This window comes from Trichosurus vulpecula, chromosome 9 (assembly GCF_011100635.1).
Source record: "Trichosurus vulpecula isolate mTriVul1 chromosome 9, mTriVul1.pri, whole genome shotgun sequence".
NCBI lineage: Eukaryota > Metazoa > Chordata > Mammalia > Diprotodontia > Phalangeridae > Trichosurus > Trichosurus vulpecula.
In genome coordinates, this window is record NC_050581.1 from 56,699,211 (window position 1) to 56,811,035 (window position 111,825).

Consider the following 111,825-nt stretch of genomic DNA (forward strand, 5'->3'; position numbering starts at 1 on the left):
AGCTCAGGTTTCTTCTTTTAGTGGACTTTTTTTTTCCTGCTGAAATAACTTAGGCTACCATCATTCATTATTTCTAGCCTGTGGTGAAAACCTGATGTATCACTGTCTTGAAGGTAGTATCAAAATTCTACATTAATTTGTTGGGGTTAAGCCCAATTTTATCCAAACTTTATTGCCTATCTAGTCAAATTTTAGTTTTCAATATAAACATTAAAAAACCTCTGGATTATAAGCAAATGCCATGTTTATATTAGATTGTAACCCACTGATTTCCCAAACGTCAGTAAGAGAAAAAATCAGTCCAGTCAATCAGATAAGTTGTCAAGAGCATTTCTCTAGATTCTACACCCTTAAAAGGGATATGAAGAGGGTTAAGAGATGTATAAAGATGAATAAAAGGATAGAGTACAACACTTTAAGTATAAGGATAAAACATCCTTTGATTTATCCAACCTCAAAAGAAGAAGAGAATGTTTTAGTTCTGATTCTCATTAACAGAAGATGGTGACCAACTATTTTTCATCTTGCAGTGTATCTGGAAGGTGGCAGGATTTAAATAGAAATGAGTAATAACTAAGGAAGGTGTTGAAATCTTCTAAGGAGGTCACTCACTAAAAAATAACTTTATATCATTTGGTGATGGCTTCAGCATAATCCATCTTGGAAGAAAATGAAATAGACTTCAAAGGTATGTTTTAGCCATGAGACTGTGTAGTCTAATTCTCAAACACCTAATAGCTGCTGGCTGTGAGTGATCAGTCCCAGGGACAGCACATGGACACATCCTATGGCTCCTACATGGTCCATAGGAGAAATACCAGGTTTGAGAACTTCAGCCACAGGAATTCAGATGTATTTTCATTATGTATGGATTTGAATTTGGTCCTAGATGATACATTCTTGAGTAAAAGTGCTATTCCTGGAGTATTATTATTAGAGAAGCTTAAATTTCCCACACTGGAGATAACAGAACAATTAACACCTAAACACACTTTCACATATTACTATGGAATCTGTATTGTGTAGATTCTGAAAGTACAGGCGTTTTACAAATTTCTGCCTACATTCAAAATAACGGGGGAAAAAACCACACTATTAATTGAATGCAAATTTAATTTATTAGTCTTAGACATATGCCTCTACAAAATGGATTACTCCTAAATATAGCTACACAGATTGTGGAAGCAGAGGAGCTGAGCTGTGGAAGACTATTAAATAATATTTAGGATCCCTCCCCAAAAGGGATCGTCAGCAGAGTATGAAGAAGTGTTTAATAATCCATGCTTGGTAAGTCCATTGAGATAAGAGTCCTTATTTGTGGACATTGTGAATAATCATTTATTATTTAAAATCAGATACCATTATTTATGAGACCAAAATGACTGTGATAAGGAAATGTTCTGGGGGGCTCCCTCAGTAAGCAAGTGCTGTGAAGTATAAGCTCTGTGAGAAAAGCAATACTTATTCATCCTTGTATCTCCCCTAGCACCTACCACAGTTCTCTGCACATAAAAGGTGCTTAAAATGGGTTGAATCCAACTGACTTTAATTATTCCTGGGGATCATTCATGAAATCATTTTGCTGGAAACAATTAATATTGTTACTCTGTTCTTTCTATCTTTACTAGCTTTGATTTAGAATAACACAAGGTTTTCCTAATCTGTTACCTGTACTTTGCTGATCTCTTTCCTTAGAAATATATGCAAACTCAGGACCCAAAGGAACATATTACAAAAAGGATTATCAGGTACAGAGTCATTCATTTTAGTTGCTGGTTGGTTGTTGTAAGGCATTAATGTAACTTCTTGATGGTTTGCGAATTTTCTGTAAAGTAATAAAGAAATCCACCCAAGGAAGCAACTGCTGCTGCTGTATTCAGGGAAGAACAGCCACCTGAGGAGAAAGAACCTTGTTAGGCAGCACATGACATATGCTTTTCATTGCTACTGAGCGTTAACATAGTTACACATTGATGTCATCACTCATTTATTCAGCTTCAGGTATGGATATTTAACTTCATGTGGGAATAATGCCTTATTTTATTTAGAAGCGTTTTTCATCTTTAACTATGTCACATGTCTTTATTCATTTGAACATTTTCCCTAGGATATAAAGGAGCCAAGGCTGCTCTCCCATTTCACATAAACTAAGAAGGGGTAGGAATCCAGACTTATGCAGAAATGGACAAAATAAAGATTGCCTTACTCCTCCTTCCCACTCTTACATCTTTTCTTCTGTTTCCATAATATTTAATGAACTTACGTGTTTAAAAGAAACAAGAAATTACGGGTCCTAATGCAAACAAGTAAATGTGACTTTATAGATATTCCTGAGACTTGGTGGGATAAAATCTTTTACAGGACCATGGCTATGAATGTGTACACCCTTTAAAAAAAACAAACAGAAGCAAAGGAGGGGTCGCATTGTATATAAAGGATATATATTCATGTGAAGAAACGCAGGACCCAAAGGGAGAAAGTATGATGGAGAGTATTTGGATGGAAGTCAAAGGATGGAAAAACAGAAGGAATTTTTGTTATTTGAATATACTATGGTTTATCTGGACATAAAGAGGAAATGGGTTAAGGAGTTTGGGGAGGAGATCACAAACCTGGCACAGAGTTATAATAGAGTGATGAGAGACTTCAATCATCCAGACATATGCTGGAGCTATCATGCTATTAAAAGAAAGTTGGCTAATAACCTCTTGACTTGCCTGATTTTGAAGGATTTCATCCTTCAAAAGCCAACAAGGAGAAATTCTATTCTGGATCTTATTTTCACTAATGGAGAGGATGTGGTTGCTGGGGTGGAAACAATGGGAATACTAGGGGAAATTTCACCACTGTATCCTAGAGTTTTAATAGATGAGAGGAAATCTAGGCATAGTCTGACACCCTAGATTTTAGAAAAGCAGATTTCAGAGGGCTCAGAGAAGACATAGGTAGGATCCCCAAGAAGCCAAATACTGCTGGAGAAATTAAACCAGGAGAAATGAGAGATGCTGAAGAATGAAATTCTGAAATCACAGAGGAACACCATCATGTCAAAAACATTTGAAAGATCATGGAAAATGGGAGATGTACCATATGATTGGAAAAAGAAAAGTATTTTCCCTACTTTAAAAAAAAAGGAAAAAATAGAACTTGTAAACTCTAGCCCAGTGAATTTGACTTTGATTCCTGGGAATATTCTAGAATGGATCATTAAAGAGATGGTCACAAACCTCTAGAAAGATGATTGCAAAAAAGTAGTTTGTCTTCATCAAGAACAAGTCACACCATCCTGTCTTCATTTACTATTTTGAAAGGATTGTTAAATATGTAGATGAGGAAAATGCTCTGGGCACAGTTTACCTGGAGTTCAGCAAAACCCTTGATTAAATATTTCATACTATTTTTGTGGAGAATGGAGTGATATGGATTAGACTATAATATAATCAGATGGATTCAGAACTTGTTGGATGGCAGACTCAAAGAGCATTTGGAAATAGTTTCATGCAAGGATGTACTGTAGCCAATTCTATCCAGCTTGCAAGAGCTGGTTGTTAAATTTTCATTGTGAGAATTTACAGCTCATAAATATGTGATCAGTTTAAGTCAAGACTTTATTGTTTTGTAGATTATCTAGATTTAAGAAAGTGTTAATGATGCAGATTAAACTTAAAAGTATGTGGATCCATTTTTTTTCTCTGGAAAGCCTGATTGTTAAACATTTACCAGCATACCCTTGGTTCAATGTCACCATAGCAGAAGGTTTCTAGTGCAGTACTCCAGGTATCTGTGCTTGAGCCTATGTCATTTAATATTTTTATTAATGACTTCAATAAAGAAATAGAGACTATATTCACCATATTTAGAGATGTCACCAAAATAAGATGGATGGTAAAGTTGGGATTCAAAAGGTTCTTGACAGGCTAGAGCATTGAGCTAAATCTAATAAGATGAAATTCAAAAAGGATAAATGTAAAGCCTTACATTTGGGTACCAAAAAATCAACCTTAACAAATATAATTTGGGGACAGTATGGTTAGAGAGTAGTTGTTCTGAAAAGGATCCAGATGTTTTAGTTGACTGCAAGCTCAGTATGAGTCAGAAGCAGGATGTGGCAGCCCAAAAATCTAATGCAGTCTTGGGCAGCATTAAGAGGAGCAGAGCTTCCTGGAATGTGGAGTTGAGAATCCCACTGGAATCTGCCCTTTTCAGACCTCATTTGGAGTAATGTATTCAGCTCTGAGTTAACAGAGTTTAGGAAGGACATTGACTGGTTGGAGAGTATCCAGAGAAGCCCAACCAGAATGGTGAAGGGTCTAACTCCATGACCCATGAGGATAGGCTTAAGGAACTGAGCATGTCTAGCCTAGAGAAAAGAATTGCAACGAAGGATATGATATCTGTCATATCTGTTTGAAGGACTATAATATGCAGAAAGGAAAAAATTTGTTCCACTTGGCCCCAGAGGGCAGAACCAGAAGCAGTGGATGGAAGTTCTAAGAAGGCAAATGTAGGCTTGATGTCAAGAAAAACTTCCTCATAATTTGAGTTGCTGAAGAGTAGAAAGGGTTTCCTCACAAGCTGGTGAATCACCCCTCCTTAGAAATCTTTAAGCACAGGCTAGATGTCCACTTGTCAGATATATTAAAACAGAGATTCTTTGATATCAGAATGGACTAGATGGCCAACAAGGATTGAGGTCTTAAAAAGGTCTAAATTTGGTTCATTTTTTTTAGCTGCCCTGACCACTAAAAGCCATAGAATTTCTTAGACAGATGCTGACTAAGACAACCAAACAGGGCTCTATCTCTCTTGCTCTCTGCTTGAATCTAAAATCTGAAAAAGAATTGCTAAGAAAAGAAAAAAAACCCACTGCATCAGATTGTTAGAGAAATAGGAAATTGCAGCAAGTATTTAGATTAGGCCTATGATACCACAACTGTTCTTATGTTTGCCATGTTTTCATCCCCAAGTCTTTCATTCTTAAGTCTTCTGGACTGCCTGACACTGATGATGATCTTCCCTCCATTTTCCCCTAAAGAACATACTCTAAATGTATATTGTCAGAAGAGCAAACACAATATATATTTGACAAGTTATATTGTGTTTTTCTTAGTGAAACATGATGTATATATTTATGAGGAGAGGGCATGTACAATATTTGATTGGCTGTCTTCGTGCACTTGAAATACATATTTTTTGTTTTCATGAATTTTACCTTCAGGGCGATTGCCTCTCATTAATGGTTGGTTTCCAACGACAACTAGTGAGAGAAGAAATAGAGGAGAATATCACGAATGTGTACAAATTCTTTCCTTTTCCTCTATTCTCATCCCCATCTTTCCTGACTTGTTGCAGGAAACTTCCTGCATTTTTTCACTTCTAAAATGTGCTTGTTTTTATGTTCTTTCTCTCCTGACTATGACCTTATAGTGTTACATAAATGTGGAGGATTATTATGTCTTCTTCCTTTTGTTCTAGAATTTTTTTATTCTGCTACAGTTTTCCCTCTTCCTTAAAATTCTTCCTTATTATCAATGCCTTTCACAACCTCCATTTGAATGGTTTCAACTTAGAAACTCCATTACTGCACTATTGGCAGTAAGTAAGAGTTTATGATGAGTAATCGTTGTTATCATCATCATTCTCCAAGTAAATCTTCGTCTCAAAAGTTGCTCACCCACAGCGATCAGTTGCTCTTCTTAAATTTGTTGCTCTTTTGTCCTAAGAGTTCTAGAGACTAGAGCCCTAATTCTGAACCTACTATTTCTTGCTTTCAGTAGTGAGTATAGGCCTGAATTCACTTAATGCCTTTAATTCTTTCTCCATAAAGATGGTGTCAAGAGAAATGGCATTAAAGAGGAGTATTCTATAGGAACAACCTTATAAATGGGTGATTTGCTCAGCACTATTAGAGCAGGCCTTTGTGACTTAGCAGTGGGGTTTGGTTGTAATTTATCATTGATGTTATTGTGAAAAATTAGCTGGGACTGTCTTACATAGGGTGTAATGGCTATCTGTGCTGCCTCCCAGGCCTCTTCTCTGTGTATCCAGGAATTGTATATTTCATTTCCCACTCTGGAACTAAGACTACCTTTGATGTCAAGAAGTGAGTGTGATAGAAACAGCTTTACTGTTTTCTTCAGAATTCAGAGGCGGACCTGACTCCTTCTTCATCCCTTCCTTATTGTACTTACTGAAAGCCATTCTCTCTGTGTGGTTTTCAAAAATGTAACAAAGAGGAGAACAATATGGTAGAAGGCAGTGTAACTGACAACTGACTGTCTAATTTATATCTTGGGGACATAGTCAATGATTCACATATCTGATTTCCAAAAAGGTCATCATGTATTCTGTATAATGTTGGCCTTTGAGGTAGTTAGCTAGATCCCATTTGGTGAGCTTTGCGTATTTCAGCCCTTATCTCCATACTTTCTGTTTATTGTGTGTGTTTAAATGCAAATATCTGTAGATCTACTAATATCTCTACCTCTCCAACACAACACAACACACATACACACACACACACACATCCTCAATCTCACCCTATCAAATGTTTGAGGAAATGACATTTGATATTCCTAAGGAATCCAAGAGCCTGATGCTACAACCTCATCTGATGGAATGTGCCAGATTGTATTTTATCTTCTCTAACTCCTCAACTTGCCTACCACCAAGGCAGTCAACTTTACTTACAAATCTTCCAGTAGCATCCTTCCTCAGAATTCTGCCAGTTGAGAATAGTCTTAATCCATTGGATCTTGTAGAAATCTGAGTACCCAGAAAATCCACAGAGCATGACTGAGGAAAAGAAGATGGGATTAGTCATCTTTCCAACATGCTGGGTGCCTTTGACTGTCCTTCCCATAAACCTGTCTCTATTCCCATTTGCATACCCTCTTTGTCCCCATGACTCAGTACCAACCTGAGCAATACTGAATCTGTTGAGCCACTGGGACTCTTGGCTGGCAGGGAAGACTACATCTTTGCTACAGCAACAGGAGGCACAGCCTATTTCAACTTCGTTTTAGCATCACCTCCCCCATTAAGAGCTTTCAGTCAATGTTGGATATAATTCATAGGTTCTTTGTGTAAAGAAAAGTACTGATGAGATTTGGATTTCCAAGCTAAAGAATCTCTAACACTTGGGTTTACTTTATCCCTGACACCAAAGGCTTTTGATGCTTGTCAGCTAAAAGTTCTCTTATTATTTCAGTAGTTTAGGGGAGCAGGGTTGTGACAAAGGCGGAATGTGTATTGTATACATGTTTATGTCTTTAAGGGAAAGGAAGATAATTTGCACTTATCTGTAGAACGTAAGGCAATTCGTACTATATGTCATGAAGAAACTTCTATTTCTGAATGAGAGTCCATTTTTTTCTCTTCTCAAGTTCAATTCCATCATGTTAGCGCAAAAGACGTCCATGTAGTATTTTGATCGGAGGAACAGATCATTTGAGCATTCTTTCTAAGTAACAGACAACCAGAGAGCATTGAAATCAGCATTGCTAGTAGCAACTGAGTGGTGGTTCTTATATGCAAAAGTTACAGTTTTGAAATAGATTTTTAAACTGTCAGTGTATTTAAGGTGAAGCTTATTGTCTGGATTCCTTCTGCAAGAAGTCTCCCGGATTGTAGTGTTATCTAAAAATAACCCTTTTAATCTTTTGGAAAAACAGCTACAGCATGGTCTGAGACACCATTAGTTCAAAAACCCAGATGCCACCCATTCTTCTCAAAAGCAAAAAGCTAGTTCTTCCTATGCCAAGGGAGTTCTTAAATTTTTAAAAGTATTTTTAAAACATTTCGCTGAGCTCTTAGTAATTGACAACTCTCCCCACCTCAAATTTTGGATCAGAAACATCTGGCAGAGATTTGGAAGAACTGGAAAGCAAGGAGGCTTTTTTTCTTACTGCTAGTTCAGAGAGTAATAGAGAGATCCTTGCTCAAATGGGAAGATACAAATAATAAATAAGTTAATGCTTTAAGTTGGAAACTTCTGGTGCCTAGAAAGAGAGCAAGATGCCTTATAGACTAGGAAAAATATGGACAATGAATTACATACTAAAGGGAAAATTTTGTCATTCTCTGATTTTTTTCCGTTCCCATTAAAACACTTGTCCAGTGTGTGGTGCTGCTGGCCCATTTTCTGGTCTTCTGAAGTGACCTACTGACACTTACCATTTTGGCTATTAGGAAGTAGAAGAGCTGTTTAACCAGTTCTTCGCCACTTCTTCCAGGGGCAGTCATAATTCCCATGCAATAGTCAGTGATTCTGCAGGGCTGTCCATTCTTCTCCCTGAGGAGCAAGCAGTTCCAGGATGTTATATGGGAAAAGCAATGAATGAAGTTCAGGAGAGGTCTAGGCCTGGCCGTGCTGGCCCTTGTTTCCATTATAGAAACTGGATATAAGCTTGAATAGCACATAGAAATGAAAGCAGGTACTATGAGAAGAGTTTGTATGAGAAGGGCGACTATTAATACTTTAATAGCCAAGGAAGAAAGAAAAAGGACAACAAAACTCACTTGGTTCCTAGTAATAGTGTCATGCATGAATCACTGAATTTTGCTGGAAAAGGATTTGAGTTGTCAAACTTGGAGTAGATCATGGAAGTATTTGTGTGACTCCATGAATGAGGAAGCTTCCAAAACTTTGGCCGTAGAGTCTCTTGGAATTCTGTCAGAGTTGAAAGAACAAGATTTGACCAGTGACACAGTAAGAGGAGGTGATTTTGTGTTAACCTTTGACAAATCAAGGCCTTTCCTGGTCTATATCCTTCCTTTCCCTGCCTTTCCCCCATTCTTTTCCCTCTTAGATTACCTTCCACTTACACATCTTTTATGTACATAATTATTTTGGGTAGCTAGATAAAACAGTGGATTGAGTGCTGGGCCTGAAATCAGGAAGATCTGAGTTCAAATCCCTTTTCAGACACTAGTTCTGTGACCCTGGGCGAGTCATATAACCTCTCTGTTTGCCTCTGTAAATGGGGAGGGATGTAGTCATAGCTCTTCCTTGCCAGTGTTGTTGTATGGATCAAAGGAAATAATATTTTAAAGTGCTAGCACGATACCTGGCACATAGTAGGCACTGTATAAATGTTAGCTTATATAATTATTATTATTTAATGTTGCCTCCTCCATTAGAAAGCTAGCTCCTTGAATTATTTTGCCTCTTTTTGTATCCCCAATACAAAGGCCCTGTGCCCAGTGCCTGGCACACAGCAAGCACTTAATAAATGCCTCTTGCCTTACTGACAATGGCTTCTCACAGAATCAGAGAATTTGAGAGTTGGAAGGGACTTCAGTAACCACATAGTCCAACACATATTGGTCTGGGAATTGTATTTCTACCCACTGATGCTCTTGACATACCTATCCCATACCCAGATTTCTTGTAAGAGCACAGATCCTACAAGAATCAAAGATCATAACCCTGGAACTAGCAGTGACCTCAGAGACCAGCTAGTACAACCTCCACAATTTTAGAGAGGTGGAAACTGAGGCCTAGAGAGATTAGCTGACTTCTCCAAGATCACACAAGCGATGAGTGTTAGAGCCAGGATGTGAACTTAAGGCCTCTACCCCTGGAGCCTATGCTTTTTCCATGGTACCCTCATGTATCACCCTGAAGGCAAACAGCTTGAGACTTAGGGACAACACTAGCCCTTCAAAATATGAGGCTGAAATCAATAAGGAAATATAATTCTTGTTAACAGGAAGAAGTTCTTAATGGGCATATTAAGTCCCAGAGAATATCATTACTGAGAGATGTTTAATTAAAAAAAAACACAAAGGAGGCACTCCTGGTTCAGTTAAAAAGTAAGGGTTCACATCTCTCCTGTCAGATTGGCTAACATGACAAAACAGGAAAATGATAAATGCTGGAGAGGATGTGGGAAAATTGGAACACTGTTGCATTGTTGGTGGAGTTGTGAACTGATCCTGCCATTTTGGAGAGCAATTTGGAACTATGCCCAAAGGGCTATAAAAATGTGCATACCTTTTGACTCAGCAATACCACTTCTAGAGCTGTCTCCCAAAGAGATCACACAAGGGGGAAAGGGACTCATATGTACAAAAATATTTATAGAAGCTCTTTTTGTGGTAGCAAAGAATTGGAAATCAAGGGGATGCCCATCAATTGGGGAATGGCTAAACAAGTTGTGGTATATGAATGTAATGGAATACTATTGTGCTATAAGAAATGAGGAAGATACAGACTTCTGATAACCTGGTAAGACCTGCATGATATGATGCTGAGTGAGGGGAACAGATCCAGGAGAACATTGTACACAACCACAGTCATATTGCTTCTGTGATGACTAACTTTGATAGATTTGGCTCTTCTCAGCAATACAAGGTTCAAAGACAGCTGCAAAGGACTCATGATGGAGAGAGCTATTTACATCCAGAGAAAGAATTATGGAGTCTGAATGCAGATTGAGGCAAACTATTTGCTCTCTCTTTTTTTTTTATTTTTCCTCCTCTTTTTTGGTTTTGTTTCTTCTTTCTCATGATTCATTCCATTGGTCATAATTCTTCTTTACAACTTGACTATTGTGTGAATAAATTTAATGAGAAGGTGTATGTAGAACATGTATCAGATTCCATGCCATCTTGGTGGGGGGCGGTAAGGAGAGAGGGAAGGTGAGGGAGAAAATTTGGAACTCAAAAGCTCGTGGAACTGAGTGTTGTAAACTAAAGATAAAAAATCTAATAAAAAAAGAAATCTAAAAAAAAGTAAGGGTTCCTTACACTGACCACAGTGTACTGACCACAGGCTACTCAGGGTGACATTAACTATAGTGATATTAAATGCTGGGCTTCCAACATGGGCCCATTTCTCTAGGTGGAGGCTGGGAGCTGCCAGAGGGATATTTTAGTATCTAAAGCAATTTTGAAGGGAGAAGATTTCTACTGCTGCCTCTCAGGCAAGTATTATGCTTCTGGTGATGTGTCAAGAGGCTGAATGCCTATTTGTCCACTCAGTTCCATAGTTTTGTCATGATCATTCAAGCATGGAAGCTAGACCAGTTTGTCTAGGAAATAACCTTTAGAATGACAAAATATTTTCAAATCCTATATTACCAAAAAAATTCTGTCTTCGCCCATCTTACCTTTTAAATATTTGAAGTCAACAATTTTGAGGAAAACTTTGGCTCTGGGGATGATTATTGACAGCCTTTTTAGTAGCTCCTCCACACTCAAGGTCACGGATTTCACTTGAGGGTCATGGGCCCATTTTTCCAGGACTCCAGTTAGCTGTTCTGTTAAGGAACAAGGCAGGCCTGTGAGTCAGATCTTGCTCTGTGGGTGTGCTTTAGTTCTCCCTGTTTAGAGAAATGTCTCTGAGTCTCATCCCTACTTATTAATAGGCAAAAGCTGCTTTCCCTGAAATTTCACCACTATTGTTTTATGTCTCTTCACCAGGCAGCAGGTACCAATCCCCACTCTACTTTACAATTCAGTCTCTCAGTTGGTCTAAAGGACGAGGGGGCTGGAAGCAAGGGAAGCTCAGCCCTTAATTTTTTCCACTGTGACCTATAGCAAGCCCCTTTCTCCATTCCAAAAATTTTCCAAAAGATAAGTGCCCATATTTCCTCAGAACACTGCTGGGAAAATTAATGAAGTCACAGGTTGGAAACTTATCACTGACTTTTGTAAATTTGAGGAATAGGATCTCTAGATAGCTGAAGGATAAAGTGACCATAGTAGAACTCAACTCCATTTTTTTTTCAGAGGCTGAAAAAAAAAGATCATTGGTATGTATCCCCAGACAAGCAAAGAAAATTGAATTAGATAGTTTTCAAGGTTGCTCATTCTCCATAGAGAAAGTTATTGATCATAGTCAAGAAACTCCTACCATGTTCTCACCTTTCTTGGTAAAGACTTTGACCAACCAAGTAGCCTACAGAGTCTGTTAACTGAGAGAACCTTCCCTTTCTTCTTGGAGGCCCTATTCTGGGTTCTTCCTATGAATTTTTTTTAAATCCCATCTTGTTAGGCCTGTTAGTACAATTCTGAAAAAAAATGAGCCATTGAGACTGCTTATCCCTCTCTGCTCAGTTGGTCTGCAGCATTTTTTAAGCAGCTATGTTTTCAATTTTTATTTCTTTGTTTTTTCTTAAAATTCCTTGTATTTTGAAAAGCTAAAAGATGCAAAGCCAAGGTGGCCAAATGATCAAAAGGCATGTACCCTTCTTAAGTTTCAAAATTTAAAAGGTCCAATTCTAGGTCATCTCTCGTCCCCAAGGTTTACCATCAATAGAAAGGTGTGAAAATTTCAGTTGGCTAGTAAAAAACAGTCGCCCTACCTTTTAGCATCAAAAATCCCACCAATGAATCCAGATTAAATTCTCTATATCTCTTCTCAAAATAGGAGGTGGCTTTCTCCAGGGCAGAAAGGATCACTTTCCCCGTGGCAACCTTGGTGTCTGAGGGGTTTGAATTTTGGAGAGACAGGGGTGGTAACAGCAGCATTAGCAGCAGCAGCACCACTAAGTTCATGGCTCAGTCCCCTCCACTCAGCCAAGTGGTTTGCAGCAGTTCCTGTGCTGGGTGTCTCACACACTACCCTCCCTTAACTACACCCCCTCTTACTCCTTACTGGTCAAAAGGAGGAGCAAAGATTTCTACTACCCCAGGTAAGCTGATGAATGCCAACTCTGTACTCTAGGGCAGCTGGTTTGGAACTGGTCTTAAGTAGTGAGTAAAGGACTATGCAAAAGGAATGTTGGATATAACTGATTATGGGTTAGGACCCGAGGGTAGGGTCACGGGTGGGAGAAGGTCAGTGTGACTGGATTAAGTAGTAGCCCCTCAGGAACACATTACTGTCACAAGATTTAGAAATCCTTAGACATGGCCTCATGAGGGGAGAGTAAGGCATAGAAAGCTTGTTCCCTCCCAACATTCATGTTCTGTAGTCTCTTATGACCAGATGATTTCTAGGGTCATTTCAGAAGTATATCCTAGGACTCCATTCCCAAAGCCCCAGACAGGCCTGCCCTTGACTTCCCTGGGTTCAATTATCAACCTTGTGGAGATGGCTCCCAAATCTATACATCTACCTCTGTCTCCTGAACTCCAGTCCTACATTCCTAGCTGCCTACTGTACATCTCCAGTGGCATTTTAAACCCAATGTATCCAAAATGATATCTATCTTCCTCACTTAGATTTATTTCTCCTACAAGTTTCCCTATTTCAAGGTAACAATGATTCTCCAGTCAATCAGGTTTGTAATTTTGGAGTTATCCTTGGCTCTTCCCTGTCCTTGACCAGCTATTTTGAACCAAGCTTTGTTAATTCTATTTCAACAGTATTTCTCATATCACATCCCCACTCTCAGTCCACGTGGACACCAGCTACCCTAGTTCAGGTTCTCTCCACTTCTCACTTCTCTTGTAACACTGAGGCTTTTAATTGGATTTTCTGTTCCCAACCTCCCCTCCCCCATCCCGTTCTCTATACATCTGTCAAAATAATCTTCCTATGGGACCAGTCTGACCATGTGCAGTAGGCCATTGCTAGACCTGTACATGACAAGTGAGAGAATAAGCCCTGTGATACAGACAGAATTCCTAAATTGCTAAAGAGGAAGTCCTTAGGCTGTTACATAGCAAAAAATTTGCTCCCCTATAGGCAGCTAAAACACAGAAGTTTCTTTGATGTAATCATAGCAAAAAGTGATGTACTGGTGAAGTAGAGGAAAACCTCCCATTAGTTTTGAAACCTTTGCTCAATCAATCTTCTGCCACAGAAAGAGCCCAAGGAGCTACCCTGCCTCCCTCTCCAAACAAGGACAGTTTTCAGAGTTAATTTACTCTTTCATTTGGCTATTTTCTTTATGAAATAGAACTGATGGATGCTGTCAAAAGGGTCTGTTTTTATTCTATGTTTGTTTTGCTGGGCAGAATTCTTTTCCCTCTTAATCTGATGATCCTCCAGAGAAAGGTTCTTTCTCCTTTCTAGCAACACAGGTAAAGGAGTGATAGTTGGAAAGAGGTAGTTGGAAACTTTTAAGCTTTCAATGAATATAGTTTTCTCTTTGCATTCTAAGCTGGCTACTCACAGGGAAGAGATGGAAAAGAGCTCTTCCTCCCTCCTTATCTGTAGATTTATTGCATTGAAAAGTTAGAAGGGACTAAATATGTGTCTCAAATTCATTAGTCACTATCTTTTTGAGTGTGGATTTCCAGCTGAATTTGCTATAAGAGTTTTCCTGAATGTACTCCCTTGGCATTGTTCAAGTTGATCAATCAATAAGCATTTATTAAACACCTACTATGTGCCAGACACTTGTCTAGATGCTGGGGATATAAAGACAAAAAGAAAACAATCTGTTTTCTCAGGGAACTTCCATTCTATCAGGGAACCTAAGAGGTACATACAGAAATATATACAAAGAATAACGGATATAATATGAATACATACAAAACAAATAGTGCGTAATTCAGTAAATTCAGTTCTCCTTAATGAAGGAGAACACTATGCAGAGGGGCATCAGGAAAGGCCTCTTGTAGGAGGTGGTGCTTGAGCTCTAATGGTCTGGAAGGAAGGTATTGAGGTAGAGGTAAGGAGGGAGGATATTCCAGGTATGAGACGATGTGAAGATGAGAAATGAAATGTAATGGGTGAGGAACAGAAAGAATTCCATTTTGGTTGGACCACAGAGCGTAGGAAGAAGAGTCATATATAATAAGGTTGGAAAAGTTGGGGCCTACTTATGGAGACCATCAAAAGCCAGAGTATTCTATATTTGATTCTAAAGGCAATAGGGAGCCACTTTAGTTTATTGAATAAAAAAGTGATTTGGTCAGAGCTGCACTTAAGGGAAATCACTTTCGCAGTTTTGTGGAGGATTTATTGGGCGAAGCAAGGGAGACAAGACAGGAAGCCATTGCAATGGTCCAAGTGAGAGGTGATGAGTGTATTGGCTCTGCAGCATTCCACCAAGCCTAAAGGAAAGAGCACAGCATCCATCTGGGCCCACATCTGACTACCCCAAAATCAGCTGAGACAGAGGTCCAGGCCCATGAATCATGAATTGCCCAATGTGGAAGGAGGCTGAGATACTTGGATATCTAGCCCCCAAGGAAACCATTCAGAGGCACGAGCCTCTCCAAAGGAAAAAAAAGAAAAACAATAGATTTGGGATGCAAATACACAGAAGTGAAAGACAATTCAGAAGAACAAGTACAAAACAAAAACATTAAAAGAAAATATGTTCGCTATGCAAGCAAAATTAACTGATTTAGAAGATAAGAAGCATAAAGACAACCTAAGAATCAAAGGTCTCCCTGAAGAACACAAGACAAAAATCCTAACACTAAAATGAAGGAAATAATAAAAAAGAACTGTTTAGAAGATCTGAACATAGAAAATGAAATTCTAATTGAAAGAATTACAGGTTGGATACAGGGGGGAAAAACAAAACTAAAAACTCCAAGACACATAGTAGTTAAATTTAACAATTTAATTCAGAAACAAGAAGTTCTACAAGAATCAGAAAAAAGATCTTCAAATACAAAGGAAAGGACAGTCAAAGAACCCAAGACTATTCTTCACCCACTAGAAAGAGTAGGAAATGGAAAAATGTGTTCTAAAGAGCAACAGAGTTAAGGATGTAGCCCAGGGTGACCTATCCTGCAAATTTGAACTTAACTATACAGGAGAAAAAACATGATTATTCAATAGTAAAGAAAATTTTGAAAAGATTTTAGAAAGTAAACCAGAACTAAAGAGATTATTTGCTTCTTGAATACTCTAAACAACAAGAATGGAAGAGGAGTGAATAAATGCAGCAGGCAAGGACAGCAACAGCAACAGCGTGACAGCAAAAAAAAAACAACCAAACAAAAACAAACCAATAAGAGACTTCTTTTTAATGCCAGGAGATAGAGTAAAGGCAGAGATCTCAAAGCAGTAACAGTGAAAATGTAGATGGGGCATTATGGATTGAATCTGATAACACCCTCCCTACAGGTGAATCAATGCTACATTACATCATGGGTAGGCACCTGAAAGAGAAAGAAGAGAACAGGGAGAGAGAGAAAAATGTGTGACGTGCTGGAATCAAGTCCAGGGATCCATTGTTTGTCCTTCCTTTTTCAAAGATGACAAATAACATCACAGGGTGATGGCTTGACTTGCTTGTGAACTGCATTTAAGTGAGGCAGAGTTGTACAAAGTCATCAGCTTCACTCTCTTTTCCGGAGTCATTGAAGTCTAGTGGCAAGACAAAAGTCAGAATGACTGGTAATGGCCTATGATGCAGCGGGTGACCTTGGAGTCTTCAATATCTGATTAAGCTCTAAGTGCTCCATAGTGTCTGCTTGAGCTGCTTTTGTGGCCATTGGAACAAATTGTTTTCATCTGCCCATTCTGCTGGGAGAAGCTTTCACATAATTGGGGTAGACATCCTCCTAAATCACTGATGGTTTGAGGCCTGTCAGTTACTTTCAACCTGGTTCAGCAGCCTACCAATATGGTTTTACCGGAGTTCAGCCACTGCACATGCTATAGCTTCTTGAAGTCACAAGAATTATCCTTTTGCAAAAGCTTATTGACGTTAACTAGCTATCAATGGCATTGAAACGATCACTGCTCAGAAGGATATTGAGGCAGTAACCTGTGGTTAGATGATATTGGGGAGATCATAACTGTCAATGATATGGCAGAAAGGAAAATGCTGTGGATGGGAGCTCAGTGGCAACAGCGTTAGACACAACTCCTTAAGGTTACCCCTAGAATCCTAAAGAGGAGGAGTAGCTGAGTTCTAGGGACACAACTTGCCGGTAGAGTTGGGGCTAAGAGAGTAAGCCTTAAGCATATGACTGCTATAATAGCAACTAGGTCCCGGTAACAGGGGAGCAACTGCTTTTCAGAAGTGGTGTATTGAGTGGCCACATCAAGGACCCTGAAGCACAACTGTCAGAAACCTAATAGTAATTTAGTTTATCCACCTTTAGGTGCCTGCCAAAGGCTCCCCTTAACCTGGTCTTCATGGAAAGCTAACTCCAGAAATCTGGGTCCCATGGAGTTATAAGGGCCCTGCAGGAAGAGACTGCTAGACAGTCTGTTTTAGGTCTTCCAGAGCTGTGGGCTATTCTGGCCCATACTTGAAGTCATTTCCACTTACAGATGATTTGATAAATGAGGGACATCAGGATATGCAATTCAATTCAGTAAAGATTCGTTAAGTGCCTACTATGTGCCAGGCACTGTATTAAGCACTGGGAATACACATAAGAAAATGAGACAGTCCCTACCCTCAAGGAGCTTATAATCTGATAGGAGAAGACAACACATAAAAGGAAGCTGAAAAGTAGGGAGGGGGAGGTCACCAGAAGGTGCCCAGCACCCAGGCATGTTGGTCCATGGAGTCAAAGCCAAGGAGATGGAAAATGAAGAAAGATAGGGAATTTGAATTTTTTGTCAAAGAAAATGGTTAGGCCTTACTGGCCTATGCCTGGAATGCTTTCTCTTCTCACCTCTGCCTCTTAGCTTTTGTGGTTTTCTTCAAGATTCAGCTCAAATTGAACCTCCTGCCAGAGGCTTTTCTTGAATCTCCCATCTGCTAGGGCCTTCCTATCCGAGATTGCCTTCTATCTACTCATTTTGTATTAAGTATGTGGTACCCTGCTTATGCCCAAGCCTGGCATAGATTTCTGTGAGGGACAGGCCTGTGACTTGTATACCTTGTTAGATAGATATGTACACCATTAAAATGTGAGCTCCATGAGACAAGGGACTGTTTTTATCCTTTGTATCCCTAGCACAGCACAATGCTTGACACATAGTTAGTGCTTATAAATGCTTATTGACTGACTGGCTGACTGACTGTCAACCATAGGAATAGAGACAAAGGCATCAGTAAGGTCAATAACTCTATACCACACACCAAGGCCTGAACGATCTGGTCCACCACATTGATGAGAGGCCAGGAATGGCTTCAAAGATTGGTGTAACAATATCGCAGCTTCTCATCCACTGAAACCTCTGGGGGCTATGTGCCTTCCTTATCAACTACACAGAGATATTTAGCATAAGGAATTATCCTAACCTCCTTCACTTCCATCACTAGGGAGGAAATAGCTTCCTTCATCTTCATCATTAGGGAGATCCTTTCCTATAATCCTGTATTGTTTGGTATTAACTAATAGTAACTAACAATAATAGCTAACATTTATTTAAGTTGAGTCAACTACAAGGGTTTCCATTTGGCTTTGCCCACAATAACCATGACAGAGACTGCTCTAAGTACTTATAGAGGTACAGACTCAAGATGCCATCTCCCTCAGTGGTCTGCCTCTCTGTGGTAGGAAAAATATTTACCAGTGTCCCCCATCATGTAGTGTAGGCTCATTTTTTCTCCAAAAAAAGCAAGGAAGGTATTCCAAGTCTTGGTTGGCCCAGGGGACTAGGTCTTGAACTGTTAATATGCCTGCTTGGTCACCTGAAAGCATAAAAGAGCTAGTCCATAAGGGATAAATGTCTTTTAGACTTGATGAATTGATTACTGCATATAAGTTATCACATCTTGCCCTGCTCATGAGAGGCATTTCTGTTTGGAGACAAGAGGATCCACATCAAGCTGAACCAGTGCTGTATCTTTGCTTCATATCTTTTCCCTGCTATGGCTCAGTAAACCTCCTTTCGTTAAGTGCTAGATCTACAAGTGTTCCATTTTGTCCCCATCTTGAGCCTGAATCAATAAGAGGAGGCTGAGTCAATCCTGATCTACATTGTGTGGCAGAAGCCAGGTTTAGGTGGCTCATATGTTGGTTGAAGTGGGGTAAGTATGAGGCAAATATGGAGGATAATGGGGCAGTAACCTCTGGTTAGATGATATTGGGGAGATCATAACTGTGTATGGTATAGGGGAAGGGAAAATGCTGTGGATGAGATCAGTAGCAATATTATTAGATACAACTCCTCAAGGTTACCGCTAGAATCCTAAAGAGGAGGAGTAGCTGAGCTCTAGGGACAAAACTTGCCAGTAGAGTTGGGGCTAAGAGAGTAAGCCTTAATCATATGATTATGCTGTAATAGCAACTAGGTCCCAGTAACAGAGGAGCAATTGCTTTTCAAAAGTGGTATATTGAGTGGCCTCATTGAGGACCCTGAAGTCCAACTGTTAGAAACCTAACAGTAACTTAGTCTATCCACTGATGACATGATTGAGTGGCCATATATCATATGTCATGTCACACTGTAGGAAGGGCCTTTCTGTAGCAAGGGCATATAAAGAGTCCTCTCAGTGGAACAAAAAGAAAGCCCCTAAGTCAAATTTATAAGACTATAAGTCATTCCCCAATTGATAAATGGTCAAAGGATATGAACAGGCAGTTTTCAGAGGAAGAAATTAAAGCTATCTATAATCATATGAAAAATGCTCTCACTATTTATTAGAGAAATGCAAATGGAAATAACTCTGAGGTACCACATCATACCTATCAGCTTGGCTAACATGACAAAACAGGAAAGTGATAAATGTTGGAGAAGATGTGGAAAAATTGGAACACTAATACATTGTTGGTGGAGTTGTGAATTGTTCCAACCATTCTGGAGAGCAATTTGGAACTATGCCTAAAGGGCTATAAAACTGTACATCCCTTTGACCCAGCAATACCATTTTTAGGTCTGTATCCCAAAGAGATCATAAAAATGGGAAAAGGACCCACATGTGTAAAAACATTTATGACAACTCTTTTTGTGGTGGCCAAGAATTGGAAATTGAGGAGATGCCAATCAATTGGGGAATATCTGAACAAGTTGTAGTATATGAATGTAATGGAATACTATTATGCTATAAGAAATGAGAAGCAGGCAGACTTCAGAAAAACCTGGGAAGACTTATGTGAACTGATGCTGAGAAAAGTGAGCAAAACCAGGAGAACATTATACACAGTAATAGCCACACTGTACGCTGACTAACTTTGATAGACTTAGCTCTTCTCAACAATGCAAGGATCTAAGACAACTCCAAAATACTCATGATGGAAAATGCTGTCCATATCCAGAGAAAGAACTATGGAGTCTGAATGCAGATCGAAGCATACTATTTTCTCTCTTTTTTTTATTTTTGTTGTTTTGTTTTGTTTCTTCTTTCTCGTGGTCCCTCCCATTCATTCTAATTCTTCTTTACATCATGACTAATGTGAAAGTATGTTTAATATGAATGTATATGTAGAGCCTATATTAGATTGCACACCATCTTGGGGAGGTGGGGAGGGGGAAAGGAGAAAATATAAAACTCAAAATCTTATAGAAGTGAATGTTGAAAACTAAAAATAAATTAATTAATTTTTAAAAAGCCCCCAGTGACTCAAAGTGATTAGCTCACTGAGTGCTAAAAGAGGCTGACAGCATAGATATCATGGCAGATTAAGCATTCCCTGGTTGTAGTTAGTAGTCCTAGAAAAAAAGCAGCATGACAGGATGAGAAAAATGAAAATCAACTGACTCTGCAATCAGAAACTAGATATAAAGCTCTTGTTTTTTTAAGAACCATGCCACAAGAGCAGACAAGCAGATTAGGGATTTGTGTAACATGTATGCTCTGGCCCCACTCTCAGGGCCATTACATCTCCCTTCAGAGTTCTTCGGCACACTGGTGAATTTGTGGGTGATCTTCGCTTGAGCTCCCACCATCTGTGTCCCCTCACTTGTTAGGGGATTAGTTACTAGCACTCCAGTTTTATTTGACGACCTAACAAAGGGTAGCATTTACAAAGGGAAATTTACTTCCAAGATATACCAGGAACAAATACATTTTCCCAAATACCCCAGTGGGATAATCCTCCTTATACCACCTCAGTGTGTGTGGTGGGGGGAGATATAGTCATAACCTAATTCAGTTCATACATAGCATTGGTCCCACCAAGTTCACATCCAAAGGTGGCATCACTTCCAGATGAGTCCTCTCAAGGTTGGAGATTCCATCCCCAGCACCTCAGTCCCCCAGATGTGAATAGAGCAAAGAGAGGGCCAAAGATGACTCAGGGTTTTCTGAAGATGCCAACAGTTCTGGCTAATCTGTAAAGTGCTGGGCCTGGAGTAAAGAAGACATGAGTTTAAAACCTGTGTTAAAAGTGAATTTTTAAGAGCTAAGAGCTCTTAAAGAGCGCTCACAACTAGCTCCATTTTGTTCTGTATTCACCATTTTGCTATGAATTGCTTCAGCATTTACTGCAAGATATGCTTACAATAGCGCTTGCTTTCTTCAGGATCTCCTTTCAGCCTACAAAAGGTTTTTATTATTGCAAAGGAAGATTTCAATGCTAACAAAGACACATTCCTTCTTTTCAAATAATTGATAAGCATCCTCTTTTGTAACAAGTCTACTTTCCCCTCATCTGACCAAGCTGCTTTGTAACAAGCACCCTCTTTGCTTCACACTATGTGAACAGTAGAATGGTACAATGATATAAATGTTAGCCAAATTATTAGAGACACACATGACTATCAACTGCTGCCAGAGAGTATCTTACTCTGAGTAAATAAACTGAAGTTTTCCTGTCTCTGTCTGCTGTGCTGGCTTATTGGCAATGGCTAGTCAGTGAACCCAAAGAAAATTCATGAAACACTAGCCTCAGACACTTACTGGCTATGTCACCCTAGACAAATCACTTAATGGCTCTGTGCCTCAATTTCCTCATCTTTCAAATAAGAGGATGACTTCCCAGACTCTAAGGGTCGATTCAGTTCTATATCTATGACCCTGTGACTTGCAGTATGCCCTCATAGTTTCTCCCTCCAGTTCTCCCTCTCAAAATGAGAAAAAGTCAAAATGAAAACATAACCCTTCTAACAAGGAAGCATAGTCAGGAAAAACCAATATCTGTATTGGCCATGTTAAAAAACAAACAAACAGGTGTCTTATTCTGCTTATTAGTCCATCGCCTCTCTGCCAGAAAGTGGGTAGAATTCTTCATCATCAGTCCTAGGGAATAATGATTGAGTTTTTCAGTGATCAGAATTCTTAGTTTTTCAAAATCGTTCATTTGTGCAATATTGATGTTGATAAATGATGATGATAAATTGTTGTCCTGGTTCTACTCTTTTTATTCTAGATCAGTCTATACAAGTCTTCCCAGGTTTCTCTGATCATTTCTTATAGCACAATAGTATGCCATTGCTTTCATAGACTATGATTTGTTCAGCCATTTTCTAATTTATGGGCACTCTATTAGTTTCCAATAAGGCATGCCACAAGTCATAAGATCATAGTTTTAGAACTGAATAGAACCTAGAGGCAGCTATCAAGCTAGACCTATGAAAATGAAAATTACTTCTTCCTGCTGGGGGAGAGGACACTAGTCTTTATTTGCCTTCCTCCTTATGCATATCTCTGCATCATGGTCAGGACCCCCAACATAGATGGTCATTGCCTGCCACTCCCCACTTCAATCTAAGGCACATCAAATACCACTTTATCTGCTTCCCAGATCCTGGAAATGGTTCCGACAGAGCAGTGTCTGCGCGCCTAACACAACTAAGACATCACAACTGTGTAGTTCCCAATACTGGAGCTTGGGGGATCTGGCACTGCACTTCAAGCAGGCATGTGATAGTAGAGAAGACAGCCCTGGCTGCTAACTGCTTAGTGTCTCCATGAGTTAAAATTGTATCTTATTCTGGTCTTCCTGACCACCACCCCCTTCTAGTCATTATAGTAAGTTTATAAGTAACCAGTATAAAAGAGCAATAGCAGGAAATAAGATTGCAAAGGGGAGCCTGAAGTCATGTACAAACTGTCCCAAAGATCAAAGGAGTAGAATTTACAAATTGTATTACAAAATTCACATCCTGGTAATATGTGATGAATCAACAGAAGCCATCTAGGTACTGCTGTCAGGACCTTTTGGTTCTATGGATATGAATTGTATGTAAAATACGTAAATATGATATGTAAATTTCAGACAAAATTCAGATCTCCATAGCTCCAGACCAGCAGAACATCCAAAAGGTCCTGATAATTTTGAGATGTAATTTTGAAGTTTTACCAATAACTCTGAGATTTGACTATGTTAATGAACTGACCCCAAGGTGGCACAGATAGAATTTGTTCTGTTCCCCCGCAAAAAAGCTATAAAAATGAAACCTCAAACTCCTCCCCACTCCCACCTTGTCTGCACCCCCATCCCACACAGTGTTCCATCTCCATCAGGTCCATGCTGGCTAGTGCTCCCAACTGTAATCCATGGCTGTGTGAGTGATGTTCTCTGCCTCCCCTGCCTCCCCATCCTCTTCCTCACTCTGCCTTTCTTTGACATCCTGTTGCCCCATCTGGAGCCACACAGTCTGCCTAAGTATGTCTTTCACTGCTTGTCTCTGCCTTTGTGGGCTTTTTGCCCTTATACCTTCTGTGTTTAATTAAAGTGTGATTGCTACCCTGTTTCCCACTGACAATCATGGTCTTTCCCAGTGAGTAACCAAAGAACAAAGCATGCCTACCCCCATTTCATAACTTCATAAATTAACTATCAATTCATGCCAAATAGTGCCTTTTTTCACGTGAATATGAGATATTGCCTAGGGAATGTAATGAGCAGTGAGCATCAGGTGATAAGTTCCAGGAGACTGCAGAATGCCCCGTTCAGAATTTTCGACGATGGATCCTAGAGACACATGGAACTGGGTAATATGCTTCACTTGTATGGAGAAGGGCTCCACTATGGTTAGGTAGATAATTTAACTTGAGTGGATAAATCACTCCTGAAAAAGAGGACAGAAACTGATAAGGGCATCCTTAGGATCAGATCCTGTTCGCCTCCTACCCCAAGATGTCTTTGTCCTCACCCAGAGTGGGAAAAAATAGGGCTGCAGAGAGCTTTAAGCCATGGCTCATCATTACCTTGGCCAATGAAGATGTCTTCCTAAAATGGAAGGATAACACTAGCAGCCTGAACTGGGGTCAAAACCCCATCCAACAATCGCTCTAATACCTGTTCCCTCTGGAGAAGTAATTGCCACGGCTGATGGAAAGAATCTTTACTCTTCCACTGTGTGGGGGTGAAGGCTAGTCCAACTACCTATTAGAGGAGGAGATACCAAACACAAAGAATCCAGCTGGTGAGAGCTGGACATGTTGACAGTGGAGAGTTGGAGTTAAGACTCGCAATAACATTTTTTTAACAGTTAAATTTTATTTTTTTAAAAGATCTACCTCTAGATCTCCCCACCCCCACCACTCACCATGGGACAAAGTCAAAATAGAAATACAACTCTTGTAACAAGTAAACATAGTCAGGCAAAACCAATACCTATATTGGCCATGTCCAAAAAAATAGGTGGCTCATTCTGCTTATTAGTCCATCACCTCTCTGCCAGAAGGTGAGTAGAACTCTTCATCATCAGTCCTCTGGAACAATTATTGAGATTTGCATTGATCAGAGTGCTTAAGTCTTTCAATATACAATATGCAATATACAATATTGATGTTGCAACATAAATTGTTCTCCTGGTTCTGCTCTCTGCATTCTGCATCGGTCTACACAAATCTTCTCGGGTTTCTCTGAAATAATCCTCTTCATCTTTCCTTACAGCAAAATAGTATTCCGTTGCACTCACATACCATGATTTGTTTAGCCATTTCCTAATTGATGGGCATGCCCTTAGTTTCTATTTCTTTGCCACCACAAAAAGAGCTGTTATGCATTTTATTGTGTGTATAGAGACCCTTTTCTTCTTTATTTGATCTCCTTGGGCATAGGCCTAGTAATGATATCACTGTGTCAATGGATACACACAGTTTAGCAAATTTGGGGGTATAATTATAAATTGTTTTCCAGAATGGCTGGACCAATCCATAACTCCACTATGTGTTTCTTTGCCTGCACCTCAACAACTTACAAATTGGGATCTAGGATTAAGCTTACCCTACCTTTGGAAAAAAATTATATGGGCACTTTCCCTAGACTTCTTTAGGAAGTCTGTAAGTGTGATATCAGTTTTGACAGCTATGGAACATGATGAAGAGGGCTGGCTGGTGCTGTTCCATGTGGATGCGCAGACTTGGCAACAGTAGTAAACAGGACTTTGGTTATTGTGAGTTTGGTTACCTAGGGAATTTTGCTGACCCCTACTTTGGAAAGTGTGCCCTTTCTTACCTTTAATCACATCCATAACCCCTATCTGCTCCTATGTTTTTGACTCTGAGGCTGCCTGAAATTCATCCAGAAAAGTCCAGTTTTTCCCCAAGGTCCCAGATGACTGGAAAGATGAACGCTAGAAGCTTGTCCTCTGAACTCTACCTCCCATATTTGTAAGGAGTTATTCCCTCAAGTATGGACAGCTAGGAAAGCTAGGTGGTGCAGTGCCAGCCCTGGAGTCAGGAAGACCTGAGTTCAAATCCGGCCTCACTTACTAGCTGTGTGACCCTAGGAAAGTTATTTAATCCTGTTTGCCTCACTTGCCTCATCTGTAAAATGAGCTAGAGAAAGAAATGGCAAACCACTCCAGTACCTTTGCCAAAAAAATCCCCACATGGGGTCATAAAGAGTTGGACACAACTAAAATCAACTAAACAACCAAATTCCCGTATGTTCCTTTCACATTCACACTCTTCCCACCTGAAAGAAGCTAATAATTCTTATACCTAAAGTACAGTGGCTTCAGTTCTGGATGCTGAAGCTTTGGGTCACTGTAGCCCATAGGTAAAGGGGGAGACTTATAGCCACTGTGCCTGCCTAGGGGAAAGGGGAAGCAGCAAAGAGAGTGAGTGCTCACAGCTCAAAGCAGAAGGCAGATAAGTCTCAGAAGAGGCTATTTCCCTTATTCACAAACACAGGCATGTCCCTGATGTCACAGGTGTAGATGTAAACAAAGTCCCTGTTTAGAAAGTCAGGCTGTTGTTCAATCTTTCAGTCATGTCTGACTCTTTGTCACCATACAGATCACAAAACACCAGGCCCTTGTATCCTCCACTATCTCTCAAAGTCTGTCCAAGTTCATGTTTGTTGTTTCCATGATACCATCTCTCCATCTCATCCTCAGGTACAAAAGCCTATTATCCCATGAGCCCCTTAAAATCTATACCTAACCCATCTCTTGATGCAATAAGGTGAACTGGGGGTCTTACTGGAAGTGAGAAGGAAGACCAAGAAGACAAAAGTCATAATGACTTTTCAAAAACAGATTGTACTAGTACAGTGCCCTTTGAATGAAGTCTGTGTGGTCTAGGAAGTATTTCACAGCACCATATGTTATTGGTAATGCCCCTGTTGAAAGCTGGCCTCAGAGTCAGGAAGATCTGCATTCAAGAGCTGTCTCTAATATACACTGGCTTTGTGAATCCAGACAAAACATGTCACCCCCTAGGGCTCCGTAAGGTGATATGTATAGATAGAGGGAATTTCTGGTGAGGAAGCTCCCTCTATCAATGAAATCACAGATACAGCCAAAAATAAAATACACTTGTTAAGGAAGAAAAGGAGCCAAAACAGTGTTTAAAATTTTAATCAATTCTGATGGAAATGTAAACATTAATCTTGTCAACGTAGTATCTCCAGATATCAGGTGCTCACATCATAATGAACATTTTTATATAAGACATTTTGTTTTACATTAATCAATCCATCTGATCCACTGGGCTACCCCAAAACATTCTGCATGAGTATTAGGGAAAGTGGGATTGGTTAGACGTGCAATAATGATGCCAGGTCTTTATACTCAGAAAATATTCTTTTATTCTCTAAACTTGGGTATAGGTACAATATTAGGATCAACATTCCAAGAGCTTAGAAGAAACCACATGCAGAGCAGCCAGGGTAATATCCCAAGCAAAACTGGATGGGACTTTTACATTTCCATTCACAACTAACAGCCTTCTTTGGTGATCATTAAGCTAGCACTTATAACATTCTAGTAGGCTGAGGGATACTCTCCCAACACTGAAAATTCAGTCCTGGGCATATCAGACCTACATACTCTGATAGATCAAGGATACACCCTCAATCCCTGAGGACTTATGTGTGGTACACAATCTGACAGTTACCTGCCCACCAGAGACCTACCTGATTTGTTTTTTAAAGCAATGACATCATAATTCCTCTCTGCCCCCAGTAGAATATCCCAGTACATTGGTACATTTTAGATTCGTTCATTTGCAGAGCTCAGATTCAGAGTGATGGGATAAGGGTGGAGAAAATGAGAGGAAAATAGTCCCAGAGAACTCTAATACCTTTCCAGGAAAAAAATCAACTATGATTATTAAGTAGAGTCTACATATGGGAAAGAACTCATCAGTGAGGGTTTTGTTCCTGTGGAATCTCATTTCTGAAGGTGTGAGGGTTGCCCTCTATCCTGCTAACCAGATGTAAAACAAGCCCCAAAACACATCTGTGGAGTTTTATCATACCCAGATTTGTGACTAGAGCATAAAGTAATGACAATTCTGTTTGCAGTGCAGATATTACTAGTCACATAAACATTTACAGCTTATCTCATGCACATTGTTCATAAAACTGTGGAATCTTGGAAAGGAGCCCTCTTGTTTCTATGGATTTGCAAAGGTCGTTTTTCTCATTCTTGGAATACAGTCCCTCTTCTTCTCTGCTTTGCAGAATCCCTCACTTCTTTCAAGGCTAAGTTAAAGTGCTACCTCCCAAACAAGACAGGTCCTAATCCACTCAATTGCTCATGTCCATCCTGCCAAAAAAAGTTACTCATTTTTATTTTGAATTTACTTTTTTGTATAATGTTGTCTTCCTATTCTTTCCCTCCTCCGTTTGAATGTAAGTTTTTGACAGTAGGGACTGTTGTCTCCGATGCCTAGGGATAGTACCCAGCACATGGTAGGCACTTAATAAGCACTCGTTGAGTGAGTTTCCTTAAAAGTTATCCACTCTGACCCCTACCCAGTACGTTGTGACGTCTACCTTGTACACTCTAACCTTGACCAATAATAGCTAAAACTTCCGCAAAATCAGGGCGACAACACTGAGACATGGCCCCACTTGGCATACATATAAGCTGATGAAGAATGAAGGCCCCAAAAGGTGTGTGCTCAAACCAGCCACAGAAGGAAGAGCCAGCTAGCCCTAGAGGGTTCTTTCCCAGTTTCAAGAAAACACGAGGGAGCTAGCTCTGCCTTCACACACAAGGAGCTCATGGAATTTATCCAGTAATATGAAGCTTCCAGGAAGTAGGTAGGTCTCTTCCAGCAAAGATCAACATATCTAAGAGCCTAAGAAATTACAGCTTGTTAGCCAGCCAGCATCAAATGCCCCTGAGTCACTGAGCTTTGTTCTTGGCCCTCACCACCCCCCAAAAACTCAGTCCTATAACTTTCCTGAGACAGGTCCATTTTTCAAGAGGAAAAATCTTTTAATCACAAAATCTTTTTATCTCATAGGATTTAGAGCCAAAAAAAAAATCCCGAGATCATCTAATCTAAGTCCCTCATTTTCAGAAGAGTAATCTGAGGAGAACAAGTGACGTCCTTGTGGTCACACTGTTCTTTCCATTACAACAAGCTAGTCACCCACCCAAAGATAAAAAGAAATCTAGAAAATGGTTTCAATCAATTTAGGCACATTTTGTATTTTAGCAAAGTAATTAGAGCTAGCAGAACGTGGTTGCTGCTATCAGGCTGGTAACAGAACTTTTCTACCCTAGCTCCATAGTAAATTGGAAGTGAACCTCTGATTCCTATAAAGCAATAGGATAGGTAGGCTATAATACCTGGGATTTACCTGTGCTATCACAGCCCAGTGGAAATGAATCCTTTTGTAGGCAGCCAATGAGTAACCCTCTAACCCCTAACTATAATTTTATTGTTCTGGGACAATAAAGCTTTTTCAGAAAAATGTAGTCAGATACCTGTCTATCTGCCAACCAGAGTTCCCAGATCCATCTCCTTTGGACTCTCTCTAAAACAAGTAGGTTTGGGTCTGAGACTAGGGATCTCCAACATAGGTTAGATTTATGCACATGGGAATTTGCCCCTTCACAGCTATACCTCTAGGCTGATAAGACTCCAGAAGCTATGATACCTGGCTCTCGAAAAGAGCAGAATCTCAAGAAAGTGAGGGGGGTAATCTAGACGACACACTAATAAAGGTAACTCTTGTCCCACTTTACTTGCCCAACTTCCACTCTGTGAGTGGTTTACAGGAGGAAATGTTCTCTTAACTGGAGGAAGAAAAAATGTCTCAGTTGGTTTTCCTACTGGATAGGAAAAGGGAGAGGGGATTAAAGACAAAGATTATCTAAAGGGGGAAGGGGAGAATGAGACACCTGGCCAAGATATTACAGTATTTCTCATAATTAAAAATCCCAAGAAAAACATTATCCTAGTTCCTAGCTCAGTTCCTGGTTTTCTCAGGACCCAATACTCTATGTTCTGCATTTCAGCACACCTCTGCCCCAGGAACAAAATGGTGAGTACACTGGAGGAATGCCATCTAATCTTTGGATGAAAAGCATTAGAAGTGCAAAGTGTTAGAAATACAAAGTGCTCTTATGAACAGGCTCTTTTAGTGTCTTTAGCCCTGACTCCACTGGGCCAATGAACAAGATGGCCAAAAAAAAAAGTTCGATCCAAGGACTGTTCCCAGCCCCACTCAGGGCCTCAGAGCAAGGGCAATCTTGGAAAGCAGAAGCCTAGGATTTTTTTTTAAGCAGCCCCTGAGTTTTGATATTGTAGTTTCCCAAAAGTAAAAGGATGTGCCCACCAGTTGTGATTAAATAATGGGTATTGGCCTTGGAGAGCCCCTGGTATAGATGGGAAGCACCAGCTGTGCCATCCAGGCCCTCCCACCCTTATAGCTCCCACTGGCTACCGTCAAGAAGAGGAACAAGGTAGAGGTGGCCTGAATTCTCTGTGGCAAACATACTTCTGTGGAGTACAGAGCCAAAACCACACAAGGAAGTGGACCTGAAGAGAGTCTTTGGGCCCTATTTCCAAAAACACATTCTCCTTCCCTCCTTTACCCCCTCCCCCTCTTGCTACAAAGTATTTACAATCCCATTTAAAGAAGGATTTTACTCATCCGTTCACACTCAAGGAATCTTTGTCTGATTGGATCATTCAGCTTTCACATGTTAAGACTGTCTCTGGTATTGCAGGAGAATAAGATGCTCTCCTTTTCTGCTCTGCCATGACACAATACCTCAAGCAGGGCTGGATCACAATCTCTGGTCTCGCAAATCATGAAGAAGCAAGGGTGTGTGTCTTAGCAGAAGGAGCAAGCACTAAATCGTCCTTTTGCTCCTTGAGGAGAATGGAGCTGGAAGCACAGACCTAATCCTCCTGAGTGTTACATTAGATTTTCAGAGTTGTGTGAATTTTTTAAAAAGTCAGCTTATTCCAAAAGATAGGTATGTTTATAACTTAATAGTTTTTAGTCAAAATAGAAATAAATATGTTCAAATATATTTTACAACATGCAGTCCATTCTTAATAATAAATAAATTTTGGGATTAAAAAGTTTTAAGAACCTTTTCCCTCCAGTCACACATACATACAAGTACACACACACACACACACACACACACACACACACACACAGAGCGACTCTCCAAGAGAGGTAGGCTCTGAAGTACAAAAATGTACCTTAAGTATTTCAGGAAAAGGTATCTGCTTTTCTTTAGCCCTTTGACACGACTTATTGCTCATATACCTGAGAAGGAAAGAGAAGAGCCAACAGGTACTCATCGTTGCCCAGGGATCACTGGGCAGCCCGGCTCTGTGCAGGACAGGTGGGAGAAAGGATGCTCTAGGAAGGACAGACAGTTCCCCCTCTTCTCCAGGTTTTGAATTAGTGTGGAAGTCCTCGTGCTCCATGCCCCGAAATGCAGTTCCTACATTGAGGTGGATATATTTGCAGTCTGTTCAGTTCCGATGGTTACATATCCCACCACTTGGAAAGGGCTCAGTTAAGGCTACGGCTATAGAGGAAACACTTATCTTCCTGTGAATAAGTCCTAATGGCTAAGTAAATACTATATTCTCTCCAACCTTATCCTCATCCCTACTCACCCTGTGAAGCCAAGGCAGAATATGGATTGATAAAGGAGTGAATTTGGTGAGATCATTCTTCTGGCACCTCATAGAAGAAGGAGATGATTTCTCTCTGGTTCAGAAATTATCTCTTAGGGACCCTCAGAAGACCAGATCAGCTCTAGAGCCTGCTCTGGGATCAGATCAGAGCTGGCACCATATTTTGGTTTGGGAGTCCAAGACCATTTGGTTTTATTTTAGAAAAGATAAGAACTCCTACTTTCCAAACAAAACCTGGCCTCCCAAGTGTCATCCTTAATACAAAGGATAATACCCCATCAGATCTAGCATTGTTTAGACTCATCTTCACAGAGCTGATCCCAAACTTGCTACTGGAAGGCTAGGCCTAGGGAAATGGCCATTAACTTTGGGATATAATAGTACACACATGGGAATGAGAAGTAGCATGGGGTAGTGGAGAGAGAATGCCAGCCTTATAGTCAGGAAAACCTGTGTTGAAGTCCTGTCTCTGACACATACTAGGTGTGTGTTCATGGCAAGTTACCTAACTTCTCAATGCCTCCAATGCATCAGTGGAGCAAGTCTCCATACCAGGAGCTCCCAACTTTGATGAAATCACAGGTCCAGATTTGGGGGGTATGTGGGTGGGGAGTAGTGGAGACTAGAAGGGGCTCATTGAAAATGACTAAGTTAGAATTATAGCTTGTTAATGAGGCATCTGCCACAAACTCAGATGCACCTACTATAAAACCAAAATAGAAGCTGATTATCATGGTAGACTCCAGAGAGCCACCAACCCTGGCAGCCTCTGAACTCAGGCCACCAGTCCTTATGGTCTCGGCCCTCAGCTTAGGCAGGATTTCTGGCTCTGGACACTTCCAGGTGCCGGAGTACAGCAGGATCCCCAACATGGCTCAGACCCGGCTATCTGGAGATGAGGGAGCCACTCTGGGACTGGTTGGAAGAAGTTGTAGTGGCACTGAGCTGTGAGAAACCACTGGTACAGGACTCCAGACTGGACATGGATCCCCTGGGAAGGAAGAGCCCAGAGCTACTCATTACATCTTCATGGTCATGTGGCCCCAGTGCCCAAGACATCTCCTATCTCTGTGCCTTTGAATGAGTTATACCCCCATGCCTGGGACGCACTTCCTTTTCACCTCCACCTGGAAGAATTCCCAGCTTCCATAAAAGCTCAGCTTACATGTCACCTCCCACAGGAAGTCCTTCCTGTTCCCTTCAGTTGCCAGTGATTACTTGGCACATTATGGCATACATTTTTTACTTTTCTGTGTTCATACTCTTCCTCACTGTGTCAACTCCTTCAAGACAGGCATTCTTTCGTTTTTTCCTAGTGCCCCAGCACCTAGCACAGTGTCTGGCACCTAGTAGGTGTGCAAGTAAATGCTTGCTGAATGAACAAAGGCATGCCAGTAGAGGGAAAAACGTTATTGTTAGAAAAGAGGCTCCAGAACATCTTTAACATGGCTGAGAACCATAATAGTCCCCATACCAAGTATCAAGGGGAAAAGCAAATGAAAATAATGAGAACAGATACTGGGAGACTCATATTGCTAAGAAAGCAATAAAGAATCAGAGAGATGATTTTAGATTCTAGACTACTAGACCAGAAAATACAAGCAAGGAGTACAATCTATACACAAGCTGCAGAACACTGACTGCCCCATTAAAACAACTCATAACTACCCTGTGACCCTGCAAATCATTCATGCAGAAGGAATTCTCCACAGAGGTCTCCTGAAACCTCCCATCCTTTCTAATCCCAGGGCGTTCCATACTAAAGTTAATGGGTACAGGTAACATCCCTAGAGGGGGAGTGCCTGTCTCAGAAGCTCCCTCTGGGGGTTTTCTTTATAGAGCATCAGCAAAGCTAGAAGAATGGTATTAGGACCAGCCTTTAAACAGTGCTATGGATGTTCCTCAATGGATCATTTTCCCCAAAGTCTTCGTGGAAGACATTTTTAAAACATTAATTTTTTTCTTTAGGAGAGATCTTTGTGTTTATTAAGGATTGAAAGACTGATTGTTCAGGGGGAAATGTTTTTGCTGGGGTTTGTTTTAAGGTAGTCTCTACCAATTTAGAAGGCAAAGAAGTAGTGAATACACAGAGTGAGACATGGTTTTAGACATGGCCAATGTGGGAATTTTTGTTTGTTTGACAAGTACATCTTTTGTAGGAGTTTTGATTTTCTTTTTTCTTTTTCAGTTAGGGATGGAAGTGGGAGGGAGAGATAATAAATGCTCGTTAATTTAAAAAGTTAAAAAAATAAACAAAAAAGAAGGCAGTGAAGTTTGTATCCTTTCATGCATAGCACTAAAACATTACCTATACCTATGGGGGGAGAAGGGGAAGAGGATAAAGAAGAATCAAGCCCAGAACCTATCAAGAAGGGGGCAAGGAAGTCCCCATTTCTCCCCTGAGCTCTAGTCTCGAATCTCCTGACTCATATCTCCTCCTCACATTTCACCTAACTGATGGATCTTTCCACTGATATGTTCTACCTAGTACTTCCAACTCAGTGAAAAGAACACATAACTTGAATTCAGAGGACCTGGGTTCAAATCTTGACTCTTCTATTTATCTTAGTGACCACGGACAAGTCACTTGACTTCTCTGGAACTCTATCTCCTCATCTGTAAAGTGAAGGGAACAGACTCCAAGCACAATGCCTGGCACACAATAAAGGCTTAATTAATGCTTCTTGACTTGACTTGACTTTTCTTCTGAGATCCCTTCCAGTTCTAAATTTATGCTCCTATATCCTAAACTGAGCTTCCACCTTACTTCTAAACCTGCATCAACTCCCAATTTACCAGTTCTGTTTATGGCATTACCATTCCTCAAGCTGAATGTAAACTATTTGAGGACAGGGACAGTTTTGTTTTGTGTCTCTTTAGTTTCCACACATAGCACTGCACCTGGCAATATTAGGTATTTAATAAATACTCCTTGAAGTAAATTTAATTCTGACTCATAATCTGAGGATCCTATTTGCCTTCTCTCCCTCATCCCCCAAATCGAATCAGGTGCCAAATGCAGTCAATTCTACTTTCACCACCTCTCTCATATCCATCCCCCTGTCTCTGCTCAGCCACTCTGGCCTAGTGCCTCATCACCCTTTGCCTGGGTTATAACAATAGCATTTCAATTGGTTTCCTGTCTTTAGTCTGTTCCCCCAAACATACACCCTTCACATAGCTGCAAAAATAATCGTCCTAATGAAGGTCTAGCTATGCCACTCCCCTATTCAACAACCTTCAGCTGGCTCCCCAGTGCCAACAGGAAAGAACACAAAATCCTTAGCTTAGTTATGAAGGTCTTTTACAATCTGACTCCAACCTACCTCCCCATCTTTATTCCATATCACTTTCCTTTATGTACTCTAACAGCCCAGACAAAATGAGGACTAGATAGTTCTCAGCCTTGTCAGGCTATCTCCTGCCTTTGCGTATACACGAAAGTTACATTCTCCATTGCCGCCAGGGGATGTACTCCTTCCTTATCTCTGCCTACTGAGATTCTTCTCTTCCTTCTAGCCTCAGCCCAATTGTCACCTGCTCCATGAAGCTTTCCTTGCTTCCCTCCAATTCAAAGTGTTTTCTCCATACTGAAAGTTTTCTAGAATTCTGTCTGGATCTCTCTTTTGTTCCCATCACACTCCATCTTTTAAAAAATTATGCTTATCTGTTTACATATCCTTTCTCTCCCTAATAAATTATAATGCTACTCAAGGGCAGGGAGTATGTTGCTTTTCTTTCTTTGTAGCTTCAATGTTCCCAAAGCACAGTGCCTTGCACATAGTAGGCACTGAAGAAATGTTTTGAAGAAATAATTGTTGAATTTTGCCAAAATTGCCCTGCTGAGTGGTCCCCTCTCTCTCTTCTCTCTCTCTCTCTCTCTCTCTCTCTCTCTCTCTCTCTCTCTCTCTCTCCCTCCCTTCCCCCCCTCCTCTCCCTCCCTCTCAATGGCTCCAGATACGTTCCTCCACACATAAAAAGGTTCACAATGCTTGCAGGGTAAGCGGGAAGCCTCTCTTCGATTTCCTGATACACCTTCTTTTCCCTAGAGCCATCATCTCTGGTCATAAAACTCAGAACATGACCACCATGTCTATCTGCCAGTCATTGGTAAGCATTTTTCTAACCTCTTCATCAAAACCTTTTTTTAAAAAAAAATGTCCTGACTTCAGGTAGGGGCTTATCAATTTATATAAGGCAGCAACTTGTGAGACCTTAGGGCATAGTGGATAGAGTGATAGACTTGGAGGCAGAGAGACCTCAGTTTGGGCCTCAAACACTTACTAGCTATATGACACTTACTAACAGTATAACCTTGTGAAAGTCATTAAATATCTCCAAGCCTCAATTTGTCCCTCTATGAAATGGGAATGATAATGGTACCTATCACATAGGGCTCTTGTGGGGATCAAATAAGATAATGAGTGTAAAGCACTTAATAAACCTGAAGCAGTTTTTGAATGTGATTTATTATGGTGATGATCCTAATCAACTTTGTCTTCCTCAGCTAAATGCCTTCCCTTCCCAGATAACCCCATCCCATGGTTCCTACCTGAAGTCTACAGATGCAAGGACCTCATAGTAGTACAGGAGTTTACACTTGTGACCAGGGCTCTGCACAGATGTGGGGGCATCATCCACTCGAGGGAGGCTGCTGGCTGCACAGGCTAAAGGAGTGGCCATCTTCCACTGAAGCAGGTAGAAGCCTGGCCAACGAGTCACGTGGGAGCCCTGAAATAGAGAGAGAGGTGTCTCAGCTAGGTTCCTCTCCACTCAGCCCCTCCATAGAGTTACCAAACTGCTACCCCCAAAGCACAGGTCTGACCATGCTATTCCCCTGATCGTGAATTTCTAGGAGCTCTCCCCCACCACTAGGGCAAGGTATAAGTGGAAAAGGACAGAAGACTGTGCTTGATGTCCCTACCTATGCAACCTTAGACAAGCCATTTAAGGTCCTCTGTAAAACAGAGACATTGCTCACTCTAGATGGCCTCTGGGCCACCTAGATCTATGATCCTAAAATGCACTCTCTATTGTTTGGCATTTAGAGCCCCTCAGGGTCTGTCCAACTCACCTTTCCAGGCATGTTGCTCTCCTTACATGCTCCACACTGCAGTCAAACTTGCTGTTTTTACTTGGGATTCCCCACGCACAACATCCCATCTCCAGGCCTTCACACAGCCTGTCTGCACCATGTGGGTAGAATCCTCTTTGCCTCTTCATCACCTCCACCTCTCGGAACACATAACTTCCATTCAAGGCTCAGCCCAAGTCCTTCAAGAGGTCTATTCTAATTCTCTCCGTTTTTAGTGCCTCACTATCACCAAAGTAGCTTTGTACTTATTTTGTATCAATCTTATGTGAATTTATTGTTTCCTACCAGCTAATATAAGTTCCCTGAGGAAAGGGTCTATCAGGGATGGGAAACCTGCAGCCTTAAGGCCACATGTGGCCTTCTGCATCCTCGGGTGTGGCCTTTTGACTGAGTCCAAGTTTTACAAAACAAATCCTTTTATTAAGGAGATTTGTTCTGTGAAGTTTGCACTCAGTCAAAGGGTCACGCCTGAGGACCTAGAGGGCCACATGTGGCCTCAAGGCTGCAGGTTCCCCACCCCGGTAGATGCCTCATTTTTGTCATTGTACCATCTCCACAACCTAGCGTAATACCTGGCACATATAAGGTGCTTAATAAATGCTTGTGAATGGACTGATGCTTAGGGGTAGTTGAGATTTCCCGAAAGCCAAAACAAGCAGTTTCTAAAAGATTGAAGCCCTCCACTTGAATCCTAGCTCTGACACTTTCTAGCTGTTTGACCATGGGAGAAGTCTGAGCCTCAATTTCCCCATCTATAAAATGGCGATAATACAGGCACTACCCACCTCACAGGGTTGTTATTAAGAAAATGCTTTGTAAATCATAAGGTGCTATATAACCATGAGCTAAACTGAAAAGCCTTGGGGTTAACTTACATGTTCTGGATTCTGAAGACTACCTTTAAAAATTAGCCTGAAGTTTAAAAGAAATAAGGTACCAGGTACCTAAGGGTTTTAAACATTTGGCAAATATATGCTCCAATTTAGCCCTGAGACATCACCACTAGAATACTACAAACCAAAGAAAATAGCAAAGTTATTTCTGGGGCTGAAGAGTACCACAGAACTATCAACCGTACTACTAGAGAAGATTCTGGGGCATTCTGAACATAGCATCTCCAGCCAACTCAGCACAGCTTTTTCCTCCTGCTGTGTCCTTTCAGCCCACCTCCAGTGGCATATTGATCAGTCTTCACTATCATCCATTGATCTGCATTTGATATAACTCACTGCCCACTCCTGAAAAATCTTTCCTTTCTTGGCTTCTGTGATTCTGCCCTTTCCTGCTCTTCTGATGGTTCCTTTGTTCATGTGTGCTGGATCCTCCTTCTAGACCGCTAGGTGCTGCAGGGTGCTGGCCCTGGAGTCAGGAGGATCTGAGTTCAAATCCAACCTCAGATACTTACTAGTTGTGTGACCTTGGGCAGGTCACTTTACCCCATTTGCCTCAGTTTCCTCATCTGTAAAATGAACTAGAGAAGGAAATGGTGAACCCCTCCAGTATCTTTGCTAAGAAAATCCCAAATGGGGTCATGATGAGTAGGATGTGACTAGTCGGCTAACAACAGCTGGATCCTCCTTCAACCCAAAGCTCTGTCCTTGACCCTTCTTTCTTTTTTGTCTTCCTACCCCGAGGAGAGCTCACTCACCTATTTTTACACTGATAACTTCCAAAGACACATCTTCCTGCTCTGTCCCCTCATCTATTTACCACCTTTCTCTGAGGCATCTCCATTTAGATGTTCTACCTTCATCTCAGACCCAACAAGCCCTAAAGCCAGCTTCTCCTGTTCCCTCCAATTCCCAACAACCAAATGGCTGCTCTTCCCACCTAATCCATTTCTATCAGCTTCTTAGACTGAAGAGCTGGGAGTCATATTTGATGCATTCTTCCTTCCTTTATCCAGTCACGTCATTGTGTCATTTCATCTTTTAGAATGAATGCCTTCCAGCGTCATCCTTTGCTCGTCATACCCCTTTGGTTACTACAATTGCTTCCTACCTTGGTCTCCTTGCCTCTAGACTCCCTATTCTGACCCACCCTACACAAACCATCCCAAATTAATCATCTTAATTAATCCAGTATTCAGACTATTTACTGGGAGGTCAAATACTGAAGCTTAATGAGCAAATGGGACTCATTGGAAAAGACCCTGTTTTTGGGAAAGCTTGAAGGCAAAAGGAAAAGGGGACAGCGTAGGATGACATGGAGAGATAGTGCAATGGAAGCCATGAACACAAGCTTGGACAGAGTTTGAGAGACAGTGGAGGATAGAAGAGCCTGGCATGCTATCGTCCATGGGATCACTAACAGTAAGACACAACTGAGCAATAACAATTAATTAATTAATTCCAAATTAATCATCTTAAAATATCACTTCTAGTGTCTCACTCCCTTGCTCAAGACTCTACAACGCTTCCCTCTAGTATCTCACCTCAAGTACAAATTCCTGTGATCATGTTTCCAGGCTTTCCTGGAAACTCTGGTTCCACCCTGCCCGCAGTAACCTACACCACTGCAGTCTCCCCAAGGCCTTCTAAATAGGCTCTGCTCATTTCTGACTCCATGCCCGGGATCCTCCTCTTCTCTCACCCAGGAATGCTCTTTCTTTATCTCATTCTGTCCAAATCCTATGTGTGGTTTAAGTCCCAGTTCAAGTTTTACCACCTTTTGTCAACTACTCTAGCTCTCAATTCTCTAAGCTCCTGTGGTCACTACCACACACTTCTGCACTTAATTGTTCTCTTAATTGGGATAACAGATGTAAAGCTGGAAGAGACCTAGAAGAAGATCTAGCCTAGCCCCGTCTTACAGATGAGAAAACCAAGGCCTGGAAGGGTGAAGACACCTGTCCAAGGTCGCACAGTTACTAAGTGGCAGAACCAGGAATTTGAACCCAAGTCTTCTAGCTTCAAATCCAGTGCCCCCTAGTTGCTTGTATGTGTAATGGTTTTACCTTCGTAACTGGACTGTGAACAGGACTTTGCAGAGCTCTGCCTCACTTAAATCCAATTCCCTCAAAAGTCGCAACACCACCCTCATGATGTCATTGGTCCCCTTTGAGAACAAAGGACCAGCAACAACAACAAAAACAGACTGCGAACATATTGTATCATCCCAGTAAAACATAAGCTCTTTGAAGACAAGGCCTATCTCCTTTTTGTCTCTGCATCCCCTCCAGTGCCTAGCACAGTACCTGGCACATAACAGATGCTTCATTAATGCCTATTGATAGATTTATGGATCCCAAGGGTATGTTGACAGTTCCTAAAAACCTCTGTGATTTCCCATCATACTTAATTCTTCTTTTATACACCATATACAACATGTAGACACATAAGCACTCAAGGCTGTTTGTTATTTACCAAATGAAATGGAGCCCTGAGAAGCACAGGAAGGTATCACACTGTCTGGGGCAAAGCCAGAGAGGAAGGACCAAAGTGAGGTTCTGGCAGCAAGTCTAGGCAGCCAATAATTTTCTCCACTTAACACTGGGAGGATGAGATCTCAACAAATTGAAAAATGGAACTAGACACCTTTCATCTACTTGAAATCAGTGAAAAGAAGTATGATCCCAGCTGCTGCCCCTAGCTCCCAGGGGTAGGTTGACATCCACACATAAGCCACTTTAATCAAGGGAGCCGTAGCTTAGAAAGTATTTCAGGACCTGGAAGGATTTGGATCGCAGTGAGCCAATTTCCAGAGTTCCCAAGAGCTATAGCTGCTCCCGAGTTATTTGGCTGTTACAGTAGAAGGCTATCTTACCTGAATGCTCTCGCCTTCCCGGCAGACCAGGGGAGACTCCACACGGCTGTAATCCACTCCCAGGACCCAGCTTTGGTCAATGAGCTGCACACTGCTCCCAGCCCTGGGCTCCCTGGCTCTTGGTTCAGGTGCTTGCTTGGAGTGAAAGAGGTTGAATACCACATCTCCCCTCAGAATGTCAAAGTCCCAGGTGATCACTGACTCACCCTCCCGAATCTCCACTGCTATCTAGACATAAAATAGGTCAGGAATAAGGAGCTGGACAAGAAAAGCTTCATCTTCTCCTCCCCCACCCAGAAGAGGAGCAGTTTGAGATGGAATGGCCCAACCTTTCTGACTCCCCAAGGAAGTAGGTACATCCAGTGATGTACTGGGGCGTGGGGGGGGGAGATGCACACAGAACATACTTTTAAATTTAACCTGCATTATTAACATTTTTCCACTTTCATAAGTATAGACAATCAACAAAACGATAAATCAAGCCCTGATTTGCAGAGTTTGTAGATTGCCAAGATGTAAATGCTCACATCAAAAATTTAACAACTGGCTCTCTTAAGCCAGTTAGAGCTGGTTCCAGCACCCCCTGAGTATATCTTACTGAGTCTTTTGATCAGGTCCACCAGACCAAAGAAAAGAAGCAAGTACCTCATGGGGGGCTCCTTGGAACACACTTGCAGACTGGTAGACAGTTTCAGTCCACAGTTGGACCCTATCCGCATTTTCTTGATCCTCTTCAATATGATAGAGGGCCTTTGGGATGATGCCCCCTTCAGGGACACTGCACTGAAAGCCAAAGACCAAGTTCAGCAGTGTCAGCACTCAGTGCCCCCTTCTTACCCATAAAGCACTTCTCAGAGCATGCCCTGTGTCCTGGGCTATATGCCCTTCTCCCCTATGACCCTCCTGCCCTCACTACTACCCAACAAACAGGGTCCTTTGTACTGCTTCCAGATCACTCTCAAATTCCATTAGGACCTGTTTCTATACCCTTAGGATGCTCATTGAAAGCAACCCTAAAGGTAGTTCAGTTTTCAGGTTCAGAGTGACCACAAGTATCTTGGGTCCCTACAACCCTTTCTTCAAGGACTAGAATTCAGCCATCTTATTCTACCTGGGGAGGTGGAAACACCCTGGAAGAGAGAGGACAGGCATGCCACACCACTCTGTTTCTAACAGGCTTGAGGGAACCCCGCCCCACTTCCTCATCCCTCCTAGCAGCCCTCCAAACCCCAGTCCTACAACTCTAGGATTAAATCTTGCAACCAGGAAACAATCCTCAAAAGGCTATATTCCCAAATGCTACCCCCCCTCATAAGGACCACAGTCCAGCAATGCTAAGACCACTCTCACCAAACATTCTCCTCCTAGAAAGTCAGGAATCACATCTTTATTCAGATAATCTACAAGTCCTCCAGGGCCCTGGTAGTTGCTGCCACTGTAGATGAGGAATTTCTGCCTGGTGTTCTCATTGATAAAGGGGCTCACCTGAAAAGTAATGGAGGAGAAGAGAGTGGAGGCTTTCCACACTTCCAGGGTTTTGCATCACTTCCAAAGAGGAGAGAATTACAGATTTAGAGCCACCATCTTGTCCAACCCTGCCTCATATAACTGAGGACCAAAGTGACGTGCCCATGGCCACACAGGTAAGAAGTAGAAGAGCCAGGATTTGAATTCAAGATCTCAGCCTCCAAGTCCACCACCCTTCTGGTACCATTGTTTCACATTGCCTTCCCTAAGGCATTATCCCTGCTAGATCCGGAGCTGATGCTAGCTCTAACAGCTGGCTGTGCCCTACTTTTATACTAAGTATGAACAGAGTTGAGGATTAAAAAGGAGAACCGGTCACTGCCTCCCAACATCTACCCCCCAGCACACCATTGCTAAAAAATGGTAGACTGCAATGTGGTTTTGTTTTCCAACCCTCTGATCTTTGTCAGGATACTTGAAATTGTCACATCTCTACCCCAGAGAGTGTCCTCACTGGTAGGTACATTCAGTGGTGTACTGGTAAATGTTTAACAACCAGCTCTCTGGAGGCCGGGGAGGGGGGCAGGGATGCCCACAGAACATACTTCTAAATTTAACCTGCATTATTAACATCTTTCCACTTTCACAAGCGTAGATAATTAACAAAACAACAAATCACCAGCATTCGTACTAGAGCCTGGTGTCCAGAAGCACTTCGGACCCATCTCAGAGTTTCTTCCTCATTTGCTCTATTGAGGCGGCAAATGGCAGAGTAGATAGAGGGCTACATTTGGAGTCAGGAAGATCTGAGTTTGAATCATCTTCTGCAAGAAGTCTCTCCCAATTTCCCTTCATGCTAGTGTCTTCCTTCAGGTGATTATCTCCAATTTATAATGTTGATATCTTGTTTGTACATAGTTGTTTGCATGGTGTCTCCCCATTAGACTGAGCTACTTGAGAGCAAGGGCCCGTTTTTTGCCCCTTTGTATCCCCAATGCTTAGCACAGTGCCTGGCACATAGTAAGTACTTAATAAATGCTAGTTGACTGACTGACTGATTACCTCAGACATTTAGTAACTATGTGACCTTGGGCAAGTCACTTGAGTTCACTCAGACTAATTTCCTATGTGTAAATCAGGAATAAAATAGCGCCTACCTCACAGGGTTGCTATGGGACTCCAATAAAAAGATCTATGAAAAGCATTTTGCAAACCATAAAGTACTCTATAAATACTGTTGTGATTATCATCATCATCATCATCATCACATATACCTCTTACATCAGAGGAAAGAAGGCAAACTAGCAGAAAGCTCATGGGAAAAAATCCCCAAAGGTATCCCTTTCCTTCATAAAGATAAAATCTGGAGAGACTCGCCCGAGACCACATGGGACCTATTTCTTGTGTTCCACTCACCAATGTCCACAGCACAGGGAAAACACGGGGAGCACGCACGATGAGCAGACGCCCCAATGTCTCTGGATAATTGTCCTCAACCACTTCAATCATCCGCAACAGGGCCTTCACTCCAGGTCGCCAGAGGTGCCGCATATTCAGCCCTTCCAGATCCACGAGGCACGTCCAGGAACTGAACCAAGGACACCAAAGAATCACCCATTACACTAAGGCTCCCCTCCATCTCAGCCCTAAGTAGGCAGGGTAGAGCTGGCTAAAGTCCTAAACAACCATACCTCAACAATACACGGTGATTCCCCTATAGTCTCCCCTTAGATCTACCAAAGTGACCTACAGACAGAGGAAACAGTCTAAAAAAGCTCTGTGTTTGATTATGGAAAGGAAGAGAATGGGATAGAAGAGAAAAGATAGAGAAAAATAGGCCTCATGATGCCTTCTGGAGATATGGTTGGTTCTTATTGTCAAGGGAAAATAGCAATCCACCCAAACACTTGCCTAATGGGGCGGCCAAGCTGATTTGTGTGCTCTTCACATCTCTTCTGTCCCTCTTCATTAACTGAAAGTATCTGAAAAGCAGAGACAGTTTTCACAGGAACAAAGCCATTAGGACACCATGCCCTATGCCCTCTTTTAGTTGACTCATGAGTGCACCTTTTACAACCCATAAAGTTGGCCTTAGGAACTTAGCCCATCTGAAGTCCTAAGGAAATGGTAGGGCCTTAAGAAATGAGAAATCTAGGAAGGTTTGTATGAACTAATGCAAAGTCAAATAAGCAGAACCTGGAAAACAATTCATAAAAACAACAGCAATATAAAGGAAAATAACTGAAAGACTTAAGAACTCTGATTAGCTCAATGACCAACCACAATTCCAGAGGACCAGTAAAGAAGTAGGTTACCCATCTCTAGATGGGAAAGTGACAGACACAAGGTACAGAATGAAACATACATTTTTAGACACGGCCAATTTGGGAATTTGTTTGCCTTGATGCATATTTGTTACAAGAGTTTGGTTTTTCTTTTTTTTTCCCAGTGGTGGGAGAAGAGGGGAGATGGAAGAAAAAAATAAATGCTTATTAATTGAAAAAAACGGGAGACCCACTACTCACATGCCGAAGGAGTGCCTCCTCTCCCACTGCCTTCATCAAGCCTTTTGTATCCATCTGGCCAAGACGCAGGATGTAGAGAGGGCGGCCATCTTTGTAAGAGAGATCATGTAAAAAGAAGAGAAAATAAGTCAGTAACACTTCTCATTTCTCTCTTACTCCTCCACCCTCAAAATCTGGGAGAATAGCAAAGACACTAGTGAGAAGCAAAGGATTCTGCTGCTAATATAATCTCCAGACTCTACCCAGAGAGACTGCTCGAAGCTTGGAACAAGTCACATAGAATGGCCAGGCCAATCTTGGGCTCATAGGAAATAACCCATCCTAGTAGAGAAAGTTTTGACCCTGGAGCCAAAGAAGAGGGATTCTAGTGCCAATTGCACTCCTTTCTTTCTAAGCTTTGTTTTCTTTTTTCAGAGGATGGAAGGATCATCTTTGCCATTTCACAACTCCCTAGCAGGGAAAGTAGGGGGAGGGAAGAGGTTTGGAAAGAAAACAAAAGATAAATTGATAATATGAAGAGTGTTCTCAAAACCAATGAAATCAAGAAGTCAGGAACCAATCCATTTCCCCTTAGCAACTCTTCTGAGACTAACAGAATGGCTTTGGGACTACCACTAGGAAAACTGGGGTCAAGTCACCCACACCAGAGTCCCATGTTTTCTCTCTCTTTGCTGTACTGTTGGGAGAAACTGAAGGCTTCAAAGATCCATAAAAAGGCAAACCTCTATCCTGGTAATGCCAGCCGCCTGCATAGAACTCCTCCAGGAGGGGTGGGGGCCGCCATGTCTGAAGGATGTAGTCCACTTGGTGCTGCTTTCTCCAGTTCAAGGACTGGCACAGCATCTCCCAGGCCTTTTCAAAGTGAAAGTCTCGAGCCCTCAAGAATCGAAGAATGTGCTCATCTTTGGGAATCTGTGGGAGAGAGGGAAGAGAAAAGAGTCCATGGAGCTTTCTTTCCTGACACAGCAAAGAAAGCTGCCCAAACTAACACAACCTTTCACACCTTGGTCTCCTTCAAGAGACTGAAGGAGCACCATGGTGTAGTGGTGGGGAAAGTGTTGGACAAGAAGAAGAAAAAGGCCAGAAGACCTGTTTTCAAATCCTGCTTCTGATATTTATAAGCTGTATGGTCCTGGGCAGATAATCTAGCCTCTTTAAGCATCAAGTTGCCTCATCTGTAAAATCAATGATCTCTTCCCAACTTTAAATCTATGACCCTAAGCCACCAACTTGTGAAGAGGACTGTCTTCCCACTCAGTTCTAAGATGTGGATGAGAGACTTACAATCAGCAGCCTTTCTACCATTCTAGATTATAAAAACTCTAGAAAACTTAGGGCCGTGTGTGGTACAATTGTTCATTTCGCTGCCTCAGCTGCAGATGAGGAAGGGGCAGCTTGGACTGCTAAGCAGCTGTTGCTGAATAGGAAAGGTGGGTTGTTTTAGGGTTTTTTGTAAACTTTTTATTTATTTTAAACAAGTACAAAATGGACTAAGAAAAAAACAACACTGCCATGTATGCAACAGAACATTCAGTATAAAACAATAAATTTCCATTTCAAGAAAATACATATAATAAATACTACACATTATTTTCAAAGCTGTCCGGCTTTTCTTTGCATCCCTCTAGGTTTTCTTTTGTTCTCTGCTATGCACTTTTTGCTTTATTTTTTCTCCTCCCTCTCCCTCAAGAAGGCTACAATTAAACACTGATATACATACATACACATGAGTACATATATACACACATATACATACATATACACATAGATATCTATAAACATACACATATATACTCATACACATATTATGTACTGTGCTTATTTCCATTTGTCATCTATTTCTCTGAAGGTGGACAGCATCTTCCTTCATAAGTCCAAGTCTTTCCATATTTTTCTAAATTAACCAGCACATCATTTCCAACACCACAGCAATATTCTAACCCAATCACATCCTATCTAAGAGATTGTCTATGAAAGTTTTTTTCCCACCATTTTTCACATTCCTTCTATTCTTGGCTTCATAGGTTTCACTTATACAAGAAAATTTTAATTTAAAATAATTGAAATTATCCATTTTACACTTCAACAATGCTCTCACCTTATAATACAGCTTAAGGTTTGATACTACTAAATCTACTTCCTTTACATCTTTTGGTTTACTTGAGGGTCCTGACCTTTTGTTCTTCCAAATAAACTTTGTTATCATTTTTTTCTAATTCACTAAGATAATATTTTAGTAACTTAATTGGGATGGCATTGAATAAATAGATTAGTTAGGTAAAATTGTCATTTAAAAATTATATTGACTTATTCTATTACTTCAATTATTTAAATCTGACTTTATTTGTATAAAAAGTGTTTTATTTTATGTTCATATAGTTCCTCTCAGATATTTTATACTGTCTAGCTATTTAAATGGTCTAACACAATACTAAGTAATATTGCTGACACAGTGTAGTTTCCCTATTTTTCCCTTGTGATTAAATCTATTTTAGCCTTAACTTTATCTGAGATCATGATTACTATACCTGCTTTTGTATGTAATAAATACTTTAGCCCTTTATTTTATCTTTATGTGTCTCTCATTTTTATAGCACTTCCTAAAAGCAACATATTGTTGAATTCAAAATTTTAATCTGCTATCAGTTTCCATTTTATGGGTAAATTCATCCCATTCACATTCTAAGCTATAATTGCTTGTTGTGTACTTTCTCTTTTCTATTTTTCCTCACTATCTTTCTCACACTATTCTATCCCTCTTCACTCCTCTGCTTTACTTCTACCTTCTACCTTGCCTTCTTATTCCTTAACCTACCCACACCTCCAAGAGTCCCCCACTTATCCTCTCCCCTGCCCTATCCCCTTGTCCTCTTATTTCTTTCTGAATTTAGAAGACTTTTATAAACCTTTCTAGATATATATGTTGATCCCTCTTTAACCCATTCCTGATAAGAACAAGTTTCTAGTACTACCCACCCTCCCCCCACTAGCTTCTTCTGTATCAAATTTTCCTTTTACATCTCATTTATATGAGATAATTACTTCTTTTTATCTCTCCCTATAGTTTTTTTTAGAACCACCCCATCATACACAGCTCAGTCCAAGTCTTTCTTTCAAATTACCCAAATAATTACAACAGTCATAAGAGTGCTGATAATATCTTCATATATAAGAAGCAAACAATTTGACCTTATTGAGTCCCTTATAATTGGTCTTTAATGTTTACCTTATATTTCTCCTGGATATCATATGTCGAATTTTCCCTTTGGTTCTGCTGTTGTTGTCACAAATCCCTTAAAGTCTTTCAGTTTGTTAAATATCCTTTTTTTCATTCAGGATTATACTTAACTTTGCTGGGTAAGTTACCTTGGTCATAACCCAGCTCTTTTGCTCTAGGAAATATAGTATTCCAAGACCTGCAGTACTTCAACATAGTAGCTGCTGGGTCTTGTGTAATCTTTAGTGTAGCTCCATGATATTTAAATTGTTTTTTGCTTGTTGTTTCCCATATTTTCTCCTTAACCTGGGAGCTTTGAAATTTGGCTATGATATTGCTGTAAGTTTCCTCCTGGGATCTCTTTCAATGATTGGTGGATTTTTTCTATTTCTGCTTCGCCTTCTTGTTCTAGAACTTCAGGGCAATTTTCCTTAATAATTTCTTATAATACTGTTATCAAGATTATTTTTTCATCATAATTTTCTGGTAGTCCGACCATTCTTACATTATTTCTCCTTGATCTATTCTCCAGGTCAGTTGTTTTTCTGATCAGATGTTTCACATTCCCTTCTATTTTTTCATTCTTTTGATTTTGGTTTGTTATGTCTTGGTGTCTTAGAACATCATTAGTTTCCATTTGCCCACTTCTAGTTTTCAAGGAATTATTGTCTTCCTTGAGTTTTTTATTCTCTATTTCGAGTTGGCTGACTTTCTTTTAATAATTTTCTTGGATTGTTCTTATTTTTTTACTTTTTTCTCAATCTTATTTGATTTTTAAAGTCCTTTTTAAGTTCTTCCAAGAACTCTTTTTGTGCTTGGGTCCATTCGACATTTCTCAATGAAAAAGGGGCGGTTTTTTTTAGCTCCATTATCTTCCTCTGAATATGAATCCAGATTTTTCTCTATCCCCATAGTAGCTATCTGTGGTTTGGTTCTTTCTTCTTTGCTTACTCATTTTTATTTTTACTTTTGTTTTATTCTGTTTTTAGCAGCTATTATGGTAATCAAGTTCTAGTCCCAAGGTATGGGGAATAGTGCCCCAAGCTTCAGGTCCTTCTTATTTTCTGAGGTCTGTCCTAGGGCTCAATCTTGGGCTTTTCTCTCCATTCCTAAACCATAGCTAGGGTCCCCAGCCACACTGTCCCACAAATGATCTTACTCCCTGTGGTTCCTCTGGTGGCTGCAAACTACAGCTGTCTTCTCTGCCCTGGAAATGAAACCAGGAACTCTGCTCTCCTGTAAGTGCCCATAGCCAACAGGTCCCTACCCCTCCCTATTGCATTCCCCAGGTGTATGCTAACTTCCTTTTCCCCAACACCATAGCCTGAGAGGGGCCTGGTCAGCTCAGTTGTGCTTGGCATCCCTTAATAGTGGAAGGTCCTTTAATCTTCTCCAACTGAACGGTCAGACCCGGTGAGATGAAAGTTTCTAGGGCAGAAGCTGGCTCTCAACCCTAGCAGCCCCCCACCCCCCAGGGCTTTTTGTTTGTTGATTTTGCAGAGTTGGCCTGGAGGTGTTTGCATTTCACTCAGTTCAAAACTCTACCCCTGGAAATCCAGTCTTTCCTGGAGTCTCCTCAAGTTGTCTAGGAGAACAATTGCTTTACCAGACTTTTATTTATTTCAGCTGCTCTATGTTGCCTCTGAGGCAATGTTCTCTCTTTTTTTGTGGAGGAAATTTGGAGAGCTGATAGTTTTGACTTGTCTAGGAGAGGTGTTGCAGAACTAGAGAAGATCAAATGTTACAGTTTTCAAGAAAAGGAAAACGGTCGTTAGTCTATAAATGGTAAGTCAATGAGCTTGACTTCTATACCTGGAAAAATTTTAGAACACATTGAGCAGATGGGTTTGTGAGAACTGAGAAATGGAAGCTGTGATCACTAAAAGTCAGCATAGTTTCATCAAAAAACTATGCCAAACTACTCGCTTTTTTTGACAAGTAAAAACACTTTCTGTTCATATCCCTTGACCATTTATCAATTGGAGAATGACTGATATTCTTATATTTTCTATATATTTAAGATATAAGGCCTTTATCCAAGAAACTGTCTATAAAATTTTTCTCAATTTTCTATTTTCCTTCTGTAATATCAATCAAGTTGGGACTTTTTTACTGTTTTAGAATGATAAATTAATTAAGTGTCTTTGATTGAGCCTTACTAGGTGCAAAGCCCCAGGCCCAAACCCCTATCTACTAGGAGTTAAACCTATGTGGGCCTGAAGCCCTCAGGGTCCTAAGGGGAGTTGCTAAAACCAGAGTCTAAGTAGGAGCCTAAGTTCTGGTGGCACAGATGACTTTGATGACTGCTAAAGAGTGTATAAAAAGAAAGAACAGAGCTATTTGCTTGGGGCTCTGAGCCACAGGAGGAGTGGCACATGACTCTGGGCCAGCCATTGTTATGAGCTCCCCGGCTCCTGAACTCAGATGTTGATGGTTCCTTGGTTCCTATGAATTGTATTTGGTCTGTTTATAATGTATCTTTGTAATTTGTTTTTATTTGCTGTGAAGTTCAGGTGCTGGCTTTTTCCCCTGAACTAAGTGAATGATATTTGTATGTTGGACTGCAACAAGATTGTTAACCCCTTAATGTTGCTGTCCTTAGTAAAGCGGATCCAAAGAACTTGTGCTGGCAGCATTCTTGTTGTTGTGCTTGTGTTGGCCTTTCACCCCCACAGCAGCTGCTAGCCAGATTGTTGCAACACTTTCTAATCTCAGTTTTATTTGTTTTATTCATACAAAACTTTTTTAATTTAATGTAATCAAAATTATCTGTTTTACATATCATAGTGCTCTCTATCTCTTGTTTATTCATAAATTCTTCTCCTACCTATCAATCTGATAGGTAATATGGCCCATGTTCTTATAATTTACTTATGATATCTCTCTTTATGTCTAGTTCATGTATCCATTTTGACCTTCTCATGGCAAATGGTATAAGATATTAGTCTATACATAGTTTCTGCCAGACTGCTTTCCAGTTTTCCCAGCAATTTTTTACTAAATAGTGAGTTCTTATCCCAAAAGCTTAGATCTTTATGTTTGTCAAACACAAGGTTTACTACTGTGTATTGTATATCTCCTCTATTCCACTGATTCACCATTCTATTTCTTAGCCAGTACCAAATAGTTTTGGTAATTACTGCCTTATAATACAGTTTAAGATCTGGTACTGCTAAACCTCTTTCCTTTACATTTTTTCATTAATTCCTTTTATATTCTCGACCTTTTGTTTTTCCAAATAAATTTGTTATTATTTTTTCTAGTTCAATACAATTTTTAAAGTTTAATTGGGATGGCACTGAATACATAGATTAGTTTAGGTAGAATTGTCATTTTTATTATATTGGCTTGACCCACTCATGAACAATTAATATTCCCACCATTACTTAAATATGACTTTATTCGTACAAAAAGTGTTTTATAATTATGTTCATATAGTCCCTTTGTCTTAGCAGACATACATCCAGATATTTATATTGTCGATGGTTATTTTAAATGATATATCTCTTACTATCTCTTCTTGCAGGGCTTTGTTGGTGACATATAGAAATGCTGATGACTTACATGGATTAATTTTACATCCTGCTACTTTGTCAAAATTATTAATTGCTTCAATTAATTTTTAGTTGTATCTCTAGGATTTTCCAAGTATACCATCACATCATTTTAAAAAAGAGATAGTTTTATTTTTTGATGATCCATTCTGACTCCTTCAATTTTGTTTCTTTCTCTTATCACTGTAGCTAGAATTTCTAGTACAATATTGAATAATATTGGTGATAATGGGCATCCTTGTTTTACCTCTGATCTTATTGGGAAGGTTTTTGGCTTATCCCCATTACAGATAATGCTTGCTGTTGGTTTTAGGTAGCAGATTATCTTTCTTAAAAGATCTCAAACAATGGGTAAAAATAATATGAAATTTATCTGAGTGCCTATATTATGCATCTAGATTCAAAAAGCAACTTGAGGGAGAGAGGAAAAGAGGAAGGAGGAGGAAATATGGTTAGATTCCTATGGAGAAAAAAAAAATCTAGAAATCTTAGTACCTGCCAACTCAGCATGAATCAAGTGTAGCATGGCAGCCAAAAAAGCTATGCTATCCTAGTTTACATGAAGAAAGGCACAATGTCCAGAATAAGGAGGCAACAACTCCACTATCTTGACCCTGGTCAGGCCATATTTGGAGCACTATGATCAGTTCTGGGCAGATTTTTAAAAAGATATTGGGCTGAGTATGGTGGCAAACACCTGTAATCCCTATAACTGGAGGAAGTTGGTGGAGTACTGAGCTGACATGGGCTAAGCCAATCAGGTGTCCACACTAAGCCTAGGACAAATATGGTGAGCCTCACCAGGTTGCCTAAGGAGGATAGAAAGGTCAGAAACAGAGCAAGTCAAAGTGTCTATGCTGATCAGTAGTAAGACTGGGTCTGTGAGTGGCTATTCAACTTCCACATGGCCCATTAGGGAGACCCAGTCTTAAAAAAATATATATCTCAAGGAAGAAGACCCAAAGAAAGCAAAACCAGGAAAATAAGATGCAAAATGACAACTCTACAATAATGTAAATGAAAACAGCACCTAAAGAGCAGCTGAATTATATTAATAAGTACTTGCTTTTAATAGAATTGAATTAATGCCATTTTAGTCCTAAAGAATAGATGATGAAACATACTCCCCTCCTCTCAGTAAAGAGGTGGGGGAGTTATGGGAATAGAATGTTGCATCTATCCATTCATTTTGTGGGTAAGTTTTGGTTAATTCTTTTCTTTCTTACAAGTTAGGGCTGAAAGTTGGCTTGTAATAGGAAATGTCTATCAATAAGATTTTCTTTAAAGAGGTACCTCAAGGTGGTGAGAAGACCAGAAAAGAAACCATTTGCTATTTACAAAGGTGCTTAGTCTCAAAAAAAAGAGCAGGTTTAGCCTGAGAGAGGACATAACAGCTATTTGGCTATTCAAAGGATTGTGCTATGGAAAAGGGATCAGACTTAGAGAGTTTACCTCTCCCCACAACTTCTGCTCCAACCCCTAAGGAAAAACTAGGAACAATGAGTGGAAATTGCAGAGACAAATTTAGGATCAACTTAAGGAAAACTTCCTATTAATGAGAGCTAGCCAAAAGTAAGACGAGGTATCTCAGGAAGTAATAGGTTCCCCTCATTGGAGGTCTTCAAGAATTGGCTGGTTGACAAGTATTGGGGGATGAAGAAAGTGTTCTGTATAATATATTTGTTGGGCTAAATAGCTCTGAAGTAATTTCCAGCATGTAGACTCTGACTCTTTGAAACTTTGCAAAAGAATATCTCTTGTCATTCATTTCCTGACAAAGACAGAAAAAAATATGTATGTCCCTGAGAAGAGCAGTTTAAGTCTATGCCTTAGATGGAGGAGGAGAAGGGAAAGGAAAAAATGAATGAATGAAGAGTAGGTGAATGAATGGGAGGGGGGAGCATTTATTACACACTTTTTTTGTACCAAGTACCAGGAATACAGATAGAAAAAGAAGACAACTGTCTGTAAAAGATTTGGTTTTTTTCTTGTTTTCTTACTGTTTGGGTATTGGGGATGGATGGTCCAGGAGAGAGAGAATATGAACCTGAAAATAAAATAAAATTGAATTTAAAAAAAAAAAATGAAAGAAAAGAAAAAGGCCCTACTCTCATGGAGCTAACACTCTCATTGAGGGAGACAATGCATATAGGAGGGTTCAGCAAGAGGGCAGATGGAAAAGCCAGAGGTCCTAAGGGTTCATCTTCAAGGAGGAGATCAAGCAAGGCTCAGGAGTCCTTAAAAGCCCTTAAGGGAGGGGAAGAGAGGAAGGAGAAAAGTGCTTGTGTTCCTGAACACATTTTGTTGATTTGCTTAATCTGAGGTTCCTGTCTGAATTCCTTTAGCCATAATCACACGATTATGGTAGTCAAAAATGACCGAAAGGTCATGGTATTAAGTATGCCATAGAACATAGAACACATGATTGCTTGTGCCTTCTGAGTTCTATTTACCTCTCTGTCACCCTCATGGACCCAGATGCTGTCAAGGAAGGGTACTCAGCTATTGTAGAATGGTGGTCCCAGCTGCTGCCCCTAGTTTTGACCCAGCACTCAAAGGCATACAGGAATAAATACACCACACCAAGAGAGGTTTTTGAACATAAATCATTACCTTTTCCTGACTTCTGATCCTCTGCTTCTGACTACAGACCAAGAGGATCAAATGAGATAATATTTGTAGCATAGCGCCTGGCCCATAGTAGGTATTATATAAATTCAGCTATCATCATCATTATTGTTAGCGTTGCTTAAGAAATACCCAAGGTGCAATGAAATTTGAGTTTCTATGTTCCAGACTGTCTACAGTCCAGTTCTTTCCATATCGCTGAAGATGTACCTTTCTGAAACGTGTGTACTGCTAACCCAAGCAATGTTCCTCATATGACGCTTTGATCATGTCACTTGTCTAACAACAACAACATTAACAATAATGGAATTTTATATAGTGCTGTAGAGTGTAATATATTAGGTCACTTAAGCATCACAACCACTCTGGAGGAAGGTACTAAAACAAAATCAAGTCTTACCAAACCAAGTCCATATTCCCAGGCCTGACATTCATGGCCTAGACACAGCCTCCCTTCCTCTCCAGGCTTATCAAATTCTATTCCTCTTTGTGAACTGTATTTGCAGTCAAACTAAACTATTTACCCTCTCCCTGCTCACTCTTACCTCTATGTCTTTGTTCTCGCCTGTCCTCTAGGTCCGAAAGGGACTCCTCCCTGGTATCCATCTGTTGAAACCCCTCTCTTCCTTCAAGTCTCAGCTCAGATCACCCCTTAGACAAAAATGATCACTTCCTCCTCAAATTTTTCACACAATTTGTCTAGTCATGTAATTTGCACTTACACTCAGCCCCATTTTTATGATCGTGCCCATTTCTCATCTCCCAACTTGACTGTGAGAGCCTCAAGGATAGGGACTGTATCTTACTTCATTTTTGTATCTCTAGCACCTAGAGTATGTGCCGTACACACAGTAGGTGCTTTGTTCATGTTTGAATGTCAAGACCACTAAACAAAGTAAGGCCCTGTAGGCACTCACCTTTCCTTTATGCGTTTCCTGTAACCACTGGCGAAGTCTGATCAAGCAGCTCTCCTGCATGGGGGTGAGCTGCCCCAAATACCGCTCAATGTAATCTGTGTCCAGTTTGTCAGCTGAAAGGAAAGGAGTAGGATCATAGGACAATCAGTAACAGACAAGAAAGGGGGCAGCATAACATTGCAGAAAATATGCTGGACTAAGAATCAGGGGACTTGGCCTTTATTTCCAACTCTGCCACAAATTAGCTGCATCACCTTGTTAAAGTCACTGCCCTCCTTACTACCCAGTTTCCCCATCTATAAGAACAGGGGGTGGTAGAACCAAGATGGCAGAGTAAGGGAGCATTCTGGCTCAGCCCTTACAACATTCACCTCTAAACAACTTTAACTCATCAAATCAAAATGTAAAGCAGCATAGCCAGCAAAAGATTGAGGTGATACATTTTTCCAGTCCAAGACAACTTAGGGAGTCAAAACAAGAGGTCTATGGCACTAGGGTAGGGACTGACTGGGAGCACAGAAGTCAGTGACATCAGCTGTGGGCCTTGGAGGCTGTGGCAGTAGCAGCAGCATCTACACCAGGGGCACTCATTGCCCAAAGATGGTAACATCTAGTCAGAAAGGGATCCCTGTGCTAGCATTGGGTGCAGGACTGGGCACCATTTGGCAATGCCATTGCCCATGAACCAATTCTGGGTGGCAGTTCCAGGGTAGAGAGGAGCACTTGCAGTCCATCATAAGGGAGCAGGGGCCTTTCTTAGGTAAAAACCAGAGCAGGACATACAGCAGGAGAGCAGTGACCTCTCCCCAGATCACACCATCTTAGAAGCACTGAAAACTTATAGATCCCCCCCCAGAACTATTTGTGAAAGCAGCAGGGTAAAAAAGCCTGAAGGTTGGGACAATAATCCCTCACCCCCAGAGGAGCAGAGCTCAATGCTAACATAAATTCCAAAGTCAAGAAATAGACTGAAAAAATGAGCAAACAACAACAAAAAAGAAAAACATGACTATAAAAAGCTACTATGGTGAACAGGAAGCTCAAGCACAAACTCAGAGGAGGACAATGACGTGAAAACATTTACAAGCAAAGCCTCAAAGAAAAAAAAATGTAGATTAGAAACAAGCCCAACAAGAATTCCTAAAAGAACTAAAGAAAGTTTTTTTTAAAGCAAAAGAAAATTTTAAAAATCAAATAAGAGATGTAGAGAAAAAATTGGGAAAAGAAATGAGAATGAAATAAATTATGAAAAAATAATTAACAACTATAAAGGAGTAGAGAACATGGAATATGATATTCTGGAAGGCAAAAGAGCTAGGATTACAACCAAGAATAACTAACCCATCAAAACTGAGTATAATCTTTCAGGGAGAAAATGGATATTTAATGAAATAAAAGACTTCCAGGCATTCCTGATAAGAAGATCAGAGCTGAATAGAAAATTTTATATTCCAACATAAGACTCAAGAAAGACATAGAAAGGTAAATATGAATGAGGAAAGCATGAGGAAATCAATAAGGTTAAAATTATTACATTCCCAAATAGGAAGATATATATATATATATGTATGTATATGTGTATATATACAATACATACAAACACATATACAAATACATGTGTGTGTATGTATAAAATCCCCAAGAACTTTATCATCATTAGAGGAGTTAGGAGTCTACTTAGAGGGCAGGGGTTTGAGTCTATTATGTTGGGATGATCCCAAAAGAAAAATGGAAGGCTAATAAAGAAGGATGTATCGAGAAAAGAGGGAAAGAGGAAGAATAGGGAAAACTAGCTCACCTAAAAGAGGTGCACAAGGAAGAGTTTTTACAATCAAAGGGAAAATATGGGGAGTAAGCAATGCTTAAACCTCACTTTCATCTTCACTAGTTTAAAGAGGGGAGAACATATATACATACTCAACTGGGAATAGAAATCCATATTACCCAAGAGGGAAGTAGGAGGGGAAGGAACTAAAATAGAGTAGAGGAGTGATAAGGAGGGCAGATTATGAGAGGTAGTAGTCAGAAGCAAAGCAGACTTTTGAGAAGGGATAGTATAAAAAAGAGAGAGAGAATGATAAACAAAAGAGAATAAGATGGAGGGAAATACATAGTTAGCAATCATAATTGAATGTGAATGGAAGTGGATAGCAGGATAGATTAGAAATCAGAATCCAACAATATGTTGTTTACAAGAAACACACTTTAAATAAAGAGAGCCGCACAGAGTAAAACTCAGGGGCTGGAGGAAAATCTATTATGCTTCAGCTGATGTAAAAAAACAGGCAGGAATTGCAATCATCATCTCAGAAAAAAAGCAAAAGCAAAAACAGACCTAATTAAAAGAGATGATCAAGGAAACTTCATTTTGCTAAAAGGTAGCATAGATGATGGGCAGCTAGGTGGCACAGTAGATACAGCACCAGGACTGGAAGCAAGAACACCTGTTCAAATCCAGCCTCAGACACTCACTAGCGATGTGACTCACCCTGGGCAAGTCACTTGGCCCTCTTTGCCTCGGTTCCTCAACTGCAAAATGACAACGGTACCTAAATTACTTTACTTATTCAGTCACATATCAATCAAACTACAAAAGAATTATTTTAGAAAGCTAGAAAAATAATAACAAAATTCATCTGGAAATACAAAATATTAAGAGTACCAAGGGAATCAGTTTTTTAAAAAAAGTAAAGGAAGACAACCTAACAGTACCAGATCCCAGACTATATACTATCAACTGGTACTCATCAAAACAATAAAAAATCTAGATAAAAAGGAGAGTGGGTGATCAGTGGAATAGATTAGGTGTACAATATACAGAAGTAAATGACCACAGTAGTCTAGTGTTGATAAACCAAAGGATCCAAGCTTTGGAGAAAAGAACTCACTATTCAACAGACTGCTGGGAAAACTAGAAAGAAGTATGGCAGAAACTAAGTATAGACCAACATCTCACGCCATATACCAAGACGAAGTTAAAGTGGGTACACAATTTAGACACGAATAGTGATATCTTAAGCAAATTAGAGGATTATGGGAATAAGGGAAGAGTTCATGACCAAATAAGAGATAGAGAGGAAAACAGAGATAAAATGGAACAGTGGCTGCCCTCAGTCCTACATGAGGGATACAGATTTATGAAGATAAGTAAGTATAATATATTTTAAAAGGAAGAGAGCAGTAATACCTGGGGTGGGGATAAAGCAAAAAATCAGAAAAGTCTTTAGGAGGTGACATCTGAGCTAAGACTTGAAGGAAGCTAAGAATTCTGAGAGGTCCTAGTAAGGGAGGTATTGTAATCTAGACATGGGGAGAATTTTTACAAAGTCACAAAGAGGATAGACTATTGAGTTCAGGGAACAGTTAGTGGTCCATTTTGGCTGGTGTTAAGGAGAGTAATATGAAGTAAGCCTGGGAAGGCAGATGGGAGGTAGATTGTAGGCATGGATGCAGGGGTGTTGTGGAGCCAGCTCAAACAAGCTCAAAAGAGCTGATTTTTTAATTTTCAGTGTAAGCATTTACACCTTGGAAATCAGCAAATGCTATAAAATCAGGACTGTACATATTCTTGTGCTTATTTTTAGACTTAAGAAAGTGAAAATGTTATCAAGGCAGAGTAAACTTAAAAGTATGTCATATGGACATTTTTTTTTCAGGCAGTCAGTTGTCAAGCATTTACCAGCAGAACCTGCATAGATGCCACATTAGGGCAAAAGGAAGAGCTTGAGATTCTATGCCTTAGGAAGATTTATTTGATTATTCAGGGGTGGGGAACCTGCAACCTCCAGGCCACATGTGGCCCTCTAGGTCCTCAAGAGCAGCCCTTTGACTGAATCCACACCTCACAGAACAAATCCCCTTAATAAAATGATTTGTTCTGTAAAACTTGGACTCAGTCAAAAGGCCACACCTAAAGATATATCATATCTGGAAGTGGGAATGGAAAGAGGAAAGACTTGAGGCAAGAATACCAATTAGGAGGCTCCAGCAATAGTGTAAGCAGTAGAAGACATGTGAATGGAGAGAAGGAAACAGGTATGAAAGACATCAGCTACAACACTCAGTAACCAGTGAGACATGACCAGAGAGGCAGAATGAAGAGTCAAGGATAACTGAGGATGTAGATGGAAGAAGACTGGTACCCTCAAAAGAAACAAGTAAGTTTTAAGGTAGAGTAGGGTATGGTATTTTGGGAGAGAGGGAGGAAAGAATAAAGAGCTCCACTTTGGACATCCCAGGTTCTACACGCCATATGAAATCCAAGCAGAGATATCCAACAAGCAGCTGGTGATATGGAATTGCAATTCACAGGAGACTAGGGATGGTTAAAAGATATGGGAATCATTTGTGTATTGGTGATAATTGAACCCCATGGGAGCTGATGAAATCACCAGGTATAGAAAAGAGGACTAAGGGGACACAGCCACACTTAGTGGGAAATGTATTCTGATCCATAGAGACTAAGAAAGAGCCATACAAAAGGGAGCAAGAAAATCAGCAGACAGCAAGGTCACAAAAGCCAACAAAGATCTCTTAAGGCCATCTGGCTCAAAAAATTCTATAAAATTTCAGCAGAATTCTTGCCATTTTTTTGGTTGATCGGAAACATTTGATTTTAAAAGACTATCTGTGAATTGTTTGCATATTTCCATTTTGGTATAGTGTACCTGCCCTCAAAATGCCTAAGGTTAAAGGACAACCCTGACACGTTGCCAGCTGTACATGATCTTGGTCAAGTTATCTGACTTCTCTCAGCCTCTTCTCCTCTGATGCCTAATAAACCTGTGCAATCTTGGCCAAGTCATTACATCTCTCTGGGCCTCAGTTTACTCACTTGTTAAATGAGAGGGATGAAGGAGAAGACCTCTCAGATCTTTTTCAACTCTAAATCCATGACCTCTTGAGCTCTAAAATGAAGATACCACCTACCTGTGATGCCAATCAGTGATTAAAGATCTTAACTCCCCCTTATTCAATAAGCCACAGGTGGGGCTAGTTAAGGAAGGCTTGATTAGAAGCAGGCCTACACCTAAGCCCCAGGCCTATACCTTTTCGATGACTGGACATGAAGGGGGGTGGTGTGTGGCCCTAAGAAGAGTATATATACCCAGAAGGTAGCCATTAAGGTCAGAATTCAGCCCAAGGAGAAGAAGTAAGAACTGTGATGACAAAGACAACAGAACTGCAGAGAGAGGGCAGAGCGAAGAGTGGAGACCAGAGAGCTTTGGAGACCAGAATACTGAGGGGGGAGAGAATGAAGGCAAGCAGACAGTTGGGATTAGTGAGTATTTATGGGAAGGTTACAGGATGACTTGGTTCTTTGCTGTAATGCTGTGTTATAATTTCCTCATCGAGGTGAACTTACTGGCTTTGGAATACAACTGTTGCTATGTCGGGTTAGAGTTGTTGGTCTTGGAGTTTGATCCTTTGATGTCTAAATAAATGTTATACTTGCTCTGTCTTCTACCTAGAGAATCTCTTATACTTTGTGATTCCAAACTGTATGGGCATATTCATGGTCATTGTCGAGGTCATGAATCTTGCCTTACTGATACACCACCCTATCTACCTAACTCACCTGGTGTCAGTATATATTAATAAGTGACACGTGAATTACAAAGTGCCATAAAAATTTAAGGAGCGATATGCAGTATAAACACTTCAACTTTGAAATGAAGCAGTACCTCCTTCTGCCGTGGCAGTCCCCACTCTCCCACTGCTGAGTTCCTTCTGGGGGCCTCTACTATTTTTATTCCCCTTCTAGTTGGGCTTCTCTGGGCATTGCCACCATGTCCTCCACGTGGATTCTTTATCTCCCTCCCCTTGCTTTTCAGCTCTTACCCCATTAGAACAGAAGCTCCTGGGACATTATGATCCAAAGCCCCCCAAATGTACAATAAGACTAAGAGCCACAGCCACTCTGCCAAAACTGGGCATCAAAGAGGCATCTGTGTGAGTGGAAGCAGAGAGGCTGAGCTTGGGAGCATTGTACTGTCTCAGCAGAATCACAGCCCAACCATAGCAGATGTATTGGAGACAGGCAGAGACAGGAGAAGGAAAAGCAAAGGGGGGAAGGGATAAGGCAAAAACACAAAACAAAAAATCCCAGAATCCTTCTGGTCTCTCATGCAAGTGTGAAGGCCTCCTTTCTGTTCCCAAACACAAAGGCACCCAGTGACCCACAATGGGATGGAAGGGGTACAGCTCCTCTTCCTAGCAGACCATAGTGAAAGCCAGCTGCTTGGGTGATGGAAGGAGACAGACTGAGCAGACAAAGAAACTCAGAGAATAGAATGAGAAAGGCAGAAGAAATCATGCCATAGGATATGCATAGAGGTGTAAGGCTAATACTGTTCCTGAGGGGTAAAGTGAGTACGGAACAATCATAACCTCTTTCCCTGACCCCACCCCCCGCGCGAGATTAGTTATCCTGTCACCCAAGCATCACAAGGTTAGACAACTACCCCACTAAGCTTCAGTAGTTCCTAAAGGAGAAATGGGCAGTTATTTGGCACAGTGGATAGAGTACTGGGCCTGGAGTCAGGAAGACTCATCTTCCTGACTTCAAATCCAGCCTCAGACGCTTACTAGTTTGTGTGACCCTGGACAAGTCACTTAACCCTGTTTGCCTCAGTTTCCTCATCTGTAAAATGAGCTGGAGAAGGAAATGGCAAACCACTCCAGTATGATCCAGTGGGGGTCACAAAGAGTTGGACATGACTGAAACTCAACAATGACAAAGGAGAAACGATTATCCTGTTACTCAAAAGGAGATATCAGTCATATAAGATCCTCTATGGAATAGAAGCTCCTTGGGGGCAGGAAGGACCTTTCCACACCCAGTGCCCTGCACAGTGTCTAGCACATAGTTAAGTGCTTCATAAATTCTTGTTGATTGATTAATTGGAGCAATTACATGGCACCATGGATAGAACGCTGGCTTTAGAAGTAGGAATCCTGTTGTAGTTGTTCAGTCGTGTCCGACTCTTCATGTCCCCATTTGGGGATTTTGTGGCAAAGGTACTGGAGCATTTTGCCATTTCCCTCTCCAGCTCATTTTACAAATGGGAAAACTGAGGCAAACAGGGTTAAGTGAATTGCCCAGGATCACACAGATAGTAAGTATCTGAGACCAGATTTGAACTCACAAACATGAGTCTTTCTGACTTCAGGCCTGACATTCTATCCACTGTGCCACCTAGCTTCCCTAGAGTTAGGAATAAGATCAAATCAGATAATGTATAAAATGTTTTACAAATCCTAAAGAGTTGTAGAAATATTAGCTATATTACTATTACCGGTGGCCTATGAGTTCAGGACAGAACTATGGGAAATTCAGAAGCCTTCCCCACCCCAGTCTGGAGATGGGCCAAAACAATCCCCTTTCCTGGGGAGGAAGGGGGAAGAGGCTGGAATGGTTTCAGAACAAAGAGTACTTCCTCTCCATCCAACAGGAACTCTTCTTTGTGTTGATACCATAAAAACTTCACCTACTATAAGATTAGCATCTAAAGAGGAAGTTCATAAGGAGTCCCAAAGAGTCTCAGGAAAGAACTCCACTCTTCTGCACACCTCTCCCCTCCACATGAAATGGCCTCGTGTCTATGCTGTGCACTCTGGGGGGAAGGGGAAGGGGAGGGGAGGACTACGCAGGCAACAAGTCATCTGTTGCCAGGTGTGAGAAATGATTCATTTGGATCCCTACTCTATTCCAATAAGTATCAATCAGTTTGATATTTTACATCAATCATAGAGGGATAATTAGATTATAATAAGTTATAGTAGGTCTCAAATTTTAATGTAATGTTCACTACTTGTTTACCAGTTATGAAGCTCACTTGAGCAACCACAATAAAGCTAACAAAGATGTCTCCATCCTGTTTTCTCAAATTTTATGTCCAAACCCAACATGGGCGAGATGCCTTGATTCCTTGGAAAGTCTCCCAACTTATTTTTGTACTTCCAGACCACCTTCTCTTGCCCAACAAGAGCAGGTGACCATTCTATGATCACTTGGTCACCAAAGATGACTCTTACCTTGCCCGTCTTAACTTTTGGCCTTCAAGAGCAAGATTTCAGTCTCAACCATGAGATTCTGTGTTTTACCATGCCTCTTTTGCATATTTGGGTATCAAACCCTATAAAGGAAGGTCCTGGGGACCAGGGGCATCTTAGATCACAAAGGAGATCTGAGGTCCACTTAATTAGAGGGGACTATGGACTCTTTAATAAAGTGCCATTGAATCAGAGCTCTACCTCAGTGGTTTTTCTTGCAGATTGGAAAATTTTAAAACCTCACACAGGGTGCTTGGATCTCGCCTACCTGCCAGACTTCTCTGGTCTTCTTCTCTGACAGGGGAAGGTGTCCATCGAGGGATGTGAGAGATGCCTTGAGAGATCAGCTCGTTCAGATAATACTCAATCACTTCCTTCCCCTGGAATACAAGGCAAGCAAAGATAACAGAAAGATGTCCTCCATGAGCTGAGTGGGTCCCAGAGCCACCCTTAGCAGAGCAACTGGGAGAATCCAGCCACCACATCATGAAAGTAGCAGTAAAGCCATCCAGTCAGATGTTGGTAGTCAACTGCATGGGGGGAAAAGCCAGATGTGGACAAACCAGGATCCTCTACGATAAAGATCCCTCATTTCACAAGATCCTGGTGCTCCACAGGCCAGGGAAGGACATTTCCAATGAGGATGAGGAGCCCAAGAATGGCCCTCCATATTCAGGAAACTATAACCATAATGAGAAGACTTTGTAAGTGACTATCTCTTCTGAACATCCAGTCTGTTACACATGAAACTAACTGGCCCCATTTCTTACTTTCTTGATGTTGGCCGTGTACTGCTTCATTGCAATTTTCTCCACGGCATTTTCAAAGCCGAAGAATGATTTGATGTCGAGAGAGGCTGACTGCTCAAAGCAGGTCCACTCATCATTCTCAGGATGAACCTGAAATCCAGAGATGTCAAGTCATTTACAAAGTCACAAGACCAAAGAACACTCAGGGCTAGATCCAAATGTACCCTTTTCACACTTTAGGAAGCAGGCCCAAGTGAATTAGACACAACCATATTGGACATTAAATTCCCATTAAAGTTTAACCATTGTGCATTGGGCTGACTTTGAGCTTCTGGGTTTGCTGTGAGGGTGCCATGACTAAGCATGGGACTAAGGGACTAAGCAATGCTCCATGAGCACTCTGGGAAAATTCCTTCTGAAGAGTCAAAGTGGCCAGGTCACACAGTCCTACATTCAGGAATGATCTGGTTGCTTCTCAGATGTGAGGGTCTTTCTACAGGCCTCTGAGAATGGCCTAATTCTCATCATTAAGTATTCACTAACTGTCCATGCACATGGATGTAGGCAAAACACACACGCACACACACACTGGAATGAACTGAGAAATTCATCCATGAGGCTGTGCAATGGTATTTGATTATTAAGAAAGGCCTCTGATTTATCAGGTCTTCTCTAGCCCAGGGGGAAGGAAAAAATATATGTTGTGGATAAGATCAGGACAGGGATGATCTATCTCACTTTTCTTTGATGACATCCCCAAAGTCTAGAACAGTGACCAGTACATACTAGGCACTTAATGCTTGTTAGTCGGTGGTTGTGCAAAGTCAGGCACAGTCCAGATCAGCAATATTACAACCTGCTGCCATTAACAAATGACTAACAAGTAACACAATGAGGGAGGAAGCAACTTATTTGCAGGAGCTCAAAGAAATGTTGTGTTCCTCACTGACACCTGCCTCAATAGAAACTAGAACTGAGTCTCCAGCCCATCTAATAGCCATGGTAACCCTATTTTGCAGTAATAGGGTCATGGAAAGGATATCATTTTGGAACTTATGAAGATGAGCTAATGACATAGAGATGCCAGAAAGGGAATAGGTTGTCAACAGAAACTTCTTGGCAGAAACTGCTTCGCATTACTCTGCTTCATCCCGCACTATGGTGTCATAATTGGCTGAAAGTGATAGGGTTCTGAGGAATTGTTGACTGTAACTCGGAGGTCTTTTAGAACTTTGCAGCAAGCCAACACAACAGACAGTTAGTCACCTTTCTGGAAACAGGAAAAAGCCCTGAATTTCAAGTTTTTCTGCATTTAAATCCTGCACTTTACAACCTAAATCTTATGTGATTCTTGGGTAAGACCCTCAACCTCTAGGCCTCCGTTTCATCATCTATAAAACTGGAGTAGATGATCTCTGAGGTCTCCTCAAGGATCAATGAGACACTATTTGCAAATTAGAACAGTGCCTGGAAGGCACTTAATAAATGATTGTTCCCTCCTTCCCTCCCTTCATGCTTTAGAATTCAGGGGTGGGGAGCCTGCAGCCTCAAGGCCACATGTGGCCCTCTAGGTCCTCAAGTACAGCCCTCTGAATCCAAACTTCACAGAACAAATCCCCTTAATAAAAAGATTTGTTCTGTAAAACTTGGACTCAGTCAAAAGGCTGCACCTGAGGACCTAGAGGGCCACATGTGGCTTCGAGACTGCAGGTTCCCCACCCATGCTTCAGATCCATGATCCTACTCTTAAGTCCAGTCTATATGAACAGCTTTCCAGGGAAAGTTTCACATAGCAATGGCCACTGGTGGTGGGAAAGAGACCCACACAACATGACACCTTTCTCAGGGAAGAGAGACAAAGGCTGCGCCATGGCCCACTTACGGTGTAGCTGCAGTTCTCATGAACGATGACTCGATTGGCAAATGTCTCATTGTGGGCCTCAATGAGAAGAGTTCGATCCTTCCGATTTAAGACATTTTTCTGCACAAAGACAACATACTCGACGCCAGCAATCTATGAGAAAAATGGAATAATGAAGAGGAAAACAATCACAGCTTCACAGCTTCCTGTCCCAGTGGCCCTGGGAACACAGGAAAAAAGTCTAAAGGCCTACCTTCTTCAATAACCGTGGTGCGTCTACAGTCAATTTACAGCTGCGCTCCACAATGTGAATGGATCCATCCTGGCTCTTAGATTCATGAATGATTTCACTGCCCAAGAAGACAGGTATCTGGGGGCATGTCGGAAAACGTTTTTCATAGGCCTACGAGAGGCAAAAATGGGAGTGAACACCAGTCTCTGGATGTCAGTTTGACACTGAGAGACACATGCTGTATTGGGGGAAAAAAACCATTGAGACATGGGTTCTTATCCTACCTTCACCCCCCCCCCCCCCCCCCCGGCTTCCCTGACTTCCTTCAAGTCTTGGCTAAAATCCCACCTTCTACAGGAAGCCTTTCCTAATCCCGGTTAATCTTAGTGTTTTCCTCTGTTGTTTATTTCCTATTTATCCTGTATATGGCTTGGTTTTTTTTTTTAATGTAGTTGTTTGCATGTCATCTCCTCCATTAGATAGTGAGCTCCCTAAGAGTCTTTTGTCTTTCTTTTCATCCCTAGAGCTTAGCATAGTACCTAGCACATAGCAGGCACTTAATAAATGTCCATTGATGGACTGACGGTGCCATGCACCAGCTGGGTAACTTTGGGTAAGTCACAGCCTCTCTGGGCCCAAGTCTTTTCAACCATAAAACAAAGAGATTGACCAAGATGATCCCTAGATCTTCCCAGCTCTAGAATTCTAGGATTTTATGACATTGCCAGTTCACTAAGCAAACAAGGAAGGGAGATCTGATCTCTGGCAAAAGAGAACAATCTCTTGACTGTACCAGGAAACTTAGGGGCACTGATGCCAGTCTGTATATTGCCTCCATTTTCCTTAAAATCACCTATTTCTAGTCATATGCTATGAAAGTGGCCCCACTGAGACATCACATTGTATTCTGAGTTAGCTCTCCCTCTAGGATGGAATTTTAAGTTAGGCTGTTGAAAAAGAATATTAAATCATGTAATTCCTCCCCCTCCCATACCTGATAAGGATGCAACACACACATACACATACACGCATACACACACACACACACACACACACACACACACACACACCAATTTTCACTTGCAAACGCTTTACATTTACTTTTCATTAAGTTTGTAGCCCCACTTGAAAATCCAGCAATTAACTTAGCTTTGTCTCTATCATCCTCAGCATATTCAATATTATCTTTTCTTTTTCTTTTTTGAGGAGGGGAAGGCAGGGAAATTGGGGTTAAGTGACTTGCCCAAGGTCAGACAGCTAGTAACTGTGTCAGGTGTCTAAGGCCACATTTGAACTCAGGTCCTCCTGATTCCAGGGCTGGCATTCTACTCACTGCACCACCTAGCTGCCTCAGCATGTTCTATTTTATGAACAATTTGACTACAAGCTCATTAAAGGCAGAGCCCATGGTATCTATTTCAACCAACAGTATTTTAAGATTGGTTCCTGCATACAGGGCAGGAAACCAACAACTAAATGCTTAGGTTCCATAACAATAAACTGTTTAGAAATACTGCTGCAATAGACAAGTCACAAAAACCGATAGCGCCTTTTGACCCAACAATTCCATTGCTAGGATTCTAACAAAAAAAAATCATAAAAAGAAAAAAACAGGACTTATCTCTGTAAAAAAATAATCATAGCTGATTTATGTGTAATAGCAAAAAAAAAAAGCAAACAACTTATATGTCCAGTAACTAGAGAATGGATGAATAAATTATGATATGCTAATGGAACATCACGGCTCCATAAAAAATTTAATACGAAATGTACACGAAAATGTGGAAAAACATAGATGAAGTGATGCAAAGCAAGTTCAGTAGAATCAGAATTGTATTCACATGGATTGACACTAGAAGGAGGGAAGGGGGGGAAAGCAGCAAGGGAAAGGGGGTGCGAGGAAAAAAAAAGGAAGACAAGGAGGGAGGAAAGGAAGAAACGAGGGAAGAAGGGTGGAGTAAAAGAACGAAAGACACCAGGGATGGGCAGGATGGGTAGAAAGGAAGGAAGAAGTCAGGCAAGAAAGAGAAAGGAGGAAAGGGAAAAGCAAGAGAAGGAAGGTGGGAAGGAAGAAGACAGGGAAGGAAGAAAAGAAAGAAGGAAAAAGCAAGAGAATGGGAAGGAAGGAGTGGGGAAAGAAAGGAAAAATAAAGGGAGAAAGAAAAATCCAAGGTAGTAGAACTTCAGGCTGTTTCAGAAAGGGACACGGAGGAAAGCATCCTTTGTCTATCGGTCATCTACTAATTTATCTGGTTTTACTTTGTTAAACACAAAGTTTTGTGTAAGATCCTATTCTTTATTTTGTACATTAATTTATTTGTCTTGGTCAGTGTAACTGTTTCATCTGTAACATGAGATAATCTCTAAGATCTCTCCCAGCTTCTTATTCTGTATATTTATTTAAGTGGTTATTAAGTTCATAATAAAAAATTTTTTTAAAGAATATCAAACAAATAGAACCTCAGAAGAAAGGGTAAACTTCCCTGGGCGTCAACTCTCAAGTCCCTGGAGCTGGCTCCAGGGCACACAGGACAGAGAGGGCTCCCCAAGGCTTTACTGTTTACGCAGGACTTCCTTAGAACAAATGTGTTTTACGTGGTAACTCATTGCTGTTGGGATCCTGCATTTGGTACAAGGTCACATGAGAAGCTAAGGACACACTCAGCTGAGGAATGTGAAACTGAAATACGGTTTCTATCCCCTAAAGGCTGTTGATGAAAGGGGTGATTTATTTTAGACCCTAAAAGGGGAAAGTTCCTGCCTCATTCAGGGCCCATTCAGTACAAGAGTTGGATGGCTGTAATTTAACAGCATCTGTGTACATCTTTATTAGAACAGAATTTACTAGACAGATTCCACTCCCAATGTCTATCATGCCTACTTAGATGTCCTAGGATTGAGATTTAACACCCACTCTGAAAATAACCAAGGCATCTGAGGACACATCCTGCCTTTGCAGCCAGACCTGCTACCGGGAGGAAGGGCAGCTCTCACGCTCACAGAGCTCAAGCTGCCTGGGCTGGGAAACGTGGAAGGTTTGTTTCTAGTCACTAGTACAACTATCTTGGCCATCTCTGCCCTTTTTCTGTCTGTGGCTTTAGATGGACTCAGATTCCTCCTTGAATATTTACTGAGTTTGGTGTTGAACCGAACAAACAACATCACTGTGAGTTTCCACCTCCCAGCTGTGCCTTCCCTAGAGGTCCATCCGTTGCCTGGTCTCTCAAAGGCTGGCAGAGAGAATTTTGATGAGGACTTCCATTCACATCATACATTTCAGAGCTCCAACCTCTCCATCTTATTGAGACTTTTCTCCCTTGAGTAGGGACACACAGCCATTACCTTAGGCCGGGACCTCCTCACTTCTCACCTAGATTATTATAACCGCCTCCAATTGCCTTCTCTGTGTCAAGTCTCTCCTCTCTACAATCAAGTGAAAATGATTATCCTTAAGCACAGATCTGACCATGACATTACCATATTCTACCAACTCCATTGGCTCTAGTACAAATGTAAACTCCTTTGCCTAGCTTTTAAGTAGAGCTTCATGACCTGGCCCTGACTTGCCTTTCCAGACTCATCGCACCTTACTCCCACTCTTCAATTCTGTGATCCAGCCGAGCTGGCCTTCTCTTGGTCACTCCCAACAAGAATCTCCATCCCCCATCACCATGATTTTTTCTGGTCATCTTCCATGCCTGGAATTCACTCCTTCCTTAAAGTAAGACCTGGGTTGGAATCTTGGCTCCACTCCTTCCTTAACTGCTATATGACCTTGAAAAAAATCATTTTAATTCCTGAAGCCCCAGTTTCCCTTCCATAAAAATAAGGATAATTCCAACTGCCCGTTTACAGATTTACTTTAAGGATCAAACAAGATAGGAGCAGCTAGGTGGTATTGAGAGTGCTGGCCATGGAGTCAAGAGGACCTAAGTTCAAATCCAGACTTGAACACTTTACTAGCTGTGTGACCCTGGGCAAGTCACTTAACCCTAATTGCAGTGAGAGAGTGAGAAGAGAAGAGAATATATAGCACACCCCAAAAGTCTTAGTACAGTTTTAAGCTTTAATAAGTTCAGAAGCATAAAGGCTACCATAAGAAATCATTTGAAAGTTGAATTATTTAAATTTCCTTTGTACTTAATTGTATGAATTTTGAATAATGCATTCTAATTTTAATTTTTTTTGTTTCATTCCCTCCTAAGGCTAAAGATCTTAAGGCTAGATGACAAATGCACATCCTTTCAGTCCCTGATCAGTACCAAGTTCAAAAATCAACCAGAGGGATTTATAGCATAAGATGAATTTTATTAAGAAATACATCAATGTTTTCAAAATTTTAAATACTTATCCTTTCAAAAAAAAATTTTTTGGTGGGGGGAGTTTGTAGTGTTTATAGGTCTGAAATCATTAAAGCCTAAAACTGCACTAAGACTTTTGGGACACAGTATATAAAAGGGTTTTGTTAAAAATAATAGGGCTAGTCTTGGGGAGGGAGGCGGGGAGGGAGGGAAGAAAATCATGAACTCAAAATTATGTAAAACTGAGTGTTGTAAACTAAAATAATAATAATAAAATTTAAAAAAATAATAGGGCTACCCAGATGCAAGAGAGGCATCGTTAGTATAGTCGAAAGAATGCTGGAGCAGGAGTCAGAGGACCAGGATTTGAATTACAATTCTTCTACTTACTGGATGACTTTTCTGAGCATCAGTTGACTAATCTATAAAATCTACCAAAAAAGGTCTGAAGGTCCCTTTGATTTCTTATTCCGTAACACAATGATCCTACTATTAAGATATTATTCATCCATCGCTCCTAGTTCTGCCCTTCTGGAGTAAAACAGAATAAGTTTGCTCCTTCTTGTACATGATACACCTCCAAATATCTGAATATGCTATATCATTTCACCTCTTAATGTCTTCTCCAGGCAAGTCATCCTCATTTTCTTTTAGCATTTAGTACAGGGCCTAGCACACAGTAGGTGTTTAATAAATGCTACTTGAATGACTGACTGCTTGGTTGGTTTCCAAGTTCCATTCCTTTCTTATTCCCCATCTCTGGATATATTCTAATTTGCCAATATCTCCCTTAAAATGTAGAAATCCCTGAAGGGATCAAAATATTCCTAATATGGGAAGAGTGACAAAGAGGTCAGGAAGCCCTTTACTTTCCCATGATGTACCTTACTTCAACTAATGAAATATAAGATACAGTTAGCTTTATTAGCTAGAACTACAGACTGATTCCATAAAAAAAAAAAATAGAACAGTTCATTAAACAAGGTTTTTGAGTGAGCATTCAAAAAAGAATGTTGTTAGCTTAAGTTTTCAGGCTATTAAAATCCCCAGATACTTTCCATGTGAATGGTTACTAAGTCAGAGCACTCCCATATTGTACTTGTGCAACTGAATTTCTTGGACCTTAATCCGGGATTTTATGTTTATTCCTGCTCTATTTAATCTTCTTGGTTTCACATTCCAATCTGCCCAAATCATTTTAAATCTCAGTTCAGTCATCTGTCATATTACCCATCTCTCTTAGCTTTGTGTCATCTGCAAATCTGGATAATGAGAAAATGGCAAAACAGTAAACATTAATCAAGGTCTTGAACTAGATGGTATCAAACACAAAGCCCTGTGATATCCAACTAGAAGTTTCCCTCCAGCTTTATTTAAAAATTGTTCAACTGGTTAGAAGGAGTATAATTCAGTCCAAATTTCAGCACGAAGACACCACAAGGGATTTTGTTCAAAGATTTGGTGAAATCAACATAACAGTAAGCTTATTGCTTTCACCTGGTAAGAACTCTATTTCAAAATGGAAATCAGATAAGTCTGATATGTCCAATTTTTAATGGATCATGTTGACGTCTAGTGGCCACAATATTCTTTTCTGAATGCTTACAAATCATATTTAATTTTTTGTTTTAGAAATTTGCAAGTGATCCTCATGAAGTTTATCAGTCTGTAGCTCTAGCCAACCACCTCTTTTCTGAAAATCAAGATGGCATTTGTCCAATTCCAGTCTTCTGGCACTTCTATTTTCCATGGTTGCTCAGAGATTGTTGATAATAGCTCAGACATTCTCTTTAAGTTCTCTAAGTTACGGGCAATTTACGCAGAGCTAGAGATTTAAATTCATTCAAACTGTCGACAGTGACTTCCATAGTCTCTCTTTGCTTATCTTGGGCTCCTGATTTCAGGAGAGGCCTCAGCTATGCTCACTTCATTCCAGACTCAATCCAAACTCGTACTCTACCCCCTTGCCAGTGGAGTTACCATCCTGGGGAAATACTTGCCCTGAGACCTCCAACTCCTCATTGCTTGAACGACCACTTTGGTGCTCACTTGACTCCCCCCCAAACTCACTCTCTGGACTTTTTCTTCCCCTCCTCACCAGCCACCTTGTCTCTACTCAGGTTACTTTCCCACCTCCCCTTCTGTTTTCCATCTCCCCTTTATGTGTTGTCTACCCCATTAAAATATAAGCTTCTTGAAGCTAGGGACCATCTTGCTCGCTTGTATTTGTAACTCAAGCACATAGCATAATGCATGACACATAGTAAGCACTTTATTAATGTTCTATCTGTCTATCTTTAAATTGTTTATTCCGTTTTCTCAGTTTCCTTCGTAAGGAAGAATGTTCTTTGTCCTTCGTTTCTAAGAAGACCAAGGACATCATGGGGTGATGTCTTGATTCGCCAATGAATTGGATTTAAGTGAGACAGACCTACACAAAGTTGTCAGCCTCACTCTCTCTTCCAGAGTCATCAAAGTCCAGTGGCAAGACAGAAGTCAGGACTATTGGTGACAGTTTTTCCAGTTCCCTCAGTCTTCTCCATAAAGGAGAATACTAGAAGGGTATATGCCTTGGTTGTTCTTTTTGCTCTGTACATAGCTTTAAAAACAGCCCTTGTTGTCTCTAGCATTTTTACAATTCTCAAGTGATTCCGGGCATTAGCCTCCATAACACTATTCTCATAAACTCGTGCTCTATTTTTGTATTTGTCCTCATATGCTTCTTCTTCTTCTGTCTTTAGGCATAGGGATATAAATAGGGCCTGGACCTGTGACTTTGTTGCCATAGGGAGCTCCAAATGAGAAATTTCCTCTACTCATACTTTATAATACTTTATAGTCCTTGAAAGCTGTTTAGAGCATTGAGGATTTAAGTAATTTGTCCAGGGTCACACAGCAAGTATGTGTTAGTCACAGGGCTTGAATCCAGGTGTTCTTGGTTTAGGAAACACTGTGCCTCTCATCTGTGAACACATACTTTTGAAATCTGAGCTCACTTAAGAGCTTCCTGTGTAGCCACATTGTTTTTTATAGATGCCTCCTTCTGTTTTCTTTCTCTTCAGGAGGATTTAAGATTATAAAGTCATAATTTTATTTTTTAGAACCTTCTTTAAAAAAATCTCCAGCCACAGGATCAAACCTATTTTATAATCTGAATTTTCTTTTAATTACACCTTTATTTTCCACACCATAGTTATTTCTTGATATGCCCTCCACCACTAAACTCTCTCTTATAAAAAGCAAAATAATTAAGCAAAATAAACTGTGAGTGACCATTTGTGGCAGTATATTCAATATATCATACCTATTCAATATACATACATACATCACAATACATTCAATATACCACGCCACACCTCTCTATGAGGAGGGAAGTATCATAGGATAAAGATTTGCAATGAATTTGAATGTGGCTGCCTTTTAGGGATGTTTTCATGCAAATTAATGTAGTTCATGGTGTACTATTCTTTTACTGTACTGCTTCATTTACTACACATCAGGTAAAACAAATCATCCTATACTTATCTGAATTCCTCAGCCTTTTTGTTCACTGAACAATCTCTAAACTTTTAAAAGTCTGTTTTCCTCAACTGTAAAGCACGTGTTCAGCTATGATTAGCAATTTCTTTCATTGCTATTAAGAATTCCACATTGTCACACACACACACACACACACACACACACACACACACACACACACATATATAGACATAAGGCACAGGGTGAGTTGAATATGAAGGGATGATATCTTAAAAAAATAAAATAAAATTAAGGGATGAGAGAGGAATACATTGAGAGAGGAAGAAAGGGAGAGATAGAATGGGATAAATTATCTTGCATAAAAGTGGCAAGAAAAAGCAGTTCTGTAGGAAGGGAAGAGGGGGCAGGTGAGGGGGAATGAGTGAATCTTGCTCTCATTGGATTTAACCTGAGGAGGGAATAACATACACACTCAATTGGGTATCCTACCCTACAGGAAAGAAAGAGGAAGGAGATAAAAAAGGGGGGATGATGGAAGGGAGGACAGATATGGGGAGGAGGTAATCGAAAACAAACACTTTCAAAAAGGGACAGGGTCAAGGGGTAAAATTGAATAAAGGGGGATAGGATAGGAAGGAGCAAAATATAGTTAGTCTTTCACAACATGAGTATTGTGGAAGGGTTTTACATAATGATACACATGTGGCCTATGTTGAATTGCTTGCCTTCTTAGGGAGGGTGGATGGGGAGGGAAGAGGGGAGAGAATTTGGAATTCAAAGTTTTAAAAAACAGATGTTCAAAAAAAAGTTTTTGCATGCAACTAGGAAATATTAGATATACAGGCAATGGGGCATAGAAATTTATCTTGCCCTACAAGAAAGTAAGGGAAAAGGGGATGGAAGGGAATGGGGTGACAGAAGGGAGGGCTGACTGGGGAATGGGGCAACCAGAATATATGCCATCTTGGAGTGGGGGGGAGGGTAGGAATGGGGAGAAAATTTGTAATTCAAACTCTTGTGAAAATCAATGCTGAAAACTAAAAATATTAAATAAATTAAATAATCAAAAAAATTAAAATGTTTTTAAAAAAAGAATTCCACATTGTCAATCAGTTCATTTGTCATCTTCTTGTTTAAAGTAAATAGCCTCATCTCTTTATTTTTTGGGGGGGGGAGGCAATCAGGGTTAAGTGACTTGCCTAGGGTCACATGGCTAGTACAGTTATCCTTTCCATATCACCACAACCTGGAAAATCTGCATAAAATTTTTTGGCCCTCCCTTTATACCAGAGAAGAAGACTAAATTTTTTCTTTTTTTATGGAGTGTTTACAGTACCTTATTGTAAAATTTGGGCTAAGTATTTGGTCATAGACTCTGTGTCATCTGCAGCTTCCTCAAAACTCCCCCCCACCAAATTCCCATTTAATCCATTTAATTTCTTATGCCAACCCATGATATGTCAAAATCACGATAGGGAAAGTCACAATGTGGAAGGGATAACTATAAGTGTCACATTTGAACTCAGGTCCTCCTGACTCCAGGGCTGGCACTCTATCCCCTGCACCACCTGACTGCCCCAGCCTCATCTCTTAATAGAGAAACAGTACACCCTTTTGTCACTTCATCATCCTGGCCTCTATTATTTCTTTTATGAATCCTGAGATCTATACCAAAACAATATCTGTCACCTCATCTTTTTTTTTCCTGAGGCACTCAAGCTGGCATTAATAGCAACCACATAAACATGGTGTCACCTAGGGTGATCTTATACCTGGTTTCTTTCTTTTGTAGGACAGGCAGTGTGATATGATGAAAAGAGTACTGGTTGTTCCTGGGTTTGAAACCCCCATACCACCAATGGAGATATGATCTTGGACCAAATGGCTTCTGAGGTCCTTTCCAACATTGGAATTCTATGAAACCTGATGATGCTTACTAGCTATGTGATCAGGGACAGGTCCTTTAATTTCTGTGAAGCTCAGTTTCCTCATTTATAAAATGGGGACGATCCCTATAGTATCTACCTCATAGGGTTACTCATAGGCTCAAAGGAAATAATGCATGTAAAGTGCCATGTAAATGTCAGTTTTTATTATTTATTCACACTCCACTATTCTGCCCTCCTGTTTGTGTTCTCTTCTGAAAAGTGAAATTTTCCTTTTTTAAAAAAATATTTTATGGATGTTTATCTTTTTTTGCATCTGTCAATGAAGTAGGATCATGGGGTCATTGGAGTGATTCCACAGGGTCATTCTCTCTATTTTGCCTCTTTTACTTTATTACAATAAGGGGTTCAATGGGGGAAGGGCATGTAAGGAAATGAATAATTAATAATCAATAAATATTAAGTGCCTACTATACACCACTGAGGATACAAACAACAAAAAAAAGATAGTCCCTGTCCTCAAGGGGCTTCTAATCTAATGGAGGAATACAACACTCAAAAGAAAGTGGAAAAAGTTAGGGAGAAGATACCCAGTTTCAGGGGTGGGAGGTAATAGGGTGGGGTGAAGTGAAGTCAAAGAAGTCCAGAGTGAGTGAATAAAGATACCAATTATACTTTCTGCCACCTGGATAGGATCACAGAGTCATAGATGTAAAGCTAGAAAGGGTCTAAGAGGACGTCTAGCCCAATCCCCTCATTTTACAGTTGAGGAAACTAAAGCACGAGGAGATAAAATGATGTTCCCAAAAGGCAATTTGAACCCAGGTTCTTTGACTTCAAACCCAGCACTCCTTCAAAAAGCAAAAATTACCTCCAAAACCCTCCTTTTTTCTTTTCCTGACATTTTAACTCTCTTAGAGCACCTAGGTGTGACAGTGGCAAGAGCACTGTGTCTGGAGTCAGAAAGATCTGAGTTCAACTCCAACCTCAGATACTTATGAGCTGTGTGACCCTGGATAAGTCACTTAACCCTGTTTGCCTCAGTTTCCTCATCTGTAAAATGATCAGGAGAAGGAAATGGCGAAACACTCCAGAATCTTTGCCTAAAAAAGACCCCAATGAAACAAACCCAAATGAGGTCATGAAGCGTCAAACACAACTGAAATGACTGAACAACAACAAGCTTTTTAGATGAGAGACTCTATTAGGAAACAGGGGAACACACAAAACTTGGACAGACTCAGAAGCTGAAAATCACAAAATATTACTCCAGATTTAAAAGACTAATCCCAAAATGGTTCTCGAGACCTATTCCCTAGCAACTCATAGACTGTTTATTGGCCGATGTTTGTGGAATACAGTGCTTACGTAAAAAAGAGACTAATTAGTAAGTTCTCTTGCTTATGTCTTAAGCAAGGACTCAAAGCCTAGTCTATAGAGGATAAACCCAGAACTACAACAAGGCCAAGGCAAATCCCAGTACACAGGCCCTGAAACAATTTGGAGGGAAGAGAACAGATAATCCAGCTGAGAGATATCTTTTGTAAGCATTCCACAGAGCTCCACAAACCCTCATATTTCAGGATAATATTTACTGAGCTAGCAAAGGAAGATCTTTGAAGTGAAAAGAGTTCTAAGAAGGGAGTCAGAGGAGTTAAGTTCAAAGCTAAGCTCTGTTCATTACTACCTATAGTGCAGTAGATAAAGCCCTGGGTTTGGAGGCAGGAAGACCCGAGTTCAGATCTGGCCTCAGACACTTCCCAGCTGTGTGACCCTGGGCAAGTCACGTAACCTCTGTCTGTCTCAGTTTTCTCAGCTGTAAAATGGAGATCACAGTAGCACCTACCTTGTCAGGATTGTTGCGAGAGTCCAATAAGATCATACTTATAAAGTGCTTAGCATAGTGCCTGGCATGTGGTAGGTAATTAATAAATGCTTGTTTCCTCATCTGTAAAATAAGAGGATTGGACTAGATGGACTCTGAAGTCCCTTCCAGCTCCAGATCTATGATCCTGTCATCCTACTTACGGACATGATTTCATCCATTCACTTTGGCTAATTCCCTTGTCTTGGTTAGCTAATTAACAAGTATTTAGGAAAATAACTTTGGAAGACTTCAGAGTTCTGATAACAGTGACTGCTTATGACTTCAAAAGACTGATAACGAAACATGCCTCCCGCCTCTTGGCATAAAAGTGCTGGGCTAGATGTGTAGAACGAAACATACATTTTCAAACATTTCTAATGTGCTGATATGCTTTGTTTTGACTATGCTAGGGAGGGCTTCTCTTAGGGGTGAGGTAAATTACTGAAAAGTGACGGAGAAGAAAGAAAGAGCGAGAGAGGAAGGAAGAAAGGAAGATGGGAGTGAGGGAGGAGAGGAGAGAGGGAAGGAAGGAGAGAAAGAAGGAAGGGAGGAAGGAAGGAAGTAAAAAGGAAAGAAAGAAAGAAAGAGAGAGAGAGAGAGAGAGAGAGAGAGAGAGAGAAAGAAAGAGGAAGGAAGTCAAAAAGGAATACGAATAGGGAAATTTTGTTATCACTTTGTTAAATTTAACCTACACTTTCTCCAAAGCCAAATAATAACGGTAGTAGTGTCAATAGTACTAGTAGTAGTAGCAGTAGTGGTAGTAGTAGTTTAACATTTATATAATGCCTGCTACGTGCCAGGCACTGATACGTGTTTTATAAACCTTATCTCATTTTATTCTCACAACAAACCTAGGAGGTAAATGTTATCATTATTATTGTTATTAATTATCCCCATTTTACAGATGAAGCAAAAAGAGCCTAAGTGACTTGCCCAGGTTCGCACAGTTAGTAAATGTCTGAGACCGGATCTGAACTCAAGTCTTCCTTACTCCAGGCCCTACTCTATCCACTGCATCACATGGTTTCATATATACTCCTCTTTTGTTCTTTGTATATTGTAATATTTGTGTTTATTGGTGATCATTAAGTTCATAATAAAGAAAAAGAAGATCTTTAAAAGTATTTTTGAGGACTTGCGTGTGTATATATGCATATATGTATGTATGTATATATGTATGTATGTATTTTAAGAATTCATGGATGGTACTGTACTAGGCTGAGTCTATTTTTTCCCACCTTGAACCAGTTTTTAAATGTCTTAAATCTTAAGAAACTAGAGGGTTTGTGGGTGGGGGAGAGGTTCTATTTTGTAAGGAAGGAGGATCTGTGAGTTCATCAATGTAAGGAAATCACGCTATAGAAACGCTCATCCTATGCAGCTCCATGTAACTCAGGGTCAGAATGTTGCCTGAGGCACTTAGAGTGCAAGTGATTCAGCCATCATCACATGTCAGAAGAAGCAGGACTTGAACCCAGGTCTTCCTGACTTCAGGGCTGGCCCTTGAACCCCTCCACCAAGCTGCCTTCCCTAAAAATCAGCAGAAACTAAGAAACAAAGAAAAAGAGAGCTACATGCTTCAGGAACCCCAGTACACACACCAGGCCAGTACACACACCACTACTTTCTTTGACTTTTCAACCATCCACTAAATTATGAAAACATCACCCACCATCAAGACCAAAAGTAAATAATCTTATCAGTAATAAAAATAGCTAGCATCTCCATAACGCTTCACGGTTTGCAAAGTGCTTTACCTGTGTTATCTCATTTGCTTCTCACAACAACCCTGAAGGACAGGCACTATTACTGTCTTCATTTTACACGTAAGGAAACTGAAACACAAAGAAGGAATGCCCAAGATCATGAAATTAGCATGTGTTTGGGACAGGATTTAAACTCGGATCTTCCTGACTCCAAGTCCAAGACTCCACTGCGTTACCTAAGTAATGGGAAACATAAGGAAACTCCAGTGAGCAGATGGGACGTTGACAATGGGACCCAATATTTACAACAGTTCCCAGGAGCAGAGAGGAAAGGGCATGATGATGTACTATGATACATCCTTGTCCTGGGTAGGGAGAAAACACAAAAATCAGGCCACAAGTGGCAGAGAAAGAAGACTGTGGTCCAATCAGTTTGATAGCCCTTTTCCTAAACCATCAGCTCTCCAAAGCCTTATAAGATAATGGTCAAATTTCATGCTTGGAATGGTGGAAAAATAGAGCCTATTTAGGTTGGTCAAATGAAAAGCATAGTGATAATTTGCAGGGCTGAATCAGAGATCGAGGGTTTAGCCTGCTTTTAATATTCTTGTATCACAGAACCATCTTATAATGCTAAATAAACATGCAAACTATTCTAGTTTCCAAGTTTAAATAGAGAACAAATGGTTTTTGATGCTTCCGCTAGACCAAGAGATAGCAAAGCACGAAGCAAACAACTATATGGTACAAAAGATTCCCCAAAAGAATACAAGTTCTTTAAAGGCAAGAGACTGCTTTCCCCTTTTGTCTCTGTAATCCCAGCCCCTGACACCATATCCTGCATGTAGCAAATAATTAATAAATGCTTTCTGAATTGAACTGAACGCTGTGATCCAATACTTGCTGGAAGGCACTGTGAAGGACACCGTAGATGGTATTCAAAGATAGCTTGTTACAAAGCAGAGTGCTGGATGAGGAACTCAAAGTCCTAGGTTAAAGTCCAAACGTTGGCCCTTACTGAGATTTCCTGGATAAGTTGCTTCACTTCTCTGAGCCTCAGTTTCTCCATTTATCCATGTGAATGATAATGCCTGCTCAACCTGCCTTAAAGGGTTGTTATGAAGATCAGATAATGTACATGAACAATGTTGTAATGGGAAAATGTTAAATAAGAAAGCATAAACTTCCTATTATTTTCTTCCTTCCAAAAGAGTTCAATTTCAGGCTTCATCAGGATGTGGATGTTACTCTGGGTTCTCAAATACTTTGCCAACAAATCACATGCTCTAACAAGTTTGACCTAAGCTGAAAAGGCTTCAAATTTAGATCCAGCGACTGATCATATCTGTTGTCAGAGGACCAGCCTAGTTAAATTTGGAGAGGCTCATCACCGGAGATTGGCTACCACCTAGAGATTTTTTTTAGACAGCAATTCATGAAACTGTCTACTCAGCTTTGGATGGATTGTGATTAGGTTCGGTGAAAGCACCAATCGCACAGATAAACTATAAAACACTGCTTACAGAAATAAAGACAGGCTCAAATAACTGGAGAAATATTAATTGTTTGGGGCTTGACTATGCTGCCGGAGAAGGAAATGGCAAACCCCTCCAGTATCTGTAAAGAAAACCCCATGGACAAGTCCATGGCATAGTGAAGAGTTGGTCATGACTAAATGACATTTAAAAACTTATGTCAATAGGGGATAAGGCAAAGGGGAAGAGAATGAGCATTTATATAGTGCCTACTAGGTGCCAGGCATTGGGCTAAGTACTTTTATGAATAGGATCTCATTTCATCCTCACAACAACCTGAAAGGTGGGGTGCTATTATGATACTCATTTTATAGTTGGAGGAAATGAGGCAAACAGAGGTTAAGTGACTCACCTAGGATCACACAGCTAGTGAGTGTCTAAGGAACTCAGGCCTTCCTGACTCTGGGCCTAGAGCTCTATCCGCTGCTCAAACAGATGCTACTTAAATTAATTTGCTTATTCAGTACTATACTAAATGAGCAATCAAATGATTACCTGAAAGAACCAGAAAAATGACAAAATCATCTGGAGGAACAAAGGGTCAAGAATCTAAGAGAAACAATGAAAAAATGTGGGAAGTAAGTAGACTTAGTGGTATAATATACTGAATTATACAACAAAGCTGTAATCATCAACATGCTTTTGTATTAATTTAAAAAGAGAAAAAAATCTAACAGGAAATATTAGGCAGACTAGATCTAAAAGCAAACAAACATAGAAGCATACCGTTCTAAAAACCCAAAGGCACCAAACTAAGAACTCACTATTTGGAAAAATAATAATAACTGACATTTATATAGCACCTACTACGTGCCAGACAGTAAAAAAAAAAAGGTTGGGAAAATAGGAAAGGCAGCTGGCAGAAATTAAGTTTAGATCAATGTCTCACACCATCTACCATGATAAACTCCAAATGGATTCGTGATTTAGGTATAAAAGGTCATAAAATAAACGAATAAGAAGAGAAGGAAACAAGATGACTTGTACAACTCTAAACAGGAGAAGACCAGACAGGAGATAGAAAGGATGACAAAAGATAAAATAGACAGTTTTGATTACATAAAATTAAAAAGGTTTTACACAAATGAAATCAATGCAGATATTAGAAGGGAAAGCTGCCACAAGTTCCTCTGATAAAGCCTTGATAACCAAGATACACAAGGAACTGATTCAAATGTTGTAAGAATGACAGCTATTTCCCAATAGATAAATGGTAAAAGGATATGAACTCAAAGGAAAAAATTCAAGCCATCCACAACCGTATTAAAAAATGCACCAAGTCGGGGCAGTGAGGTGGCGGAGTGAGTAGAGCACCGGCCCTGGAGTCAGGAGGACCTCAGTTCAAATTCGGCCTCAGACACTTGACACACTTACTAGCTGTGTGACCTTGGGAAAGTCACTTAACCCCAATTGCCCTGCCTTCTCCCCTCCAAAACAACAACAAAAAAATGCAGTTAATTAGAGAAATGCAAATTAAGACGGCTCTGAGGTTCTACTTCATAATTATCAGATTGTCAAAGTTGATAAGAATGGAGAATAACAATTGTCGGAGGATCTGTAGGGGAGTAGGCACACTAATAATTCAATGTTGGTGAAACTATAAAGTAGCCATTCTGGAAAACAATTTGGAACTATACCCCATATGGCACCAAATTGTGGATATACTTTGACACAGCTATATTTTTATTAGGCATATACACCAAAGAGATCAAAGACAAAGGGAAAGGACCCATATGTCCAAAAATATTTATAGCCCTCTTTTTTGTACTGGCAAAGAATTAGAAAGTAAAGGGGTGCCCATCAATTGGAAGATGGCTGAATAAATTGTGGCATATGAATGTAATGGAATATTATTGTGCCAAAAGTAACTGTGAAAGGATGGCTTCAGAGAAACCTGGGAAGATATATGAACTGCTATACAAGAAACAAGAAAATAGTTTATGAACACAAAAACAACACTGTAATGACCAACCACTTTGAAAGACATAGGAACTCTGATAAAAGCAATGACTAACCACAATTCTAGAAGACTGACAGTTAAGTACCCACTGTCTAACAGAAAGGTAATTGACTCAAGTTGCAAAATCAAACATTTTTTGGACATGGGCAATGTGACAATTTGTTGTACTTGATCCTCTATATTTGTTACAAGAGCTGGACCATTAGGAAAGCTGAGTGCCACAGAATCGATGCTTTCAAATTGTGGTGCCAGAGAAGACTTCTGAGAGTTCCTTGGACAGCAAGGAGATCATATTAGTCAATACTTAGAGAAATTAATTCAGGCTATTGACTGGAAGGTCAAATACTGAAGCTGAGGCTAGATACTTTTGCCACATAATGAGAAGATGGGACTCATTGGAAAAGTCCCTGAAGTTGGGAAGGATTGAAGACAAAAGGAAAAAGGAAGGGCAGAGGTTGAGATGGATGGATAGTGTTATGGAAACAGTGAGGGGCTGGTGTGCTATGGTTCATGGGGTCAAGAAGAGTCAGACACAACTGAATGACTGAACAATAGCCTTCTCTCCCCTCTGTATGGAGGGCCAGAGATTGGAGTGCCAAACTCCTCTCAATGCCTTCCAAAAGACGGCAGAAAACTAGACCGGTTTATTCCACTCACCACCATGCTGCTAACTCAAGCCTGGACTGACTCCCCCTCTCTCAGCCTCCTCTCCTCTCAGTTTGGAGAGCTGGAGGATGGAGTGCCATACTCCTACCAATGCCTTCCTCTGCTCTGCCTGGTTTCAACTCCATGGAACAAGATGCTGCTGTGCTGGGTACCCTCTGGTGTTCCCCCCTCCCACTTTCCAGCCTCCTTTTATGTGCTGTCTCCTCCCATTAGAGTGTAAGCTCTTTGATGGAAGAGACTGTCTTTCTTTTTATTAATTTTATCCCCAGGACTTGAAATAGTGCCTGGCACATGGTAGGTGCTTAATAAATGTTTATTGGATTGGATTGCATTGCAGAAAACATGGTCCCTGCACTTCAGGGACTTATTATCTGTTTGGGAAGAATGAATCATTCCTATAAAAAGCAAGTAAGAAAACATGAGAAATAAATAAAATACACACATGAAGGTAGTAAGTAGGACTATGGCCTCATAGGATGGGAAAAGCATTGGACCAGCAGTCAGGAGACTCTAGGTTCTAATTCTGATTTTGGCACTAACTCATCATGTAGACAAATCATCAAGTAATCCTTTTAAAAGAACCATACTAGATACCTCTAAGACCCCTCCCAGGCCCAACATTCCTTGATTCTAGCTAGCATCAACACATAATACCAATACTACAAAAACACGGCAAAAGAAAACAGGGTTTCAGTTTGGCTCTAACACCTTACTATCCAGCTAAGTCTCAGAGGAACTAAGCGACCAGCTTGTATTGGTGGACAGGAGGTGGGAAAAGTACAAGCAAAGACATTCATATGACAGAAGCAGTGTGAGAAAAGGGCATTTAAAGAACTGAACTGTCAGTAAGGGCTGTCAGTCTGAGATAATCATGCTATCTAAAGGTCCAGTCTCTAGCTTACTCATTTCCTTTCATAACAAAACACTCTTAAAAAGAGAGACCCATCTGGAGTGTCAAGATAAAAGTAAATGGCACAGGACTGACCTATCAGCAGGAGATGGGACTATGAGCCGTGATGGGCGCTACGCAGAGTTCTTTCTAACAGGAAGTCTTTTCAATATAATGAGCAGCTTCTAGGCCTGGGATGAACTTCCCACACAGCCAACCACCTGGGGTCTGGTCAATAAACATTTATTAAGCACCTACTATGTGCCTGGCACTGTGCTAAATGATAGAGATACAAAGAAAGGCAAAAGATAGTGCCTGCTCTCAGGGAGTTAACAGCATAATGGGCGGAGGGAACAACATGCAAACAGCTACAACAAACAAGATAAATAGAGAATAAATTAGAAATAATCAGCAGAGGAAAGGCATTAGTATTAAGGGGGATCTTAAAAAGGTTCCTGTAGAAAGTGGGATTTTACCTGGGACTTAAAGAAACCCAAAAGGCAACACAGAATATATGTGAGTTGAGCAAGGAAAGGCTATGAGGGTGAGAAAAGTTATTTTTCATGGTCAACAGCAACAGAACACTTCACATTTACACAGCAATCTAAGATTCAAAAGCTCTTTTCCTCATAACAATTCTGGTTGTTGTTTGTCCTTCATTCTCGGGGAAGGTAATAAAGGCATCATCACACCCTATTTTACAAATGAGGAAACTGAGGTGAAATGAACCAATTTGCCAATAGTTACATTGCTCAGTGAAGTAGCACAACCTTGAACTCAGGTCATCTGACACTAAGGTCAGTGCTTTCTTTCCAATAAATTGGCGCTTCCAATTAGAGGCCTCTGATTGACCCATAGTAAAAGCATCAGTAGTACCAGATGTACAGTAATGATTAGAGTCAAAGGAGGCCTGTACCATATTTTGATAAAAAAAATATATATTTTGCAGGCAATACTACATAATAGATAGAATGCTGTACCTGGAACCAGAAATGCTGAGATTCAAATCCTATCTCTTATTCATTATTTGCGTCACAACTTCCAGTACCTAGAGTTCAATAAATGCTTATTGACTGATTTTGTACATCTCAAGCAACTAGGATTTTCCTATTGGTTGAGACCTGCGCAGAGACCTGGTGGAGGAAATTCCCTATACTGAAAAGATCATCAATTTATTAGAACTGAAAAGGACCTTTGGAGTCATTTAGTCCAACCCCCTCATTTTACAGATGAGAAACTGTGGCCCAGAAAAGTAAAGTGCTTTGTCCAAGGCAGAGCTATGCAGAAACCAGTGAGAGCTGATTGTTAATTTTCAGCATAAGCATTTACAACTCAGAAACTGGCAAACAAATTTGGAACTATGCCCAAAAGGCAATAAAACTGTGCATCCATCCCCTTTGATCCAGCAATACCACTACTAGGTCTGTATCCCAAAAAGATTTTTTTAATGGAAAAGGACCTACTTGTACAAAAATATTTATAGCAGCACTTTCTGTGGTGGCAAAGAATTGGAAATTGAGGGGATGCCCATCAATTGGGGAATAGCTGAACAAGCTGTTGTATATGAATGTAATGGAATACTACTGGGAAACAACAAGCAGGTGGATTTCAGAAAAACCTAGAAAGACTTACATGAATTGATGCAAAATGAAGTAAGCAGAACCAGAACCTCGTACACAATAACAGCAACACTGTACCATGAATGACTACGAATGACTTAGCTATTCTCAGCAATACAAAGATCCAAGACAATTCCAAAGGATTCATGAAGAAAAATGCTATCCACATTGAGAAAAAGAACTGATGGGGTCTGTTTTTGTTGCTGTTGTTTGGAAGGTGAAGGCAGGGCAATTGGGGGTAAGTGACTTGCCCAAAGTCACACAGCTAGCAAATGTGTCAAGTGTCTGAGGTCGGATTTGAACTCAAGTCCTCCTGACTCCAGGGCCAGTGCTCTACTCACTGCACCACCTAGCTGCCCCTAAGAACTGATGGAGTCTGAATGCAGATTGAAGCATACTATTTTCACTTTCTTTATTTTTGTGTGGTTTTTTCTTTTGATATGTTTCTTCTTTCACAACATGACTAATTTGGAAGTATGTTTTACATGATGGCATATATATGTTATATCACCTATATCAAATTGCTTACCATTTTAGGGAGGGGGTGATGTAAGGGAGGGACACAGGGAGAAAATCTGGAACTCAAAATTTTTCTAAATAAATGTTAAAATTTGTCTTTACATGTAATTAAAAATAAGATACTATCTAAAAATAAATTGGCAAACACTACTAATCAGGGCTTGATTTATTGTTTTGTTGGTTCCTTGACTTAAGAAAATGATATGTTTTGCACAACTATACATGTATAACCTATATCAATTGCTTATCTTCTGGGAAGGGGGGGATAGAGGGAATTTGGAATACAAATTTTTAAAAAATGAATGTTAAAATTGTTTTTACATGTAAGTGGGGGAAATATTCATAAAGTTAAAAAAGATTAAAAAAGAAAGTGATGGAGAATAGGTTAACAAAACTTAAAAGTACATCCTAAGTACATTTTCAGAGAGCTGATTATTAAACATTTTCTAGAACACCACTGGCCCAAGATCACATAGGAAGTGAGTAGCAGAGCTTTGATTCAAACCTAAATCTCCTGACTCTTTATACTACATCACGCTGTCCCTAAGAACCTTGGAGTATTTCAGTCCTTATCATTTAATGCTGGATGACTCCGTTTTGTGACACAAATACAGGTAGTATGGAGATCTGGCCCATTTAGGGCCAAATCTAAAATCCAAGGATATGGTTGGCAGTGAATAAGTAATTTAAACTAGAAGCCTCATAGATCTGAGAAGAGACGTGGAGCTAAGGTTTTACTCATGCATAGTCCAGGGCAGGGATCTCAACTCCCCACTTTATCCAATTGCTTGATACTCCTGTCCTCCCTCTAATCCCCCCAAGGTAACATGCCACTTTTGTCCCTTGGTTCAGAAAGATGTGTCATCGAATAAATGCCTCTGTGAAGATATACAGGGAGAGACTTGGGTAGTAGTAGTGCCAAGAATACTGGAAACTTAGTACAAAGATGAAATTTAAGTTGGAGTCTATCAAAGATACCTGCCTCTATCCTAAAGTGATCATAGGATTTAGGATCGTAAGTGGTCTTAGAAATAATTTATTCCACACTCATTTTTACAAAGGAAGATTTTAAAGCCAAATAAAGGTAATTTTTTTTGTCCAAGGCCATATAGGCACTACATCACATAACTTCTGATCCTTTAAATCCCATGTTCTATTATAGTAATATACTCCACTTGGCAATCCCAGATCCCAAACTGTTGGACCATCTGGGGACCTACATGAATTGGGAAAAAAAAATATCCTAAACCTCTCAAAGACAATCACTTCTTCCCTAAAGTGCCAAGTCAGCCAACACCTCTCAGCCTCTTGCTACTCCCCCCACTCCATTAGAGTTTTATCTCTAGAACTGGGAGGTGAACCTCCAGTTTAGTCCAGATCTAGCCCTCAGCTTAATTTCATCTGACCTGCTAGTCTGAGGCCAGCACTAACAAAAAGATATTATTTTCCAATGTAATCTTCAGGCATTGTGGAATGAGGCAGCCTTGATCTCTCAAATTACAAAGACAAGACAATAAGATGGCATGTGATAGGCAGTAAGTGAATTTAGCCAGCACCTCCAGGATTCCAAAGAGAATTTCTAAAAATCTTTATCTCAGTCCTTCCTACACATATAAAATCTTCAGGATGCCATAGAAAAAAATTCTTATAGCAAAAAACTTTGAATTTTTTTTAAAAAAGCAAAGAAAAAGTTAGAAAGAACTATTCTAAACTGCTAGAAAACTCATCAAAATTCAAAAGAAAGTAATAGCTTAGCCTGGTGTCTTCAGCTCAAGTGAACAGTAGGGCTTGACAAGAACACTTTCCCTTCCAACCCACACACTCAATTTTAAAACCCAAGGAGGGCTCCTGCCCTTTCTTTCTCTCATCCATCTATTCGTCTCTTCCCACTTCATGCATGTTCCTCACTCCTTCCTTCTCTCTTATTTTCTCCATACTACCACTGTGTTGCCCCTCCTTTTGCTTTCCAAAATATGGAACTACCGTGGGTTTCATGTATTGAATAGATTTGCTACCTTATTTCAAAAGAGGGCTGGTGGAGTGATTTTTTTCCTTCAAAAAAAACCTGCTTGATTTCCTTTTAATTGTATGTGTTCCTCAACTGCTTTTACACATTCCCTAAACCATTCAATTATTCCAAAAACATTTATAAAGTGCCCACAAGCAAGATGCCATGCTGGGCACTGAGTGACAACTCACAATTAGAGACATTCATTTTCAGATGTGGTGAATGTGTTGATTTTCTTTCCTTGACTGAATTTATTTGTTATGAAGGTAAGTTAGAGGAGAGAGAGAGAGGAAGAGGGAGGGAGGGAGGGAGAGACAGAGACAGAGAGAGACAGAGAGACAGAGAGAGACAGAGACAGAGAGAGAGACAGAGACAGACAGAGACAGACAGATACAGAGACAGATAGAGAGACAGAGAGAGACAAAGACAGAGAGACAGAAAGCCAGAGAGACAGAGGGACAGAAACAGAGACACAGAGAGAGACAGAGTGACAGAGAGACAGAGACAGGCAGAGAGAGAGAAGAAGGAGAAGAAAGGGGGGAAGGGGAAAGGAGGAAGGGGGAGGGGGAAGGGGGAAGGGAAGGAAGAAGTATAGAGGTAGGCAAAAAGGGAAATAGGGAGGGAGGGAGGAAGGAGCAAGGAATAAAACATTTAAAACACACAAACAAAGCCAAAAAAGTACAGAAGCGGGCACAAATAAACAGGAAATTTTTGCTACTACCTTATAAAATTTAATATACTATTAAAGCCTTTTAAAAACAAATTCTATATAATAGAAGTTCACAGTTGGGTAAGCTGGATTCAGAGAGACACAAAACAGAAGAGGCAGCCAGAGACTCGGGACCTAGAATCAGGCTCACCCAGGCAAGCACATGTTCTTGCTGCCACGTGTCTTGAAGCTCTCATTGCTTCTGAGGGACCAAAGATGAGGGGAGAGGAGGGGAAGAGAAAACCCCTCTTCCCACCTTACTAGAAGTTTGAGGAATAGTTGAACAAGTTGTTAAAGTACTCAAAAGAGGGAGTGAGCTATTTGTCTTCACTTTCTCTTATAGCCTCTACTGAGTGAGCAGGCCTTCCAGGCTCAGTAGACAGTAATCCTCCATGTGGCCCCTCACTCAGTCACAAAAACCACTAAGGAGTTACTGGGTCATCTCAAATCTCATGCCCTTCAACAAGAAACCGGAGCACATGACCATTCTGGAGAAAGGGGTCAGAGGTGGGAGGGAAGACCTTCTCTGATAACCCCTCTTACAAGCAGTAGACTACCTAGCCTCTGAGGTCTCTTCCAACTCTGAAATTCTGTGATTCTGTAATGTAAAAAGCAGAGACCCAGACAAAATGCCCTATGAAAATTTGAGGAAGGATAGTACACTTTCAACCGAGAGGCCAAGAGAGATATCAGAGAAAGCTTCACAGAAGTACTGGTACCTGATCTGAGCCTGGAAAAAAAGGAAAGGATCAGAGAAAAGACCTAGATGAGAAAGGAATGCTCCTATTTTCTGTGTACAGTCCCTGGCTCATAGTAGGCACGTGGTGATCGACTGGCTGTCCTGCCCAAGCTTTAAACATAAATAAGACACAAACCTATTCATGCTGTCTAAATACAGGCGGGCAACAGCTCAGCCAGGAACTGTCCGGTGCCTGCGGGGCTAGAAGGCAGCTCTGGGTATTTGGTTACAGTCCCTCCTGCTATAAAATCTGAGAGGGATACATGAGCCTCTCCCTACAGTCCAGAAAGGGATCTGGCACAGACTCCAAACCAAGTCACAACATGGTTGGAAGAGCCAGTGTGAGGGCAGCAACAAAAGCAGGCTTCCACGTGAGACCATCCTCTGCAATGATATGTGAGATTTTTTTTTCACTTGTTCCCCAGGTAGTCATAGGATAATGGAGAGGCTAAAAGGGACCTTAGAGCATAGATAGTCCACTACCCTGCAACCCCATTTTGTAGCTGGGGAAACTGAGGCCTAGGGAGGCTGAATGATTTGCTCAAGGTGACACACATGATGGTCATGTTGCAGTACTTCCTATTGACATACTGTCTGCCAAACAATAATCCAAAAATAACCTTCCCCCAAAAACTTCACATTTATTCATCTCTCTTCACCAAAAATCTCCAGACAAGAAGATACTGTAATTCTGAGATAAATGTTGATTTTTTATGGGTCTTTCACTTTCTGGCTACATAACATCACACTGCCAATCTCTCTGCCTTGACTCTGGAAGCCTTTTGTCCAAATTAAAGGAAGCTTGACTTTAAATCTACACAGGCCTCCAACAGTAAATTGGACCAATACTGATTCTGGCCCTCTCCAGTTCAAAGATGTGTTACTGACATGAGGTTTGAGTCTAAAGTTGCATCAGAATTAGGGTGTTTCATAATTCAGAAAGCATTTTGAGATGGCTTCTCAGGGGTGGGGAACCCACAGCCTCAAGGCCACACTTGGCCTCCTACATCCTCAAGGGTGGCCCAATACATACAGATTCAGTCAAAGGGCCACGCTCAAGGACCTAGGGTCACATATGGCCTGGAGGCTGCAGGTTCCCCACCTCTGGCTTAGATGTAAGGGAAGCTGTACTCAAAAAGTATTCTTGAGATCCCTCAAGAAAGATGTCCTAAATCTCAATTCCCATGTGTGTCAGATAACTGTAGAAAATAGACAGATAGATACACATGTATATGTATATATGCAGGTATATGTGTATATATACATACATATGTATCCAGTCATTATCACAGGTACAGTCATCACCTCTAATGAACTTCAGAGCCTTAATGGTAATCAGCCATCTAGCATTTCTATCCCCCACACTTGTGCCAACAACACATATCATCCTCCCAATGCTAAGAATCCTCGTAATGCTAAGAACTTCCCATCAGACTGTTTGCAGTAAAACATGAAACCCTAAGCCAGGGGAAAGTTCCGAGCACGTGCGCGCGCGCACACACACACACGCACACACACACACGCACACACACAAAACCAGGAGAAAGTTCTAGACAAGAAGGCTAAGACCAGTGGCTCTTTAGGCCCTCATCACCTTCCACCTGAAATGCTGCAATAAATAGTCTCCTAACTGGTTTCCCACTCTCCAGTCTCTCCTCTCATTCATCTTCCATACAGCTGCCAAACTGATATTTTTAGATCAGAGGTCTTCTCCTGGTGCTCTAGCATCCCCCAATTACTTCCATGATAAAGTATAAACTCCTGTTTGGCATTTAAAGCCTCTCCCTGACCTGGCTCCGACCTGTCTTTCCAGACTAATTTTATATTACTTCCCCCCTCACACACTGTATGTTCCAGCATCCAGTAGGAGTGACCTCCTTGCTTCTTCCTGTGCTGAGCATGCCAATTCTAGTCTCTGGGAATTTTCACAGGCCAGTTCTTATGCCTGGAATGCACTCCCTCCTCCCTTCTGCCTCTGGGAATCCCAAGCTCAAGTTCCAGGTCTTTCAAGGAGATTCTCCTGATCTCCCGCTCCTCTCACCCCTCTCCAAAATGGCTTTGTATATATCTGGTATTCATTTCTATGTCTTCATGTTCCTTACCTCTCTCTCTCTCTCTCTCTCTCTCTCTCTCTCTCTCTCTCTCTCTCTCCCTCTCTCTCTCTCTCTCTCTCTCGTCTTTATGTTGTGCCTACCACAGTGCCTGTCACGTATTAATGTTTAATAAATGCTTGTTAAATTGAATTAAATTCATAATCAATCAGTAAACTTTTATTAATCACCTACTATGTGCCAGGAATTGTGCTAAGGACAGGGAACTTTTTTTAAGAAGAGGCAAAAAACAGTCCCTGCCCTCAAGGAGATTATGATTTATTCTTGTAGAAGAAAGAAAGAAAATTTCCCACAAAAATACAATGAAAAAACGTTGATAAAAATCAACCCACAGGTGTCAGTACTAAGAGCATACTAGGGCAGCTTCTCAATTCCTCCAAAAAAAAAAGGGACTGAAAATTTGCCTCACTTTAAATCCAATCCTTCATGCCTTCCCCTCTCACATAAGACCTGGTTTAACAGATACCCTAATTCCCAAATGGCTGAAGAGGCTTCTGACATTCAGGAAGAAGCCAGACTGCAATACTCAAAGAGACAAAACCAGAATTATCGTGGCAACCAATTTTACTCAGACTCTGCTGCAGAAAGGACAGAAGTTCAAATATAAGGTGCTTGGATCAAGGACCACAGATTTAGGGCTGGGATCACAGTGACCATCTAGTCCAATACCTCTTCTCCTCCACCCCCCACCAGTTTTATAGATGAAGAAACAGAAGGGAAGTGACTTTCCAACAACACACAAGTAGTTAAATAGTAGGACTAGAATTTAAACCCACATCCTCTGACTCCAAATCTGACCTTCTTTTCTCTATACCTACCCAGATAATAACCCCTGTCAGTCAGTAATGCAGTAGTTACTAGTAAGGTTACAGAGAAATGAAATCTGAACCACAGCCTAAGAGGTGACAGGCAGTGAGAGAACACTGAGCAATTCTGAGTCCGATCAAACCAATAGCAGATAACTCTAAGTCTATTGCATCCCAGTGATGCCATGAGATTATTTCCAAATAAGTCTAGAGCTCAAAGGTAACTAACATTTACAGGAAACTCTCTGCCTATGCCTGGCCTATGACTGAAGCTGATAGTATTTCTAAGATTGTTCTTTGAAAAGAACTAAAACATAGGATTGATCTCAGAGACCATCTAGTCCAGCCTCCTTGTATTATAGATGAGGAAGCCCATCAAGGTTAAGTGACTTGCCCAAGGTCACTCAGATAAGTGGAATAGAAAGTATTTCAACCTAGGTCATCTGACTCCAAATCTATCACTCTTCTCCCTTACACCACAACCACAAATGAAAACCACAGTCGCTATACTACAAACAGTAAAGACCAAAGTGCTAAGGAAAATGAAGTTTAAATTCACAGAATTTACTAACTACCATAGAACAAAATGCTAAGAAACAGCTTCCCTATTTTTAACTGGCTTCACTTCCCACACTGAAAGTAGGGTGGAGAGGTTAGCCGTGGTTCACCTATTATTCATTCATATTCTGAATCCCGACCACAGCAGCCTCCTCACACCAAATCACATATTCCCTTGTGCTCAGGAAGCCTATGTACTCTGTCCTCTCCTCTCTAGGACATTCCAATAGAACTGTCTGGCAGCCCTGGCATTAGCAGAATGTGTCAACCAAAGTGCTGCCTAGTCTCCATGTGTCTGAATACAGAAACTCTGCTGTTAAGTCTCACCCACTCTCATGGAGTAGGGGGAGGAATTTCTCTCTTCTCCAAATACAAAGAGTAAAAGTAGTGCCAGAGAACTGCAATGATCAGCTGTCATTCCCTGGTGGTCTCAAAGTCTACGATGAGTTGGGCAGGGAAAGAAGCCAGGGCCTTGTGACATTTACATGGCACATAATAAGCACAACCATTGACCTGTTCAATTTCCCAATGATTTTAGTAAAAAAATTTCTTAAGAACAAAAACTTAAATTGACTGCACTAAGATTCAGACGTAAGTGACATCTACATAGATTGCTATTGTTTGCAAAGCGCTGCATATACATTCTCTCTCACAACAATCCTATGAAATAAGTACTATGAGTGTAATTACTTTTCAGATGAGAAAATTGAGGCTTAGAAGTTCACAGACACATAGATAGTAAATGGAAACTCCAGATTCCAATCCAGGCTTGGGGTGACGTCAAGTCTAGTTTTTCAATTATGCCACCCAGTCTCTTTGTGAGTTCAGCACCCGACTGCAGTCCCTATTCTCCAAATCAAGAAAAATCCAGGACATTAAAAACAGGTTTAGGTTGTAAAATATTGCTTCCTTCGATCTGTTGGTGAAGGAATTTCATGAATCATTGAGCTAATATGATGAAATTAGAGAGCTAATGACCACATCTACCTCTTTACTAAAAGTCTACAAAATAAGAATGATTCCAAATGTATATCTTTTTGTCTCTACCCTTTCAACCCAGAGGTCTCGCTCCTAGACATACACCCAAGGAAACAGAAAACAGAAAAAGTTTCCATATAGACCAAAAGTTTATAGTAATATTTTTTGAAGTAACAAAGAATTGGAACCAGAAAAAATGTCCAAGTTGTATGTAAATGTGATGCCTTGTTACTTTGCTATAAGAAAGGATGAATATGAAGAATACAGAGAAGCATGCCAAGATGTGAATGAACTGATACAATGAAGCAAGAAGAAATACAGTGACTTTTGTTCTGTCATTTCTGTTGTGCCTGACTCCTCGTGACCCCATTTGGAATTTTCTTGGCAAAGATACTGGAGTGGTTTGTCACTTTCTTCTCCAACTCATTTTACAGATGAGAAACTGGGGCAAACAGGGTTAAGTGACTTGCCCAGGGTCACGCAATAAGTGTCGGAGGCCAGATTTGAACTCAGGAAGGTGAGTGTTCTTGACTCTAAGGCACTCTATCCACTGTGCCACGTAGCTGCCCTACGAAAGAACAATAAGCTTTAACAATAGCTATGGAAACTAAATACAGGATCATAACCAAATTTGGCCCCAAAGAAGAGATGTTAGAGTACGTCACCCTCCATTCTTTACAGAAGTGGGGACTAAGGTGGGGAACACTACATATGATGTTGGACTTGGCTAATTTTACTGAATGAACTGCTTTTTTTTCTTTCTTTTTTATTCTTTGTTATAAGGGATGTTCTCTGGGTGACAGAGAGGATAGGCATATACTGAGAAATAGGGATAGACTGGGATTACTTAGGGGTATGTAGGAAAGGAAGGTGGGGTAGAAACAAAAGATATCCATTTTTTAAATGTAATACACATTTTCTTATATATCATTTGTCTGCTGTCCTTTACTTATTCACATGCTATACTTTGTAGTTAATGTACTTTGATCAAAATATGCCTTTCTATGGAACCAGAGGTGTGCTGGTAAATGCTTAAAATCAGCTTTTCAGAAAACAAAAAATGTACATGTGACACACCTATAAGTTTAATCTGAATTTTCTCCATCACTTTTTAAAGCTTAAACAATCAACAAAACAATAAATCAAATCCTGATCTGTAGCATTTGCTGATTTCCAACATGTAAATGCTCCCACTGAAAACTTAACAATCAGCTAAGTGGGGGGTGAGGTGGGAGGGGAGGGGAACAGGAGTCTGGCTCCAGCAGACCTCTGAGTGGAATAAACTTATATCCCCTCATACAGTTTTGCGTTTAAGAATAACTCCTTCTGCTCCCCCCCTACCCTCATGAAAAGACTACTCCTTAGAAAAATCTGTTCCCCATTTTCTTTCTCAACAAGCTCTTTCAGTTTGCTGAACCAGAGATCATCTGAAAATCACAGTACTCTTTGGTCCCCAGGGGATGTGTGGGCAGCAGCTTTTCTTACAAGCTGCTTCTGTCAATCTATTCCCTTTCCCTTACAGAAGGTTGGAGCACGGGGGTAGCTTGTACTCCAACTGTAAAAACAAGTCTTCACAGTATTTGCCCAAGAAAGATGCTGGGCCCAGAAATGGATCTGGCCATTTCAATTGCTCCACAGAGACGTCTCAGAAGAAAAGTTTGGTCTTCTGAATACTCAAAAGAAAGTTATGTTGGGGAGGTACTTGTGGGAGAAGGAAAATTCCTCAGAGAAGTTGGTATCCAGGGTAATACTGATTATTGCTTGAGAGTTTGCAACTGCCAGTTTCCCAATCTGAAACAATATAGCATTTATGCGCAGAAACTAAATCCCAGGAACAATAGTGCCAGGCCCCATATAGGAGTTCACTACTTGTAGGTTTCTGACTCTATAGCCCAAGAAATAACAGGCACAATGTTTTCTTCACATGGGAATATTCAAAACGAAACAAAACACCTTGTACTAAACAAGCACAAGAAGTGGATGCTTTGAATGGCAGGAACCTAAAGGAAAATAGCCTGAGTGTGGAATCTGGGAAATTCTACTTCCCCCAGCAAAACATAATCTGCTCAGGGGAGGGAAATGTCTCGGAATCCCCAGCACTGTACACAGTGCCTGGAAGATTTAAGTGTTGAAAGGAACCAAGGACCCTTTAATCTTGGGCCATTATGCTTCTCTTCAACACCTTTTTAATAGATAATGGGGAAAACACTTACCTTAGATAAGAATATATATAGACTGCTAGGCGGTGCAGTGGATAGAGTGCCAGACCTGAAGTCAGGACATCGTGTTTGACTTTCTATGATCCCATTTTGGGGGTTTTCCTGGCAAATAGTGGTTTGTCATCTTCTTCTCCAGCTCATTTTACAGATGAGGAACTGAGGCAAAAGGAGTTAAGTGACTTTGCCCAGAGTCATACGGCCAGTAAGTGTGTAAGGCCACGTTTGAACTCAGGTCCTCCAGACTCCAGGCCCAGGACTCTACACACTGTACCACTTAGCTGGAAGATCTAAGTTCAAGTAAGAACTCAGTCACTGGCTACATAGCCCTGGGGAAGTCATTTTACTTCTATTTGCCTTCAAGTTTCTCCTCTGTAGGGGCAGCCAGGTGGTGCAGTGAGTGGAGCACCAGCCCTGGAATCAGGAGGACCTGAGTTCAAATCTGGCCTCAGACACTTGACACACTTACTAGCTGTGTGACCTTGGGCCAGTCACTCACTTAATCCCAATTACCTATCAACTACCACCTAGGGTTACTGTTGCTTTGCAAACCATAAAGGGCTATATAAATGTTACTAAATGCTATTTATTTTGAAGGAAAAGTGATGAGATTTTGGGAGGAGAAAGGGTGTTATTCAAGTCTGGAAAGATTACATAAGGGTATACATTTCACTGTTAATTCTAAATTTTTTTCTTTTTTTCCAGAGAATCTTTTTAATTTTCTTTTTTATTATAATGAACATTTCCTTATACAAAAAAAGAATAGAAAATGAGTATGGTACATGATACTCAGAATCTCTATTACTCACTTGATTTCTTAAAGTATATATTAAATTTAACATGGTAATTCCAACTGTGCTCTGTTTGCTGTGTTCTCTTCTGAACCTTCTTCTTTTCAAATGTTTCACTGTTCTTTTCTTCCATTTTTGTGTTATCATTATTATTACTACGATAGATGCCCATAATTCTTCCCCATACACAACAAATAAAAATAAGTAAGAGTCCTCCCTTGTAACAGATAAGTTTAGTCAAGCAAAACCATTCTACATATTGCCCAAATCTAAAGTATGTATCTCATTCTCCACCTCTAGTCCATTACCTCTCTGCCAAGAGGTGGAACACATGATTCCTCATCAGTCTTTTGAAGTCATGATTAGCCATTTCATTGATCAGAGTTTTTAATTCTTTCCACAATTATGTTACATAATTTCAATTGGGCCCTCACTATGGCAAGGCAATCCTTTCACACCTCCCTAATTGATTCGCTAAACTACACAGGCTTTTCCAAACCTATTCATCCCTCCTCAAGCCTCCTATGACTGCTCCTGCCTTATTCTCTCAGCTGAGAACTTTACCTCAAAAAAAAAAAACTTTGAAAAAAAGGGAAAAAACCTAAGACCATTTGTCATGAGCTCCCTTTTCTCCCCTCCTCCTTCTCTCAAATCACCCAGATACCTTCTCCCACTATCTCCTCCTTTAACTCTGTCTCACATCAGGGAGTAGCCCTTGATTCTGCCAAGGCAAATTCCACTATGTGAGAAGTGATCCCATTCCATCCCCTCTTCTTCAGCACATTACCCCTCTATCATCTTCTTACCAATATTCAGTCTCACCCTGTATAGTGGTTATTTCTTTTTTACCTACAAACAATCCCATGATTCCTTCATCCTCAGAAAGAAAAGAACCTCACTTGATCTACTAGTACCCTCCTATGTCTCTCCTCCTTTTCATGGCTAAACTCATTGTAAAGTCCATTTACTTTCTTTCCTCTGACTCTTCTTCTTAAGTCTCTACAGTCTGGCTTCCAACCTTACCATTCAACTTAAACTGCTCTCTCTGAAATTACCAATGACTCCTTAGTTACCAGATCTAAAGGCCTTTCCCAATCTTCATCCTTCTTGACCTCTAATAAGCCTTTGATGTTGTTTGTTACCCTCTTCTCTTCGATACACTTCTCTCGAGGAGGTTTTCATGGTACTGCTCCATCCAGGTTCTCCTCCTACCTGTCAGGCCTCTGCTTCTCAGTCTCCTTTGTTAGATATTCATCCAGGTCACATGTCCCCCAAGGCTCTGTCCTGGGTCTTCTTCTCTAAACCTTCTATGTTATTTCACTTGGTGATCCTGTCGGCTCCCATGCCTTCGACTATCTTCTCCATGACGATTATTCTTAGATTTATTTGTCCAGCCCTAACTTCTCCCCTGACCTCCTGGACATCTCAAATTGGAGGTCTCATTAGACATCTTAAACTCAATACATCCAAAACTGAACTCGTAATCTTTCCCCCAAATCCTCCCCACTTATAAACTTCCCCACTGCTGTCCAGGGCACCATCATCCTCTTCAGTCAGCCAGTCTCAAAACCTAGGTGTCATCCTCAATTCCTCATTCTCTCATACATACCCACCCCATATCTAATCAGTTGCCAAGTCCTGTCAATTCTATTTTAATAACATCTCTTGTATATGTCCCCTTCTCTCCTCTGACAATGCCACCACCCTGGTGCAGGCCCTTGTCACCTTGCAACCTTATTCCAATAGCCAACTTGTGCTCTCCATGGGGCAAAGTGGTGCCCTTAGTGCATAGAGTGCCAGACCTGGAGTCAGGAAGACTCAGCTTCCTGAGTTCAAATCTAGCCTCAAACACTTAGTAGTTGTGTGACCTTGGGCAAGTCACTTAACTCTGTTTTTCTTGGTTTCCTCATCTGTAAAATGAGCTGGAGAAGGAAATAGCTAACCACTCCAATGTCTTTGCCAAGAAGACCCCAAATGGGGTCACAAAGAGTTGGACATGACTGAAAATGACTCAACAACAACAATGATCTCCCTGTTTCATGTCACTCCTCACTCCCTCCCATCCTCCACTCAGCTATCAAAGCAATCTTCCTAGAGTGCAGGTCCTACCATATCACTCTCCTATACAATAAACCCCACTGGCTCCATGATACCTCTAGGATCAAGCATAAAATCCTCTTTTTTACTTTGAAAGTCCTTTATAAACTGGCCCGTTCTTACCTTTCCAGTCTTCTTACATCTTAAATATAGTCCGTTCTGATCCAGTGACTCAGGTTTCTTTGCTGTTCCTCACATTAGACACTATCTTCTGAATCTGCATTTTCACTGGCTGTCCCCCAAACCTAGAATTCTCTCCCTCATCCCTCTCTTCTCCCCAGCCTGGTTTCCTTAAGTCTTAGCTAAAACCCCACCTTCTACAATAAATCTTTCTCAGTCTCCCTTAATTCTACCTCCTTCCCTCCGAGATTATCTCCAATTTTTCCTGTTCTTATCTTGTACGTAGTTGTTTTCACGTTGTCTCTCCCATTAGATTGTAAGCTCCTTGAGGGCAGGAACTGTTTTTGCCCTTTTCATGTATCCCCAGTATTTAGCACCATGGTAAGTACTTAACAAATACCTCTGGACTTGACTTTACAGTGTTGTAGTAATTATATAAACTGTTCTCCTGGGTCTGCTCACTTTACCCTGCATCAGTTCATATAGGTCCTCTCAGGTTTCTATGAATATCTCTTTCATCACTTCTTATAGCTCAATACTATCCCATTCTATTCATACACCATAATTTGTTGAGCCATTTCTCAAATGATGGGTACCCCCTTAGTTCCCATTTTTCTACAACAAAAAGGGTTGCTGTAAATACTTGTATATGTATGGGTCATTTCCCTCTTTCATTGATCTTTGGAGTATATACCTAGTAGTGTGTTATCACTGTGTCGAAGGGTACACACAATTTATTGACTTTGGGGTTATAATTCCAAACTGATTTCCAAAATGGTTAGATCGATTCACTGCTCCAATTATGCCTGTCCTTCCCCAGTATATTCCATAAAATATCGATGAGTGGCTATGAACAGAGGAAACTTTGGAAGGATGAAGGATATTTTTTCATACTAAATACAATTTTAAAAGTCTTCCTTTGGATCCTCAGCTAATGCTTAAAAAAAGTCAATAATAAGCTTTATAACATCTAACACTAACTTGGAGGAAAGTGCTTAATTTAGAAACCCCTAAAAGACCTTAAGTGACAACACACTGCACACACAGCATGCAATTTTACATTAGGGGAGTTGAAGAATTATTTTGGTGACAATGGCATTGGGTAAACATCCAGGAGACTAGTTTGATGGTTACGCTAATATGACTCAAGACTATTTTCCGAAGGGAATTGGTGGACAAAGCAATACTTTACTAGCATACTTGAGTGCATTTTATTTTCCTTCCTCTTTAGAAAAGCATTAACAAGTCAGATCCCTTGAAGTAGCACAGTGCCTTGAGAACAGCAGGTGCTCAAAAATATTCATTGTTAGGGCAACAATCATTTGGATACTTTTTATAGTTTATAAATGGGATATCCCTTATAAGTATTCAAGCTTCAGTTCACAAACACCAAGAAATAAATCATAAGTTGTCAAGTCAACACCTCACACTTTGTATATACTAAACATAAGGCTCTTTAGAAATACATTTGGTACTTTGAAGTCAAAATTTCTAGGTTCGAATACTATCTTAGTGTGACCTTGGGAAATTCATTTCACTTCCCGAAGCTTCAGCTTCCTTTTCTGCCAAATGAGTCAGTTGGACTAGATGACTTCTAGGGTCCTTTCTGGCTCAAATTCTATGATCCTATGATCTTAAGTTACTAACAGGAAGGCTTTTAAGAACTATGCAGGACTAAATTAACAAAAACTACAATAACTAATGAGAGCCACACTTCAGAGGCGGCACAAATTGGATTAATTGAAATGTCCATTCTTAGTCCTGATGAATGGATGGTGAAACATACTACCCTCCTCTCTATGGGGGACTACAGACATGTCATGGTGCACATTCTGTCAGACACTATAATTTTGTCACTTAGTTTTGCTCAACAGTTTTTCTCTATTACAAGAGAAGGAAAGTAAACTAATGGGAGGATATACTGGCCAATAACGGTGATTTTTTTTTTATTTTTCTTTTTGGAGAGGGGAAGGCAGGGCAATTGGGGTTAAGTGACTTGCCCAAGGTCACACAGCTAATAAGTGTATCAAGTGTCTGAGGCCGCATTTGAACTCAGTTCCTCCTGACTCCAGGGCCAGTGTTCTACTCACTGCACCACCTAGTTGCCCTGACTGTGATTTTTTTTAAAAGGCATAAATAAAATTTTTTTTGACCAGAGGCAATATGATATATTAGCATTCCAATTATTAGATTCTAATATATTCTGCACTAGCAGGCATTTTCAATTTTGAGGACACACATTTTTGATATTTTACATAAATTATTTTTGAGTGCCTTGTCAATGCTAATTAAGTTTACATTTAACTTGCATAGTTATAATTTAATTCATATACATTATCCTATTTGATTTATCACAACCAACCTCTGAGCTAAGTAGGTCAGGTTTTATTATCATCATTATACAGACAGAGAAGTAGAGAAAGAAGTTAAGTGACTTAGACAAACTATAAGTGTAATGATCTATTTAGGTATTATATAGAGAGTATATGTATTTATCCACTGTATTACAGAGAACTAAAGAATTATAACATTACAAAAGTCAGCCCCACCCCACTTCCATTTTACAAATGAGGAAACTAAGACCTAGAAAGGTTAAGTCATTTCCTTCCCAAAGTTAAACAGTCTTCTACTAACATCAAAAACTAGAGCTACATTTAATTGAGAATGGTTAAACAAATTGTGGTACATTAATGTTGTGGAGGTAGGAAGAATTCAGAAAAGTATGGAAAATTTACTTATATAAATTAATACAAAAATGGAGCAGAATCAAATATATACACACATATGCACAAGACTACACCAATATAAATGGCAAGAAGGGGAAGAAAATAACTGAATGCTGCATAATTATGACTAGGCTTGGCCCTAAAGAAAAGATAAGAAAATGTACTTCCCTCCCTACTTTGCAGAGTTGGGGGACTACTGGTATGGAATATCACTTATTTGTTGTGTGTATATTAGTCTTACTGAACTGCTTTTTTCCTCTTTCTTTTTTATTCTTTGTTATAAAGGATAGCTAGAAAAAGGAATAGATTTAGAAATGAAAATGACATAAAAACCATTAGAATTTTAAATTTAGAAAACAAAAAACAAAGTCTGTGCCTCATTAATTTCACATTTAGAAGTCTAAAGCCAAGGGTTTAAGGGGGAAAATGATGAGGGGAATAAGCATCAATACAGTACCTACTATGCACCAGGCACTGTGCTAAGCATTTTTACAAATATTATTTCATCTGATCCTCACAACAACCCTGCAAGTTAGGTGCTATTTTTAATCCCCATTTTATAGTAGAGGAAACTGAGACAGAAGTTAAGTGACTTGCCCAAAGTCACACAGCCAGTAAGTATCTGAGGCCAAATTTGAGCTCTAGTCTTCCTGAGTCCAGGCACAGTGCTCTAATCCAGTGAGCCTCTGGTACCTAAAATCCTCATGTAGGCCATTCCCACAGGCACAGCCTACATTCCCAGCCTAAGTCAGGCATCTTAGAAATGCATACATGCCCTTGGTGAAAAAGGTATGCTCTTTCTATACATTGTCATGTGAAAAATGGTTACTAGACTACTATCAGCAGGGCATTGGTCCATAATTATTCCTAGAAACGCAACTAAAAATCTAACGCCCTTCAACATTTTTTTAATATGATGATGTACAAAAGGAGTGTGATGCAGTAGGAAAAAAACAGTGTACTTGGAGTCAGGAGCTCCATATTCTAGTCCTAGATCTACCATTGATTTGTTCAAAGGTCTTGGATTAGTTACTGGATGTCTTCATGCCTCTATTTCTCCATATGTAAATAAAGACAATAATATCTAGCCTACTTGCCTTATAGAACGGTCTTAAGAAATCAAATGGAATAATGTACATACAAGTACACTGTGCTATACAAATAAAAGAAGATGTTATTCATTTTCATATTAAAAGGTTTTTCCCCATTGAGCACAAACTATTATAAGGTCCACTCATTTCTCAGACTCAGATTTATGTCCTTCATAGGGATAATTCCATTCTGTGGCATAATATTGGATAGCACCTTGAAGCTGATGATGTGTGGCCTGTTCTTCACTGATAAGGTAGGAGGTTGTTACTAAGGACTAGGGATGTCAGACCTCCATCAGTCCAAGACTGTATGGGAGAGAGCAACCTTTTCAATGTCAGTTGCTGGCAATGGAAGAGTAGGAGGGCCAGACCTCAAGGGCTTGTGAGAGAAGAAAAAAGGAAGTGAGGCTTCCTGGTCTTGGAATTATCCCCAGATAGTTTAATAACCATAGGATGCTCCAATCCCACACACTGTCATACTGAGGCACAGCTTCAGAATGAAAAAATGCACATACAAATGCAAATAATCCTAATGAGGAAGGAAAAGGAGAATTGTATTCAAAAGGCTGATGTGGCCACACAGGGAACTCACTGGCAAACCCAATTTTATTTTTTTAAACAAAACACGAAATGAAAGGGGGGAGGGGAAGAGGAAGAGGGAGAGAAGAATAGACAACTAAAAAGGTATACAGACAGAAGAGTGACGTGATCCTGTAAAAATATGCCTAGAAGAAGCCTAGAAGAAGCTATAGTTTATATTGAATGCTAAGCCGACAACAGCAACAACAACAAAAGACAAAAGGATGAAAAAGGAAAAGATGGCAGCATTATTTGAGCTGGATGGGACAATGAAAATGGATGACAGAAAGAAGGTGGTATTACCACTACTCAACTATTGCTCTGCTTCTCTTTTCTTTACTAAGAAGAATGAGTTCGAACGGGGCAACCAGAATATATGCCATCTTGGAGTGGGCGGGAGGGTAGAAATGGGGAGAAAATTCATAATTCAAACTCTTATGAAAATCAATGCTGAAAACAAAATATATTAAATAAGTTAAATAAATAAATTTAAAAAAAAAAGAAGAATGAGTTCCGTACTGAGGATAATGGAACAAATTTTTAACAAGAAGGTTAAGTCCAAGGACCTAGCCATCCTGAATGAATTCAAGTCATTGGATCCAGATAAAATATAATCCAGAATATCAATACAACCCAAAACAACCAGGGGAATGTGGTAGGAGTATAGTATGTCCAGATTTCAGAAAGGCATAGGACAATGTCTTCCTTATTATCCTTATGGAAAAGATGAGCGAGGACTGCATAGGTGACTGTTCTCAATGATCTTTAAGAAAAAATGGGGGACAGAAGGAGATGAAGAGAATGGAAGAGACAGCACAAGATGGGTGGGTGTTGTATCCATTTTCAAAAACGAGAAATTGTGTTCTTAAAACTATATGTCAATCAGTTTGACCTTAATTCCTGTCAATAATACTAGAATGTATTATAAAAGGCACAGTTTATAAGCACTTGAAAGGGTATTTTAGAGACCACTGAGTTCAAACCTTCCATTTTACAGATGAAGAAACTGAGGTCTTTGGATTGAACCTCTCCCAAAGTCACACAGGTCACAAAAAGCCAAAATGATATTCAAACCTAAGTACTTTGCCTCCAAATACTGTCTGGCTTTTGGAGTGGTACAATCAGGGGAGTGTGGTATAGGGAAAGTATGCTTTGATTTTAGAAAGGTCTGTGACAATGCCTTTCTCATTATCCTTGTAGAAAAGACAACAAACAGGGTACAGACCCAGCATTAGGTAGATTCAAACTAGTTGAATGACCAGACCTAAAGAGTGGTGATCAATATCAACCTGAAGGGAGTGGGAGCATGGCACAGCGGCTAGATAGCTAAACTCAGTATCAGCAAGACCTAGGTTCAAGTTCTGCCCCTGACACACATTGAATGGGTGACCCTGGGCAAACCATTTAATCTCACAGAGGCTCTGGAAGCTCTCTAAGATTGTAAGTTATAGAGTAGTTATAGGTATTATATAGAGGAGTTACAAAGACAGTATCTGGGAGAGGGAGCTTTCTCACCTGGAGCTTTCTATGCCAATGAAATCAGAGGGATGGTTAAAAGAAAAGTCCTGTTCGACACTTTTATCAGTGATTTGGATGAAGGCATAGATGATATATTTATCTAATTTGCAGATGACTAAAAGCTGAGAGGGGTGACTACTAAATTAAATGAAAGAACTGAGATCCAAAATTATCTAAATAGGCTGGAACAATGAGCCAAATTGAATAAGATGAAATATACTTCAAGAATCTATGATTTCATTTGTGTGGTTATTCCTGCACCAATGCAGATAACAACCCCCAGTGACTTAGGAGACACCCTAACGAATTGTTGTGGCCAAAAAACATTCATCATCCACTGGCCAACCTTTGGTACTAACTAGGCTAGTCCTCAGGAGAAAGACATAGAGTCCACCTCTGAATCCACAATCCAAACACTTCTAGCTTGGTAGGAGCAGACAGAGCTTAGATTCAGCTCACTGTTTCCTTCTCTGTCATGAAAATATACCAGAGGAGGACTTTAGGGAAATTTTTACAGTCCTACCCTTGGGTTCAAAAAGTCAGTCACATAAGAACATGATAGAGAAGTTATTAGAGAACCACTCATGTGAAAAGGATGTGAGAGTTTTAGTGGACCACAAGCCCAATTTAGGGTCAGCTAGGTGGTACAGTGGATAGAGTGCTGGGTGTGGAGTCAAGAAGATATAATTTCAAATCCAGCCTCAGATGCTTACCAGCCATGTGAGTCTGGGTAAGGCAGTTCATTTCTGTCTGAGGAGCTTCAGCTTCCTCAACTATAAAATACAGATCATAATAATACCTATTTCCCAGGGGGTTATGGTAAGAATCAAGTGAAATAATATTTGTAAAATGCTTTGCAAACCTTAACATGCTACATGAAACTAGCTATTATTATTACCCAGTGTCAGGCACACAGTAGGCACTTAATGAATGCATTTTCCTTCCTTCTTTCCTCAAGTTATGTCCGTAGGCCCCCAACTTAGGCTTCATTATTAGAGCTATAGTGTCCAGAATAAAGGAAATGATGGTCTTACTGTATCCTAACCTGAGAAGCCCACATTAAGAGTATTACATTCAGTCTCGGGGGTGCCACATTTTAGAAAGGACACAGAAGTTGGAAAGTCTGAGGCAAATGACTAGGATGGTGCAGAGTTTTAAAATCACATCATACAAGCATCTGCCAAAAGAAACGGGATATTGAATCTACAGAAAAAAACCTAAAGAGTACACCACAATTATCTTCAAATATTTGAAGGGCCACGTATTGGAAAATGTATTATACTTGCTTTGTTTAATTCCAGAGGACAAAACTAGGACCAGTTATATTACATGGAGGCAATTTTAGCCAGATATAAGGGAGAACTTCCTAACAATTAGATCTGTTCAAAATAGCACATTCTGCCTCAGGACAGAGTGAATTTCCTTCTTCTGGAGGTCTTCAAGCAAAGGTTGTATGATTATTTGTTGAACATGTTGTGAAGGAGATTTCTACTGGCACTTCTAAGGTCCATTCTAACTCTGAGATTACATGATTCTAAGAAAGGACTGGACCAGAAAACCTCAAAGGTTCCCTTCCAGATCTATAACCCTTAGAATGGCAAGTTATCATGTCTTTCAAAGTTTAAGAGTGACACACTTCCCCCCAAACCACACAAACACACACACACATCAAGATTCTGGTGCACAGGATAGGGCATGGTGGGGAAGAGAAAGGTGATAAGTAGGTGGAAAGATGATGTCTTGGTGTTTATTCAAAATGATGTTCTCTGCCTCCTTTTCCTCCTCCCACCTTCCTCTCCCCCTTTCCCTTTTCCTTCTCCCTCCTTCTCCCTCTCTCACCCTCTCTTCTTCCTCCCCCTTTCCCTTCTCTCTTCATTTCTCTCTCCTTCTCTCTCTTTCCCTCCCTCTCTCCCTCCATCTCTTTTCCCTCTCTCTCCTCATGCTTTCTGTCCTTCTCCCCCCCTCTCCTGTCTCACTCCTTTCCTCCCTCTCTCCCTCATTCCCCCCTCTTTCATTCTTTCTCCCTCCTTTCCCCCTCTCTATCCTTCTCCCTCCTTTCCCAGCTCTCTCTCTCCCCTTCTCCTTCTCCTTCCTCTTCTTTCTCCCTCTTTCCATCCCTCTGTCCCTCCTCTCTCACCTCTCCTCTCTCTCCTCTTCCCTTCTCCCTCCCCCTCCACATATATGCACACACACATACACACACACACACACACACACACACACACACACACACACACACTAAGATTATCTCTATACAAAGAGTCAAAAACTTCACTGAAATACTCTTGCAACTCTGAAAAATACTGGGCAAAAGCTTAAAACTCTCATCCAAGCAACAATTTTTAGTGTACCCCGTGGCAAAATCACCAGGTATTTGTTTTTTAACACTGTTATCATCACTTCAAAGGCAGGAAAACTGAGAAAAGAATATTCACTTTATTCAAGATCTCAAAATGGGAACCAAGCCTTGGAAACTGAATACCATTGCCTAAATCACCTGACCACCTTGCCTTCACCACAGCCTAGCTCAAGTTCCATTAGGATGCTCACAGAGGACGAGAAGTCTCAAGGGTAGCTAAGCTTCTTGGTTTAGCTGACAGGGATTTAATAAATATATAAATAATAGATTGCATGCCCAAAGCTGATTTCTAGGATTTCTCTTCCCAGAGAGGGAGTCGGAGATGGTCACCTTTCTTCACTTGACATAAACCCACATATCTTCACTTACCGCCATGACCAGTTCAAAGGGATACTTATAGACTCGAACTGGAGACTGATATTTCTGGACCATTTTCACCTGGAACCTGCAATCCAAACCATACAGAACTGTTTTTATTATGTTTTAATTCAGTTAAGTTGTAGCTTCCTAACTTTGAAAACAGGATGTTTCATACTCCAACCACTGTTCAGTGGCGTGGGAACAATAGATATTGCACTCTAGCCACTCAAGTCAAGTCAACAAACATTTATTCAGGACCTGTTAGGTGCCAGGCACTGTGCAAAGTGCTGGGGATACAAAGAAAGACAAAAAACAATCCCTTCTCTCAAGGACCTCACAGTCTCATGGGGGAGAAAACAGGAAAATAACTATGTACAAACAAGATACAGACAGGATAAACTGGAGATAATCTTAGAGAGTTACTGGCATTAACGCCTAAGCTTCTTGAAATGCTGTGGCATTTATGGGGATCTGGAGCCCCCAGATAACTGTCCCTTGGTCCCAACCATCAATCTTGACTCTGCGCAAAATGCATGTTCACCCTGAAGGATGAGAACACATAATACAGTCATTCAAATCCTTTCACACCTATAGGGAGGCAGCAAGGTATAGTGAAAAGAACACTGGCTCACGAGTCTGGGGACCCGAGTTCAAGTCCTACCTCTTCTACTTATTAACTTGTGACTTTGGGCAAGTCACTTCATTTTTGGAGGCCTCAAATGAAGTAGTGGGACTGAATTTCAAGCTCTAAATCTATGATCCTGAGAGGCAGCTGAGGTATGGCAAATAGAAAGCTGGCCTCAGAATCAGTATGACCAGGATGCCTGTGACATGGTGACTATGTGATCGATTAACCTTGACGTGCCCCATGCCACTCTCTTAAGACTGTAAGTTGCAGAACTGTAAGACTGTAAGTTGCCTATCTACACTCCTGATTGGGAGCTGCCGAGAACAATGAAATCACAGCTGGACTCTCCATCCAAAATAAAAAAAATCAAACCCTCACTCACCTACATATCCAAATAGGAACAAGTACCCCTCCCCTTATTTGCCTACACCCCCACACTAAGCCAGCGTACACATACGCCGCTCCTCAAACTCACAAATATCCCTGCACATACACACATACACACAGTCGCTGCATGCATACTCATCTCTCACATAAGCCTGTATGCATTTACAACACCCCTCACTGAAACCCTCACGTGTCCCTGCACACAAGACGCCCCCAGCACACATCCCCAAGGGATGGCGCGCGTGCACGAATGGATGGAGACACACACACACACACACACACACACACACACACACACACACACACATACACACAGCCTCCACCTGTGCTTGATGCTCTTCCCGGGCCGCCGTCCTCCCTGGAGGGACCAGAGCCCGGGCTGAATGCTTCCCTCGCCACGATCCTGGACAGCGGCTGTTCCCAGCAGCAGGGTAAGGCTCTCGACGAAGCAAACTTCTCCAGGAGGGACACAGAAACCAGGTGAGGAGCGCCTCCGTGCCCCCGATCCTCCCAACCTCCGATCCTCCCAACCTCCGATCCCCTAAACTCCCTATCCCTCCCACCCGGTCCCGCGGCCGGGCACCGAGCCCAGTTACACGCGGAGAAAATCCGCGGCTCGGCACCCGGCTCCTGCTATTTCTAGCAGCGCCTGGCCCGGCCCCAGAGAGGCAGAAGGCGCAGAGCCAGGCTGCGCTCCCGGCTGCAGCTGGGACCGCCCTACCCCGCCCCATCCCAGCCCCCCAGCTCCCGCCCCCACCCCACCCCGTCCCCACCTCCGCCTCCGCCCCCGCCCAGGTCTGTCCGCCCATTCTGGAGTAGAGGAAGACTTGAGCCCTAAAACAAACTCTTGGAGATTGCAAAGGGGGTATCGAGGACCGGAGAGGGCAAGGAATCAACCCCTAGAGCTAGCAAGTACGGAGTTTCAAACTAGAGCCCCGCCCCTACAGACCCTCAATCTAGCCACGCCCCCATCTAGTCGCGCCTCCAGAGCTCTGGTCCCCACCCCTCCCTCACCACCACCGCCCCCCACAAATCCACGCCCCCCCTCAGGCTTGGCTTCTCCAGCCTACAGAGGCTGATTCTTTACTCTGAGCTCCGCCCTAGACCTGGGAGTTCAGTGGCCTCTGCCCTTAAAGAACCTCCTTCATCCCCACGCCTCTTTCAGTTCAACCCGGTTCCTCCCCCCTGCACCCCGCCCCGCAGCCGCCAGAGGTCAATGAAGAGGCGCTGGGTGGTAAAGCCAGCTGCCCTCCTAAGCGGCTCGCGCCCTGCCGTGCCCTGCCCTGCACCTGCTGGCTCTTGCCTGCCCTTCTCACCTGCCTACTGGGTACAGGGTCCGCTGAATTGTCTTCCAGACCATTAGGGCCAATTTCTTAACATTACTAATATTCGTAGTAGGACAAAATTGTAATAGAAAAAGGAATGAGAAGTAGAAATAGGAGTAAAAAATTTTAACAGTAGAGAAATAGGAATATAAGTGCTTTAAGTAAAACCATTACCAGGAGGAATAGTAATAGACGCATTATTCGTATTATTATCTATCGGTTATATAACGCTCTAAGATTTACAAACCTTTATGAATATCTCATTTTATCCTCACACCAACCCTGGGGGTCTCCATTTTAGAGGCAGACAAAGGTTAAATGACTCACCCAGGGTCAAACAGCTAGAAAGTATACGAGACAGGAATTGAACTCAGGACTTTCTGACTCCAAGCTCCACATTTTCTCCACTTTGATGCCTATTATTGATTAGAAAATATTCATTTGCAAAGCGCTTGAAGTTAGAAGTTCTTAACATTTTCTGTGTCATGGACCCCTTTGGCATTCTGATGAAGTGGGTCCCTTCTCAGAATGTTTTCGATAGTAAAACAAGTATATTATTATTATCAGTATCATTACAAAGGAAACATTTTCCTGAGATCCAATTGTCAAGTAAGAAACACAAGTTCACAGAGCCCAAATTAAGAATCCTTACTTTAAGCTTTACAAAGTGTTTTCCATCAATGCCTTGTTTGAATTCCACCTCTCTTCTGAAACCTTCTATAACAATACTAAAACCAAGGGATCTGTCTCTTCTCTGAATTCCAGAATAATAATTCATGTTTACGTATCACCTTAAAGTTTTCTTTCTTATCTTCATAACAACCCTGTAAGGTCCCATTTTACAGATGAGGAAATTCAAGTCAGAGAGATTAAGTGGCATTCCAATTCATACAGTGTCAGTGAGACATTTCAAACCCATATCATTGAATCACAGTCTAAGCAGGCCATTTTTTCTGTTTACACATTTCTAATGGCTCCCATTTACCTCTCAAATAAAGTTTAAACTCTTTTGCCTGGAATCTGAAGCTCTCTACAATGTGGCTGGCACCTACCTTTTCAAGTTAACATACTCTACTCTCAACAAACTTAGCTACTCTGTCCCCTAGACTTTCTCACCTTTGGAGTTGCCTTCTCTCCCTGTAAACGTTCTCTCTCTCCTTCTTTGCCTGCTGAATTCCTACCCATCCTTTATATTCTAGCTCAAATGCCACTTCCTAGATTTAGACTTCTTTGTTCCTGGTAGTAATGACCTTTTTCATTAGACTAAACCAGGAGTAGGGAACCTGCAGTTTCAAGGCCACATGTAGCCCTCTAGGTCCTCAAGTGCAGCCCTTAGACTGAATCCAAACTTCACAAAATAAATCCCCTTAATAAAAGGATTTGTTCCATAAAACTTGGACTCAGTCAAAAGGCCACATCCAAAAACCTAGAAGGCCACATGTGGCCTCGAGGCCACAGGTTCCCCATCCCTGGAAACAGTGCTTTATTCTGTGTCTCTCTAATACAGTTCAGTAGTATCATAAACCAGGGCTGTCCAACCTTAGGTTTTTATTGAAACAATATACAATATATTTTGATTTGCCATTTTAGTGAGAGTTCTGTGGTAGCTCAGCTTCATTTACTAAAGCATTTATGTAAGTTTCTATGCTTGTAGTCAAGCCGCATAAATCGCACTGTGGGCTGCATGTGGCCAATGGGCCACATTTTGGACAGCCCTGTTATAAATTATAGTTGTCTTCTCTTCCTCAAGTGGGGCCTCCATGAGGGCAAAGGCCATGTCTTATCCCCTAGTACATAGTCTGTACGTGTTTGTTGAATTAAACTTTATTGAATTAAAATATTACTAGAAGTAACCGTGGTAATCTTCTAATCCAACTTCCTTCATTTTATACATGAGGTGACTGCGGCCCAGACAAGGAAAGTCGCATACCAAATCAGTGGGGGAGCCAAGGCTAGAACCCGGATCTCCTTAGGGCCCTTTCACGTCACATCACATCAAACTGCTATCCCACATTAGAACCCGGATCTCCTTAGGGCCCTTTCACGTCACATCACATCAAACTGCTATCCCACATTGCACAGTTATTCAAAGCTTAACATTTAATGGTTCTCTAATTATTTCATGCGTGTTAAATATATCTAGGTTCTAAAATCCTTTTGCGCAAAGACCATGCTTCTTTTGTTTCACTGGTCTAGCGCAGCGCTGGGCTCATAGTAGG

The 111,825-nt window shown here is 40.7% G+C and overlaps 2 protein-coding genes across 2 annotated transcripts; both read right to left on the reverse strand.

Annotated features, from left to right (window-relative positions):
* Positions 1-1,218: 1,218 nt before the first annotated feature.
* On the reverse strand, positions 1,219-12,504 carry LOC118831782 (UPF0764 protein C16orf89 homolog). Its single transcript, XM_036739215.1, has 8 exons — positions 12,312-12,504; positions 11,115-11,264; positions 8,521-8,671; positions 8,176-8,293; positions 7,327-7,462; positions 6,691-6,795; positions 5,213-5,257; positions 1,219-1,894 (listed from the first exon to the last, which is right to left on the reverse strand). The coding sequence occupies exons 1-8, from the start codon at positions 12,502-12,504 to the stop codon at positions 1,794-1,796; spliced, it is 999 nt and encodes a 332-aa protein (XP_036595110.1). The 3' UTR covers positions 1,219-1,793.
* An 18,881-nt stretch (positions 12,505-31,385) lies between these two features.
* SEC14L5 (SEC14 like lipid binding 5) lies at positions 31,386-107,338 on the reverse strand. The gene is made up of 15 exons (XM_036739216.1): positions 107,276-107,338; positions 65,094-65,243; positions 64,862-64,993; positions 63,001-63,129; positions 62,499-62,610; positions 54,176-54,288; positions 44,582-44,771; positions 43,860-43,948; positions 43,246-43,316; positions 42,751-42,922; positions 41,218-41,352; positions 40,513-40,650; positions 39,868-40,095; positions 35,560-35,738; positions 31,386-31,998 (listed from the first exon to the last, which is right to left on the reverse strand). Exons 1-15 carry the CDS (start codon positions 107,336-107,338, stop codon positions 31,893-31,895), a joined length of 2,007 nt encoding a protein of 668 aa, XP_036595111.1. The 3' UTR covers positions 31,386-31,892.
* Positions 107,339-111,825: the final 4,487 nt, after the last annotated feature.

Excerpts from the sequence above, each read along its gene's own strand:
- LOC118831782 (XM_036739215.1), bottom strand. The coding sequence starts at position 12,504 with ATGAACTTAGTGGTGCTGCTGCTGCTAATGCTGCTGTTACCACCCCTG. Across the intron at positions 11,265-12,311 it reads GGGATTTTTGATGCTAAAAG|AACAGCTAACTGGAGTCCTG; the intron begins GTAGGGCGACTG and ends GTTCCTTAACAG. Across the intron at positions 1,895-5,212 it reads GAGAGGCAATCGCCCTGAAG|GTGGCTGTTCTTCCCTGAAT; the intron begins GTAAAATTCATG and ends CTTTCTCCTCAG.
- SEC14L5 (XM_036739216.1), bottom strand. The coding sequence starts at position 107,338 with ATGGTCCAGAAATATCAGTCTCCAGTTCGAGTCTATAAGTATCCCTTT. Across the intron at positions 62,611-63,000 it reads ACACGGCCAACATCAAGAAA|GGGAAGGAAGTGATTGAGTA; the intron begins GTAAGAAATGGG and ends CTTGTATTCCAG. Across the intron at positions 43,949-44,581 it reads CTGGCATTACCAGGATAGAG|ATGGCCGCCCTCTCTACATC; the intron begins GTTTGCCTTTTT and ends TCTCTTACAAAG.